The sequence below is a fragment of the Acinonyx jubatus genome, chromosome D1 (assembly GCF_027475565.1).
Source record: "Acinonyx jubatus isolate Ajub_Pintada_27869175 chromosome D1, VMU_Ajub_asm_v1.0, whole genome shotgun sequence".
Classification (NCBI taxonomy): Eukaryota; Metazoa; Chordata; class Mammalia; order Carnivora; family Felidae; genus Acinonyx; species Acinonyx jubatus.
The window spans coordinates 94,816,633-94,950,687 of record NC_069390.1 but is presented as its reverse complement, the minus strand read 5'-3'; the positions used below and the strand labels follow the sequence as shown (position 1 = coordinate 94,950,687).

Sequence of the window (134,055 nt, the reverse complement as noted above, 5' to 3'; positions counted from 1 at the left end):
GACTGAGCTACCCAGGTGCCCCCTAATAAAATTTCTTTTAACCAAAGGAATTAATTATCAAAAGGTGATAATCATGTAGGTTTGGGGTAATAAAGAATTACTTATTTACTAATTCTGAATTTAGCCTCTACCCCATTGTGAAGCTCCTAGCCTCTCTCCTGGAACTCAGTTACTTCTTTACCCTATATTTCATTGCAATTTGGCCCTGGTTAGGAGAACAGGGCATTTTTCAGCGCCCCGATGCACTGCCAGTGCGGCACAACACAGTGAAAAAGAAAATCAAATAGCGCCCTCTAGTGTCTTTTTATTTTTTGCATGAAACCCAAATGTATATTGAATCACACCAATCAAAACATGATTTCTCCCCCTGCTCGGAACCTTAGATGCAGAACATTACCAGAATATAGCTTTAGAGAACACATCAAATGCCAAGGACATTTTCTGGAGAACAGTGTGAGATTTATTTTAATGCACACAGTAAGCATCATTCCAGGAAAATACCAGCTTTTGTCATCCCATGCAAATTTTGCCCTTAATATCTATTTCTCTAACGCGTTGACAAAAATAGCTGTTGGGAAAAATTAAGTATCTCTTTAAAATGTTGAGAAATAAACAATCTGATCAGGAAAAACCCATGAAATATTTAGTGGTCTTTCTTTTCCCCCAGCAGAATGTGAAATACTTTCATATGCGTCTGAGGCACAACAGCAATAACTCTGGTCTGACTAATGGAAGGCTCTGTTTGTGATGGTTTAATTATGTTTGCTGAAATACGATCCTCCTATAAGACAACATCTCCATGGCAGAGGGACAGATCTCTGTGTCTATAGATAGAAATAAAACACAAAAGACTCATCGTTCTGTGAAGAACTTGGCAATCAAATTCTATTTGCTAAGGAAGCAAATGAAGGAAGAACGTTCACTGTACATTTTGTTGTTTCTGTTTGCATGTAGCCTCTGGGTTAGCTACTGTTTTATCTGCTGTTGTATTGCATTGACTGCGAAAGAGTTTTGAAACTAAGATATTCTCCCATCAGATGAAATCTCAGTACCTTACGCTCATATAACATCTTCCATACCTTTCGATGCTTTCCTACGTATATTTAATAGCGTTCGGTCCTAAATCATGCTGTGTTTTGACAGAGAAATCGGAGGAAGAGTGTTAACTCGAAGTTGTATGGCACAAATTATCAGCCTAAATACTAACTGAAGAAAAAACCCTACCCACCCACACATGTGTTCTCATGCCTGTAGGTTTAGCTCATCATTTCCAACTTGTAAGGAGACGATTAGAATGATAATAGCCTTTTATGTCTTTGAAGCCCTTTGGAAACAAAGAACCTGGACACAGAAGTCTTGAAATTTCCCCTCTAACTCTTGAATTTCTTCATGGGATAGTTTAGGGTACAAAATTCCACAGATAGTACCCTATTCCAGTTGGGCAGATATCTGTTTTTATCAAAAAGGAGACCATATTTCTTTACTCAAGGCCTTGAAAAAAAATCTTTCCATTGGATCTGTCCAGAACTTGTGGACGTTTTTGATGGAAAGACTATACTCACATAGAAATATGCTATTAATTATATGTTAACCAAAGGCAGACAATGCGTGGTTCCCAGTATTTTTGTCTTACCTGCCATAACATGCTTACTGCAACTGGCTGACCTGGTTCATATCTACGTGGACCATTCAAATCAAGGCGTTCCAAGTGGATATTCAATCATCCTCTCCATGCGTCTCTGTATTGATGAGAGCAAAATGCTATTAAGGAATACCTGCGTGCACACCAAAGAGGGAGTCTGCTCTCCTGAAGAGTCCCGATCAGAAAGCAATTTGGCAAACTAATTCGACAAGGACCAAATGATTGAACACATAATGTGAAAGCACCTAGGTGTTGTATCAGAATATTCAAGGCATAAAATGAAGCAGAGAAGAGCTGTAAGAGTATTCTGAATAGTAATTCAAGATTAGCAGAGTCTAGAGATGTTCGGCCACTGGGAATTTGTTCACATCTCCCACATGTTAGCATTTTCAAATCGCACTTTTATCCGGGTCCTCCTCATAAGCAATTAATTTCAGTAGTTAAGTGGAATCCAAGAACCAAGTCAACAGAGGGAGGGAAATCCTACCTGTGGACCACAGTGAACCATTTACTCAACGATTGCGATCAGTTTAAATGCACACTATTTAGGCAAATTGTCCAGAAAGCCCAGGCTGCCTAAATCGTAGGGAAACACATCATCATACAAGTCTAAATATTTCTGTTTTGTTTTTAAAAATTTTTTTTAATTTTATTTAAATCCAAGTTAGTTAACATATAGTGTAATAATCGTTTCAGAAGTAGAATTCCGTGATTCATCACTTACGTAGAACACCCAGTGTTCCTCCCAACAAGTGCCCTCCTTAATGCCCATCACCCATTTAGCCCATCCCCCTCACCCAGCAGCCTGCTGGCAACCCTCAGTTTGTTCTCTGTATTTAAGAGTCTCTTATAGTTTTGCCTCCCTCTCTGTTTTTGTCTTATTTTTCCTTCCTTTCTCCTATGTTCATCTGTTTTGTTTCTTAAATTCCACATGTGACTGAAATCACATGATATTTATTTTTCTCTGATTGACTTAGTTCGCTTAGCATAATACATTCTAGTTCCATCCACATTGTTACAAATGGCAAGTTTTCACTCTTTTTGATCGCCAATGTTCCACTGTGTGTGTGTGTGTGTGTGTGTGTGTGTGCGTGTGTATATACACACCACATCTTCTTTATCCATTCATCAGTTGATAAGGAAAGATTTGGGCTCTTTCCATAGTTTGGCTATTGTTGGCAGTGCTATAAACATTGGTGTGCATGTGCCCCTTCGAATCAGCACTCTTGTATCCTTTGGATAAACACCTAGTAGTGCAATTTCTGGATCGTAGGGTAGTTCTATTTTTAATTTTTTGAGGAACCTCCATACTGTTTTCCAGAGTAGCTGCACCAGTTTGCATTCCCACCAGCAGTGCAAAAGGGATCCTTTTTCTCTGCATCCCTGCCAACATCTCTTGTTTCCTGAGTTGGTTAATTTTAGCCTAAATACTTTTTATTTTAGGAAAAGCAGTTTCCAACAGTCATAACATGTGAAGACCTCGTTGTATTTCTAGGCATTATACTCGAGAAACACAAATTCATCAAAACTCAACTTTTCCTGGTAGCCCTCCAAAGAGGCACCCACGACTCATAGAAACCGAAGGACCTCACAGCTACATCAGTGTGTCACAGCCATATCAGTGCTATTTCTATTTCCTCTGCTTTTGAGTTTTCTATATTTTGATGGGAGGATGCAACTATCGAGCTTAAAATTGGATGGTGATTTTTTTAAATTTTATAATAAAATGTCACAAGATGTGTGGGTGTAAATTCTAAGTCTTCTACCAAAAAGTATCATTCTGAGGTGCTCTGTTACAGAAACAACAAAAACAACAAAATTCCTTCTCTTCGAGGCTAATCTTAGAAGTGGGTTCTTTAAATGCCACCCCAAAACATGAACCGGAGTCACTGATCACTGACAAAGTCCTCCTGGGGCTGTTTTATTGGTGCAAACAATTGTCAATGGATGCATTTTCACCGGTCCCTGCATTGTTTATTCCAATCCCATTCTGGGGTTTTCCCTCTCACCAGAAGGGTGTAAATGCACCCAGGTTGGAAAAACGAGACTAGCAGAACCTTTCAGCCTTGTGAAGTCAAGACAGGAGACGTTTCCTTCTGGTGCGTTAACAAAGCGCCAGCGAAGGAGGCAGTGAGCACATGGGGGCCGGGGCTGGCCCTGACTTCTCCTGGGAGCCGGAGGGAGCCAGACTGAGCAGATGGCATCGAAAGTATTTCTTCCCTTTCCAAAAACGTCAAAAAAGGAACGTTCACTTTTACTAAAACCCCTCAGTAGATTTTATTAAAAGGTAGGAGAAAATGATCTTGTCTTTCTGAGATACTTAGAAACACTATAAAAAGCAGAACGATGACTCCCTCTGATTTAATTCTGTGAGTAAAAATCGAATGGAGCCCAGAACCAAAAAATGAAATGTAAAAGACAGGATTGCCCTGAAGAAGAGAGTTTGAATGTAATAAAATGTTCCTCGCGGACACTAAACTGATGTGAAGAAAAGTACAAAGGGTCTCGATACAATTACCCTTGGAATAAACTTACCTGATTTTAGAAATTAAAAAATGGAACGGATTACCTTGAACAATAAGTAAACAAATCGTAAAGCCAATCCATAAGAGACATCAGAAGCACCAATAATTTTGCCCTAGGATGTCATAAAACTATTTCCTTGGCCATTCCCTTTGACCAAGTGCCAGTCAACAAAGGCAGGTAAGGCTTCATTAATTTTACAGTGGGCGTGTATGTCCAGCAGGCTAAAGCCTCAGAGTGACTTGTAAGGAAATAATATCTTTATGATAAATCTTAAAATTTGTAGTACTTAGCTCTAAGTTTTTCTCCTCCAAAAAGAGTATTTAGCAAGTGGTCGATTTAATTGTCCTGGAGTCAGAAGGCACTAGGAATCTATTGTGCCACTGTGGAAAGCAGTATAAAATGTCCTCAAAAAAACTACAAATAGAAGTACCATACGACTAGGTCATTTCAGTTCTAGGTATGGACCTGAGGAAAACGAAAGCACCAATTTGGAAAGATATGTTGCACCCCTATCTTTATGGCAGCATTATTTACAACAGCCAAGATATGGAGGCAGCCCAAGCGTCCATCCATAGATGAATGGATAAAGAAGAGTGATATATGTGGTGGAATATTACTCAGCCATTAAAAGAACGAGACCCTGCCATTTGCAACAACATGGATGGACCCAGAGCATATTACGCTAAGTGAAATCAGTCAGACAGAAAAAGACAGGTATCATACGATCTCCCTTGTGGGTGGAATCTGAAAAACAAAACGCAGGACCAAACAGCAACAATTACAACAACAGAGAAACAGACTCATAAATATAGAGAACAAACTGGTGGTTGCCAAGGCGGGGGAGGGGGTGGGGGGGATGGGCAAAATAGGTGAAGGGGGTTAAGAGGTACAGACTTGCAGTTATAAAATAAATACGTTGCGAGGATGAAAAGTACAGCATAGGGAATGTAGCCAATGATACTGTAATACACTACCTGTAGGGAGCATTTCATGAGATGTAGAATTGTTGAGTCACTATGTTGTACACCCGAAACTAATTTAATAGTACATGTCAACTATACTTCAATTACAAATTAAAAATTTTTAAATCCATTCAATTCCATTTTTTACATTTCCAGATTCTCTAAAAATTCTGTGGCTTCCTCCGCCAGCTTGTCCAGTTTTGTCACGATAACATCCAAAACCTGAGAGACAGAAAAGAAATTCTGACATTTTTGTTAGGAAAGCATTATGATCCTCTCAAATCGATCTCAAGAGAAGTGGGACCCAAGACTTTCATTAAGCACATGAAATAGAGGACTTGGCAAATCCTGGAGAGCAAAGTCCTGTGAGACAATAGAAAAAAAAGAAAGAAAATTTCCCATCCCTAAATACCAGTGTTTGTCTCACTTTGTGGTGGTGTTGTTCAAGGCAGAATCAATGAACTGAATCAAACTTCTCTCGAAAAGTTAACTTAGAAAAGAACAGGTAAGTTTCCCTAGTTTTCTCGTACGTTCCTCAAAGCTATGCCTTGGGAAATGTACACGGCGGGGAAATGTAAACTCAGGAACCAAACACAAATTCTTGGAACGGTATGGACTTCAAACTGGGGCTGTAGCTGCCGGTGACATAAACTCTGAGCTCAGTATGGATTTAGAATGCGGTCTGTCTGGACCTGGAACCTGCCTGCAGATATCAAAGGTCCCCTGCGTGGGCAAGCCTCCTTCCTACTTCTCCCTGCATCATTGGTTTCTGAGGACTTGGCATGTTACTCCAGCAACTCTGAACCATGTCGGAACTTAGAAATAGTTTTAAAAAGGATCCCTGGTTAGTTAGCCCTAATGATTAGAGTTTTTCAGTCAACTGAAGAATTAAGACTTTAAAAAAGAGAGAGAGAGAGAGAGAGAGAGACCTACGTTTACTATCTGCCCGCCGTAGACTAACCCCACTGCGAGGACTTTTCATCTCTGATTTCCTTCAGTCCACCTAAATGATCCCATGAAATAGCTCTTTCCCCATCTTGTAGGTGAAGAACTAACGGTCGAAACAGGTTAAGTAACTTTCCCAAAGTCATTTGATGTGATTTCACAGAAAACTTAATAGAGTTGATAGAATCGTTGCAGGGGACCTTGTCTGGGCATCTCAGTAATAAGCAACACGCCAAATATGGCCTTGATGTTATCCAGCATCACTGTTTATTTGCAGGACACAGGCCAATCAAGCATGACTCTCTTGTCACGGAAGGGTTAGCATATGGATTATTGCATTTTAAAAGAATTTTAGATTTTATACTAAAATTAACTTCACACTACAATTCCACCAAAGACGAATTACTTTTACTCATAGCATTAGAGGTCACAACACAGATTCCAGAGTCAGATCCTGGGTTTGAATCCTGCCTGCACCGCTTACTAGCCAGATGTACATTCATGCGTTCGTTCGTTCGTCAAATATTTACCGCTTGCCTACTTCGTACGAGACCTCAGGTCTACAGTGGTAACTGAAAACAGATCTAGTCCCTGCCCTCAATGGAATTTACAGTTCAGTGGGACAGAGCAATAATAAACAGGCAAACGGATGAAGATAGAATTTGCAATGGAGGAAAGTCCTGTGAAGAAAACAGATAGGAGGTTACAAGAAAACATGGGGCGGAGCTCTCATTTCGATACAGTGGTCCGGAAAGCCCTCTGAGACGGCATCAATCTTCAGTTAAGATTGGAGAAAAAAGGAGGAAACAAGGGTGTAAGAGGGGATGTCCCAAGAGGCACGGCAGAGAGAGGCTGGAGGAAAGGCAAACTCCAAGACACCAGAGGGGTTTGTTCACAGAGAGGAGACGCCAGCGTGGGTGGAAGGTTCAAGGCTGGCATAGCTGGGGTTGGAGAGAAAGGTAGGGGTCTTGGCAGCCACAAAAAGGCATCTGGATTTTATTTCGGAGGCAAGTTGTAAGCCACTAGAAGATTGTAAGCAGGGAGAGTGGTATCATCCAATTTATCCTTTAAAAAATATTTTTAGAGCGGTTTTAGGTTCACAGCAAAACTGAGTGGCAGGTGCACAGATTTCCCAAATACCCCCTGCCCACACACTTGCTCAGCCTCCCCACTATCAGTGTCCCCCACCAGAGTGGTTCGTTTGTTACAATCCATGACCCTACGGTAACACGTCACCCAGAATCCATAGTTCACATTAGGGCTCGATCTTGGTGCTGTACATCCGATGGGCTTTGACAAGGGGCAGATTTGAAGCATGTACCCACCGCTAGAGTATCGTATAGAAAATCCTCTAATTCTTGGGGCGCCTGGGTGGCGCAGTCGGTTAAGCGTCCGACTTCAGCCAGGTCACGATCTCGCGGTCCGTGAGTTCGAGCCCCACGTCGGGCTCTGGGCTGATGGCTTGGAGCCTGGAGCCTGTTTCCGATTTTGTGTCTCCCTCTCTCTGCCCCTCCCCCGTTCATGCTCTGTCTCTCTCTGTCCCAAAAATAAATAAACGTTGGAAAAAAAAATTTAAAAAAGAAAAAAAAGAAAAAAGAAAAAAAGAAAATCCTCTAATCCTAAAAATCCTCCAGGCTCTGCCTATTTATCACCACCCCCCCCCCTTTACATTTTAAAAATAATTCCAAAGACTGTGCCTGGGTGGCTCAGTCGAGTGTTCGACCCTTGATTTTGGCTTAGGTCTCACATTCGTAAGCCCGCATCAGTCTTGGCGTTGGGTGTGGAGCCTGCTTGAGATTCTCTCTCTCTCTCTCTCTCTCTCTCTCTCCCTGTGCCCCTCCCTGCCTTAAAAAAATTCCAAATACTATATGGAGAATGGATTTGGAGAGAGGAGGGAGCAGGACGTATAAGAGTATTAGTGCGGGGCTGGAGTGTTGGCAAAAGCCTAAGGACCAAGGATGTGAAAAGAAATGGGGGGCGTTGAGCTCCATTTTAGAGGCACAGGCCATGACACGAGGTCATATGTTGGATTTGAAGGCGGGATGAAGATAGAAATAAAAAAGGCTTCTGGTGTGTACAACTGGGTGGATGATGATGTCATTCACCGAGACGGAGAAACTTAGTGAGAAATAGTCTCAGGGAGAAATCAAGTGTTCAGTTTTGTACATGATGCGCGTGAGCTGTCTGTAAGAGATCCAAGTAAAGGTGTCGAGTAGGCAGTAAGATATATGACAGGAACTCGTCAGACTAGTCTGGGGTGGTGATGAAACAGATATAGGAATCATATACATTTAGATGGCATTTTTAATTTAAGACAGAATGGAGAGAGAATAAAAGAGACTCAATCTCGAGGGGCCTGAGAATCTACAGGATCAACATTTCGAGGGGAGGAAGGGAGGGAGGAAATTACCAGAGGAAACTGAGGAATAGCCCAGAAGATGCCGAGGAAAAGTCAAGAGGAAGTATGACTGTAGCCAGGAAAGAGGGTATTTGAAGTGGGACCGAGTGGCCAGCTGTGTCGAGTACGAGAAGATCTTAGGCAACTCATTTAATCTTTCTGAGAACCTATAGCCCGAGCACCATTTATAGAATTATCCTTTCTCCAACTATAGGGGGGCTGACAACACTCCATCCTTGGCCCTCCATCTTGTTCACGTCCCTGAGATGACCCCCCCTTGAGACTACATGTCCCAGGCCGCAAGAAGGTTAATGAGTGCCCTGACTGGAATGGGAGAAGGCTTGTTCTGACCTTCCCTGCTGTGGCACACAGAAGGCCCCACTTTAGGTAATGAGCATAGACCCTCTGGTGCACAGGTGGTGCCCATTTGGATAACCACCCTGTGACCTCACCACCATTCGCCTGCGCCGTAAAGCTGGGATTAAGGAAGGTCAGGGCAGAGGAGAGCTGTGGAGGATGGCTGCCTATCATCTGGGTCATTGCCCTTCTGACTCTCCTGACAGTAAGTTGCCCTGCATAATACTGAAGAAGTGGTATGGAGTTGCTTGCTCCGTTCTTCGGTCTTAAAGTGCCTTCTCAAGCTAGAGGATACTTTCCTGGTCCTCTTCCACCTTCTAGAAGTTGCTGGGTCAGGAAAGAGAGTCAAATGGGAACAAGCACAGGTAGAGGGGCCAACTGGGGGAGAGGCCACAGTCTGGTTGAGTCCCACGCTGGCTGGCCACCGCTACGTGGGGAGACAGCCAGGTCCCTGGAGCGTTTGAAACCAGGGTGTAAGTAGAGGATGCCCCCAGAACACCTAGGACACCCGGGGGACTGTTACTTTCTCCTAGAGAGTAGGGGAAAGGAAACGGAGAAGGGGACTGAACAAGCTCTCCCGGGTGTAGTCTGGCCTTGATCTGTGTGTTGTGAGTCCCCGCAGCCTGGGAGTTGTAAGGAGAGCACTTGGACAGACGAGGGAAGCGTTGCCTTTAGATAGGGAAGGTTCTGCCACGAGTTGGTGAAGCTAACCAGCTGCTTTTAGTGGGGGTGGGGGCCCAGGTGGGGGTGGCAGCTTGTTTGTTGAGACTGGGGGAGATGGGATTGTGTTGGATAGGTTTGGGATGTCGGGGATGGCCTCAGTCGCTATTCTACCTGCCTTGTGGTGGAGACAGTGTGATGCAGGCATGGGTGAGAATCACTGGTGCTTAGCTAATTTGATTGATTAGATAAATGCTGGCATGAAGATAACCTGACCCAAGGAAGGGATGTTCCCTCCCCTCCATTATGCTGGACGTCTGTGGAAGAACTACACAATATTGTGCATGAACCGGGGATGAAACCTGCATTTACACCCAACATTGTACAAGCCCAAAGAATTGTTTTCCTCTGGTAGGAAAGACCCAATCTCAGCCCTGGGGGCATGTTCGGGACTTGAGTATCTGTCCTTGCCCCTATGGCTAACTGGCCCGTTGGTACAGTGGCCCCTATGGTGGCTGGCCTAAGTGGAACTGAAAGAATCCATCATAAGGGAAATAGGTTGGAGAACAGGGAAAAAGAAAGAATCCTGCCAACAATAAAATGGTGGAAAGGAGGCCCATCAAGGTGTCATGTAAGCATTGTGGCAAGCCTTAATGTCCTCTGGGGCCCCAAGGAAAATCTAGACCAACAACCCAGTTCAGCCTTGCTAAGACTGGAAGACCTTGCCCAAAGGAAAACCTTTTTCTCTATTGAAAGAAGGCTCAAAAAAGCCTGGTGTGTCATTGAGTGCCCCTCCTCTAACAGAGGGTTTCGGGGGTGGATACCCCTACCCCTAGAAGCTAGGGATTAGGCCAACTTTGCCCTCTAGGGTGTCAAATAAGGGGCCTCCTGAGGCTCTATGTGGAATTAAACATTTATTGGTCTCACAATAACAAATGAACTGTACTGGCTCTATTAGGCCCCAGAGCTGAACGTGCACTTATCTGTGGAGACCACTCAACATTTCAGGGAGAAACAAAGGCTATTGTTGGTATAGGGGGACAAACTATCAAGGTCAGACCAACTAGTCTCTACCTACAGATTGGCACGCATAACAAGATTACCACCATGAGAGAATTAGAAAAGGCAGGGGTAATCGGGCCTGTTGAAAGCTCTTCAGTAGTCTGGTTCATTCTATAAAGAAATCTACTGGGGCCTGGTGAATGACAACAGATTATAGGAAATGCCACAAATTTACTCCACCCGTCCAAGCCAACTAATACGGCCTTATTGTTAGAAAAACACCACAGCATCCATTAAGACTGGGTCATTTTGTACTGGATCTATCTATGTAATGCCTTTTTCAGCATTCTATTAGGACTTGAATTCCAAGACCAATTCACCTTTATGTGGAATGGGAAACAATGGACTTTCCAGGCTCTGCCCCATGGTATCTCCATAGTCCCACAATTTGTCACAGGATGGTATAGGTGATGTTATGTTAACTTGTAACTTCTCCTCCCTGTCTCAAGCAGCTGTATCATTACAGGCGTGCTTAGCCATGAGGATGGGAGGTATATACAACACTGTCCAAGGATTCGGTCAATAGGTAAAGATCCTGGGTGTCATATGGGTGGGTAAGATAAAAGTGATGCCAGGGGCAGTCACTGATAAAATATAAGCCTTCCCAATCCCTAAAATGGTAAAGGATTTACAAGCTTTTGTTTATTGGGCTACTGGAGACCTTTTATTCACCACCTAGCACAGACGGCAAGACCTTTATAAACCTTGGTTAAGAGGGGTGCCTGGGTGGCTCAGTCAGTTAAGCATCCCACTCTTGGTTTCAGCTCAGGTTATAATCTTGCAGATTGTGAATTCGAGCCCCACATCAGGCTCTGTGTTGGTGATGCAGAGCCTACTTGGGATTCTCTTTCTCTCTCAAATGAATAAACATTTAAAAAAAAAAAAAAACTTGGTTAAGAAAGGAAGCCAATGGGATTGGGGTGCTAGCCAGAAAGAAGCTCTCTTAGAGGCAAAATGGTAGTAAATCGAGCATAGGCCTTGGGGGTATTAATGCCAGATATGAGTTGTGAACTGGATATAAGTTCATATCCAGGAGGGTTTGGCTGGGGTTTGTGGCAATGGCTAAATGGGAAATAAATTCTGGTTATTTGCATAAGTTCAATAAGAACATGTTCTTATAATAGGACACCATTGGAAACATTGGTTATATTACCCAGGTTTGACTGGAATGTCCTATTTGAGAGAGATGCATCAGCTCAGATATGACCAGATGGCTTGAAGGAACTAAGGTTGATTTTTATGGAGGCAACGAAGCCCCATGGGAAAAAAAATCACCCTAGTACCTTGTTTACAGAATTCCCAGGAGCCTTTCCAGATAAGTAAGGAAGGCCAGGTCCTGGCAGGCTCAGGGACCTCAGAATATTTTAGGGAGAGGAAGTAACCCGTATCTATAGGTATTGAAGGCATGTCTGATGGCAGGTGTTTGGCTTGGCTCTTGGCCTTGAAAGATTGTCAGAGGCTCGATTTGAAATTTCTTATGAATTTTTTAAATATAATTTATTGTCAAATTGGCTTCCATACAACACCTAGTGCTCATCCCAACAAGTGCCCTCCTTAATGTTCATCACCCACTTTCCCCTGTCTCCCACCCCCCCATCAACCCTCAGTTTGTTCTCTGTATTTAAGAGTCTCTTATGGTTTGCCTCCCTCCCTCTCGGTTTGTAACTTTTCTTTTTTCTCTTCCCTTCCCCCATGGTCTTCTGTTAAGTTTCTCAAGATCCACATAGGAGTGAAAACATATGATATCTGTCCTTCTCTGACTTATTTCACTTGGCATAATACCTTCCAGTTCCATCCGCCTTGCTGCAAATGGCAGGATTTCATTCTGTCTCATTGCCAAGTAGTATTCCATTGTATATAGAAGCCACATCTTCTTTATCCATTCATCACTTGATGGACATTTAGGCTCTTTCCATAATTTGGCTATTGTTGAAAGTGCTGCTATAAATATTGGGTACAAGTGCCCCTATGCATCAGCACTCCCGTATCCCTTGGGTAAATTCCTAGCAGTGCTATTGCTGGGTCATAGGGTAGATCCATTTTTAGTTTTTTGAGGAACCTCCACACTGTTTTCCAGAGCGGCCGCACCAGTTTGCATTCTGCATTCCCACCAGCAGTGCAAGAGGGTTCCTGTTTCTCCACATCCTCTCCAGCATCTATAGTCTCCTGATTTGTTCATTTTAGCCACTCTGACCGGTGTGAGGTGGTATCTCGGTGTGGCTTTGCTTTGTATTTCCCAAATTTCTTATGAGATTTAGAAGAACCTGAACCACCAGTCAATGTTCTTGCTGCCCTTATATACATAGGCCAAGTATGTTAAAACTGGACTTGTTTTACAACTAGAAGTGAGGGTGGTTATAGAGTGAAAAAATTATTTCAGTAACACACCTTTATAGTTAGATTCTAAATCTGAGTAATTATCCTTGTATGTTTATTGTTTACCCATAAAACCAGGCTGGATCCTGAGTTCTTCTGGTTTCCTTGCATAGCTAGCTAACTTTTTACCTGATTGCTTGCACACAATAGGCCTGACTTTGACAGCTCACTGGCAGGACCACCTCCTGAAATGAGGCCACTGTTTAACTGAAACGACCTAATCAAGCTCATGATGACATGTGGAATAAGATGCTAAGACTATACATGGGAGTGCCAGAATAATGGGTCTACGAAGGATGGGGTCTCAACTTTGCACTAGGGACTATCTGTAATGGGATACAAGGCAGTTTCATTCCTCAAATCCTGATCTACATCCCTTTTTAGCAAGAAGTAGCTAGAGTGAACGTTGCCCTTATTTGTCAAGAATGATGAATGGTGAAAAACCAGGGGTGCTACTGGTTAATCTGTTGCTGTTTCTATTGCTGCTGTGGCATAAGGATGCGAGTGACCTCCCAATATTTGGCTCATGGAAGGACGGTACGCAAAAGAGTGCATGGCCATAAAGATATCATGAGTGGGGTGTGGGAGTGCCGATAACATCGACCCCATTGTTGGCCCTCCATCTTGTTCATGCCAATGAGAGAATTTCCCTTGGGGTTACGTGTTCCAGGCCCCGTGGAGGTTCGTGAATGCCGTAATCAGAATGGGAGAAGGCTTGTTCTGATCTTCCCTAAAGTGGTGCACAGAAGGCTTCACTTTTGGTAACTGGTAGAGCTGACTGGTGCACAGACCACTGTGCCCCTCGCTCCATAAATGCTGGGGATTCAGGTCTGGGCTGGGCAGAGAATATTTGGGTACCACCTGGATTGTGCATCTGCCTGAACCCACCTGTCAGTAACTTACCCTGAATAAAACTCTGTAAATGGTATGGAGTAGCTTGCTTGGTTTTTCAGTCTTAAGGTGACTTCTCAGGTTGGGGGATACTTCACTGACCCACCTCCACCTTCTAAAACAATTTTTTGGTGATGTTTGCTTTCTATGATCTCCATTTGATCTATTGGTCTATTTCTTTATCTCTGCCTTAAAACCACATAGTCTTAATTACTGTGGCTTTATAATCTTGATACTTAGAAGGAAAGCTTCTTCTATTTTGTAGGGGCTGAAGGCAGGCCACCCCAAGAGGAACCACTTTGGCATGAAGGTTATTTCGAGCTGAAGGCAATTGAGACCTTCTAGGCTCAAGAGAAACTTTTGCCTTTAACCACACAGAAGAATCTAAATTGGCAGGTTTTCTCTAAATAAGTGTTATTAGCAGAGATAAATTTTATCTGAGTGACCCATCTGACTGGCAGAACAGTGGCTCTTTAACACCCTGAGAATTAGATTCCTTTCCCCTGAGGTCCCATGCCCCTACCTCCTCCTCCTTAGTTCAGGATGACCTAACTTTGCTTGACTGTCTTTGGAATTTTCATGTCTGTGTGAATTCACCATATGTATGCTATTTACTTTGGCCTTCCCCTGTGAATCTGTTTCGTGTCAATTGCTTAGTCCAGCTAGAAGGACCTCTGAGGAAGGCAGGAATTCTTGCCCCCTGACAGCTGGCATAGTCAGCAGGACACTTGAACTTGCTGGATGCCACTCACCCAACACTGTTGCAGCTGAGAGGTCCTTGGGAAATCGGACCCACAGCCAGCAGAAGCTAAGGTTTTGTTTTGTTTTGTTTTTTACCACGTTATCCTCCCACCATCTCTGTCTGCAGAGTCTGATAGAGCACGAGTGTTGAGAGTCCTTTTTCTCTTCCCATATTTAGATTAGCAGGAGAAAATATTTGTGGAACTAGTTCCTTGGGCTTAGTAACTCTTGGGTTAAATTTGGTAGAGTGCCCTTTGGTTACTGATTCATTTCTTCCTGGAGATGGTCTTGTTTCCTCTGTGTCTCAGGTTGTTTGCATCTGTTGCTAAGGGGACATCTTGGTAGGCACGGGTCAAACACTTAACAACTGTAAGAGTCCTCACCACCTCAAGAAGACCCCAGTGATGGAGAAAGTTGGTCACAAAAGGGGTTAGCGTGACTCTAGGTCACCTGCCAACATGAAAAAAACATGTGTGCAATGGGATACGTTGTGAAAGAACACACAGTCCTCAACCCTGCTGCACATCCCTGCTGTGGCTCCGAGAGCCCCACAGTTTAAATAAAGCTGTTAGAACAAGATGAAAGCAAAAGATCTATGACCTGAGGGCGTGGCTTTTTGACAACGACAATATGCTCTTTGGTCTCCACCACTGCAATTACTGGGGAGCACCTTGGTGCTCATATAGACTATGGATCAGAGTCTGTCTCCCTGTCTGGTTGTCCCAACTCTCAGGGATGTTTACCATGAGAGGTGTCAGCCTATAGGAACCTTTGTCATCTCAGCCTTCATTGCTTGTTAGTGCAAGGAAAATTCCACTGCAGAAGCATCTGCCTGTGTCACAAGTTAGTGGGTCTGAATAAAACTGAATACCCTCCAGTCTGTGACTGGAGGTGTCTTACATTTTCAAGGGAGACAAGAGACCTCATTTTTACTATGTCATCCTTATAGCTGGTGCAACAAAGGTCTTGGCTTTCTTAGGCTAATTTCAGGAGTAAACTTTTGGATCACAGGGCTGCATCATTTATGCCTTGTCTGGATGCCTCTTGCTTCTTTGGTTAAGCCATTAAAAGGCTTATTGGCTTGAGTTGCTATTAACAGATCCTACTTATCAATGATCAGATGATGAATCCTTTAATTTGGCTTTATTTTTTTATTTTAGAGCGTGAGAGTGCACGAAAAGGGTGAGAGAGAGAGAGAATCTTAAACAGGCTCCATGTTCAGTGTGGAGCTGGATATGGGGCTTGATCCCACGACCCTGGGATCATGACCTGAGCTAAAATCAAGAGTCGATGCTCAACTGACTGAGCCACCCAGGCACCCCTAAACTGGCTATATTTAAAATAAAGAGTTCTCATGGGGCGCCTGGGTGTCTCAGTCGGTTGAGCGGCCGACTTCGGCTCAGGTCATGATCTTGCGGTCCGTGAGTTCGAGCCCCGCGTCGGGCTCTGTGCTGACAGCTCGGAGCCTGGAGCCTGTTTTGGATTCTGTGTCTCCCTCTCTCTGACCCTCCCCCGTTCGTGCTCTGTCTCTCTCTGTCTCAAAAATAAATAAACGTTAAAAAAAATTTTTTTAAAAATAAAATAAAGAGTTCTCCATTGTCTTAGTGTAACAGCTAGCCTTGGGGACTCCCTTGGCCAGATAAAAGAACAAATTAGATCTAAGAAAGAAACGTTTCCATCCAATGTAAATTCCCCTTAAAATCTGGTCTCATCTGCCTGTTTTAACTTCCCTTTCCCTACTAGATTAACGGAGATCACTCTGGCCTAATATCTAGGTTCAAAGTACTAGATTGCACGTGTAACTGCAGAAAGCCAGAAAATGAAGTTAACAAAAGTGCTGGACCTTCCAGGGCTCTGTTATCAGGCTCTGTCAACCTTAGGCATTTCTATACAACATTCCTTACAAGAATGGGTGGGAATGTATCCTACCCACCCCACCCCACCCCCACACACTGCAAAAGAATTTGCATCCGTAGACAGCAGCAGAGCTTTTAAATTCTATAAAGCCTCTACTTTCAAAAGATCCTACCGAATTTAGACAGTAACTAGAAAAAGTATTTGGTTATATTTACAACCTTCCCTTTGCAGAGGAAACAAATGACCAAAATTCCTCTGAAGCCCTCCTATAGATAATGTGCAAAAGACCAATATTCAGCAGCTAATAGAAGCCAAAATTAAGTTATGTACCCAGAAAAAAAAAAGGCTTTTGTTAAAATGCTTTATACAGACTTCATAAAGGCATAAATCACTTGGCTCCTATTTTAAATTTCTTCCCGATAATAAAAGAGGCAAGTTTAGTTTAAAAGATGGACCAATCCTTTCATATTCAGGCTATAATCCAGTCACTGGGGAGTTAGGAACAGCTGTCTTTATTTTACAAATATCTATAAAACTAGAACTACAGCTCTAGAAACAAGTTAGAGCCCATCGATCTCTACCAACCTCCAAACCCTGAATATTCCTCTCAGAATGTTTATAAATGTTGTAAAGGATCAGGATATGGGAACAAAATTGTACTTAAAAGTAAATTTCAGAGTCCAAAGTGCTAACCATTACACTATGGCTTTTGAAAATTCTGAAAAGTAAATTTCAAATAACAATTACCCTGAAACTCTAGAAATTCTTTTTTTTTTTTTTTACCTTCTTTGTCCATTGAAATGATAAATCTTATGTCTTTGGAATGCAAACACAGCCCACAGTCTCCTGAGGCTGAAGAAAAAGAGGGAAGTATTTAAAAATTGCACCTGTAATGTCCTCTTCATAAATATCAGTAAAAACAAAATTAAGGTTTTGTTTGCATCTTATATTTTTGTGTGTCCGTGGATGTTATAGATGAGATTTTCTCTACCTCCAGATGGTATTGCTAAAATTTGTAAACGAGTTTTATTTAGTTGGTTTAAAGGCAAGCACTTGTAAGGACTGCGCATTCTAAAACCCCGAAGGATAGAAACTAACCCAAATGTTTCTCAGTTTTATGTGATTTGGGAAAATATTTGGTATTAAAGCTAAAAACTTCAGGAGTAGAACCCAGTGATTCATTTCTTACATATGACCCCTTACTCCTGAAGCCAAGACAACACTGTATGTTAACTAACTTCAATTTTTAAAAATTTAAAAAACCAAGAGAATTAAATAGATGTAAGTCAAATAAAAAGCTTTGTATAAACTTTTAGATAGCCTTTGGTAACCTTAGATTTTAAAGTTTTGCTAAGTTAAATGATGAGTAAATTTCATAGATCATGGAGGTCCTTTCTAAATAAGGAATCATGTTCAGTACTTAACGTTGCATTATTGTATCTACTTTTCTCTTACTATAGAGAATCTAAAGCTATAGAGATTCTAAATTGGGTCTGTTAGTAAACATACACTTTACTGAAAGATGAAAAAAATATTTCAAAAAACTGAAATATATTCATAAATTTGCCAGTGTAAAGAGTTCTGGTGTAACCATTCACAATTGCTTACTATTTAGTTTCCACTAGAGATTAAAGTTTCTAAGCATTAAGAATTCTAAAAAATTGGGGTGCCTGGGTGGCTTAGTTAAGTGTCCAACTTCAGCTCAGGTCATGATCTCACCATTTGTGAGTTCGAGCCCCACATCGGGCTCTGTGCTGAGAGCTCAGAGCCTGGAGCCTGCTTCTAATTCTGTTTCCCTCTCTCTCTCTCTCTGCCCTTCCACAGCTCGTACTCTCTCTCTCAAAAATTAATAAATAAACATAAAAAAAAAAGAATTCTAAAAAATGTAATTGAGACTACTACAAATAATAAGGGAAACAATTCTGGAAAGTAAGATGTTCTTTGTTTGCTTTTTGAGAGCAAGTCTGAAGAATAAAAATGTGTATTTGTTAGGAAAAGAAAATTTTGTCCTAAAGGGAGACTGGTTATTGAAAGAGGGAAAATTTAGGACAAAATCTGAATATTAAGAAAAATTGAAATGATTTATATAGCATGAATGGGAAGAAATTTTGTGTGTGGTCAGTATTGGCTAAGATTAGAGTAAATTTAAGTTAATGTATTTTAATATCTAAAGCACACTGACACAAAGTTTTGGTTTTCTCTTTGTTAAAATACAAAGTTTTCTTGAACTACTGTCTGTCTGCTCTTAAGAAACCATAAACAAGTTTTTCTTTACCTTTTTATCTGCCTAAAAGACAATGATTCTGTTTGCCATAATAATTTGCTATATTTATCAGAACTTTGATTACGTAAGAAAACTGAGTCTTAAGAGTAAAATAGCTAGGGGTCCCTGGTTGGCTCAGTTGGTTGAACGTCAGACTTTGGTTCAGGTTATAATCTCACGTTCACGGGTTTGAGCCTGCTTCAGATTCTCTGTCTCCCTGTGTCTCTGCCCCTCCCCTGTTCACACTCTCTCGCTGTCTCTCAAACATTTCTTCCTGTTTGAGTACTGGTAGTGTGTGAGTGCCTAGGAATTTGTCCATTTCTTCTAGATTATCCTGTTTGTTGGCATGTAATTATTCATAGTATTCTCTTACAATTGTTTTTATTTCTGTGCTGTTGGCTGTGATCTCTATTCTTTCATTCGTGGTTTTATCCATTTGGGTCCTCTCTGTTTTCTTTTTGAGAGGTCTACACATTCAATGCAATCCCTATCAAAATAACACCAGCTTTCTTCACAGAGCTGGAACAAACAATCCTAAAATTTGTGTAGAACCAGAAAAGACCTCGAATAGCCAAAGTAATGTTGAAAAAGAAAACCAAAGCTGAACACATCACAATTCCAGATTTTAAGCTGTATTATAAAGCTATAATCAGGACAGTATGGTACCGGAACAAAAAAGGACACATAGATCAATGGAACAGAATAGGGAACCCAGAAATGGACCCACAAATATATGGCCAACTAATTTTCGACAAAGCAGGAAAGAGTATCCAATGGAAAAAAGAGTCTTTTCAGGAAATAGTACTAGGAAAACTGGACAGCAACATGCAAGAGAATGAAAGTGGACAACTTTCTTATACACTACACAAAAATAAACTCAAAATGTGAGACAGGAAATCATCAAAATCCTAGAGAAGATAGGCAATGACCTCTTTGACCTCAGCTGCAGCGACTTCTTACTAGACATGTCTCAGGAGACAAGGGAAACAAAAGTAAAAATGAACTATTGGGATCTTATCAAGATAAAAAGCTTCTGCCCAGTGAAGTAAACAATCAACAAAACTAAAGGCAACTGACAGAATGGGAGAACATATTTGCAAACGATATATTGGGTAAAGGGTTAGCATCTAAAATCTATAAAGAACTTACCAATATCAACACCCAAAAAAACAAATAATCCGATTAAAAATGGGCAGAAGACACGAAGAGACATTTCTCCAAAGAAGACATCCTGATGGCTAACAAACACATGAAAAGACATCACTCCTCATCAGGGAAATGCAAGTCAAAACCACAATGACTGGGTGGCTCAGTCAGTTAAGTGTCCGACTTGGGCTCAGGTCATGATCTTGCAGTTTGTGGGTTTGAGCCCTGCATCGGGCTCTGTGCTGACAGCTTAGAGTCCAGAGCCTGCTTCAGATTCTGTGTCCCCCCACCACCCCTCCCCCGCTCACACTCTGTCTCTGAAAAATAAATAAAGATTAAAAAAATTTTTGAAAACTACAATGAAATACTACCTCACACCTGTCAGAATGGCTAAAATTAACAACTCAGGAAACAACAGATGTTGGTGAGGATTTGGAGGAAGAGGAAACCTTTTGCACTGTTGGTGGGAATGCAAACTAGTGCAGCTTCTCTGGAAAACAGTAGGGAGGTTCCTCAAAAAATTAAAAATAGAACTACCCTATGACCCAGCAATTGCAGTAGTAGGTATTTATCCAAAGATACAAAGATGCTGATTCAAAGGGGCAGCGCTATCAACAATCGCCAAATTACAGAAAGAGCCCAAATCTTTCCATATTGACTGATGAATAGATAAGGAAGATGTGGCATATATATACAATGGAATACTATTTGGCAGTCAAAAAGAATGAAATCTTGCTATTTGCAACAAGGATGGAACTAGAGTGTCTTATGCCAAGCAAAATAAGTCAGGCAGAGAAAGACCAATATCATATGATTTCACTCGTGGAATTTAAGAAACAAAACAGATGAACACAGGGGAAGAAAAGGAAAAAAAAGATAAAATCAGGGAGGGAAACCATATGAGATAAATACAAAAAACAAACTGGGGGTTGCTAGAGGGGAGGTGGGTGCGACAATGGGTAATGGGCATTGGAGGGCACTTGTTGGGATGAGCACTGGGTGTTCTATGTAAGTGATGAATCATTAGGTTCTACTCCTGAGAACAATACTATGTTGTATGTTAATAAATTTAAATTTAAAAAAAATGTAATATTTTAGTTATTTTTTAATGTCTATTTATTATTGAGAGAGAGAGAAATACAGCATAAGCAGGGAGGGGCAGAAAGAAAAGGAGACACAGAATCCAAAGCATGCTCCAGGCTCTGAACTGTCAGCACACAGCCCAACGCGGGGCTCGAACTCACGAACTGCGAGATCATGACCTGAGCCAAAGTTGGACACTTAACCTACTGAGACACCCAGGTGCCCCTAATATATATATATATATATATATTTTTTTTTTTTAGGTTTTTTGGTTTGTGTTTTTTTCCCATTTGTTCATTTGTTTGTCAAATTCCACATATGAGTGATCATACGGTATTTCTCTTTCTCTGACTTATTTTACTTATTTGCTTATTTTGGTTATTTACTTATTTTGACCTATTTGCTTATTTTGCTTTAGATACTCTCCAGATCCATCCATGCAAGTGGCAGGATTTCATTCTTTTGGCTGGATAATATTCCATTGTTTATATATTCCACATCTTCTTTATCCATTCAGCTATTGATGGACACCAGGGCTGCTTCCATACCTGGGCTATTGCAAAGTTGCAATAAACATAAAGGTGCACATATCCCTTGGAATTAGTGTTTTTGTATTCTTTGGGTAAATATCCAGTAATGCAATGTACTGGATCATAAGGTAGCTCTATTTTTAACTTTTTGAGGTACCATCCTGTTTTCCACAGTGGCTGCACCAGTTTGCATTACCACCAACGATGCACAAGACTTCCTTTTTCACCACATCCTTACCGATACTTGTTTCTTGTGTTTATTTTGCCATTCTTACAGGTGTGAGGTAATAGATCATTGCACTTCTGGTTTGCATTTCCCTGTTGATGAGTGATATTGAGCATCTTTTCGTATGTCTGTAGGCCATCTGTAGGCTGTCTTTGGAAAAATGTCTGTTCGTGTCTTCTGCCCATTTTTAATTGGATATTTGTTTTTTGGGTGTTGTATGAATGAATTCCCTATATATTTTGGAATATAGGCTTTTCTAATATAGGCTTATATCCAAGCCTTTATCAGATATGTTAAGGCTAAGCCTTATGTTATTGCAAATAACAGTAGGTTGCATCAGTAGGTTGCATCAGTAGGTTGCCTTTCAGTTTTGTTCTCTTTGCTGTGCAGGTTTTTACTTTGATGTAGTCCCGATAGTTTATTTTTGCTCTTGTTTCCTTTGCCTCAGGAAACATATCTAGGAAAGTGTTGCTAAGACCAATATCAGAGAAATTACTGTCTGTACTCTCTTCTAGGACTTTCATTTTTTCAGGTCTAACATTGAGGTCCTTAATCCATTTTGTTTAGTTTGTGTATGGTGTAAGAAAGTGGTCCAGTTTCATTCCTTTGCATGTTGCTGTCCAGTTTTTCCAACACCATATGCTGAAGAGACTTTTTCCCATTGCATATTCTTACCTCTTTGGTCGAAGACTGACTATATAATGAGTTTATTTCTGGGCTTTCTATTCTGTTCTATATTTTTGTGCCAACACCATACTGTTTTGATTACTACAACTTTGTAATATAGCTTGAAGTCTTGAATGGTGATACCTCCAGTTTTGTTTTAATTTTTCAAGATCACTTTGACTATTCGGGTCTTTTCTGGCTCCATATAAGTTTTAGGATTATTTGTTCAGGTCTGTGATTATTTGTTCCAGGTCTGTGAAAAATGGTGTTGGTATTTTGACAGGAATTGCATCAAGTCTGTAGATCGCTTTGACTAGTACAGACACCTTAACAATATTTGTTTTCCCAATTCATGAGCATGGGATCTGTTTCCATTTGTTTGTATTGTCTTCAATTTGTTTCATAAATGTTTATATTTTTCAGAGTACAGGTCTTTCACCTCTTTAAGTTTATTCCTAGGTATTTCATTGTTTTGGGAACAATTGCAAATGGGACTGTTTTCTTAATTTTGGCTGCTTCATTATTAGTGTATAGGAATGCAACAGATTTCTCTATACATTGATTTTTGTATCCTGCAACTTTATTGAATTCATTTATCAATTCTAATAGTTTTTTATGGGGTCTTAGGGTTTTCTATATATATAGTATCATATCATCTGCAAGTAGTGAAAGTTTTACTTCTTCCTTCCTTACCAATTTGAATGCCTTTGTTTTTTGTTGTGTCATTGCTGTGGCTAGGACTTCCAGTGCCATGCTGAATAAAAGTAGGGAGAGTGGACATCCCTGTCTTGTTCCTAACCTTAGAGGAAAAGCTATCAGTTTTTCCTCATTGAGTATGATGCTTGTTACGGGTCTTTCATATAAGGCCTTTGTTATGTTGAAGTATGTTGCTTCTAGGCCTACTTTGTTGAGGGTATTTTTCATGAATGAATGCTGTTCTTTGTCAAATGCTTTTTCTACATCTACTAAAAGGATCATATGGTTTTTATCCTTTCTCTTATTGACGTGATATATATTGATTGACTTGTAAATATTGAACCACTCTTACATATAGGAAATAAAATCCCATGTGATTGTGGTGATTTTTTTTTTTTTTTGGTGATTTTTTTTTTTTTTTAATGTATTCTTGGATTCAGTTTGCTAGTATTTTGTTGAGGATTTTTGCATCTACATTCATCAGAGATATTGGCCTGTAGCTGTCTTTGTATGTGGGTGTAGGTGCGGTGTCGGTTTTGGTGTCTTGTTTTAGTTATCAGGGTGTTACTAGACTGATAGAATGAATTTGGAAGTGTTCCTTCCCCTTCTTTTTTTTTTTTTTTTTTTTTTTGGAATAGTTTGAGAATAAGTATTAACTCTTCTTTAATGTTTGGTTGAATTTGCCTGTGAAACCATCTGGTCCTAAACTTTTGTTTGTTGAGAGTTGTTGTTTTTTCTTTATTTGTTTGTTTTGTTTTTTACAGATTCAGCTTCATTGCTGATAATCAGTCTGGTCAAATTTTCTATTTCTGATTCAGTTTTGGTAGGTTGTATATTTCTAGGAATTTATCCATTTCTTCTAGGTTGTCCAGTTTGTTGGCATATAATTTTCATAATATTCTCTAAATAATTGTTTTTATTTCTGTGGTGTTAATCCTGGTTTCATTAATCTGTTGTTATTGTTTTTTTTTTTTTTTTAGCTTCTATATCATTTATTTCTGCTCCAATCTTTATTATTTCCTTCCGTCTGCTGGTCTTGGGTTTTGTTTGTTCTTTTTCTAGCTCCTTTAGATGTCAGGTTAGGTGGTTTGAGATTTTTCTTGCTTCTTGTGAGAAGAAAAGCTAATAAAAACAAGATAAAAGGGGCCAGCCAGATGCCCTGAGGCTGGATACTCCCCTTGCATACTTTTGGCTTCGGTAAACTTATTTGCTTCCTGCATCCACCAACTGCCCAGAGCGCCACTGATAAGGGCCCCCTCCCCTTTTTGTCTCTCAACTCCCTACCATCCCAGCCATAAAAGGAAGCTGATGCCACAGTTTGGTGTTCAGCCTTTGGAGGTGACTCTGCTGGGCCAGCACCAGTGCACGATAAACAGTCTTTTCTGATTCGCTGAGTGCTTGTGGCTTGTCTTTCCTGGGCACCGAGTATTTGCTGTTAACACTTGAGGTAGGCCTATATTACTATAAATGTCCTTCTTAGAACCACCTTTGCAGCATCCCAAAGATTTTGGACTATTGTGTTTCGTTTTCATTTTCATTTGCATGTAATTTTTTATTTCTTCTTTGATTTCTTGGTTGACCCATTCATTGTTTCACATGTTACTTAACTTCCCTGTATTTGTGCTCTTTCCAGATTTTTTCTTGTGGTTTATTTCTAGTTTCATACCACTGTGGTTGGAAAAATTGCATGGCAGGACTTCAGTGTTCTTGAATTTGTTGAGACTTGTTTTGTGGCCTAACATGTGCTCAATTCTGGAGAATATTCCGTGTGTTCTTGAGAAGAATGTGTATGCCACTCTTTTAGTATGAAAATTCTGAATGTACCCATTAAGTCCATCTGATCCAGTGTGTCATTCAAAGCCTCTGTTTCCTCGTTGATTTTTCGGCTTGGATATCTGTACATGGGGTGTTCAAGTTCCCTTCCCTTATCATGTTACTATTGATTAGTTCCTTTATGTTACTGGTTTATGTATTTGGGTGCTTCCAGCTCCGGGTGAATAAATATTTACAACTGTTAGATCTTGTTCAATTGTCCCCTTTATTATCACATAGTGTCCTTCTTTATCTCTTGTTATAGTCTTGGTGTTAGTCTATTTTGTTCAATACAAGTCTTGCTGCCTCAGCTTTCTTTTGACATTCATTTGCATGATAAATGTTTCTCTATCCCCTCACTTTCAGTCTCCAGGGGTCTTCGGTCTGAAATGAGTCTCTTGGTGGCCGAATATATATGGAACTTGTTTTTTTAATCCATTCCATCACTGGATGTCTTTTGATGCATTTAGTGAATTTATGTTCACGGTAATTATATATGCCAATACATACATATATTACATATATAATATGTATGTATGTGTTGCCATTTTCTTGTTTTGTGGTTTTTATAGTTTTCCTACGATCCTTTCTTTTCTTGCTCTCCTCTCTCATGGTGTGTTTGCTGTCCTTAGTGATGTATTTGGAAATCTTTGTCTTTATTCTTGACATATCTATTATTGGTTTTTTGATTTTTTTTTTGGCCACCATTAGGCTTGTCTGTAACATCTGCATATAGCAGTCTATATTTAGTGGATTGCTTAAGTCTGAATCCATTCTTTCTCTCCACTGCCAACCCCACATTTTAGGTATATGGTACCATACTTTCCATCCTTTTATTTTGTGAGTCCCTTGACTGGTTTCTATACATATACTTATTTTTACTGCTTTTGTGTTTCCTACTTTTCTTGTTTTCATTTGTGGTCTTTCCTGTCCATTCCACGAGTCCCCTTTAACCTTTCTTGTAGGGCTGGTTTAGTGGTCATGAACTCCTTTATTTTTTATTTGAGTAACTCTTTAGTTCTCCTTCCATTCTGAATGATAGCGTTATTGGGTAGAGTATTCTTGTCTAAAGGTTTGTTTTTTGTTTTTTGTTTTTTTATTTCAACAATTTGAATATGTCATGCCACTCCCTTCTGGCCTGCAAATGTTCTGCTGAAAAGTCTGCTCACAGCCTTAGGGCTGTGACTACACATACCCTTATATGTAACAGTCACCTTTTCTCTTGCTGCTTTTAAGATTCTCTCTTTATATCAGGGAGCCGGGGTGGCTTAGTTAAGTGTCCAAATTTGGCTCAAGTCATGATCTTACAGTTCGTGAGTTCCAGACCTGCATCAGGCTCTGTGCTGCTGACAGCTCAGAGCCTGGAGCCTACTTCATATTCTGTGTCTCTTTCTCTCTGCCCCTCCCCCACTTGTACTGTTTCTCTCAAACATAAACATTAAAAAAATTTCTTTTAATTATCTCTATCACTACTTTTTGCCATTTTAATTACTATGTGTGTTGGTGTAGACCTTTTTAGGTTGATTTTGTTGGGCGATCTCTGTGCCTCCTGGATCTCGTTTGCTTCCCCGGATTAAGGAAGATTTCAGCTATCATTTCAATTAAATTTTCTGACCCCTTTCCCTTTTCTCTCTCCTCCTTCTGGGATCCCTATAATGTGAATGTCATTACACTTGATGGAGTCACAGAGTTCCCTAAGTCTGTTCTCAATTTGCATAATTTTTTCCCCTCTCACCTGCTCAGCTTTATTACTTTCCATTACTCTGTCCTCCAGGGTGCTAATTCATTCCCCTGCTTCCTCTACCCTGCTGTTTAGTCAATCTATTGTGTTTTAATTTATTGTGTTCTTCACCTCTGATTGATTTAAAAAAAATTTTTTTAACGTTTATTTTTGAGAGAGAGAGAGGACAAACAGGGGAGGGGCAGAGAGAGAGGAAGACACCGAATATGAAGCAGGCTCTAGGCTCTGTCAGCACATAGCCCAACTCAGGGCTCAAAGTCATAAACTGCAAGATCATGACCCGAGCAGGAGTCAGACACTTAAGTGACTGAGCCGGCAAGGCTCCCCGGTACTTTTTTTTTTTAATCTCTTTTAAGAGTTCCTGATATCCTATATTCTCAAGTCCAGTGAGTATCGTTATGATCGTTACTTTAAATTCCCTATCAGGCCTATTACTTATGTCCATTTTGCCTCTGGTGATTTGGTCGTGTTCTTTCATTTGGGACATAGTCCTCTGTCTCCTCCTCTTGTCTAACTCTGTGTGTTTCTCTTAGGAAAGTCTGCTACTTTTCCTGCTCTTGAAATAAAGGCTTTATGAAGAAGAGGTCCTGCAGTGCCCTGCAGTGCAGTGCCTCTGTCCCTGAGAATTTGGCACTTCAGAGGTTGTCTGCTATTTGTGTTTGTGCCCTGCTGTTATGTCCTGGCCTTTTCCCTTCAGTCTGCTAATTTGCAGAAGTGCTCTTTGCCTGTTGTGGGCTATGGTTGGTCCCCAGCCAGGGTGTAGTATACAATTTTATCAAGGTGTGTGCCAGTTCTACTTGTGAAATGAGGCCTATTACCACAGCCAGGGCTAGGGCCAGCCTGGGCAAATCTACAGAGCGTGCATGGGTGTGGCATGCAATTTTAAGGTATACCTCCAACTTCTGCAGGGCCTGCTGTCAGGTCAGGATCGAGGCCCCACACAATGCATGGGGTATTGGCAAGGATTGTACCAGTATCCTGGGGGAGGGGGACCCACAGTGCTGGAACTGAGGCAAATGTGACTGGAAAGGGCAGATCTGCCAAATTGCAGGGTGCAGGCCTTGGTGTAAGCAACTTAGGTATAGTAACTGTCAACACTGCTCTGGTTCCCATAGTTGGCAGCATGTTTAGGCTGGTGGTCAAGAGAGAGAGTCTACCAGCTCCTTTGTTCCTGGTGAATTCTCTCAGGAATCTCTGCTCCTCTGGGCCATGCTCCAAAATGAGTGCACTCCCTCCTGAATATCCCAGGCATTTTCAAAACTGCTTCTATGCTGTATCTCCAAGCTTGTTTGTTGTATTATCTTTTCAAGGGTGGGGACTCAGGTTCCTATCACCCTCTGGGCTCCTCCAGAACACCCTGCTTATTTTTAAAATCCCAGGTCTTAAGTCATGTTGGTTGTAAGAATTGAGGAAATTCAGCCTCTCTGGTTTTCAAAAGCCAAATGTTATGGCAACTTGTCTTCTCATTGTGGGCTCCCCCAGTGTAACAGTTTCTCTCCACTCTCTGCACCGAGTCCCTCCCTCCCTCCCATAGATGGCCCATGGTCCTTTTAGCTTTCTACCATGACTCTGCCCTTTGTTCCTGCTTAAATATGGTGTCTATATTTAGTGGTGGAGTTTGTTCTCCTAGTATTCATGTCATTTTCTGCGTTATATACACTAATGTGGGTGTTATGTACTTGTATCCATGGTACAAGGTGAGCTTCAGGTCCTCCTACTCTGCCATCTTCCCAGCAATCTTTTTCTCCAGATTTAAGTGAACGGTTTCTCTTAAGCTATCTGCTGACTTATAGTAATAACTGGTAAACACCTTTGAACACTCATCTTTTCTCCCTAACTGAACTCTCAAAACTTCAGACTCTCAAGTAAGTACTCCTGTATTTTTATAGCAATATATTTATCTGCATAAATTCAGTAAGAGTATATTCTTATGACAGGACATTGTTGGAAAGAAGGCTTTGACTGGCATATTTTTTTTAAATTTTTTTTTTTAACGCTTATTTATTTTTGAGACAGAGAGAGACAGAGCATGAAGGGGGGAGGGTCAGAGAGAGAGGGAGACACAGAATCCGAAACAGGCTCCAGGCTCTGAGCGGTCAGCACAGAGCCCGACGCGGGGCTTGAACTCACGGACCGCGAGATCATGACCTGAGCCGAAGTCGGACGCTTAACCGACTGAGCCACCCAGGCACCCCTGGCATATCATATTTAAGAGAGACTGCATAGATTTATATATCACCAGACAGCTTTAAAAAACTAAGATTTATGGAGCCAATGGGCCCCTTGGACATATTAGCCTGGCACCTTTCGTTACAGAGTCTCTAGCAGTTTAACTGGTTGAATAAAGTTCCCCCCCGGCAGGTGCAAAAACCTCAAGATATTTGAGGGACCTCTAAGACATGAATTCACCCAAATCCACAGGTACTGTAGGCAAATTCTGACGGGAAGTATTTGGCTTGGTTTCTAGCAATGAGATGCTTTTAAAAGTTCAGTCTAGAGATTCCTTATGAAAAGTTCCAAAGCAGGTTTAAAAAGTCTGTATGGCCAACCACTATTCTTGCTACATTTACGCTGACATTCAGACCAAGGCTGTTGTTGTTAAGATTTTATTTTTAAGTAATCTGAGCCCCATATTGGACATAGAAACACATAACCTTGAGATCAAGAGTCGTATGCTCAGGGTGTCTGGATGGCTCAGTCAGTTAAGCATCTGACTCTTGATACTGGCTCAGGTCATGATCTTGCAGTAGTGAGATCAGCTGCCGCATCAGGCTCTGTACCAAGCATGGAGCCTGCTTGGGATTCTCCCTCTTCCTCTCCCTGCCCCTCAAATAAACAAACTTACCCCCAAAAAGAAAAAAAAAAGTTATTGTGTCTACTGACTGAGCCAAGTGCCCTTGTTTGTTTGTTTGCAAAATAAGTCTGGTTTAAAACAAACTAGTGTTAACTTGGCTATCTTTTGTGTAAAAGAAAAGGGAGGGGGCAGTTAGAGAAAATAAATACTTCAATAACACATCTTTGTAGATATTAGATTTTAATGCTACTCATTGTAAACTGGACTAGATCCTGATTTATTCTAATATCCTCCAACGTCTGGCTACAACTCTCCAAGTTACCATTTTTTTCTCCCACCTGACTTCAAATCATTTGAGAAAAATGATTGAGACAAAGCTGCCCTTTGTCCTGAAGCCCTGTGAATTAAGTATAAATGACTTGATGCAAACTTCAGAGAAGTCACCACAGTACCTCATATATAGAAAATAGAAATGCCTTGTATTTAATACCTAATTACTTGAACCAGAATATACTTGCTTTACTGCCTCATGAAATGGGTTTGGCTTATTGTCAGGACCGAGAGACTAACTCAATGAGATGAAACCACTTACCAGCTCATTTTTTTAAGTTGTATCTTTAATTTTTTTATTTTTAATCTAAATGTAATTAACATAACATTTCATGTGTACAATACAATTCAAAAATTCTATACATTACTCAGTGCTCGTCATGAGAAGTGTACTCTTAATCCCCATCACCTATTTCACTCCCTCATCTCCCCTCTGGTAACCATCCATTTGTTCTCCACAGTTAAGAGTCTGCTTTTTGGTTTTTTTTTTTTCCCTTCTGTTTCTGAAATTCCACATATCAGTGAAATCATAGGATCTTTCTCTGACTTCACTTAGAATTATACCCTCTAGATCCATCCATGTTGCAAATGGCAAGGTCTCATTCTTTTTTATGGCAGAGTAATGTTCCACTGTATATATACTACATCTTCTTTATCCACTCATCTATGGATGGACCCTTGGATTGCTTCTATATCTTGGCTCTTGTAAATAATGTTGCATTAAACATAGGGATGCATATATCTTTTCAATTTAGTGTTTTAGTTTTCTGTGGGTACTCAGAATTATCATATAATCCAGTAATTCTGCTACTATTTTTAATTGTTTTGAATAATCTTCATCCTGTTATCCACAGTGGCTGCACCAGTTGTATTCCCACCAATAGTACAAGAGGGTTATTTTTTCTCCATATCCTTGCCAACACTTGGTGTTTCTCGTATTGTTGATTTTAGCCATTTTTACAGGTGGGAGGTGAGATCTCATTGTGGTTTTGACTTGTATTTCCCTGATGATTGATTTTGAGCATCTTTTCATATGTCTGTGGGCATCTGGATGTCTTCTTTGGAGAAATGTCTCATGTCTTCTACCCATTTTTGACATTTTTGAATTGGATTAGTTGTTTTTTGGGTGTTGAGTTGTATCAGCTCTTTTATATATTTTGGATACCAACTCTTTAAGGGATATGTCACTTGCAAGTATCTTCTGCCTTTCAATGGGTTGCCTTTTATGTGCAGAAGTTTTTTTTTTTTTTTTTAATGTAATCCCAATAATTTATTTTTGCTTTGGTTTCCCTTGCCTCAGGAGACCTATCTAGAAAAATGTTGTTACAGACTACAGCAGAGAAATTACTGCCTATGCTCTCTTCTAGGATATTTATGGTTTCAAGTCTCACATTTAGATCCTTAATTCATCTTGGGTTTTTGTGTATGGTTATAATAAAGAGGTCCAGTTCCATTCTTCCATATGTAGCTGTCCAGTTTTCCCAATATCATTTGTTGAAGAGACTTTTCCCATTATATATTCTTGTTTTTGTTGTAGATTAATTGACCATATAATTGTGGATTTAGGGGTTATTCTGTTCCATTGATCTATGTATCTATTTTTGTGTAAGTACCATACTGTTTTGAGTACTGTAGCTTTGTAGTGTATCTTGAAATTTGGAATTGTGATACCTCCAGTTTTGTTTCTCTTTTTCAAGATTGCTTTGGCTATTCAGGGTCTTTTGTGGTTCTGTACAAACTTTAGGATTATTTGTTCTAGTTCTATGGAAAATGCTCTTGGTATTTTGATAGGGATTGTATTAAATCTGTACATTGCTATGGGTATCATGGACATTTAAACAAGATTCTCATTCATGAGCACTGAACGTATTTCCTTTTGTTTGTATTGTCTTCAATTTGTTTCATAAATATTTTACAGTTTTCAGAGTACAGGTCTTTCACCTCTTTGGTTAAGTTTACTATGTATTCTACTTTTGGTGCAACAGTAAATAGGACCATTTTCTTAATTTTTCTTCTGCTTAATTATTAGTGTACAGAAATGCAACAGATTTCTGTATATTGATTTTTGTATCCTGTGACCTGACCGAATTATCAGTTCTAGCAGGTTGTTGGTGAATTCTTTAGAATTTTCTATATATAGTATAATGTCTTCTGCAACTAGTGAAAGTTTTACTTCTATACTGATTTTGATTCCTTTTATTTTCTTGTCTGATTGCTGTGGCTAGGACTTCCAGTACTATGTTGAATAAAAGTGGTGAATGGACATCCTTTTTTCTTAGAGGGAAAACTCACACCAGTGAGTAGGATGTTAGCTTTGGGTTTTTCCACAAATGGCCTTTATTATGTTGAGGTATATTCCCTCTAAACCTTTGAATTTTTTAATGGATGTTGTACTTTGTCAAATGCTTCTTCTACATATATTGAAACAATCACATGGCTTTTATCTTTTGTCTTGTTGATGTGATATATCACATTGATTTGTGAATAACGGACCACATTCCATCCCTGGAATAAATCCCACTTGATCGTGGTGAATTTTTTACATCCCACTTGATCGTGGTTTAATTTTTTGCTGTGGGATTTGGTTTGCTAATAGTTGGTTGAGAGTTTTTGTATCTATGTTCATCAGAGATATTGGCCTATAGTTCTTTTCTTGTGGTGTCCTTCTCTGGTTTTGGTATCAGAATAATGCTGGCCTTATAGAATGAATTTAGAAGTTATCCTTCCTCTTCTATTTTTTGGAATAGTTTAAGAAGAATAGATATTAACTCTTCTTTAAATGTTTGGTAGAATTCACCTGAGAAGATATATGGTGCCAAACTTTTGGGAGCTTTTTGTTTGCTGATTCAATCATTGTCAGTAACTGGTAAATTTAGTTTTGAGAGGCTATGTTTCTAGGAATTTATCCATTTCTTCTAGGTTGTCCAATTTGGCGTACACTTTTTCATAATAACTAAAATCCTTTATATTTCTGTGGTGTTGATATTTCTTTCATTTCTGAATTTGAGTCCTTTTTGGGTTTTTTTTTAAATGAAACTGTCTAAAGGTTTATCAATTTTGTTGATCTTTTCAAAGAAAAAGCTTCTGGTTTTGTTGATCTGTTCTATTGTTTAAGTCTATTTCATTTCTGCTCTAATCTTTATTTCCTTCTTTCCACTGGCCTTAGACTTTGTTCTTCTAGCTCCTTTTAGGTCTGAGGTTAGGTTGCTTGAGATTTTTCTTGCCTCTTGAGGGTAGGCCTGAATTGCTGTAATCTTCCCTCTTTCTGCTGCATCCCAAAGATTTTGGACTGTTGTGTTTTCATTTTCACTTGTCTCCATGCATTTTTGATTTCTTAGTAACATGTTATTTAACCTCCATATATTTGTGTTCTTTCCAGGTTTTCTCTTGTGATGATTTCTGGTTTGATACCACTGTGGCTGGAAAAGAGGCACTGTATGACTTTAGTCTTCTTAAATTTGGGGAGACTTATGGCCTAACATGTGATCTATTCTGGAGAATGTCCCATGTGCACTTGAAAAGAATGTGTATTCCACTGTTTTAGGATGGAATGTTCTGAATATATCTGTTAGATCCACCTGGTCCAATCATTAAGAGCTACTGATTCCTTGTTGATTTTCCTGTCTGGATGATCTGTCCATTGATGTAAGCAGGGTGTTAGAGTCCCCTAATATTATTGTATTACTATTTTGTTAATAGTTGCCTTATGTATTTGGGTACTCTCATGTTGGGTGCATAAATATTTACAATTGTGACATTTTCTTGTTGGATTGTTCCTCTTATTATATAGTGTCCTTCTTTGTCTCTTGTTACAGTCTTTGTTTTAAAGTCTATTTTATCTAAGTATTGCTACCCCAGTTTTCTTTTCACTTCCATCTGCATCATAAATTCTTTTCCATCTCTTTCAATCTGTGTGTTTAGATCTGAAAGGAGTCTCATAGACAGCATATAGATGGGCCTTTTTATCCATTCAGTCACCCTATGTCTTTTGAGTAATTAGTCCATTTACAGTCCAAGTAATCGTTGATAGGTATGTACTTATTGCCATTTTGTTGCTTGTTCTATGGTTGTTTTGCAATTCTTCTCTGTTCTTTCCTTCTCTTGCAGTCTGGCGGTGGTTTGATGCCTTTCTTTGATGCCTTTGATCTGCAAAAAAAAACCAAAAGAATCCAAGCACATCTATTATAGGTTTTTGAACTGTGGTTACCATTAGGTTTGTATATAACATCCTATGCATGTTAGGTTGATGGTTGTTTAAGTTTGAACCCATTCTAAAAGCACTACATTTTTACTCCCCTTATCCCCTGCAAGCTTTATGTATGTCACACTTTACATTCTTTGTGAATCCCTTTATTGACTTTTTAAATAGGTCTAATTGATTTTACTGTTTTTGTGCTTTAACCCCTGTACTGGTTTTCTAAGGGACTGAGCTACTTCTATTATGTCTGCATGTACCTGAGAAATCTTTTCCTTTCCTAAGAAAAGGATTACGGCCTGCCTTTCCACTCAAAGAATTCCCTTTAGTGTTTCCTGTAGGGCTGACTTAGCAGTCAAGAGCTCCTTTTAGCTTTTACTTGAGAAACTTCCTCTCTCCTTCAACTCTGAATGATAGTCTTGACAGGTGGAGTATTCTTGGCTGCAGGTTTTTCCTTTCAGCACTTTGAATATATCCTGTCACTCCCTTCTGACCTGCAAAGTTTCTGCTGAAAAAGCGGACAGCTTTATGGAGTTTCCTGTGTGCGTGTAAGTAGGCTCCACGCTCAATGAGGGGCTTGAACTAGCAACCCTGAGATGAAGAGTCGGACGCTCCACCAACTGAGCCACGCAGGTACCCCGGTATTTCCCTTGTATGTAATTGTTTTTTCTCTTGCTGCTTTTAAAATTAGCACTACTTTTTTGACATTTTAATTGTCTTGAGGAGGATCTCCTTGGGTTGGTATTTGGTGGCTCTCTGTGCCTCCTGAATCTAGATTTCCAATTCCTTCCCCAGATTAGGGAAGTTTTCAGATACTTATTCAAAGTTATTGCCCCCTTTTTTCTCTCTTCTCCCTCTGGGATCCCTAAATGTGGATGTTGTTACACTTGATGGTGTTGCTGAGTTCTCTTGGCCTAGTCTCATTTTTTTTTTCTTTTTCCTGTTCAGGTTGGTTGCTCTCCATTACTGTCTTCTAGCTTGCTTCTCTGTTCTTCTGCTTCCTCCAGTCTACTATTTATTTACTCTAGTGTATTTTTAATTTCAAGATTCTTCTCTCTGGGTTTTTGGTTTTCTCTTCACTAGAACCCGGTGCTTCAGAGGTGTCTCCTACGTGTGTTGCATGTGCCCCACTGTTGCGGTCGAGCCACATGTGCCTTCAGTCCAGTTGGCTGCAATGGCCCTCTTTGCCCATGGTCATCAGGGTTTGGTCCCTGTGCTGTTAAGGAGCCAGTCTGGGCTTGAGTTGGGTCAGCTGGATCCCTGCCTTAGCCCATTTGCTGGAACCGTGGTTATACTGAACTACAGGGCTCTCCCTATGTTGTCCCCAAGAGGCTTTCGTTGGTGGGCAGGGTCAGCAGTGAGAGATGTCTACTCCAGCCTTCTGCTGGGGCTGCAGTGACCCTGAACTACTGGACTCTCTTTGTGCTGCCCCTATGAGGTTTCTGTTGGTTGGTGGGGCAGTCAGATTGGATGTGTGCCCACAGCACCCTGCTGGGGCTGCCCTTGAACTGCTGTGTGTGGTTATCTTCTCCTTTCCCCAGGGCAAGAGTCACTTTGGAGTGGTACTGGCCCCTGTTGAGGCTGTTTGTGCAATGAGACCCTTGTGGATCCACTTTGGAGGAACTCCTGTGGAGTGAGGCAGAATGCAGGGGCAAGGCAAGTTGTTAGCAAGGTAGGTGCTGAGCATTCCACACTGGTTCCTATAGGTGTCAATGTATCTAGACTGGGGGGCAGGGGAGAGAAAAGACCCTGTCAGCTCTTTTGTTCTTGAAGAAGTCTCCTAAAGATCCCCCCACTTCCACCACAAGTTCTGAGATTAGTGAATATACCTCCTTCTCATATGCCTCAGGCTCCTTTCAAACTGCTGCTTCTATGCAGTACTTGGGCAGGGTTATTATGCAGTCTCTCTAAGGGTGGAGACTCAGTGTCCTATTGCTCTCCAGCTCTCTGAGTCGAGCCCATTGATTTTTTTTAAAGTTCCTGATATTAAGTCCCACTTATGTTAAACATTCATGAAGTTAAGTCCCTCTGGTTTTTAAAGCCAAGGGAGGACTTGTCTTCCCAGTGCAGGCACCCCTGTGGCTGCGGTGCCTGGTGTGGGGGCTGCTCCATGCTCGTGGTGTCCTTTCCATTTGTGGTTAGTCTCGCAGACTGGTTTGGTTCCTGCACCTCCACCCTTTCTACCATTTTCAGTGTAGCCTCTTCATGATTTTCTGGGTTGGTTACACTGATGTGGCTTTTACCTAGGTGTATCTGCTACCAGCTCAAATTTTAAACTGTGAAACTTCAGGGAAGTTTCAGAGGAGGTAACAGGCCCAAGGCAGGCTGTCCGGAGATGAACCACTTTGCCTTTCCCTCAGAATAACCTTTCAGGCCAATCAAGACCCTGTGGGCTCAAGAGAAATCTTTGCTCCTCCCTTGACTACAAGAGTCTAAATTGGCAGTCTTCTCCAGAACAAGGGTGATTAGCAGAGATGAATTTTATCTGAGTGAGCCATCTATATGGCAGGGCAAACATCTAATTACCAAACTGCTCTATCTTGTGAAGTGCAATCCTTTCCTCTGAAATCCCAGACGCCCAGCCTTTTCTCCTTAGTTCAGGAAGACCTATATACCTCATTTTGCCTGTCTCTGGAATTTCCAGGTCTGGGTAGGTTCCCCATGTGTTGCTATTAAATTAGATTTTCTCTGGTTAATCTTTTTTTTTTTTTTTTTTGTCAGTTTGATTCTTAGTCCACCTAGGACCGTCAAGGGGACAGGACTTCTTGTTCCCTGATAGCTTCTATCAGAATGTCTTGGCTATCCTTTGGCATTTGCTGTTCCATATCAATTATGGCATATATAATTTTCTTTCCTTAAAATATTCAGCTTCAATAGATCACAGGTAAGTGTTTGACTTACAAATCAAGTAGGAGTATCAGTGTTACCTAATTTTCCTTATTAGTAAAGTCTAACTTGTTTCCCTTGTTAGCTAAAAATATTAATATAAATACAAGTTTAACATTTCCAGTGAATTTGGGGACCACTCATTTGCAGCAGTAATTCTCATCCATGGATGATAACAGTAGGACATCATCCCCCAATAGGGAAATATGTCCTTTCATTTAAATGTATTTAACTTGTAGAAGTATTCACTTTTCTAATTCAGTTCTCATCATCAAAAATGATGCTTGAATGATTCATTCCAGAAAAGTCTCATGCATTTTCATCACTCTTATCATTTCAGAAGGAACATATGAATAAGTTGTTTACTAGCAAATACTGTAACCTACATGATAGACTAGTCATTCTAATTACGCTTTAAAAGGAACAGAAATGAAAACCATCGACAGGAACTTCTATTACTGTTCTTGCTGCTCAAGCATGGAAAACAAGAATTCCCCCTTCCACGTCTGCTTATACAAAGGGTCATGCTTCACCAGAAACTTGTCTTAGTTCTTGAATAGTAAATACAAAACCAAATTTTAGTCTCAATAACAAAACTATATTTGCTGTGGCTTTCATATATCAAAATAAGCTAAAACCTACCAAATATTTCCAGATTGTCTTCTAGGTGAGAGTGTGTTTTTCAGTAGATGTCTTCTTCTTGAAGTCTTCTGAGCCCAATGTGCTGAAATTATAAATATATACATAGCTATGAATTCTGGGACATAACAGAATGGCATTATAGCCAGAATGCTGAGAACTGTCCTGCCCTACAGCCCAAGTTCATCTCTGCAATATATCACAAAGAGCCACCATTACAGATGGGCAGTTAAACTGTTCTGATGATTACAAATTATCACAGTGCATGACTTCCAAATTTGGGAGATGTTTGTCAAAATATGAATGTGCCCTTCAGAGTGTTTCCCACCTGAGAGAATCATTTATCAAGCATGTCGTGGCAGCCAAAGGCTCAGAACTGATTGTTGCTTTAGAGGGTAGACATTGCAGTTCTGCGTTTCATTGTCTACTAGCCAGATGATGGTATGACCCAGTACATATTTTTTTAAGACTAAGCTTTTGGGAATTTAATGTTAAAGAGACAAGGTATGAGAGCTTTTGTTCTGACTTGTGAAGTGATTTGTTGGAAAATAAAAGGAAGCTAGGGAGGTTGAATTTTCCAGAGCAACATATTCTTCCATGTTTAACATAGCCAGAGGCCACCTTAATTCCTAATAACATTCCCAATTTTTTCTTAATGAATCGTGAAGAATATGGCTATTTATTTCTACTTTATTTAATACATTAGCCTCTTCCAAGCTGATATTGACACACACCTCCTAGTCAGAGCACTTATAGAATTAGGATATAAATTAAATTCATCATTCCCTCATTGCCTTTTTTTCTCAACATCTCATTACACAATAAAATATCTGGCTATTAGAAGATCTACATCAATGTTGTTTATAAATAGGCCTCTTAAAATGCACTTGACAACATATTTTCAGTTTAAAAATCTAAGTTTAAGAAGATATGGGTGATATCAGTGAAAATGACAGAGTAAGGACCTCTGAAAACTCTATAAAAGCAAGGAGGACACTGGCAAAACTTGTCATCAACTCTGAAAAACAAAGATTTAAGCAATTCGGAAACATTTTCAAGAGGAAATGGCAAGAACAATGAGACTTTTGACATTTTAACTTGCCCTATTCCCATCCAACACCTATGCTGGCCATGAAAACCAACAGCCCACAATCATAGCTAAAATCAAGTAGCCTGGCAACCACTGGAAGTAGCAGAAAGGAGCCAGTTGTTAAAACAACAACAACAACAACGAAACAAAACACAATAGGATAACCAAAAAGCTCTGGGTTAAAAGAAAAAACTGAGGAATACGATATCTCTATGGAGCTTTGACATGCTTTGACTTATTCCTGAGAATGTAGAAGTCCATGCAGATGCATAAGCAAGGCCAGTGCCATGCACGTGCTCAGGAAAGAGCTAAAAAGGTCCTAAGTCCCCACTTCTGGCTACATTCTGCTTGAGTAGAGCCTCAAGGTTAAAGGCAAAACAGAGTTGTAAATGCCTGGCTGAATGTTGAAGGCATGGCCAATACACACACACGGCCCTTTTCCAAAGACTGGAAGACTGAATGATTCTAGACATCTAAGAAAATCTGTGTCCAATCATTGGCTCACCACTAAGCTAATCAAGCAGAGACTTCAGCCACACAAGACACTACAGACTACATATTTAGTTCAGAAAAACCCTAGACAAAGAGCAACAACAAATCCTGAGAGTGAAGAGAATCTGCTTTCCAGTATAGCAACATTATGTTATTTAAAATGCCCATTTTTCTGTAAATGGACTAAATGCTCTAATCAAGACATATGATGATGGAATGGATAAACAAACAAGACCCATCTATAATTTCAGACCTAAAGACACAGGCAGGTTGAGAGTGAAGGGATGGGGGCACCTGGGTGGCTCAGTTGGTTAAGGGTCCCACTTTGGCTCAGGCCATGATCTCATGGCCCCCACGTTGGGCTCTCTGCTATTAGCACAGAGTCCACTTCAGATCCTCTGTCTCCCTCTCTCTCTTCCCTTCCCCAACACGCACGCACACTCTCTCTCCCTCTCAAAAATAGACATTATAAAAATTTAGGGGCACCTGTGTGGCTCAGTCAGGTAAGCATCCTACTCTTGGTTTCAGCTCAGGTCATGAGCTCATGACTTTGTGGGTTTGAGCCCTGCACCGGGCTCTGCACTGGCAGCGTGGGGCCTGCTTGGGATTCTGTCTCCTTCTCTCTCTGCCCCTCCTGTGCACTCACTCTCTCAAAAATAAACATTAAAAAAAAAAAGCCCAACCCACACTCTCCAGAAGAGCTCACAGGTCAGACCACAAAACAAGTCTCCACAAATTTGAAAAGACTGAAGTCATACCATGCATCTTTTCTGATCACAATGGTATAAAACTAGAAATCAACCACAAGAAAAAATCTGCAAAGAGCACAAATACATGTATGTTAAATAATATGCTACTAAAAAATGAATGGGCCAACTGAGAAATCAGAGTGGAATCAAAAAATATAGAGAGACAAATGAAAAGACAATAGTCCAAAATCTCTGGGATGCAGAAAAAGCTGTTCTATAGGAATTTTATAGCAACATAGGCCTACCTCAAGAAGAAAAATCTCCAATAACCTAACCTTACACCAAAAGGAAGTAGAAAAATAACAAAGCCCAAAACCAGTAGAAGGAAGGAAATAATAAAAGATTAGATCTGAAATAAAGGATATAGAAAATAAAAATACAACAGATCCATGAAACCAGGAGCTGGTTCTTTGAAAAGATCAACAAAATGGATAAATCTCTAGCCAGATGCATCAAAATAAAAAAGACCCAAATAATATCACAAATGAGAAAGAAGTAATAATTAATAAAGAAATACAAACAATTGTAAGAGAATCTTATAAAAAACTATATGCCAACAAACTGGACAACCTAGAAGAAATGGGTAAACTCCTAGAACACAGCCTACTAAAACAGGAAGAAATAGAAAAAATTTGAACAGACCAATTACAAGCAATAAAATTGAATCAGTAATCAAAACACTCCCAACAAACAAAAGTCCAGGACCAGGTGGCTTCATAGGCAAATTCTACCAAATATTTAAAGAAGAATCAACATCTATTCTTCTCAAACTATTCCAAAAAGTAGAAGAGGAAAAAAACACTTCCAAATACATTCTATGAGGCCAATACCCTGCTACCAAAACCAGATAAAGACACCACACTCACACCCACAAAGACAACTACAAGCCAATATCTCTGATGAACATAGATGCAAAAACCCTCAACAAAATACTAAAAAACTGAATCCGACAACACATTTAAAAAAATCACTCACCACAATCAAGTGGGATTTATTTCCAGCATGCAAGGGTGGTTCAATATTCACAAATCCATCAACGTCATACATCACATCAATAAGAGAAAGGATAAAAACCATATGATCCTTTTGGTAGTTGTAGAAAAAGGATTTGACTAATTACAACATCCATTCATGATAAAAACCCTCAACAAAGTAGGTCTAGAGGGAACATACCTCAACATAATAAAGGCCTTAAATGAAAAACTCACATCTAACCATGGGGAAAAACTGAGAGCTTTTCCTCTAAGGTTAGGAACAAGACAGGGATGTGCACTCTCCCTACTTTTATTCAACATAGCACTGGAAGTGCTAGCCACTGCAATAAGACAACAAAAAGAGATAAAAGGCATCCAAGTTGATAAGGAAGCAGTAAAACTTTCACATGATACCATATATAAAAAACCCTAAAGACTCCACCAAAAAACGATTGAATTTACTTGTCAGTTCTAGTAAAGTTGCAAGATACAAAATCAATGTATAGAAATCTACTGCATTCCTGTAACTAATAATGAAGCAGGGGAAAGTGAAATTAAGAAAACAATCCCATTTGCAATTGTTCCAAAAGCAGTAAAATACTTAGGACTAAGCTTAAGAGGTGAAAGACCTGTACTCCGACAACTATAAAGATGAAAGAAATTGAGACAACACAAAAAAATGGAAAGGTATTCCATGCTCATGGTTGAGAGAAAAAACACTGTTAAAATGTCCATACTACCCAAAGTAATCTACAGGATTAATGCAATCTCTATCAAAATACCAACAGCATTTTTCACAGAACTGGAACAAATAATCCTAAAATTTGTATGGAACCACAAATGACCTTGAATAGTCAAAGCAATCTTGAAAAATTAAAACCAAATTGGAGGTATCACAATCCCAGACTTCAAATTATATTACAAAGCTGTTGTAATCAAAACAGTATGGTACTGGCATAAAAATAGACACCTACATCAATAGAACAGAACAGAAAGACCAGAAATAAACCCACAATTATGTGGTCAATTAATCTACAACAAAGGAGGCAAGAATATGCAATGTGAAAAAATCTCTTCAGCCAATGGTGTTGGGAAAACTGGACAGCGACATGCAAAGGAATGAAACTGGACCACTTTCTTACACCAAACCCAAAAATAAACTCAAAATGGATTAATGTGAAACCTGAAACTACAAAAACCCTGGAAAAGAACATAAGCAGTAATTTCTCTGCCATCAGCTTTAGCAACATTTTTCTATGTATGTCTCTGAGGCAAGAAAAATAAAAGCAAAAACAAACTACTGGGACTACATCAAAGTAAAAAGATTCTGCACAGCAAAGGAAACAAAACTGAAAGGCAACCTAATGAAAGGGAGAAGATATTTGCAAATGACATGTCCGATAAAGGCTTAGTATCCAAAATATATAGGGAATTTATGCAACATTCAAAAAACAAATAATCCAATTAAAAATGGTCAGAAGACATGAACAGACATTTCTCCAAAGAAGACCTACAGATGGCCAACAGACACATTAAAAGAGGCTCAACCATCAGGGAATTTAAAATCAAAAGTACAATGAGATCAGGGCACCTGGGTGGCTCAATTGGTTGAGCATACAACTTCAGCTCAGGTCATGGTCTTGCGGTTGGTGAGTCTGAGCCCCACATGGGGCTCACTGCTGTCAGCACAGAGCCTGCTTTGGATCCTCTGTACCAACCTCTGCCCCTCCCCACTTGCGTGAGCTCTCTCTCAAAATAAACATTAAAAAAATAAAGTACAATGAGATATCACCTCACACCTGTCAGAATGGCAATATAAACACAAGAAATAAGTGCTGGTAAGGATGTGGAGAAAAAAGAACTCTTGTGCATTGTTGGTTGTAATTCAAACTGGTGCAGCCACTCTAGAAAACCGTATGGAGTTTCCTCAAAAAGTTAAAAACAGAACTACCCTACAATCTAGTAATTGCACTACTGCATATTTACCCAAAGAATACCAAAAAACTATTTCAAAGGGATACGTGCATCCCTATGTTTATGGCAGCATTATTTAGAATAGCTGAATTATGGCAGCAGTCCAAGTGTCCATTGACAGATGAATGGATAAAGAAGATGTGGTACATATATACAATGGAATATTACTCAGTCATAAAAAAGAATGAAATTTTGCCATTTGAAACAACATGGAGCTGGAGAGTATAATGTTAAGTGAAATAAGTCAATCAGGAAAGACAAATACCGTATGATTTCATGCATATGTAGAATGTAAGAAACAAAACAAGCAAAGGAGAAAGAAGAGACAAACCAAGAAACTGACTTAACTATAGAGAACTGATGGTTACGGGGGGGGGGGGGGGGCGGAATGGGTGAACTAGGTGATGGGATTAAATAGTACATTTATCATGAGGAGCACTGAGAAATGTACAGTTGTTGAATGACTATATTGTACACCTGAAACTAATATAACACTGTATGTTAACTAAATCCATTTCAATCAGGTTTTGGTCTTCACCCCTCCATAATTGAAAGTATTCTTAATGCAGTCACCCATGACTTCTAATATTGCCATTTCCAAAGTCCCTTCTCTGGTCTTGACTTACCTAAAGTCTCAGTAGCAATTGAAACAATTTTTGAAAATCAAGTTTACTGATGTATAATTTCCAATAAAATGTACACATATTAAGTGTATAATCTGATATACATCTCTGTACCCATCACTACCACAACATCTAGAACCTCTCCATCACCCCAAAAGGTACCTTTATTCCCCTTCCAACCTAACCCCACAATCATCCTGACCCTAGACAACAACGGACATGCTGGTACTATATATTTAGATTTTTCTTAGAGTTTCCTATTAACGGAATCATACATGATGTATTCTTCTTTTGACTTATTTTGCTCGGCAGTTTTTGAGATTTATCTGTTATTGCATCTATCAGTGATTCATTCCTTTTTATTAGTGAGTAGTATGGAAATTGTATAGACGAGCTACAATTTGTTTATCCATCTACCTGTTGACAGACATTTGGGATATTTCTGGTCTGGAGCTTTTACAAATAAAGCTGCTATAAACATTCATCTTGGTGTGGACATATATTTTCGTTTCATTTAGATCAATGCTTAGAATGGAACTGCTGGATCATAAAGTTAAGTATATGTTTAAATTTATAAGAAATATCAACCTGTTTCCAAAGTGGAGGTACCATTTTACATTCTTAGTAGCAATGATGAGAGCTCTAGTTAGTCCACACCTCACCCATGCTTGTCATTGTCAGTCTTTTTAATTTTAGTCTAATAGATGTTTTCTGACATCTTGTGGTTATAGCTTGCATTTCCCTGATGACTAATGATACTGAATATCTTGTGTTCTCATTAACAAACTGCATACCTTTTTAATAAAGTGTTCAAATCTTTTGCTTATTTTTTATGGGCTGGTTGTCTTATTGAGATGCAAGCATTCTCTACATTCCAGACAAATCCTGGGTTGCATATATGTATCATATGCTTTTTCCCCACTTTATGTGGGCTTGTGTTTTCTTTTTTTTTTTAATTTTTAAAATATTTGTTTATTTTTGAGAGAGAGAGAGAGAGAGAGAGAGAGAGAGAGAGAGAGAGAAAGTGTGCGGGGAAGGGGCAGCGAGAAAGGGAGACACAGAATCCAAAGCAGGCTCCAGGCTCCAAGCTGGCAGCACAGAGCCCAATGCGGGGCTCGAACTCACAAACCATGAGATCATGATCTGAGCTGAAATCAGATGCTTAACAGACTGAGCTACCCAGGTGGCCCACTGTCTTTTCATTTTCTTAATGGAGTTCAAGAAGGTTTAATTTTGATGAAGCTCATTTTATGAAATGTTTTCTTATGATTCATGCTTTTGTGTCCTAAGAATTATTTGCCCACTCCAAAATCTCAAAAGATTATATTCCATGTTTTCATCTAGAAGTTTTGTAGTTTAATGCTTACATTTTGGTCCACGATTTATTTTAATATTTATATGTGGTGTGAGGTCAAAGTTAAAGTTCTTCCTTTCTAATGGATATGTGGTTGTTCCAGCCCCCTTTGTTGAAAAGAGGTTTTTTTTTCCTTCAGTTACCTTATTTCTTTTGTCAAAATCAACTGACAGTATATGCATGGGTCTATTTATGGACTCTGTTCTGTTGGTCTCTAAATTTTGACATTTTCTTGCTTACTTTCTGTGATGCTATATTCTCCTGGCCAGTTCTCATTTTTTTTTTTAAACATCCTTCTCCTGGTTTTCTGCTTTTATAAATGAGGTATCCAGGACTTCATCCTAGGCCTCCCTCTATTTTTCTATCTACACACCCTCCCTTCATCAAAGATTAATAGGTATTAATTAGAAAAAAAGAGTAGGAGAAGTGGAGAGAGGGAATGGAGGAGAAAAAGAATAAAACTGTGTTAGAATGATGAGCAGGGGCAGAGCCCAGGAGATGAGAGAATATGATGCATGGAAAGTACGTATAGCTGAAGTCTAAAATGTGAAGGAGAAAAGCATGAGGTCAGACTTCAAGCTGTATTACAAAGCTGTAATCATCAAGACAGTATGGTACTGGCACAAGAACAGACACTCAGATCAATGGAACAGAATAGAGAACCCAGAAATGGACCCACAAACATAGGGCCAACAATCTTTGAAGAGCAGGAAAGAATATCCAATGGAATAAAGACAGTCTTTTCAGCAAGTGGTGCTGGGAAACTGGACATACAGAAAAATGAACCTGGACCATTCTTCTTACACCATACACAAAAATAAACTCAAATGGATGAAAGACAGGAAGCCATCAAAATCGAGGAGAAAACAGGCAAAAGCCTCTTTGACCATGGCCACAGCAACTTCTTACTCAACACATCTCCAGAGGCAAGGGAAACAAAAGCAAAAATGAACTATTGGGACCTCATCAAAATAAAAAGCTTCTGCACAGCAAAGGGAACAATCAGCAAAACAAAAAGGCAACCGATGGAATGGGAGAAGATATCTGCAAATGACGTATCAGATAAAGGGTTAGTACCCAAAATCTATAAAGAACTTATCAAACTCAACACCCAAAAAACAAATAATCCAGTGAAGAAATGGGCGATAGACATGAATAGACACTTCTCCAAAGACAACATCCAGATGGCCAGCCGACACATGAAAAAATGCTCCACATCACTCATCATCAGGGAAATACAAATCAAAACCACAATGAGATACCACCTCACACCTGTCAGAATGGCTAACATTAACAACTCAGGCAACAAAAGTCATTGGCCAGGATGTGGAGAAAGAGGATCTCTTTTGCACTGCTGGTGGGAACGCAGACTGGTGCAGCCACTCTGGAAAACAGAATGGAGGTGCCTCAAAAAATTAAAAATAAAACTACCCTACGACCCAGCAATTGCACTACTAGGTATTTATCCAAGGGATACAGGTGTGCTGTTTCGAAGGGACACATGGACCCCAATGTTTATAGCAGCACTATCAACAACAGCCAAAGTATGGAAAGAGCCCAAATGTCCACCAATGGATGAATGGATGAATGGATAAAGAAGATGTGGGGTGTGTGTGTGTGTGTGTGTGCGCGCGCGCACACACACACACACACACACACACACACACACACAATGGAGTATTACTTGGCAATCAAAAAGAATGAAATCTTGCCATTCGCAACTATGTGGATAGAACTAGAGGGTATTATGCTAAGTGAAATTAGTCAAAGAAAGACAAATATCATGATTTCACTCATATGAGGACTTTAAGATACAAAAGAATGAACATAAGGGAAGGGAAGGGAAGGAAAAATAATATAAAAACAAGGAGGGGGACAAAAACATAAGAGACTCAAATATAGAGAACAAACAGAAGGTTGCTGGAGGGGTTGTGGGAGTGGGGATGTGCTAAATGGTAAGGGGCATTAAGGAATCTACTCCTGAAATCACTGTTGCACTATATGCTAACTTGGATTTAAATTTAAAAAAATAAATAAATAAAAATTAAAAAAAAAAAAAGCATGATGTGAGGCAAGGCAAAGTTTAAGAATAGTCCTGGAAGCCATGCCAAGTTTGTACCTAAACTTGCGAGCAATTAGAAACTGACATAAGATGTGTAAGAAGTATTTAATGGTTGTGTAAATAAATAACCACACAGTCGTTAAAATGGAGTTTGTGGAGGCGCCTGGGTGGCTCAGTTGAGCGTCTGACTTCAGCTCAGATTATGATCTCACAGTTTGTGGGTTCAAGCCCTGTGCTGGGCTCTGTGCTGACAGCTCACAGCCTGGAGTCTCCTTTGGATTCTGTGTCTCCTCCTCTCTCTGCCCTTCCCCTGCTCGTGCTCTGTCTCCATCTCTCTCCCAAAAATAGATAAACATTAAAAAATGTTTTTAATAGAGTTTGTGAAGGATATTTTGCCCCTTTTAAAAATCCACATTATGTTTCATCTGGGAAACAAGATCTGTATGAGCTACATAAAATTTATATTTTAACAGGAGCACTTACAAAGAATAAAAGAAAAATGTACCACATGTTTAACAGTAGCTATTCCCAAACGTTAGATTGCAGACAGCTTCATTTTCTTCCTTTTGCTTTTCTATACATTCCATTTTTTTTCTAATTAGTCTGTGTTAATTCTATAATGAGATGCTTTTAAAAGCATGCTAGAAAACAAATGACTCATTTTTAGAAGAGGTGCCAAGTTACTGTTAAGAATAATTAAGCTGGGCTTGAGTCTGTGGGGCTGCGGTTTAGGCAGCGTGGGGAGCCCAGAAAGTTGCCACTTGGAGCTCCAATCCTAAACTTCCTATCCTGCCCTCTGTATGTTCTAGATTGGGGCCACCCCACACCTAAGGCAGGAATATGGCGACCACAAAGAAGACAAAAATGTCACTGGAGTCCATAAATTCTAGGCTCCAGATCATTATGAAAGGTGGAAAGTAGGGGCGCCTGTGTGGCTCAGTCGGTTAAGTGGCCGACTTTGGCTCAGGTCATGATCTCGCGGTCCGTGGGTTCGAGCCCCGCGTCGGGCTCTGGGCTGACAGCTCAGAGCCTGGAGCCTGTTTCAGATTCTGTGTCTCCCTCTCTCTCTCTGACCCTCCCCCGTTCATGCTCTGTCTCTCTCTGTCTCACAAGTAAATAAACGTGAAAAAAAATTTAAAAAAAAAAGTGGAAAGTACATGCTGGGGTACAAGCAGAGTCTGAAAATGATCAGACATGGCAAAGCGAAACTCTGGTCATCCTCACCAGCAACTGCCCAGCTTTGAGGAGATCTGAAATAGAACACTCTGCCATGTTGGCCAAAACTGGTGTCCATCACTACAGTGGCAATCATACTGGACTGGGCACAGCATGCGGGAAATACTGTCAATGTGCACACTGGCTACCATTGATCCAGGTGATTCTGATAACATTGGAAACATGCCAGAACAGACTGGTGAAAAGTAAATCGTGCAAAATTTCTCTTTAATAAAACTAGCCAGAGCTTGTTTTAAAAAGAAAATAAAAAACTAAGCTGAGTGTCATCACCACCACGGCAGAGTAGGAGACCCCACCCTCCATCCACCCATAAAGATCAACAGCTGGCTATCCACAAACAAAAATGGCTCTGATCAAGTTCAGGGTCCACTTGAACTTCAGCAAGCAACACAGTGGAACAAAACCTGAGAACAACCACACAAAAAAGAAAGAACAAGACTGCTTTGCCTGCATCATCCCATCCCCCAGGCCAATACTGCACAGCACTGAGTGTTCCCTCAAAGGCAAAGGGAGAGCAGGGAGAGCGACCAGCTCCCCCAGTCTTTTGGGGCACTGCACAAAGAACCCACTTTGGTCTCATCCCACCCAGAGACTGAAAAGGCTGAGACACAATGGAGGTAGCTAGGAACAAAAAAGAGCAGAGCTGCCTGCAGTAGCCACACAGCAGAAGTGACTGTGGTTCCCAGTGACCTGCTCTGCAGAGGACAGCAGTAGCTTTTGCCACTGAAGAAACCAATGACCGACACAGCCACCGCGGACCCCTACAGATTTCACCACTGAGGGTTTCCCCGGAAGGTTTTCCTAATCACGGATGCCAGCTGCCTGATGCCCCCGTAACTCTGTCCCCAGTCCCACTCCCTTCCGGAACTGCTATCCATGCTGGCAGCCAGCCCTGGCCTCTGTGGCTGTGCGAGTACACGACACAGCCTAGGTGCTGGAGGCTGACCCCTCGCCGCTGTGTGCACATTTGGAGCTAGCTAGCCCCTCCAGCTGTGCACCTACATGCTGCCGGCCTGATTTCCACCGCCAGCCTCTGCCAGCACATGCTGGCACCCACGGAGAGATCTTACGCTCACTAGAGTGAACACCAACAGCCAGGGCCCTGACGGCTGCTGATGGGCCTGGATCCAGCCCCGTCGCCCGGCACTGGCCTGCACCAGGGGGCTCCCCCGCAGCTAGCCCCTCTAACGACGCGTGTGTGTGCCTCCAGGCTAACTCCCGTCACTGGCTTATATACTGCTCTGCTGTGCCCACAGGGAGACGCTGCAGCTACGGAGTGCATGCTGACAGCCAGAGCCCCTGCAGCTGCGAGTGTACTCGCACTTGGCCATGGTACCTTGCTGCTGGCCCTGGCCACCACCACCACGTCTGATCCAACCGCTGCCACTACAGGGCGTTTGTAGCTGGTCCCCACAACTGAGTACCTGTGCATCACCAGCTCTGGTCGCCACCGAGGCCCACCCTGGTCCCTGGCCACTGGACCTGAAGGCACCGCCGAGGACTCCAACAGGCCTTGTAGCCATGCCATCCCTCTGCAGTCCTTGTCTAGAATCATGCAGTTATCGTCATGGACCCCAGCAGGTTGAGAAGATGAGACATCACAACCGCTGGACCTGGACGAGGCCCTACATGTGGTGCTCTGTGCTGCTAGAGCCAGGTTCCAACATGCTCCAGCTTGTCCCCCACCCACAGGGGTAGAGGTCTTTCCTAACCAAAGACAGTCCATAAAGTCTGGAAGAGGTGACTGTGTCTTCCAATGTGCAGATATCTGTATAAGGCTAGAGGGATGGTGAAGAATCAGGGAAACATGCCACCACCAAAGGAACATAATAAATTATATATATATATATATATATATATATATACACATATATATTATATACATACACACATACACAGTTATATATATATATATGTATATAGTGATATATAAAGTTATATACGTAAGTATATTAATCATATATCAATAGATACAAAGGGAAAAACAGAAATACAGCGAAGGTAGGGAACTCAATACCCCATTTTCAACAATGCACAGAGCATCCAGACAGAAAATTAATAAGGAAACACTGGACTTGAACTATATTTCAAAACAAATGTTTCTAACAGAAATATATAAAACATCCTATCCAAGAGCAGCAGAATACAGATTCTTCTCAAGTGCACATGGTACATTCTCCAGGGTAGATCACACGCTAGACCACAAAACAAGCCTTAGCAATTTAAAAAATATTGAAAATCTACCAAGTAACTTTTCCAACTTCAGTGGTATGAAACTAGAAATCAAGTTTTTTTAAAAGTTAAACTAGGAAATTCACAAATGTGGAAATTAACACGCTTCTAAATAACCAATGGGTCAAAGAAGAAATCAAAAGGGAAATAAAAAAATATCTTCAAACAAACAAAAATAGAAGCAACAAAACTTACTGGGATGTAGCAAAAACAGTTCTAAGAGGAAAGCTTACTGATAAATGCCTAAATTAAGAAAAAAAAGAGATCTCAAATAAGCAACCTAACTTTACACCTCAAGGAACCAGAAATAGAACAAACTAATCCCACAGTTCAAAATTAACAGAAAGAAGGAAATAGCAAATATCTGAGCCAGAAATAAAAAATAGAAAAATAAAAAAGATCACCAAAATTAGGAGCTGGTGTTATGAAACGATAAATAAAATCCATAAACCTTCAGCTAGACTTACCAAGGGAAAAGAGAAGACTCAAATAAAAATACTATAAATGAAAGAAGGGACATTACAACTGATATACAGAAAGATAAAGGATCATAAGAGACAATTAGGAACAATTATGCCAACAAACTGGACAACCTCAAAGAAATGAATAAATTCCTAGAAACATACAACCCACCAAGACTGAATCAGAAGAAATAGAACATCTGAATACACCAATCCTGAGCAAGGAGGTTGAAATAGTAATCAGAAACCTCCCATCAAAGAAAAGCCCATGACCAGATGCCTTCATGGATAAATTCTACCAAACATTTAAAGAAGAATTAACATCAATCCCTATCAAACTCTTCCAAAAATTTGATGAGGTGGGAACACTTCCAAATTCATTTGAGAAGGCCAGCATTACCTTGATACCAAGACGAGACAAGGACATGACAAGAGAACTACAGGCCCAAATCCCCAATGAATACAGATGCAAAATTCTCAACAAAATACTAGCAAACTGAATTCAACAGCACATTATAAGGACTATGCATCATGTCAGGTGGGATTTATCCCTGGGATGCAAGGATGGCTTATTTATCCTATAAATACATAAACATGATATACCACAATAGAATAGAATATAAAAATCATAAGGTCATCTTAAAAACGATGCACAGATTATGCAGATCATCATCTACAGAAAAATCATTTGACAAAATTCAACATTCATTCATGATAAAAATTCTCAATAAAGTGAATACAGAAGGAATGTACCTTAACATAATAAAGGCCATATATACAAGCCCACAGCTAATATCACACTCAACAGTGAAAAGCTGGGGCGCCTGGGTGGCTCAGTCGGTTAAGCGTCCGACTTTGGCTCAGGTCATGATCTCACAGTTCGTGGGTTCGAGCCCCGCGTTGGGCCCTGTGCTGACAGCTCAGAGCCTGGAGCCTGCTTCAGATTCTGTCTCTCTCTCTCTCTCTCTGCCCCTCCCTACTCGCACTCTGTCTCTGTCTCTCAAAAATGAATAAACGTTAAAAAACAGTGAAAGGCTGAAAGCTTTCCCTCTAAGATCAGGAACAAGATAAGACTCCTATTTAACACAGTATTGGAAGTCCTAACAGAGTAGTTAGGCAAGAAAAACAAATAAAAGGCGTCATCAGAAAAGAAGTAAAATGGTCTCTGTTTGCTGATGACATGATTTTGTAAACAGAAAATCCTAAAAACCTCACCAAAAATACTGTTACAATGAAAAAATTAGTTCAATAAAGTTGTAGGATAAAAAATCAAAGTGCAGAAGTCAAATGCATTGCTGTACACTAACAACAAACTATCTGAAAAAGAAAGAAAACAATCCCACTTATAATAATATCAAAAATAATGAAATACTTAGGAATAAACTTGACCAAAGAAGTGAAAACTATGGAGACACTGATCACAGCAACTGAAGAAGACACAAATAAGTGAAAAGACATTTCAATTCATAGATTGGAAACATTAATATTGTTAAAGTGTTCATAATATCCAAAGCAAAACCCAAAGGTATTTTTATAGAAATAGAAAAACAATCCTAAAATTTGAAATGTAATCCTGAAACTATAAAAATCCTAGAGGAAAACATAGAGAAAAATCTTGATATTGGTCTTGACAAGACTTTTTCAACAGGACACCAAAAATACAAGCAACAGCAACAACAAACCAGTAAACGGGAATACATCAAACTAAAAAGCTCTGCATGAAGGCAACCTACTGAATAGGAGAAGATATTTGCAAATGACATTCAACAAAGGGTTAGTATCCAAAATATATAAATAACTGATACAACGAAATACCCCCCAAATAAATAAACCAATTAAAAGATGGGCAGGATGAGCAGAAGGCACGGACAGACATTTCTCCAAAGACGACATACAGATGGTCAAAAGACACATGAAAGCATGCTCCACATCACTCATAATCAGAGAAATGTAAATGAAAACTACAATGAGATATCACCTCATACCTGTAAGAATGGCTACAGTAAAAAACAAAACCAAAAAACACAGGAAACAACAAATGTTGGCAAGGATATGGAGAAAAAGGAACCCTCTTGCACTGTTGGTGGAAATGCAAACTGGTGCAGCCACTGTGGAAGACATTACGGAAGCTCCTCAAAAAATTTAAAATAGAACTAGCCTATGATCCAGGAATTGTACTACTGGGTATTTACCCAAAAAATACAAAAACACTAATTCAAAGGAATACATGCACACTTATGTTTGTTGTAGCACTATTTACAATAGCCAAACTATGGAAGCAGCCAACTCTCCATCAATGCATGAATGGATAAAGAAGATGCGGTGTATATATATATATATATATATATATATATAATGGAATATTACTTGGTCATAAAAAAGAATGAAATCTTGCCATTTGCAACAACATGGATGAAGCTAGGGATTTAATGCTAAGTGAAATAAGTCAGAAAAAGACAAGTACCATATGATTTCACTCACGTGTGGAATTTAAGAAACAAAACAAATGAGCAAAGAAAAAAAGAGACACAAACCAAGAAACAGACTCTTAACTATAGAGAACAAACTAATGGCTACCAGACGGGAGGTGGATGGGGGGGATGGGGATTACAGATTACACATGATGAAATAAAATTAAAAAAATAAAAAGCTCTGCAGAGGAAAAGAAATAAGGAACAAAATGAACAGGCAATCTATGGAATGGGAGAAAATATTTGCAAACCACCTCTCTGACAAGGAATATCTGAAATATAAAAGGCGCTCAGACAAGAGCAAAACACACATACACACACACACACACACAATCTGATTTAAAAATGGGCAAAGACCTGAATAGACATTTTTCCACGTAAGACATACAAATGGCCAGCAGGCACATGGAAAGGTGCTCAGCATTACTCATCATCAGGGAAACGCGGATCAAAACTGCAGTGAGGTATCACCTCACACCTGATAGGATGGCTAGTATCAAAAAGACAAGAGATAACAATTGTCAGCAAGAATGTGAAGAAAAGGAAACGCTTGGCGCGTTGTTGATGGGAATGTAACCTGGGGCAAACCACTATGGAAAACAGGATGGAGGTTACTCAAAAAATTAAAACTGGGAAAAATGTAAAAATGGAACTCTCATACGATCTGGCAGTTCCACTGCTGAGTGTATATTCAAAGGAAATGAAATCACTATCTCGAAGAGGCATCCACACGCTTGTGCTCACTGCAGCATTACTCACAATAGCCACGGCATGAAAACCACCAAAGCGTCTGTCGATGGATTAATAAATAACACACACACACAATGGAATGTTTAGACAGTCTTTAAAAAGAGGGAAATCCTGCCATTGCAACAATACGGATGGACCTGGAGGATTACTAGGCTGAGTGAATTAAGTCGGACAGAAAAGACAAATACTATATGATCTCTCTTAAGTGTAGAATTTGAAACAGGTAAACTCACAGAAGCAAAGAGTAGAACCATGGTTGCCAGGGACTGGAGATGGGGAACTGAGGAGATGTCGATCAAAGAGTACAAACTTCAAGTTATAAGCGGAGTAAGCTCCAGGAATCTAATGCACAGCACAGTGACCATGGTTAACAATACTGTATATTACAAGTGGCTATCAGAGTAGATTTTGAACGTTCTCATATTAACACCAATGAATGACGTTATGTGATAAAGAGGGTGTGTTAACTAAACTCTTTGTGGTAAACATTTCACAAAAGATATGTGTACCAAATCATCACAACTGTACATCTTAAACTTACACATACCTTATATGTGATTATACCTCAGTAAAGCTTAGGGAAGACAAGTATAGCTAAGCTCTAAGTTTTATATGTTCCAAAGTTTGAGTCTTATGATTTTATTTCTACTTCTGAGCTCAGTGTTTGGTAGATCTTAGGCGTAATAGATGAAGAAATAAAACCTTATGGGACTTCAAACAATCAGCTGGTGAGAAATAAAATGTCTGGCTTGAAAGTGCTATTCCCTAAGGAACATTCCCTAAAGGACATACAAATCACAACACCCATGTCTGGTTCAAACTAATGCAGACTGCTGCAAATACTTACTTCGAATCACTTTCAAATATTTATTTAAGCCTTCTCGGCTTTTGATAATGTGGTGTAAATGAATGAGAGCATATTTTGAAATGATCTGATCGTTTGGGACAGATATTCTACTTACATAAATACAAATTGCTGCTATTACGTTTCTGCCTCACCCTAGAGTCCTGAGCCAGCTTTTTAAACTTTATATATAAATTTGCTCACAAACTGGTAAGCCAAAGAGATACAGCAAAGGCAGCGAGCCAGGCGAATTTGCATCTGGATTCTCTGTAGGACTCTGGGTAAGCGTTGTCTTGCAGTTTCAGAGGCAAATTTATTTGCGTAGCACAGATGGTTACCTCAAGAACAGTTTGTAGCACAAACTGCTATTACAGGGTGTCATTCTCATTAATGTAGAGCCAGATCAGTTTTGCCCCAGTTACGAATGGATAAAAAGTCTATCTGTTTCAGGCTTTCAAATATACACATACATATATATTGAAGTATATTTTATACACATATATGTGTATATGTATATATATATGTAGATATATACTATATATCTACTTTAACTCAGGAAGTAAAAGAAGGATGGGTGAGCAATTATAACTCATGCGTCTGCCTCTCTCTTGAGGAAACACTTTTAGGCGCTGGCATTCTGTTGTTTCCTCAGTCACTCCTTTGCGACAGCTGCCACTTAATCCTCTCTTTTGTCTCCTGCTTATTTCACATCTGATCACGACTCAAACTAACTTCTCCTGAGGTAAAGCTATGACAGCCAAGAGGGTCTCCATGGACTTGTGCTCAGGTGGCTTTAGTGTGATCGAGAAGATGATGGAAAGCTTTTCAGAGGAAGTTTCTCTTGAACCAAGTCTTGGAAGATGCAAGGGAATAAGGTAGACGAACGAAAATGCATTCTATGGAGAGGAAGGCATGGTATACTGATTAATTCAGGCACAGGATAAATCTGGAGCTGAGAAGCAATAAAACAGTAACCAGCTTAGTGTACTTACAGACACACGAGTTTTCTGACTTAGCTGGAGTTAAGAGATGAGCCTGGAGAAGTGACAAGATCATGAAGGGACTAGATTATGTAACGAGCGTGATTTTACAGACGCAGGCATTATTTACAGAAGTTAGTGTGATTGACACCCATTTCGCCTCACTTCATATTTTGATTTTTCCTGTCTGATTTGAACCCACCCCCGTCTTTCTGGCGTGGGTGATCTAGCAGTTGACCTCTGCCTCACCCGGTTAGCAGTGCTCTCGAGAGCATTATGAAACGCCCTCCAAGCTTGTCTCACATTCTCCCAGTTCAGTTCCCAACAACTGCCTGATTTGCTCATTATGCCTAAAACTAGAGAAATAAGAGTAAGAAAGGAGATAATCCCTCTCTTCTCTCTCTAGCAGAGCATTCCATGACAGGCCGTATCAGAAGCTGCTAGCCTGAGCTTGGATTGGCTGCCCTGGGGTGAGACCCCGACCCCGACAGCAACAGGAAAGGTGGCTGTGGTAAAAGTGCAGAAATCACACAGTACAGAATGTGGCTGCCAAAGGCCACTCCTTCAGCAGAGGTTGTGAGTAGGGCCTTTCCACTCTCACCGGGCCACCCGTACGGCAGGCACAGCACTGGCACGGGATGAACACTCCACTCTACCACTTTGCCAGCTGCGCTGCCCTGAGCAAGTGACTTAATTTCATAAAGCACCAGACCTAGAAGCTTTACACTGAGAAGGAAAAGGACTTAATTTGCAGACTGATTGTGAGATTTAGAGGTAATATATATACAGTATCTGTTTCATAGTAAGTCCTCAGTAAATGGTGATACGCATATCAAACGCTACATTTTTAATTTTTCAGAAGCACGTAATTTTTCAGAAGCACGTAATGATGCTGTTCCTGACCACTCCCTCTATTGTCGAGCATTTAAAGTTTTTCCAATTTTCGGGGCGCCTGGGTGGCTCAGTCGGTTGAGCATCCGACTTCGGCTCAGGTCATGATCTCGCGGTCCGTGGGTTCGAGCCCCATGTCGGGCTCTGTGCTGACAGCTCAGAGCCTGGAGCCTGTTTCAGATTCTGTGTCTCCCTCTTTCTCTGACCCTCCCCTGTTCATGCTCTCTCTCTGTCTCAAAAATAAATAAATGTTAAAAAAAAAATTTTTTTTTAAAAATAAAGTTTTTCCAATTTTCAATTTTATAATTAGTGCTGCATTAATCATCATGAATATAGTTTTATCTTTTGAATTATTTTAAAATAAATCCTTATGACATTCCTCATTAGAACAATGGATGTGAGTATTATTTCTATGCATTTAATGCATATTGTCCAATAGGGATCCAAAATGAATTAAGGAATAATTCTTACAAATGTTGAGTTAACCAGTTATCTTGAACACATACCTAAATTAACCATTACACTTACTTACTTTTTCTTTTATAAGATGTAAATGATATTTTATTACCATTTGGATTTGTGTTATTATGATTAACACTATTAGATTTAAAATGTTTATTTTTTAAAAAATATTTTTAATGTTTATTTACTTTTGAAGGAGAGAAAGTGGGAGTGCAGAGAGAGAGGGAGACACAGAATCTGAAGCAGGCTCCAGGCTCTGAGCTGTCAGCACAGAGCCCGACGCGGGGCTCGAACCCACAAACCAAAAGATCATGACCTGAGCCGAAGTCAGATGCTCAACCGACTGAGCCACCCAGGCGCCCCTAGATTTAAAATGTTTATTAGCTGATATTCCTTCTCTGTGACTCAATGTACCTTATTGATGAGGTTTACAAAGTATATGATATGCATATACATATATAAACACATATATACACATATAGTAATCTCATTTATGACACTCATTATATATTTTATGTGTAATTTCATACATTAATAGATTTTCTACTTTGCCATACTCTTTGTAGCATCTGTTTTGGATCAGTTCTAGATTTAAAATGCATTCTAACATGTGGAAGAAATATTCCCTTTACTCTTTTTTTTTTTCTTAAAAATTATTTATCATCAAGATGGTTGCTTAGAAAGACTAGTGAATGAGAGAAAATAAAAAATGACTGGAAAAGAAAAAGACAAGGAAAAAATCAAAAATTGTTGGAATAAAAAAGGGTATGAACAAACACACGCTGCAGGGATTTTAAAAAGAATATTGTGGGGGCGCCTGGGTGGCTCAGTCGGTTAAGCCTCCGACTTCAGCTCAGGTCACGATCTCGCGGTCCGTGAGTTCGAGCCCCGCGTCGGGCTCTGGGCTGATGGCTCAGAGCCTGGAGCCTGCTTCCGATTCTGTGTCTCCCTCTCTCTCTGCCCCTCCCCCGTTCACGCTCTGTCTCTGTCTCAAAAATAAATAAACATTAAAAAAAAAATTTTTTTTTAATTAAAAAATAAAAAGAATATTGTGAACAACTTTCTGTCAATTGGAAAATGTAGACAAAACAATTTCCTATAAATATAAATTGAATTTATTAAAACTGACTCAAAAAAAATAGAAAACTTGAAACATGGGGGGAAAAAAACCACCCTGAATTAGGAGTTTATAATGAATGTACAATCAATAGCATAGCTAAATACATGGATAAAAAGCCAACCAACTTATATGTAGCTTCTGAATCATAGGATTAGTTTCTAGATTAAGCACCAGGACGTACTGAATTCCTAAAACTTGATCTAAAACTGATTTTATTACAATTTGAAAAAGCCCCATGATGCCCCTCTTTCTCTAGTGCCCTAACGCTACAGACTGAATATATCCTTCCAAAATTCACATGCTGATCCCCAATGTGATGATGTTAAAAGGATGGGTCTTTGGGAGGTGATTAGGAGTGAAGCTCTTGTGAATGGAATTCGTGCCCTTATAAAAGAGGCCCCAGAGGGGAGATTCCTTATCTCTTTCTCCACGTGAGAACACAGGGAGGTGAAAAACAAAACAAACAAACAAACAAAAACCAAAACAACAAAAAACACAAAAACCAAACCAGAAACAATGGCCATCTAAGAACCAGGAAGTGGGTGCTCGCTAGATACTGAATCTGCTGGTAAATTGATCTTGGACTTCCTAGCCTCCAGAATTGTCAGAAATAAATATTTGTTGTTTTTAAGCCAGCCAGTTTATAGTATTTTTGTTATAGCATAATAATATGCTATTATGTTACAGGTGTTTTGTGTAGGACACCTAAGTATGTGCTGATTTTGCTTAATGGTTAATCTAGGGTTAACTCTCTCTCACAGTAGAGATATAGTTTACCTGGATTACCATTTAATACTATCCATGTTATACTCTATGGTATGCACTGAAAGTCTATGTCTCCCCAAAATTCATATGTTGAAGCCCTTCCCCCAAATGTAATGATATTGGGAGGTTGGACCTTTGGGAAGTAATAAGGTCATGACAGTAGAGCCCTCATCAATGAGATTAGTGCTTTTATAAAGAGTCACAAAAGAAATCATCTCTCTCTGCCATGTGAGCATGCAAGAAAAAGGTGGCCATTGTTAACCAGGAAGAGGTCTTCACCAAGAACTTGACCTGCTGGTACCCTGATCTCCACCTTCCAGCCTCCAGAACCAGGAGAAATAAATATCTGATGTTTCAGCCACCCAGTGTGTGGTATTCTGTTAGAGCAGTCTGAACAGACTAAGACACTACACCATACTAGTAGGAGAACCAGTAGGAGGGTATATGAATATCCATGGTCTGAAATATATTTGCACTTTTACGATTAAAATATTCAAGTGATCCAATAGGAGAAGGGTACCCAAAATCTAGCCTTGATATTGTGTCATTTACTTACTGAGGGTTTTTCTTACTGTTCTATTGAAATATGCACCAGGATGCTTTCAACTGAAAGTAATAGAAAAACCAAGCAAAGCAATTTGACTCAAACAATAAAAAACCGACCAGCTGGCATTTACATGAGGTCCAGGGATGGGGCAGGCTCCAGGCTTGGTTGGTTGAGCGACTCACTTGTGTCATCAAGAACACAGCTTCTTTCCCTTTCTTTGCTCTATAACCACAGTGTCTGTATCAATCCATGTCTGGTTTCCCCTCCAGGTTGGAGGACAGCTACCAATTACAATAAAGCTTGCTTACTCCTTTATTTACATCCAGCAGATGAGAGAAATTGTCTCTCCCTAAGCCACCAAAAGAGGAAGTCTTTATCTTCAGTTTTGGGGGACGAATTTACGTTTCCCCAAAAACAATGGTAGGGCTAGGTCCTTGAAACAATCACTGGCTCCCATCCAAGTACTAACCAGGCCCTGCCCTGCTTAGCTTCCGAGATCAGATGAGATCGGGCGTGTTCAGGGTGGTATGGCCATAGAAATGAAAAGCCCACAGCTAATATCATTCTCCATGGGGAAAAGCTGAGAGCTTTCTCCCTGAGATCAGGAACACAACAGGGATGTCCACTCTCACTGCTGTTGTTTAACATAGTGTTGGAAGTGCTAGCATCAGCAACCAGACAACAAAAGGAAACCAAAGGATCAAAATTGGCAAAGATGAGGTCAAGCTTTCACTTTTTGCAGATGACATGATATTATACATGGAAAGCCCGAGAGACTCCACCAAAAGTCTGCTAGAACTGATACATGAATTCAGCAAAGTTGCAGGATACAAAATCAATGTACAGAAATCATTTGCATTCTTATACACTAATAATGAAGCAACAGAAAGACAAATCAAGAAACTGATCCCACTCACAATTGCACCAAGAAGCATAAAATACCTAGGAATAAACCTAACCAAAGATGTAAAAGATCTGTATGCTGAAAACTATAGAAAGCTTATGAAGGAAATTGAAGAAGATACAAAGAAATGGAAAAACATTCTGTGCTCATGGATTGGAAGAATAAATATTGTTAAAATGTCAATACTACCCAAAGCTATCTACACATTCAATGCAATCCCAATCAAAATTGCACCAGCATTCTTCTCGAAGCTAGAACAAGGAATCCTAAAATTTGTGTGGAACCACAAAAGGCCCCGAATAGCCAAAGTAATTTTGAAGAAGACCAAAGCAGGAGGCCTCACAATCCCAGACTTTAGCCTCTACTACAAAGCTGTAATCATCAAGACAGCATGGTATTGGCACAAAAACAGACACATAGAGCAATGGAATCGAATAGAAACCCCAGAATAGACCCACAAAAGTATGGCCAACTAATCTTTGACAAAGCAGGAAAGAATATCCAACGGAAAAAAGACAGTCTCTTTAACAAATGGTGCTGGGAGAACTGGACAGCAACATGCAGAAGGTTGAAACTAGACCACTTTCTCACACCATTCACAAAAATATACTCAAAATGGATAAAGGACCTGAATATGAGACAGGAAACCATCAAAACCCTAGAGGAGAAAGTAGGAAAAAACCTCTCTGACCTCAGCCGCAGCAATTTCTTACTTGACACATCCCCAAAGGCAAGGGAATGAGAAGCAAAAATGAACTATTGGGACCTCATGAAGATAAAAAGCTTCTGCACTGCAAAGGAAACAATCAACAAAACTAAAAGGCAACCGATGGAATGGGAAAAGATATTTGCAAATGACATATCGGACAAAGGGCTAGTATCCAAAATCTATAAAGAGCTCACCAAACTCCACACCCGAAAAACAAATAACCCAGTGAAGAAATGGGCAGAAAACATGAATAGACACTTCTCTAAAGAAGACATCCAGATGGCCAACAGGCACATGAAAAGATGCTCAACGTCGCTCCTTATCAGGGAAATACAAATCAAAACCACACTCAGGTATCACCTCATGCCAGTCAGAGTGGCTAAAATGAACAAATCAGGAGACTATAGATGCTGGAGAGGATGTGGAGAAACGGGAACCCTCTTGCACTGTTGGTGGGAATGCAAACTGGTGCAGCCGCTCTGGAAAACAGTGTGGAGGTTCCTCAAAAAATTAAAAATAGATCTACCCTATGACCCAGCAATAGCACTGCTAGGAATTTACCCAAGGGATACGGGAGTGCTGATGCATAAGGGCACTTGTACCCCAATGTTTATAGCAGCACTCTCAACAATAGCCAAATTATGGAAAGAGCGTAAATGTCCATCAACTGATGAATGGATAAAGAAATTGTGGTTTATATACACAATGAAGTACTACGTGGCAATGAGAAAGAATGAAATATGGCCTTTTGTAGCAACGTGGATGGAACTGGAGAGTGTTACGCTAAGTGAAATAAGTCATACAGAGAAGGACAGATTCCATATGTTTTCACTCCTATGTGGATCCTGAGAAACTTAACAGAAGACCATGGTGGAGGGGAAGGAAAAAAAAAAGAGGTTAGAGAGGGAAAGAGCCAAAGCATAAGAGACTCTTAAAAACTGAGAACAAACTGAGGGTTGATGGGGGGTGGGAGGGAGGGGTGGGTGGGTGATGGGTATTGAGGGCACCTGTTGGGATGAGCACTGGGTGTTGTATGGAAATCAATTTGACAATAAATTTCATATTTAAAAAAAATTTTTTTTAATAAGAAAGAAAGAAAGAAAGAAAGAAAGAAAGAAAGAAAGAAAGAATCAATCAATCACTGGCTTCCTAACCAGGGCACATCAATGGAGCTCAAGTCAGTTCCTGGAAGCTCACTGCTGCCTTACAATGGGAAGGGGGAGCAAATGTTGAGGAGTCAAGCACTCTCCATCCACTACAAAAGATTTGCTCAGAAAACACTCACGTTTTCACTGGTGATACTTGATTGCACATTCATTTTGGAGTTTGCTAAGACAAACGGAATTATAGTGTTTCTTCCAGTTAGTGTCTGAAGTAGATCTTTGCAAAGGTTATGTGTCAGTTTGAGATTGCTGTTACATTTCACTGGGTTTATAAAGAAACAAGACTCAAACATAAACAAAAAGGGTAAACTGATTTTTTTCAACTTAATCGGGGAAAAAAGTCAGTTGTTAAGATAAATCATTTTAAGCTAAAAGTTATAGCTAAATGTTAAGGGCAATGAGTATGTCCAAAGACACACAGGAGAGAGCCTTTCAATCCAAGCAAGACCCTTCTCCTGACAATCTAAGTTTGTCCTATGCCACAGCGCATAAACATATACATGTTTATACACATATATCCAGTTTTATAACTGGATATAAAATCTGTTAGATATAAGATATAAAATCTGTTAGAAAGCATCAATGTGCTTTATCTGTAGGAAGTTTATCAGTGTGATGGCATCTACATGTATAGAATACATAGCATTTTCTCTCTGTAAAATTTGTATGAGGGAGTAATATATGCACATTGCAACAAAACTCAATGAGCATCAATAAGTAGACAGTAAAAGAAAAACAAAGTCTCCTTCTCAATTTCTCCAAGAGTCCTCCCCCCTCCAAAGGCCTAGGTTATCACTTTCTTCTTTGTCCTTCCCCAGATAGTCTAGATATATGAAAACACACATATATCCTTTTTAAAAATACAAATGGGGGCACCTGGGTGGCTATGTTGGTTAAGCACTCGGCTCCTGATTTCAGCTCAGATCATGATCTCACGCTTCATGGAATCGAACCCCCCATCAGGACTCACTAACCTGATCGTGAACAGCGTGGAGCCTGCTTGGGATTCTCCTCTCCTCTCTTCCCCTCTCTCTGCCCCTCCCCTGCTCGTGTGCATGTGCACACTCTCTTTCTCTCAAAATAAACTTTAAAAAGATACAAATGGGAACATATGCCACCAACAGTTCCGTACTCTGCACATTTTCATTCAACAATTTATTCACACGTCTAGAATGACGTATATCTTGAATAGTGGCATGAATTCATCTTATGACCTTAGAGGTGAAGTGAGGGCAGCATTTGAGCTTAGGCAAAAAAAAAAAAAAAAAAAAAAAAAAAAAGTAGGAAGGAGTTCTCCAATACTCAGGCAGGGACGATGCAATAAATAGGAGGTCTGGGGGAAAATGCCACAGCACTGGAAGTAAGGGGAAAAATCTGCCTCTGCCTGCGACAGGTACGCTGTTTTGTTTCTGAAATTCCACATCTGAGTGAAATCGTATTTTTTGTCTTTCTCTGACTTATTTCACTTAGCATAGTACTCTCTAGCTCCATCCAGGTCATTGCAGATGGCAAGGTTTCATGCGTTTTTACGGCTAACATTCCGTTTTATGTATACACCACATCTTCTTCATCCGTTCATCAGTCAATGGACATTTGGGCATCTTTCCATACTTTGGCTACTGTTGATAATGCTATCATTAAACATCGAGGTGCATGTATCCCTTCAAATCAGTGTTTTTGCATCCTTTGGGTAACTACCTAGTAGTGCAATTGCTGGATTGTAGAGGAGTTTTGTTTTTAACTTTTTGAGGAGGTTCCATACTGTTTTCCAGGGTGGGTGTGCTAGTTTGCATTCCTACCAGTAGTGCAAGAAGGTTTCCCTTTCTCCACATCCTCCCAAACACCCATTGCTTCCTGTGTTGTGAATTTCAGCCATTCTGACAGGTGTGAGGTGGTATCTCATTGTGGTTTTGATGTGTATTTCCCTGATGATAAGTGATGTTAAGCATCTTTTTCATGTGTCTCTTTGGAGAAATATCTACTCATGTCTTCTGCCCATTGTTTAACTGGATTATTGGTTGAATGGGCTATTTTTGAACAAAAAGCCTTACATCCTCATGTATTATTCGTTTATTCCTTGTTTGAGATTCTCTAATCCACCACTAGATGGGCCTGTTTGATATTCTGTCTTTGGAGAAAAAACCGCTGCAGATTCAGGGAGGTCTTCCTAACAAGGATTTAGATCACTGATCTTAAAACAAGATTTGAGTTTAAAAAAAATAAACAATTCATTCATATGAAATAGTGAATGACACATATTCCTATACTTAAATAATGGTAATGAAAACAAATACCTGTCTGTTAAGCCTCCTGGTTTAAGTAATAAAACACAACCCAATAAATCTGTTAAGCCAACTATACTCCCTCTCTGATCTTCTTCAATTTCTTACCATTCATATGAAACCAACATTCTGAATTATAAACTATTAGCTAATTTTTTAATGTTTATTTAGTTTTGAGAGAGAGAGAGAGAGAGAGAGAGAGGCAGAGAGAGAGAGGGGGACAGAGGCTCCAAGGCAGGCTCTGCACTGACAGCAGAGAGCCTGACGTGGGGCTCGAACTTACCAACTGCAAGATCATGACCTAAACTGAAGTTGGACGCTTAACTGGCAGAGCCACCCAGACGCCCCAATTATCAGCTACTTTTAAAAATTATCTCTCAAAAATAAATGTTAAAAAAATTTTTTAATTAGTTTTACGATAAATGATGTATCACTTAACAGCATAATGTTTGATTTTTCTAGGTCTTGAAACTTACATAAAAGAACTTCCATTATATGTATTTCAAATGCTTTTCTCACTCTTCATTCTATTTCTGGGATTCATCCGTGTTGGTACGAATAGGTCTAGTGCTTTTTCAAACTGCTCTATGATATGCTGCTGTACAAGTAGACTAAAATTTGTTTATCCGTGTTAAGGACTTTAGACTTGCTTTTTTTCATTCAACACTATGATTTTAAGATTCTCATTTTCATTATGCAGACAAAATTTAGACAGACTAAACACTGTTGATATGTAATCTGTATATAGTAATTCCAATATCAATGTTGGGAGTCTGATCCTTCAATTTATTATTATTTTTGTTCCTGTTGACTTTCATTTACTTGGGCTTGTTTCTTCATGGGCTTTAGTAATTAAGAAAAAACTGTGAGTATATGTTCCTTGGTGGAAATTCCTTTTTTAAAAAATTTTTTAATGTGTATTTATTTCTGAGAGAAAGAGAGACAGAGTATGAATGGGGGAGGGGCAGAGAGAGAGGGAGACACAGAATCCGATGCAGGCTCCAGGCTCTCAGCTGTCAGCACAGCCCCAAGCGGGGCCCAAACTCACAAACCCCAAGATTGTGACATGAGCCAAAGTCGGGCACTTAACCAACTAAGCCACCCAGGCGCCCTGGAAATTCTCTTAAAATAGTGTTTTGTTTTTGTTTTCTCCCCCGTGCTAATATATCCTTAATTAACTGCAAGGAGCTCTCCATTTTTCTTATTGGAAATTATTTCACCCATTGCTCTGTTTGGATAATAGTCTCTGTCTTTAGCAATGATGAGGCATTTTGGGCAGGGAAATCCATGATTATCGTCTTCTCCAAAGATGAATATTTTAGAAAGCCTGGTGGCAAAGCTACTGCCATCTTTCACATGAGTCACATCAAGAGCAGCTTGTCTCTCTCTATTGGTGTCCCAGGTTAGCACGTTCAGTCAACATACATAGGCTGGCGGAACTTGATGAAATGCCTAACTGATCTGGTCAAGCTCCAAATCAATCAAGAAGATGTCAATCTGGGTGGTACCTAAAAAGATTTTTCTCATTTCATAGAACTTATACGTGGCCTCCTCCGGCATAGTTTGATTACAGCAACATGACCCTTGGGTCATAGATTCGATGGAAATTCTCACCACTATTGTCAATATTGAAGACATCCATAAAACTAGTAGGGTATCTTATATCGGTATACAGCCTGCCATCAATCTTAAGGAACACTGCAGGTAGATCTCCTTTTTCTCCTTTCAGAGCACACTTGAGTCTGTTCTTCAGTAAAATAATGAGAGGGCCCAGCGGGTGCACAAAGGACATAAACCTCAGTTAGTATGTCTAGCATCCAAGGCTTTGGAGCCGCTACATGCTTCAGGACCATGAGTCATGACTGTTCTGGGTACAGAAAGAGCTGAAATCCATGTTTTATATCAATTATACAGGGAAGATTTGCTTTGCTCCTGCCAGGCATATACGGACAATACCAACCTATGGTTACTTTAAAGTGAAATCTGGCTTGGTGGTATTCAGACCACACAGGTAGAGTGAATTCTGTCCCCAAAAGCAAGAGTGTATGCTTGTGGTTCAAATTTCTCAAATAGATTCTTTTTCTCTTTTCCTACTCATCATACAGCCAACCTAAACAAGTAAGTTCCCCTTTGAGTGGTCAGTTTCTACATCAACCCTTTTTGGAGTTCCAACTTATGTTAGAATCTTGGATTCTACCTCCTACCCTTCCTTAAATCCTGACTTTGCCTCCTGTCTACTAGAGGTCATTAAAATCCAAGTTCCAGGCCTTCCAACTTTGACTCACAAAAGATTGTAACTGCTATCCTAACAATACCAACAAATCAGATAAGCTACAAAATCAGTTTTTAAACCTACCAGAGACCTGAGGACAGAAAATAAACCTAACTACACTAAAATCTAGAGGGTAAAGAGTCCTTCCCTTAACAGTCAAGACCTATAGATATTTCATCCTAGCAGAGAAGCTGAAAGATGAAAGGAATGCATCATAGCAGGTGATAGGGTGAAGCCAGCCACATTTTAATGAATTTTTAATGACTGCAAGTGAACTAGCATGATGAACTAGAATCCCAAGGAGCCCCAGCCACAGAGTATGCACCTACCTGCTATTTACCATAGGCCCTCACCAAGGGCACATGGATCATATGCTAAAGGCTGAGACAGTGCAGAAGGGCTTAGAGAGATCCTGTATAAGGTGCTCAGATCTTTCCTAAGTAAACAGAATGCTCAATGAAGTATACAAGCAAGGCAAAAAGAGGAGAGAACTCTTTCTCAGTCACTTTTGAGTGCAGAGCAGCAACTGCCAAAGAGTGAAAGAAGAGTAGAGCAGAGAGAGCTCTCCTTGAGTATATAAAGATAGGGATGGAACTAAATAACAAATAGAAATTTCTAGTGACTCAGAAAGCTAGAATACAGGCTGTGAAGCAGAGAGAAATCTCTCGTGGTTCATAAAGCTGGTATCTAGGCTGTAAATTAACAATGAAATTTCTGAGGTCTTACAGGTACTTACTTGGTGTCTCTGCAGGGCTAGGGATTCTAGGCATTCTGACAGAAGGGGTGAGCAATTTTCTGGGGAAGAGACCATTTCCTTTAGCCTCTACTATTCTTTTCTACACTGTGCAATGTACAATTAAAACTATGACATCTACAAGGGCGCCTGGGTGGCTCAGTCGGTTAAGCGGCCAACTTCAGTTCAGGTCATGATCTCGTGGCCCGTGAGTTCGAACCCCGCGTCGGGCTCTGTGTTGACAGCTCAGAGCCTGGAGCCTGTTTCAGATTCTGTGTCTCCCTCTCTCTGACCCTCCCCTGTTCTTGCTCTGTCTCTCCCTGTTTCAAAAATAAATAAAACGTTAAAAAAAAAAAAACTATGACACCTACAAAGAAACAAGCAAATGAAACTTACAATCATGAGAGGAAAGAAGCAGACCAAGAGATGAATCAGATATTGGAATTATGAGACAAGGACTCTAAAATAACCATGAAAACATGTTAAAGGATCTAATAGGAAAGCTGGACAACATTCATAAACATACGGGGAATCTCAGCAGAGAGAATGAAACAATAAAAATGATCAAATGGAAGTGCTAGAAATGGGAAACATAATATCCTGGTGAAGAATCCATTCGACGGGATCAGAAGCAGCCTGGACACATGGAAGAAAATGACCTATGACTTAAAGATAGTAGAAATTATATAAACCAAAATACAGAAATTGGACAGAAAATGCAATGAGTATCTGCAATCTCTGAAACATACATGAACTGGAGTACCAGAGAAAAAGAAGAGAGAATGGGGCAGAAGAAATTGCCCCATTGGCAATGGGGCTTAGAGTTTAACAGAATTGTTGAAAGATGTCAATTAGCCACAATGGCTTACAGTTTAACAGAATTGTTGAAAGATGTCAATTACCAAACCCTAAGCGTGTGTGCACATGCGCGCGCATACACACACACACACACACAGTACCCAGCACATCTAGGCACATCAGACTCAAGCTGCTGAAAACCAAGATAAAATTTCAAACCAGCCACATGTATTACACATAGGGAAACAACAGTGAGAAATACTGCTGACTTCTCATTGGAAACCAGGTGGGCCAGAAGACAATAGAAAGGCAACTTTTAAATACTTGAAAGGAAAAAAAGTTAATAAAGAATTCTATATATAGCAAAATACAACCTCCAAAAGCAACTGACAAGTATGTTTTCAGACAGACAAAAGTGGAGAGATTTCATCCCCAGAAGAGCTGCATTGCAATAAATACTAAAATAAATAATCCTAAAATTTGTATGGAAATAACCAAAGTAATCATGAAAAAGAAAAACAAAGCTGAAGGTATCACAACTCCAGATTTCAAGACATACTACAAAGCTGTAATAATCAAAACAGTATGGTACTGGCAAAAAACAGACACAGATCAATGGAACAGAATAGAAAGCCCAGAAATAAACCCATGATTATATGGTTAATTAATCTTCGACCAAGGAGGCAATAATATGCAATGGAAAAAAAACAGTCTCTTCCACAAATGGTGCTGGGAACACTGGACAGCTACATGCAAAAGAATGAAACTGGCCCACTTTCCTAACCATACACAAAAGTAAATTTTAAATGTATTAAAGACCTAAATGTGAATCTGAAACCATAAAAATCCTAGAAGAGAGTAGTACAGGTAGTGATTTCTCTGACATCGGCCATAGCAACATTTTTCTGGATATGTCTCCTGAGGCAAGGAAAGCAAAAGCAAAAATAAGCTATTGGGACTACATCACAATGAAAAAGCTTCTGCACAGCAAAGCAAACAACCAACAAAACTAAAGACAATCTACTGAATGGGAGAGATATTTGCCAAGGACATATCTGATAAAGGGTGAGTACCTAAAATATATACAGAACTGATAAAATTCAACACCAAAAATCAAATGATTCAATTAAAAGATGGGCAGAAGACATGAACAAACATTTCTCTAAAGAAGACATACAAAATGGCCAACAGACACATGAAAAGATGCTCAGCACCATTAATCATCAGGGGAATGCAAATCAAAACTACAATGAGATATCTTATTACACCTGTTGAATGGCTAAAATAAAAAGCACAAGAGGGGCGCCTGGGTGGCGCAGTCGGTTAAGCGTCCGACTTCAGCCAGGTCACGATCTCGCGGTCTGTGAGTTCGAGCCCCGCGTCAGGCTCTGGGCTGATGGCTCAGAGCCTGGAGCCTGTTTCCGATTCTGTGTCTCCCTCTCTCTGCCCCTCCCCCGTTCATGCTCTGTCTCTCTCTGTCCCAAAAATAAATAAACGTTGAAAAAAAAAAAAGCACAAGAAACAAGTGTTGATGAGGATCTAGAGAAGAAAGAACCCTCTTGAACTGTTGGTGGGAATGTAAACTGGTGCAGCCATTGTAGAAAATACTATGGAGGCTCCTCAAAAAATTAAAGATAAAATTACCATACGATCCAGTAATTACACTACTGGGAATCTGTCCAAAGAATACTAAAACACTAATTCAAAACGATATAAACACCCCTATGTTTATTGCAGTATTACTTACAATAGCCAAACTAGGGAAGTAGACCAAGATAAAGAAGATGTGAGGTATCTGTATACATAAATGGAATATTATTCAGCCATAAAAATAATGAAATCTTGCCTTTTCAACAACATGGATGGAGTTAGAGAATACAATGCTAAGCAAGATAATTCAAAGAAAGACAGATGCCATTATAATTTCACTCATGTGGAATTTAAGCAACAAATGAGCAAAGGGGAAAAAAGGAGACAGATCAAAACGCTGACTCTTAACTACAGAGAACCAACAGATGATTACTGGAGGGAAGGTAAGTGAGGGGGATGGGTGAAATAGGAGAAAGAGATTAAGAATACACTTTATCTTTTTTTTTAATGAAATGTTTACTTGTTTGAGAGAACGAGCGTGAACGAGTACACACACACCCACATGAGCAGGGGAAGGGCAGAGAGAGAGGGAGACAGAATCCCAAGTAGGCTCCACATCGACAGCAGAGAGCCCAAAGCAGGGCTCCATCTCATTAACAGTGAAATCATGACCTGAGCCGAAACCAAGAGTCAGACACTTAACTGTCTGGGCCACCCAGGCGCCCCTACACTTATCTTGATGAGCACTGAGTAATGTATGGAATTGCTGAATCACTACATTGTACACCCGAAACTAATACAACATTGTATGTCAACTACACTAGAAATAAAATTTTTAAAATTAAAAACTAAAAGACCCTGGACTACTTAAAGCAAAACATAGCATTTTGTACCGTTTACAGCACACGTAGAAGTAAAACACACAAAAAGTGCAATGTTGTCTAAGAAGCGATAAATAATATTGTAAGGTTCTTTTATTACTTAAAAATAGTACAAGACTACTTGAAAATAAACTATAGTAAGTTAAAGATGTATATTTTAATCTTTAAAACACCACTAAAAATGTCCCCAAACAGATATAAAAAATACTCAGTTCAAGTCCGCTACCAGCTGCGTAGCATGAATGCATCAGGGAATGATGGGTGGGGGCTGGGTGCAGTGGGCAGGGGGGTCCAGGGGCTGTGGGTACACAGCAGCAACAGATCACTAATACACATGGAGATCCCCTTTCCAGTTTACTAATATCCCAGAGTTCACTAATAATCACCATGCTAATTTTAGGGTGTTACAATTTGGCTGCTGAAATTCAACAAGATATTTGTTTTCCTGACTCGCACCTAGAAACCTGAGATCAATCGCTGTAAACAGAAATGCCTTTCCTCATCGAAGTTACATACTTGTGTTGCTGTTGCCTGTATGCTTAGTCTGCAACTTTCTCAACGTTATCAATTACTCTTCTCTCTCTGGCTCGCTCTTGGATTTTCCTATAGTCTGAAAGAAAGAGCTAGCATTCCGGCACCATGTTATTTTACTGTCACATCACCAATTGCTCCAGCTTGGTGGATACTTTCTAGAACAACCACGAAAAGATGACAATGTCTTAACCAACTTCTTTTCTGGGCATAGAACAAGCTCTGCTAGCTTTCCCACCTTGGATGGAGGGTTCTTCCTTGAAGTCCTCTCATCCACTTTGACTTAATCAGTTTTATATATATATTTTTAATGTATTTATTCTTGAGAGAGAGAAACAGAGCGTGAGCAGGGGAGGGGCAGAGAGACAGGGAGACACAGAATCCCAAGCAGGCTCCAGGCTCTGAGCTGTCAGCATAGAGCCCGATGCAGGCCTTGAACTCACGAACCATGAGAGATCATGACCTGAGCTGAAGCTGGATACCTGACTGAGCCATCCAGATACCCCTATATTTTCTTTTTAAAAAATCAGCATAAAATTCATGTAAGATTAATCATTTTAAAGCATACAATTCGGTGACAGTGCATTCACAGTGTTGTGCAACCATCACTTTTATCTAGTTCAAAACATTTCCATCACCCCAAAAGGAACCTCATATCCATTAAGCAGCCACTCTTCGTTTTCTCCTTCTTCCAGCCCCTTGCAACTGCTCATCTGCTTTCTCTCTGTGGACTTACCTACCCTTTTATTTTATATAAACTTTACTTGTATATTGTATATAAATTAAATCTGTGTGATCTCTTGTGTCTGGCTTCTCTCACTTAGATTCAGTTCCATATTTTATGGTCATTTTCAACAGACCATCTCAAGTATTGATTTTGCATTAGCTATTACTTTTTGGAAGCAAGTAATGAAACACATTTGAATCCATCCCTACATCAGAACAAAGCCTCATTATGGTGGACTCAGAGTTCCAGGAGGAACACTTTTCAGATATTCCCATTGTTTTGTACAACACGCTTTGTCTACAAAATGCTGATGCAACGTGCTACAGTGTTTCTTACGCCTCAGAGAACGTTGAAGAGCTCCTTCAACTTTTGCTTGCAGACAGGCACACACCCTATATTGCTTGGTGTATACAAACTGTTGCAGTGTGAATGATGTCTTTCCACAAGATGTTCTCAATATTGCTTCGGTCTATTTCAAATGTGGTGGCTTGGGATTTCTAGATTTGCAATTTCCTATTTCACCCTTTCTAACATTCCTTGTCAATGGTGACCTAACACAAGCCCACAAAACTAACCCAAGAAATGATTCATTGTTAGCCTTTCCCTAAGTGTGTTTTTCAGAATGTTCTTCAGACACTAAGGGGAAAACCAGAGTAGTTAACACTGTTGATAATGCTGGCCTAAGTTAAAGGATGGTGTCTTTATTGCAGGCTTTCTCAGACTCCTTAATAAAAGTATACGTACTATAATTCTCTAAGAATGAGTCAGAGTTTTGGGGAGACTTGGTGGCTCAGTCAGTTGAGCGTCCGACATGACCTGATCATGATCAGGTCATGATCTCAGGGTTCATGAGTTTGAGCCCTGCCTGCATCAGGCTCTGCTGTCAGCACAGAACCTACTTTTGGATCCTCTGTCCACGCACCCCCGCTCTCTCTGCCCCTCCTCTGCTTGTGTTCTCTCTCAAAAATAAATATTTTTTTAAAAAAGAACAAGTTAGAGTTTTAAGATTTTCTCAAATGTATCTGGCTGTAAAATCCTTTACTGACCAACTGCATCATAGCACCAACATCCCACAGAACATTTGGGGAAATACTTATGCAATGCGATGGACTGTCTGCTGTCAACTGAGGACCTTTTCCTTCAACTTTTTATGTTGTTAGCCGAAAGGTCTCTTCCAGCATGTTTCCGAAGCTTCCTTCTTATTGTTAATTCTAATATCCCCTAGCAGTTGGATGTGCTTTATTGATGGAGGAATCATCACTCTTCCTGCCAAATTTGGAAGCATATTCGTTACATTCCTGAGGATCTCTTTCTGGGGGCGGGGCGGGGGTAGATTTGGCCCATATAAGGCACTCGTAGGACACCTGAAGAACAGGTGAGGAAGCCATTATTTACACCAGAACTGGCACGTGGACTTGTGGGCAGAGGGCAGACAGAAGGTTTACAGTAGCTTCCAGGAGCCCTTTTGTGAATTTCCTGTGTCAGTACTGTAGGTAGCTAACATTATCTATGGCAGCTTCCCGTGATTCTATGGTCTTTACCTTTCTGGAACCCTGACCTTTACTCCACCCAGATCTTCCTGTAATTTTTCAGGTATCTAAATACATGTATTAAATCCCTTCTTGTCAAATATCTGTTTTCTGATTCCCTGTCTGAATCCTAACTAATAACTAGTTTGATGTCGGTATTGGTTCCAAGAAACAGATCCTTAAGAATTGACCATATAGAATTAGTTTTCTTTCCTGATTATACATGTAATCAGGGATGACCTTCCTAGTAGAAATGACACTAGTAATCCATGGAATTCAGTGAGAAGTAACTATTAAAAATCATTACTGGGGCACCTGGGTGGCTCAGTCGGTTAAGTATCCAACTTCAGATCAGGTCATGATCTCACGGTTCATGGGTTTGGGTCCTGCATTGGGCTCTGTACTAACAGCTCAGAGCCTGGAGCCTGCCTCAGATTCTCCCTCTCTGTCTGCCCCTCCACTACTCGTGTTTTTTCTCTCTCTCTCTCTCTCTCTCTCCCTCTCTCCTTCTGTCTCTCAAAAGTAAATAAGCATTAAAAAAATCATCACTTATAGTTGAAACAACAGGACCTTCAGGTGGAAATGAGGACTGTAATAACTACAAGGGTGGGCTAGATGCTTCGGACTAAACATCCCACAGAAGCAAAAGGACAAGCTCACTTCTTTAAAATATTGGGTCAAAGCACTCTTAGAGCACCAAAGAACATCCAAGAGCCCCTTGGAAAAGTCTCCTATTCCTTGTAGTCTTGGGGGTTGATATTTCAAAAAAAAAAAAAAAAACAAAACCCAAACAAAACATAACCAGATTTAAATTGATACTTATTGCAAAATTACAATACAGACTGTGCTCACAGCCTTGTCAAGTCTCTTACATCAAATTTTGGGTGTTAATTGAAAAAAATGGGATCTTGAATGAAATGATGACATTTGTATGCACTTCAATGACTGAGACACTTGAATATCTGTATACTTCCCTTCCAGTAGAATTAGCCCATTTTCCCATCAAAGGTTAGCCTCTCAGGCTTGAAGATCCCATAATTTTCTCACTTAAAGCAGATTCAGGCTCTCCTTAAATGCACTTAGACATATAATTAGAGTCATAGCCCATCACAATCTAGGACAGGGGTTGGCTTTTTTTTTTTTTTTTTTCTTAAAAAGCCACATTGTATTTTTTTAATTTTTTTAATGTTTATTTATTTTTGAGAGAGACAGAGCATGAGTGGGGGAGGGGGAGAGAAAGAGGGAGACACAGAATCTGAGGCAGACTCCAGGTTCCGAGCTGTCAGCACAGAGCCTGTCGTGGGGCTCAAACCCACAAGCAGCGAGATCATGACCTGAGCTGAAATCTGATGCTCAAACAACTGAGCCACCCAAGCACCCCTTAGAAAGTCACATTGTAAATATTTTAGGCTTGCAGCCCACATAGTCTGTGTCACCACTATTCAACATTGCTGTTGTAGGGCAAAAGCAGATATAAACAATATGTTAAAAAAAATGGGCATGGTTGTACTCTGATAAAACTTTATTTACAGTAACAAGTAATTCACAAAGCAGAATTTACTAATTCCCCGTCCTACAGGGATACGTACAAGGATGGACCTGGGAAGAGAGAACTTCTACTTATTTGCAGGTTTTTACCTGTACATATGCTATATGTTAATAACAGTTTACTTAAAACAATGATAAGTATGCTGGACTTTCAAGGAAGATGGCAGAGTAGGAAGACCCAAGGCTCACCTTGTCCCATGAGTACACCCAGATAACATCCACATCAGTGTAAATGACCCAGAAAACAACCCAAAGACTGGCAGAACAGACTCTCTGCAGCCAAATGTAGAGAAGAGACCACATCAAAGAAGGTAGGAAGGGCGGACACTTGCTCCAGAGCCAAACTAACCCATCGAACTGTCTGCAGGAGGGAGGGAAGCCAAGAGTATGGAAAGGGGAGAGGAACAGGCCCCCACCAGGTACCCCAGGCACGGGGGACCTACACTGGAAAGACAAATCCCCATAGCATTTGGCTTTCCAAACCAGAGGGCCCTACCTTCGTGACTTCTTACAACTAGTGGGGCTTAACACCTAGAACGTTAAAAATCACCAAGCTTGGGTCTGGGAGAGCTGAGAGGGTGACAGGAAATGGAGTCCCTGACCCTAAAGAGACAGCACAACAAACAGCCCCACTGAGATACAGCATAGAAAGAGTAATTTGAAAAATGCCTAGGGTTCATAGGAGGGAAATTTATTTGCTAATCTCAGAGCATATGCAAGAGAGGCAGGATCTTTGGGAGACTTCTCCAAGAACAAAAGAGCTGGTGGGCACCATGTCCCTCCTCTGCCCTCCAGCCTAGATACATGGATACCTGTGGGAACCAGCTCAGAGTGAACATTCTCCACCCAACTTGCTAACAGTGCACCTGCGCCCATGCTTTCCTGCAGACCCACACCTCTCCATCCTGGCCTGGGCAGGAATTTCCCAAGGTGGCTGCAGTTTCCCTCCCAGAGTAGACTGGCACACCACGCCCCAGCATTCTTTTACAGACACACCAGCTCCAACACATCCTTGGCAGGAGTCCACCCAAAGTGCTGCAACACGCCTGCCAGCTTGCCAACAGCCCCACCAGCGACCAGCACCGTCCCAAAGTGACTCCTGCTCCAGAGAGGGCAAGATAACCACACACATCAGTCTGACTGTGGTGCTAGCAATGGGCTAGGGGCAAATATCTGGTCCGACTGCAGCCCTCCCCGCCTCCCGCCAACAAAAGCTTCTCAGGAGACAACACAGGGAAAGTGCCCTGTGGTTCAGTGCTACCATAGCTCTGGCAAATGCCTGGTCTGACTCAACTCAAGCCCCGGGTGGTCCCACGCTGGCCCACTAACAACACAGGGACCAGACCCTCCCCACAACAAAGAGAGCCACTGCAGCTGACTAGACTATAGGTAAAAGCAGCTCAGCCACAAGAGTAGTGCCCATGCAACGCACATAGGAAATGCCCCTGAAGTGGCAGATGTGGGGGAAGGGGGTACTGCACTACAGGGCACTAGAGGACCTCTTCTTCGTAGACCACCACTTTCAATGTTTTATTTATTTTTGAGACAGAGAGAGACACAGCATGAGCAGGGGAGGGGCAGAGAGAGAGGGAGACACAGAATCCGAAGCAGGCTCCAGGCTCTGAGCTGTCCGCACAGAGCCTGACGCGGGGCTCGAACCCACAAACCGTGAGATCATGACCTGAGCCAAAGTCGGACGCTCAACCGACTGAGCCACCCAGGCGCCCCATAAGACCACCACTTTCAAGAGCAGAAGACGTTCATGAGTTTCATAACCCATAGAAACAGACACAGAGAGTTAGACAAAATGAGGGGACAAAAGAATATATCCCAAATGAAAGAACAGGTCAAAATCACAGCAAGAGATAAACAAATGGAGATAAGCAATATGCCTAATAGAGAATTTAAAGTAATGGTCAAGGGAGCCTGGATGGCTCAGTCGGATAAGGTCCAACTCTTGATTTCAGCCCAGGCCATGATCTCACAGTTCACGGAATCAAGCCCCATGCTAATAGCACGGAGCCTACTTGGGATTCTCTTCTCTCTCTCTGCCCCTCCCCCTGCTCACACTCTCCCTCCCTCTCTCTAAATAAATAAACATTAAAAAAAAATTAAGTAATGGTCATAAAGATACTCATTATGCTTGACAAAAGAGTGGAGGACCTCAGTGAGACCCTCGACAAAGATACAGAAAGTAAAGAAAAAAAAAAACAATCACAGATGAAGAACTCAATAACTGAAATTAAAAATACACTAGATGGAGAGATGCCTGGGTGGCTGAATCTGTTAAGCGTCTGACTTCAGCTTAGGTCATGATCTTGCAGTCCGTGAGTTTGAACCCCATGTCAGGCTCTGTGCTGACAGTTCAGAGCCTGGAGCCTGTTTTGGATTCTGTGTTGCCCTCTCTCTCTCCCCTTTCCCACTCACATTCTGTCTCTGTCTCCCTCTCTCAAAAATAGATAAACATTAAAAATATATATACTAGATGGAATAAATAATAGACTAGAAGAAGCAGGAAAATGGATCAGCAACCTCAAGGACACAGCAATGGAAAGCAATCAAGCTGAATGCGAGAGAGAAACAAGAACAAGAACAACAACAAATACACTTAGGGAACTCAGTGACACAATCAAGCATAGTAACATTTGCAATATATTGCAAATCCTAGAAAGAGGAGAGAGAGAGAGAGAGAAAATGGGGGGTAGAAAATTTATTTGAACAAAAAATAACTGAAAACTACCCAAACCTGGGAAAGGAAACAGAAATCCAGACCCAAGAGGCACAAAGAACTCCCAACAAAATCAAACCAAGGAGATATACACCAATACACACAGCAAAAAGTAGTAGTAAAAAGAGAATTTTTAAGCAGCAAAGAGAAAACAGTTACATACAAGAGAAACCCCTTAGGGCGATCCGCTGATTTTTCATCAGAAACTATGCAAGCCGGAAGGGAGTTGCAAGATATATTCAAAGTGATGAATGAAAAGAAAAAAAAAAAACCTCCAACCAAGAGTACTCCATCTGGCAAGGCTACCATTCAGAATGGAAGGAGAGAGAAAGTTTCCCAGACAAAAAGGTTGAAGGACTTCATCACCACTAAACCAGACTTCAGGATATGTTAAAGGGAACTCTCGGAGCTGAAAGGAAAGACCGCAAGTAAGGGTAAGGAAAACACAAAAGCAGTAAAATTAAGTATATCTATAAAAAAATCAGTCAAGGGATTAACAAAATAGAAGGATGTAAAGTATGACACCACATACCTAAAATGTGGGCAGGAGGGGGGAGGAGGAGTAAAAATGTAGTGCTTTTAAATTTTTGTTTTAATGTTTTTTTATTTTTGAGACAGAGAGAGACAGAGCATGAACGGGGGAGGGTCAGAGAGAGAGGGAGACACAGAATCCGAAGCAGGCTCCAGGCTCTGAGCTGTCAGCACAGAGCCCGACGCGGGGCTCGAACTCACGGACCGTGAGATCATGACCTGAGCCGAAGTCGGACGCTCAACCGACTGAGCCACCCAGGCGCCCCATGTAGTGCTTTTAGAATAGGTTCAAACTTAAGTGACCATCAACTTAATATAGACCGCTATATGCAGAGGTGTTAAATATAAACCTACCGGTAAGCACATATCAAAAACTGCTAACAGATACGCAAAAAAAATAGAAAGGAATCCAAGTATTTCAAGAAAGCCAACTAACTTGTGAGACAAAAGAGCAAGAAAGGAAAAGAGAACTACAAAAACAACCATAAAATGAGTAGCAACACGGCAATAAATACATACCTATCGATAATTACTTTGAATGTATTCTGAATGAGTATTCAGAATATTCCAACCTAAAAGAGTAAAATTCACATTGTTTTTCAGGCATCCATGGAATATTCTCCAGAACAGATCACAAAACAAGTCTCAACAAATTCAAAAAAACTGAACTCATACTATGCATCTTCTCTGACCACAAGGCTATGAAACCAGAAATCAACCACAAGAAAAAATCTGGAATAACACAAATTCATGGAGGTTAAATAACATGTTACTAAACAACAAATGGTTCAACCAAGAAATCAAAGAGGAACTTTAAAAAATACATGGAGGGGAGTCAACAAGGTAGAAAAATAGGGGGACCCAAAGTTCCTTCGTCCCTCAAACATAGCAGTATTAAGGCCAGAGTTTTGGAATTCCAGGAATCAAGGCTACAGAGTGACAGCAACATCTCCAGGGGCCCAAGGGGACAACCTGGAGGGCCACAGGTGCGTGCTTGCAAACTTGGGAGAGATAAAACAGGTGGTGTAGGCACGGAGGGGAAGGATCCCTTTCTGGGGAGAGATGAAAGGAAGAGAAAGAGAGGCTGTGGAAGTGTAGGGTTGTATCTGGACAAGAGGAAAACCTCCCCAGACCACGGACTGGACCAGGGAATGGAAAAAAATGGATAAAGAACCAATTTCTAACTTGCAAATACCCTTAAGAGTGAGGATCCGGGATTGTGGGTCTTCCTCTGGACTGGGGCCAGCTGCCCTGCGCGCAAACCTAGAGGGGAAAGGAGCCATCCCAGGGTTCGGAAGTGAGCTCAGAGGCGCAGTTGGAGAGAGCAGTCCCCTCCCTTGAGTGCTTGGGAAGAAGGTATATATACCTGTTCCAAGGACAAAAGACCTTGCAGGCACCCGCCAACCAGAGGCTCTTTGTCAGCTGGGTGGAGTGGCACTACTCCGGAATCAGGGCGTGTGGAGTGGGATCCTTTAAGACGCTGGGGTTTGAATCCCAGGCGAACACGTGGGAGGCGCTGGAAACTGTGCAGCAGGAGAAACCAGCTCACTCATGCCCGTGCAGCTCTGTGAGGACAGCCTGAACAGAGTGGTCTGGGACACCCAGTCCAGGGAGGAAAGACTGGGGTGTCACCATTGGTCTCCCCATCACCGAGGTGGGGCTTCAGGGAACAAGACATCAGGCCCACAGCAGAGGGGGGACCTGCTCACACCAAACCCCACCCCTCTGTGCTTGGTAACTGCGGATCTACTGGAGCAAGATTGACACTGATCAAACCAGACAGTCCCTCCTCCAGACCAGCACAGCCACCAGTCCCAAGGCACTGTCAGGTATCGGTCCAGTGGCTTTGCATTTTTGGATCTGATTCTTGGTCAATTCTTATTATATATATATATTCTTGATCAATTATATATTGGTCAATTGTATCTTGGTCAATTATATATATATATATATATATATATATATATATATATATATATATATATTTATTCTTGGTCAATTCTTATATGTATATATATGTGTGTGTGTGTGTGTGTGTATATAAATATATTTCTTTCTTTTCCTCCTCTTATTTCTTCCCTTCTCTATTCTGGTTGTTGATTTGTTTAGGCAGACATTTTTAATCTATTCTTTTCACACCTCTTCTATATCTCCTTTATTTTCCTCTCTCTCTCTCTCTCTCTCTCTCTCTCTCTGGATTAAGCCATATAGTTTCTCTGATTCTCTGCCTGGTCAATTTTTTTTTTCTTTTCTTTTTTCTCCACCCCTGTCATTTCTCTCTTTGTATGAGAAAAAGGCTTCTTCCACCACCACCCCTTTTTAAATTTTTTTCAGGGTTACTTCAATGAACAAATCAAAGCACGTCTGGTAGAAGGTCCAAACCACCACTACGAGCAGGGAGATAAAAGCAACCAGAGTCACAACAACAGACAGCATGCAACACACTCCAAAAACACCTCCTGAAGGGCGAGGCCCTGGACAGTGTATGACCCCTTTTTAATATAGTAGTGCTCACAGGTGCAGGACACATAAGAAGCTATTAAAACACATAAAGGACAGAAAAGTAGACAAAATGACAAAACGGAAGAATTTTCCTCAAAAGAAACTACAGGAAGAAATGAGAGCTAGAGAACTGTTCAAAACAGATATAAACAATGTATCTGATCAAGAATTTAGAATAATAATCATAAGATTAATGGCTGGGATTGAAAAAAGCAGAGAAGACAGCAGAGAATCTATTGCTGCAGAGATCAAGGAACTAATAGCCATGACGAATTAAGAAATGCTGTAAATGGGGTGCAAAATAAAGCAGATATAGTGACAGCAAGGATGGAGGAAGCAGGCAGGAGATTAAGTGAAATAGAAGATAAAATTATGGAAAATGATGAAGCTGAGAAAAAGAGAGAAAAGAAAATACCAGACATGAGGGGAGAATTAGAGAACTAGGTGATTCAATGAAACATAATAATATCCATATCATGGGCATTCCAGAAGAAGAGAGACAGCAGGGGGCAGAAGGTTTACTTGAACAATTTATAGCTGAGGACTTCCCTAATCTGGGGAAGGAAGCCGACATCCAAATCCAAGAGGCACACAGAAATCCCTTCAGATTCAACAAGAATAGGCCTTCTATACAGCATATCATAGTGAAACTGGCAAAATACAAAGATAAAGAGAGAATTCTGAAAGCAGCTAGGGACAAATGGTCCTAAGCCTACAAGGGGAGACACATAAGGGCAGTAGCAGACCTGTCCACTGAAACTTGGTAGGCCAGAAGGGCCTTTAGTTTAAAATCTAGTTTGTCTGATATAAGTATTCAGTGTGCTAAATAGGAAAAATATGCAGCCAAGAATCCAGCAAGGCTGTCATTCAGAATAGAAGGAGACATAAAGGCTTTCCCAGACAAACAAAAACTGAAGGAGTTCATGACCACCAAACCAGGCCTGCAAGAGATCCTAAGGGGGACTCTGTGAGTGGAATGCTGCAAAGACTACAAAGGACCAGAAACATCACCACAAGCATGAAACTTACAGATAACACAATGACACTAAATCCTTATCTTTCAATAATAACTCTGAATGTAAATGGACTAAGTGCCCCAATCAAAAAACATGGAGAACCATCTATCATGCTACTGGAAGTCAAAAGAAAGCTGGGGTAGCCATGCTTATATCAGACAAACTAGATTTTAAACTAAAGGCTGTAGGGGCGCCTCAGTGGCTCAGTTGGTTAAGCTTCCAACTTCGGCTCAGGTCATGATCTCACAGCTCATGGGTTCAAGCCCCGCATCAGGCTCTGTGCTGACAGCTCAGAGCCTGAGGCCTGCTTCAGATTCTGTCTGTCTGTCTGACTCTCTCTCTCTGTCCCTCTCCCACTCACGCCCTGTCTCTCTCAAAAATAAACATTAAAAAATGTTAAACTAAAGGCTGTAACAAGATGAAGAAGGGCATTATATCATAATTATGGGGTCTATCCATCAAGAAGAGCTAACAATTGTAAATGTATATGCCCTCAACTTGAAGCACCCAAATAAATAAATCAATAAATCACAAACATAAGCAATCTTGCAGGGGACTTTAATCTCCACTAACAACAATGGACAGATCATCTAGACAGAAAATCAATAAAGAAACAATGGCCTTGAATGATAGACACTGGACCAGATGGACTTGACAGATATATTCAGAACTTTTCATCCAAAAGCAGAACACACATTCTTCTCGAGTGTACATGGAACATTCTCCAAGATAGATAACATACTGAGTCACAAAACAGCCCCCAATAAATATAAAAGAATTGAAATCACAACATGCATACTTTCAGATCACAATGCTATGAAACTTGAAATCAACCATAAGGAAAAATTTGGAAAGCCTCCAAATGCATGGAGGTTAAAGAACATCCACTAAAGAATAAGTTAACCAGACAATTAAGAAAGAAATTAAAAATATATGGAAACAAATGAAAACATGCCAGTCCAAACCCTTTGGGATGCAACAAAGCAGTCATAAGAGGAAAATCCATTGCAATCCAGGCCTAGATCAAGAAACAAGAAAAATCCCAGATACAAAACCTAGCCATACACCTAAAGGAAGAACTAGACGCAGAACAGCAAAGAAACCTCAAGTCCAGCAGAAGAAAAATAATAAAGATTAGATCAGAAATAAACAATACAGAATTTTTAAAAAAGTAGAAAAGATCAATGAATCTAACAGCAGGTATTTTGAAAAAATAAACAAAACTGATAAACCCCTAGCCAGACTTCTCAAAAAGAAACAAGAGAGGACCCAAAGATAAAATCACAAACGAAAGAGGAGAGATCACAACCAACACCACAGAAATATAATTATTAGAGAATACTATGAAAAATTGTATGTCAACAAACTGGACAATCTGGAAGAAATGGACAAATTTCTACACATCCACACACTACCAAAACTCAAATGAGAAGAAATAGAAAATTTGAACAGACCCATAACCAGCAAAGAAACTCCATCAGTTATCAAAAATCTCCCAAAAAGCAAGAGTCCTGGGCCACATGGCTTCCCAGGGGAATTCTACCAAACATTTTAAGCACAGTCAATACCTATGCTTCTCAAGATGTTCCAAAAAATAGAAACAGAAGGAAAGCTTCCAGACTCATTCTATGAAGCTAGCATTACTCTGATTCCCAAACCATACAGAGACCTCACTAAAAAAGCGTTACAGGCCAATATCCCTGATGAACATGGATACAAAAATTCTCAAAAGATACTTGCAAATAGAATTCAACAGTGTATTATAAGAATTATTCATCATGATCAAGTGAGATTCATTCCTGGACTGCAGGGCTCGTTCAACATTTGCAAATCAGTCAGTGTGATATACCACATTAATAGAAGAAAGGGTAAGAACGGTATAATCCTGTCAATAGATGTGTGGGGAAATAGGTACTGCTTACATAAATGGGTTAGAAAAAAGCTTAGGGCGGAAAGCCACCACTACCGGGAGAAAGCATCTGATATTAGCTAGTGAGATATTGTAAGGGGATCATTAGTAACTTGTTATATCACCTGCAGGAAATTACTTTCCATCTAACACCAATATACTATTGTACTTTGATCACAAACTCCACTTGCCCCCCAGACCCTTTGCTTCATACACACATAAGTTAATGATTACTATCTAATTGCTTTCTTCATGTTCAACCCGTGTATAAGATCTTGTTTTCTTCATGTTCACACATGTATAAGATCTTGAGTGCTCAATAAATATGGAGACAAAACCCCTGCTCGGGGCTCTTGTCTCCTTCCAGACATTAACCTCTCTTGCATTCAATTCTGGGTCCGCTCTCTTGCTGGACAAGAGACTCCTAGTCTGGGACATAGATGCAGAAAAAGCATTTGACAAACTACAGCACCCATTCTTAATAAAAACCCTCAAGAAAGTTGGGATGGAAGGAACACACCTTACCATCATAAAAACCACATATGAAAAGCCCACAGCTAATATCATCCTCAATGGGGAAAAACTGACAGCTTTCCCTCTGAGATCAAGAACACGACAGGGATGTCCACGCTCACCACTGTTGTTTAACATAATATTGGAAGTCCTAGTCTCAGCAATCAGACAACAAAAGGAAATCAAAGGCATCAAAATTGGCAAAGAAGTCAAACCTTCACTTCTCACAGATGACATGGTACTCTATATGGAAAACCATAAAGACTCCACCAAAAAGCTACGAGAACTGATACATGAATTCAGCAAAGTTGCAGGATACAAAATCAATGTACAGAAATTGGTTGCATTTCTATACACCAATAATGAAACAACAGAAAGGGAAATCAAGAAATCGATCCCATTTACAATCGCACCAAGAACCATAAAATACATAGGAATAAACCTAACCAAAGATGTAAAATATCTGTATGCTGAAAACTATAGAAAACTTATGAAAGAAATTGAAGAAGACACAAAGAAATGTTAAAACATTCCATGCTCATGGACTGGAAGAATAAATATTGTTAAAATGTTAATACTACCCAAAGCAATCTACATATTCAATGCAATCTCAATCAAAATTGCACTGGCATTCTTCTCAGAGCTAGAACAAACAATCCTAAAATTTGTATGGAACCACAAAAAACTCCGAATAGCCAATGTAATGTTGAAAAAGAGAACCAAAGCGGGAGGCACCGCAATCCCAGACTTTAGCCTCCACTACAAAGGTGTGACCATCAAGACAGTGTGGTATTGGCACAAAAACAGACACTCAGATCAAAGGAATAGAGAACCCAGAATTGGACCCACAAATGTACGGCCAACTAATCTTAGACAAATCAGGAAAGAGTATCCAATGGAAAAAAGACAGTCTCTTTAGCAAATGGGGCTGGGAAAACTGGACAGCAAAATGCAGAAGAATGAAACTGGACCACTTTCTTACATCAAATACAAAAATAAACTCAAAATGGATGAAAGACCCAAACGTGAGACAGGAAACCATCAAAACTCTAGAGGAGAAAACAAGCAACAACCTCTTTGACTTGGGCCACAGCAACTTCTTACTTGACACATCTCTGAAGGCAAGGGAAACAAAAACAAAAATGAACTATTCAGACCTCAACAAGATAAAAAGCTTCTGCACTGTAAAGGATAACATCAACAAAACTAAAAGACAACCAACGGGATGGGAGAAGATATTTGCAAATGATATACTAGATAAAGAGTTAGTATCCAAAATCTATAAAGAACTTACCAAACTCAACACCCCAAAAACAAATAATCCAGTGAAGAAATGGGCAGAAAACGTGAATAGACACTTTTCCTAAGAAGACACCCAGATGGCCAAAAGACACATCAAAAGATGCTCAACATCACTTATCATCAGGGGAACAGAAATCAAAACCACATTGAGATACCACTTCACACCTGGTAGGATGGCTAGTATAAAAAAGACAAGAAATAGGGGCGCCTGGGTGGCGCAGTCGGTTAAGCGTCCGACTTCAGCCAGGTCACGATCTCGCGGTCCGTGAGTTCGAGCCCCGCGTCGGGCTCTGGGCTGATGGCTCAGAGCCTGGAGCCTGTTTCCAATTCTGTGTCTCCCTCTCTCTCTGCCCCTCCCCCGTTCATGCTCTGTCTCTCTGTCCCACAAATAAATAAACGTTGAAAAAAAAAATTAAAAAAAAAAAAGACAAGAAATAACAAGTGTCAGCAAGAATGTGAAGAAAAGAGAATACACCAATAATAAAGCAACAGAAAGAGAAATCAAGGAATCAATTCCATTGACAATTGCACCAAAATCCATAAAATACCTAGGAATAAACCTCACGGGAGAGATGAAAAATGTATACAATGAAAACAATAGAGAGTTTATGAAAGAAATTGAAGAAGACACACAAAAAAACAGAAAAATATTCCATGCTCATGGATTGGAAGAACAAATATTGTTAAAATGTCAATACTACCCAAAGCAATCTACATATTCAACGCAATCCATGTCAAATAACACCAGCATTCTTCACAGAACTAGAACAAACATTCCTAAAATTTGTATGGAACCAGAAAAGACCCCAAATAGCCAAAGCAATCCTGAAAAAGAAAATCAAAGCAGGAGGCATCACAATCCCAGACTTCAAGATGTATGACAAAGCTGTAACCATCAGGACAGTATGGTATTGGCACAAAAACAGACACTCAGATCAATGGAACAGAATAGAGAACCCAGAAATGAACCAACAAACATATGGCCAACTAATCTTTGACAAAGCAGGAAAGAATATCCAATGGAATAAAAACAGTCTCTTCAGCAAACGGTGCTGGGAAAACTGGACAGCAACATGCAGAAGAATGAACCTGGACCACTTTCTTACACCATACACAAAAAATAAACTCAAAATGGATGAAAGACCCAAACATAAGACAGGAAACCATCAAAAATCCTAGAGGAGAAAGCAGGCAAAAACCTCTCTGACCTTGGCCACAGCAACTTCTTACTTGACACATCTCCGAAGGCAAGGGAAACAAAAGCAAAAATGAACTATTGAGACCTCAACAAGATAAAAATCTTCTGCACAGCGAAGGAAACAATCAGCAAAACTAAAAGGCAACCAATGGGATGGGAGAAGATATTTGCAAATGACATACCAGGTAAAGGGTTAGTATCCAAAATCTATAAAGAACTTACCAAACTTACCCCAAAAACAAATAATCCAGTGAAGAAATGGGCAGAAGACATGAATAGACACTTCTCCAAAGAAGACCCAGATGGCCAACAGACCCTGAAAAGATACTCAATGTCATGCATCATCAGGGAAACACAAATCAAAACCATATTGAGATACCACCTCACACCAATCAGAGTGGCTAAAATTAACAACTAAGGAAACAACAGACGTTGGTGAGGATGTGGAAAAACAGAACCCTCTTGCACTGTTGGAAGGGAATGCAAACTGGTGCAGCCATTCTAGAAAACAGTGTGGAGGCTCCTTAAAAAATTAAAAATAGAATTACCCTATGACCCAGCAATAACACTATTATGAATTTATCCAAAGGATACAGGAGTGCTGATTCATAGGGGCACATGTACCCCAAAGTTTATAGCAGCTCTTTCAACAATAGCCAAATTATGGAAAGAGTCCAAATGTCCATCAACTGATGAATGAATAAAGAAGATGTGGTTTATATATACAATGGACTACTACTTGACAATGAGAAAGAATGAAATCTTGTCACTTCCAACAACTGGAGGGCATTATGCTAAGTGAAATAAGTCAGTCAGAGAAAGAAAGGTGTCATATGTTTTCACTCATGAGTGGAATTTGAGAAACTTAACAGAAGACCATGGGGGAAGGGAAGGGGAAAAACTTAACCGGCTGAGCCACCCAGGTGCCTTGAAAGCACAGAGAATTTAAATAACTTGGCCAAGGGCACACAACCTCTCCACACTCCTCACTCTGTCTCTTCACTCAGGCAGTCCACTGGACCCCACCATGGTTCTGTCCCTGTCCCACAGCCTAGAAACTCTCTTAGGTCAGAAAACTGGGTCGGTCACTGGGCTCATTCATTTGTTTCCTGTTTCTCAGGCAGTACTATCCTCCATTGCTTGACTTCCTCACAGATGACCTCACTAATGCTGACCAAGAAGTCCCAGGCTGATTGGTTTAAAATTCCACTCCTGGGGGAGGCCGAGACTGCAGTTCAGTTCGGTATGAAGTCTTCACAAAAGTGACACTCCACTTTGGGCCTGTTGTTTCTTTTTAGCACTCCCTTAGATGGACTCCATAGCGGAGAAGAACGTAGGATCATTCACAGGCACCCATGACACACACCCATAAGTTTCCGGAAATAACAGAGGAAGAAACAGTGGGTAAAGGAGCAGTCCTGTGACATTTGAACTGTTAATGTTGAGGTGTTGTCATTCCTAACCGTGGGCTCGTGGTGCCTGAGGAAACTTGAGTTATAAATAAAAAGTATGTTCTGGAATAGAAGAGTGCACAGAGATGGTATTGACTTTCTCTAAGGAACTCCATGCAGCTTCACAGGTCGAGCTAAGACTTGAAGGAGAAATGGGAGTTCACCAGTGTCAGGTGAGAGGTAGGACGAGAAGGGGGAGGGAATTGTTTGTGCTGTGGGTGACAGCATAAAAGACCACAGCATGTTCTGGAATGTGAACATGGCCCTATAAAGCTCAAGTTGAGGGGTGCCTGGGTGGCTCAGTCATTTGAGCCTCTGGCCCTTGATTTTGGCTCAGGTCATGATTTCACGGTTCTTGGGATTGAGCCCTCTGTGCTGTCAGCACAGAGCCTGCTTGGGATTCCCTCTCTCCCGCTCTGTCTGTCTCTCTAAATAAATAAATAAACATTTAAAAAACACCCAAGTTGAGAATTGTCTTATAAACTGTGTTGTCTAAATGGAGTGTCTCTCAATCAGATGGGGCCCCAGATGTGGGGCAATGATCGGGTGGAAGCAGGTGGTGCAAGAGGTGAAAGGATTCGCCTGGGGCAGAACAAAGGCAATAAAAGTTTATTGAAAAGTTTATTGAATATGTCCTGGGGGGCAGGACAGCAGAGAGCCTATCAGAAACAAGGTAGTGAGAGGAGGTTGTTTTTAAGGAAGGAAGGTGAGGAGGTATGGCGAAGTATGGAATTCTCCCTTTTTGGTAACTATGCTTGGTTGTAAGTATCCCATTGGTCAGTTAGGGCCTAAGGATATTTTGAGGTGAGTCGCCTGATGGGCCTGTCTGTATCCAGCCTGGTGGTTGCTGTGGGCCCTTTCTACATTCTTTCCCTCAAGCCTGCTTGCCTAAAAGTGGCCTCTACATAAATGAGACCTAGAAGGATGGACCGATGATTGGGTTCTATTTGTTGGCATTCTTTGAAGCTTGGGATGAATTTCTACATGGGCGAATTTAATTTGCATCTGCTGGGTTTCCTGGGAGTCCACTAATCCAAGATCACTCTAAAATTCTCACTTTGCGGTTTTTAATACTACCAAGACAATAAGAATTTGGCCTGTGGGCTGGCTTTCAGTTCTAAAGTTTTGTTGTTTTTGTTAAGATTTTATTTTTAAGTAATGTGTACATCCAACGTGGGGCTCAAACCTACAACCTTGAGATCAAGAGTCCCATGCTCCACCAACTGAACCAGCCAGGCGCCCCTCAGTTCTAAGTTCTTGTCTGTGATTTCCTCCCTTTGCTCAGGACCAACATTTGAATTTATTTATTTGCTTCTGTAGTCCCCTGGAGCCAGGGGTGGAAATTTTTTAGTGAAGAAGTTTATTCAGATACCTAGGTCACCAAATAATCAGAAACAGAATGAAAACCGTCTTTTGAAAAGGCTAGCGTTTTATTTACTGTCACCTTATATGCTGAGAAAACTATTTCCAGATTTCTTTGCTTTATAAAATTTGGGTAAAGGAAAGAACGTGGAAATGGCTAATCCAATGACAGAGAGCTGGACTTCTGCAAATATTTTTAATCTACTTGTCACCAATGGGCCTTGAATGCCAGAGCAAATTTAGTCTGGTCTCTAGGTTAGTGACAAGAACAATAAATTTGAAGGCTTGCGTCCAATGCCAGCATTGTTACACATAAAGTTTGTGACTTTGGGGATTCATTCCTCCCCTGTAAAACACAGGACACGAATGCATACTGTACGTATTACATTCTAGGGCTACCATAACAGAATGCCACAATCTGGGTGGCTTAAAACAACAGAAATTTATTGTCTGATGGCTCTGGAGGCTGAAAGTCCAAAGTCAAGGTGCCAGCAGGGACATGCTGTCTCTGAAAAATTTACGAAAGAATCCTTCCTTGCCTCTTCCTGATTTGAGGTTCCTTCCTCAGTGCCTTGGCTTGCAGTGACCTCACCTCAACCTCTGCCTCTGTCAGTTACATGGTGTTCTCCCTGTATGTATATCCAAATTTCCGTTCTTGGTAAGGACATCAGTTATTAAGGGTTCGCACTACTCCGGTAGGACCTCATTTTCATTAACTGATTCTTTCTGTAACAATTCTATTTCCAAATAAGATCACCTCCAGAAACACTGGGAGCTAGGACTCCAACGTTACTTTTTGCGGAATTCAACCCAACTCATAACAACTATCTTCTAGGTCACTCCCTCCTCTGTTCCTCACAACACATCGTAGGTATTGTATATACCTTAGTTAAACACTTCTCGTTTTTTTTTAAGGCTGCTGACCTTTTTAAAAAAAATACCGGTATAATTAACATACAATGTTATGCTGGTTTCATGTGTACAGTACAGTGACTCAACAATTCTAAAAGTAGGGGCACCTGGGTGACTCATTTGGTTAAGTGTCCAACTTCTGCTCAGGTCATGATCTCCCGGTTTGTGGGTTCAGGCCCCACATCTGTCAGCACTGAGCCCGACAGCACTGGAGCCTGCTTCAGATTCTGTGTCTTCCTCTCTCTGCCCCTCCCCCGCTCACACTCTGTCTCTCTCAAAAATAAATAAACATTTAAAAAATTCAAAAGAAAACAAAAAACAACAATTCTAAACATTACTCCGTGCTCATCAATGTAAGTGTACTCCTAATCCGCTTTTCCTATTTCACCCATTCCCCCATGCACCTTCCTTCTGGTAACCATCTGTTGGTTCTCTATAGTTAAGACACTGTTTTTTGGTTTGTCTCTTTTTTAATTTGTTTGTTGTTTTGTTAAATTTCACATATGAGTGAAATTACATGGCATTTGTCTCTCTCTGACTTACTCCACTTAGCATTATGCCCTCTACATCCATCCATGTTGTTGCAAGTGACAAGATTTCATTCTTTGTTTTATGGCTGAATAATAGTCCTGTGTGTGTGTGTGTGTGTGTGTGTGTGTGTGTGTGTCTGTGTGTACCGCATCTTCTGTATCCACTCCTCTATCAGTGGATACTTGGGCTGCTTCTATAGTTTGCCTATAGTAAATAATGCAGTAAACATAGGTATGCCTATATCTTTTTGATTTGGTGTATTCATATTCTTTGGGTAAATACCCAGTAGTGGAATTACTGGATCGTATGGTAATTCTATTTTTCATTTTTTTGAGGAACCTCCTCCATACGGTCTCCCAACAGTGGCTGCACCATTTTGCATTCCCACCAATAATACACGGGGGTTCCCTTTTTTCTACATCCTTGCCAATCCTTGTTGTTTCTTATGTTTTTGATTTTAACCATTCTGACAGGTGTGAGTCAACACCTCGTTGTATTTCTGATTTGTATTTCCCTGAGGATGAGGGATGTCGAGCATCTTCTCATGTGTCTGTTGGCTATCTGGATGTCTTCTTTGGAGAAGTGTCTGTTCATATCTTCTTGTTTTTTTAACTAGATCATTTTTTAGTGTTGGGTTGTATCAGTTCTTTGTATATTTTGAATACTGACCATTTATCAGCTAGCTATGTCATTGGCAAATATCTTCTGCCATTAGTAGGTTGTCTTTTTGGTTTCATCAGGTCATCTCACAGTTCATGGGTTTGAGCCCCAGGTCAGGCTCTGTGCTGATAGCTCAGAGCCTGGAGCCTGCTTCAGATTCTGTCTATCTCTCTCTCTGCCCCTCCCCTGGTCATGCTCTGTCTCTCTCTCTCTCTCTCAAAAATAAATGAAAGTTTAAAAAAAAATTTTTTTTTTATTCTCTGTGCTTTCAATTTCTTGGTCTATAAATTGTTCCAAAAAAATGCATTTACCTCAAAGGGTTGGTGTCAGCATTTTAACAAGATAATACAAATGAAGGACTAAAATTGGTGCTTGACACTTGTTAAAGTGTTAGTTTTTATTATTATCCAACATATTTGGAATTGGTTGGTTAACTGAAAAAGCTTACTGAAGTGTGGAACCATAAAAAAGAAAGATAAATACACTGGAATAGGTTGCTTGTTTCTCAGTTATCTGCTTTCCCTTCTCTCAGAGTAATTAATGACAGCATCTAAAATACAACCTATGAGTCCCTGCCTCCCGGTATTCGTGTTGTGAAATCCACTCCCTTGAATGTGGACTGGGCCTATGACTTGCTTCTAACAAAAGAATATGGCAAAAGTGATAGAATATCACTTCTGAGATTAAGTTACAAAAAGATTCTGGCTTTCATCTTGCTCATTCTCTTGCTTTCTCCCCTTCCTCCTCTGTTCCAGCTTGCATGTTATGAGCTGCCCTCTGAGGAAGCCCACAGGACAAGCAATCATTTCCTCTGGCAATAGCCAACAAGGACTTGATGGCTGCCAATGGCCTTGTGAGTGAGCTTGGAAGTGGATCTTCTGAGGCTGCTGACAGCCAACAGAGTGAGCCCAGAAGCACTCCTCTCCAAACAGAGCCTTGGCCAACACCTAGACTAAGCTGCATCCAGATTCCTGCTCCACAGAAACTGTGAAGTAAATGTTTCTTGCTTTAAGCCGTTACATTTTGGGGCGATTTGTTACAAAGCAATAGTTAACTGTTACAGTTACAGAAACTCTGATTTTAGCTGAACAAACAGACTTCCAGCCGATTTCTACCAGGCTGTTTCTCAGCCTCCCTAACAGTTAGATGTGGCCAGGTAACAGAGTTATAGCCAACAGAATGTGAGAGATGATGTATGGAATTTTCAGACCAAGGCTTTTAAAATGTGGCTATGCAGGTTCCATTGCCTTGCCCATTCCTCTAGATAAGACACAGAAAGTTATGAAAATAGCAGAACTACAAGACGGAAAAACCTGGATCCCTGAATCACCCTGTAGAGGAGGGCTACCCAGGGACCAGGATCATCCATTTGAACTATCTGTGAGTGATAAATTTCTATTGTGTCGGAGTCATTATAATTTGGGGGTTTGTGGCCGCAGACAGCCATGCTAATTAACACTTTTATGTGAAAGAAAAGAAAAACTTTTCTCTGGAGTAAATCACTATTATTTTGGGTGTCTGTCACATGAAGCCTAACCTGTATCCTTATCAATATATATGCCTTAAGAATATTATTTTTTGGGAATGCAAGCTGGTGCGGCCACTCTGGAACACAGTATGGAGGTTCCTCAAAAAACTAAAAATAGAACTACGACCCAGCAATTGCACTAGTAGGCATTTATCCACGGGACACAGGTGTGCTGTTTCGAAGGGACACATGCACCCCCACGTTTATAGAAACACTATCAACAAAAGCCAAAGTATGGAAAGAACCCAAATGTCCACTGATGGATGAATGGATAAAGAAAATGTGGTATATACACACACACACACACACACACAAAATGGAGTATTACTCGGCAATCAAAAAGAAGGAAATCTTGCCATTTGCAACTACGTGGATGGAACTAGACGGTGTTATGCTAAACGAAATGTCAGAGAAAGATAAATATCATATGACTTCACTCATGAGGACTTTAAGGCACAGAACAGATGAACACAAGGGAAGGGAAAAAAATAATATAAAAACAGGGAGGGGGACAAAACATAAGAGACTCTTAAATATGGAGAACAAACTGAGGGTTATGGGAGGGATTGTGGGAGGGGAGATGGGCTAAATGGGTAAGGGCACTAAGGAATCTACTCCTGAAATCATTGCTGCACTATATGCTAACTAATTTGGATGTAAATTTAAAAAATAAAATTAAAGAAAAAAAAAACGAAACCTTGGAATTCTAACTTAGGAAAAAAAAGAATATTATTTTTACCTAGATATGTACTCCCTTGTCATTCTCCAAGGCCTTTCTCTTGAGTATGGTCCGTCTGATTGGAGTTCTTGCACAAACTATATGCCTAGTGCTTTACATTTGACTTTGTTTCATTTTGTTCAAAGTAGAGACAAGTCAAAGACTCTTGCAAATCAAATCGAATGCAGAATCCTACCAGACCTGGGGCTTTAAAAAGTCTTTCTAGGGGGCTTGTTGGTGGCTCAGTCAGTTGAGCGTCTGACTCTTGGTTTCGGCTCGGGTCATGATCTCACAGTTTGTGAGTTTCAGCCACGCATCGGGGCCTACTTGGGATTCTCTCTCTCTCCTTCCCACTCTGCCCCTCCCCTACCATGGTTTCACTCTCTCTCAAAATAAGTGAAAAAACTTAGAAAAAAAAAAGTCTTTCTAGTTGCTCATAACCGCTTTGCCTACACCCAATTCAATAGTTTTCTGGTTTTTTTTTTAAGTTTTAAGCAATTTAAACATTTGTTAATGATAAGAGGGAGAAGAAATGATCGTTGTGGACAAGATATAAAAACAGACATTTATACAATTACTGTCTTTACATCTTAATTGCACAGTATTAAATTTTGAACATCTTTTCTTTGCCTTTTGATGGAACTATCTTTGCAGTTAAAATGACCCATGTTGAAAAAATACAATCTAAAGCCTTACACAACACAAAAAGTAGAAAATAACATGAATAGCTATTTTTTATTAGCATTCATCTTTATCCCATCTTTCCAAAGCATTTTTGGTTTTCTTTTTTACATTTTATTTATTTTTGATAGACAGAGACAGAGCACAAGTGGGGGAGGGGCAGAGAGAGCCGGAGACACAGAATCCGAAGCAGGCTCCAGGCTCCCGACATGGGGCTCAAAATCACAAACCGCGAGATCATGACCTGAGCTGAAGTCGGACGCTTAACCGACTGAGCCACCCAGGCACCCCGACCTTCTTGGTTTTCTTAGAAACAGTTTTTTCTTTGCAGACTCAAATTTTATCAATTTGTGTAATTTAGCTACATAATTATGAGTATGATGGAAATAGATTGGTAACAAACATAACCAACTCTTGCTAAGCATTCTTCTCAACTGGGGGACGCAGATACACAGGAGTGAACCAAAGTGAAGGTTACTAGCTGTGTAGTACTTTCTTTAGTACTTCCCAGGGATCAGCTGCATATTTCAGAAAGAATATTAAAAACGTTAAGTGGACAGTGTTTAGGAAGAGCTTCTACTACATACAATGTGTACTTTTAGGGGAACAGAGACCATAGATTTCATCTACTTTTCAGAGGGAGCTCTGATCTCTAAAATATTAAGCACTATACTAAAAGTTAAAACCTAATCCATGGCACCAAGCTGAGGCCTAAACATCTTCTCTTCCTATATCTGATTTTGGATACTTGTGCATCTACCTTTTTCTTGAATACTCCTTTTCCTCTAAAAACTAAATTCATACAGGGGCACCTGGGTGGCTCAGTTGGTTAAGCATCCAACTCTTGGTTTCAGCTCAGGTCATGATCTCATGGCTCGTGAGGGCTCCGTGCTAACAGTGTGGAGCCTGCTTGGGATTCTCTCTCCCCCTTCTCTCTCTGCTCCTCCCTTGCTCGCTCTGTCTCTCTCAAAAAAATTTTTCTTTTTTTAAACTAAATGCATACAAATAGATGTTTGAGAGCCGGTGACCCTAACTGTTCACCAAAAACATTCAGATCCTAGGGGAGCCTGGGTGGCTGAGTCGGTGAAGCATTCTACCTCTGATATCGGATCAAGTCATGATCTCACAGTTCATGAGTTCAAGCCCTGCACGAGGCTCTGCACTGACAATGTGGAGCCTGCTTGGGATTCTCTATCTCTCCTCTCTCTCTGCCCCACCCCACTTGCACGCTCTCGCTCTCTCTCAAAATAACTTAAAAAAAAAAAAGCCATTCAGACTCTGAATCTCAGTTCAGAACCTTCCAACTAAATGGGGCCCCCTAACTCTGCTGTGGTCAAATGTTCCCCACACAGAGAGACTCTGACCATGCTGTCTAAAGGAATAGCCCTCATCAATTCTGATCCTTTCACCCTTTTGTTTTCTCCGTAGCACTTATGACTGTCTGTTTTACTATCCAGTACATATTCAATGAAAAAATTCAAACTATTCAGGATATTATTTTTGACATTTGTTTATAATTTCAACATCAGACTTCCCAGTCTTTCACAATAGTCTGTTATTTTTTTTTTTAATGTGAAATTACTTAAGTGAAGGGGAAAAATATTCTGGACTAAACAAACCACACAGGGAGCCTACAGCAGCTGCAAATTTGGAAACTTTGTACTAGGTCGATGCCTTTTAAATCTGTATCAATACAAGGAAATCTCGCTAAAATGAAGCTGAGAGGTCAGCAGCCGGTGCTTTCACACCCTAGCACTCCTAGTCCATTGCGGACACAACAGGAAGAGCCTACCTTCAGGTCCATTGACTTTTGCTATTACTTGACTACCCCAGTAGGAGAAAGGTTTTCCTCTGCCCAGGCAACAGCTCAGCCAATGAAAACCACCATGCTTCCAACTCCCAGTGCATTCCGATGGACTTCCAATTTATAAAAGCCGTCCCCCGTTCCCCTTTTCCTCTATAAACTGGCAATCCTTTCTTTCGCTCTGTGGATTTGCCTGTGATTTTCCCATCGCTTGCTTGTCCCCCAGTGTAATTCTCTGCTATTCTCAAACAAACCCCCTTTTTTTGTTGTTTGCTGGCAAAATAACTAGCTGTTCATTTTTAAGGTTAACAAGCTGCATGTTTATGTTCCCCAGAAACGAAACCAAAAAAATCTTAATTTCAAAAATTAAAAGATGAAATGAGAACAATAACAAAAGAAACAAAGAAGAGATGCGATTTAGGAAGTAGGAGGCGGGGCGCCCAGGTGGCTCAGTTGGTTGGTTAAGCATTTGCCTTGGGCTCAGGTCATGATTCCCCGGTGCGTGAGTTGGAGCCCCACATCCGGGTCTCTGCTGTCAGCGCAGAGCCTGCTTTGGATCCTCTGTGCCCCTCTCAGCCCCTGCCCCACTCTCTCTTAAAAATAAATAAATAAACTAAAAAAAAAAAAAAAAGTAGCAGGCAATTGCACAAATCATTATGTTGTATACCTGAAACAAACATACTGTTATCAAGTCATTATGGTGCACACCTGCAGCTAAGATACTGTTACAGCTAATTAAAAAAAGAAAATAGGAGACAAGCCACAGATATTTAAAGCAGTATTCACACAACAGGTGTTTATGATCGGAGTTTAATAATTTCTCCCCTTACATTGTTGCACTTCTGACGGTCCTATAAGGAAACAGAAATGATTTCCCAAACTTTGTCATCTCCTACTTGCCAGCATTTTTTTTTCTATGTATCCCCCTGGAGGGAGCAAAACTGAAGGCCAGATTTTCTTCTGACTGGTCAAATTCATTAGAGCAGTGGTTCTCTAGCAAACATTAGACTCACTCACGGTTTATTAAAAGATTCCTGCCCGCCCTCCCCCCGCCCCGGGGGAGATTCTGATCCAGTAAGTCTGAAATTTGTATTTCCCCCACATTTGTATTTCCAAGAAACTCCCTGATGATGCTGACACTGCCGGTTGGACTGTGGGAAGCACTACACTGAGGCGCGCAGGAAATTTACAAGGGTGACCACCGCAATTTACGTCTAGAAAAGCAAGCTTCGCAAAAAAAAAAATAAAAAAAAGTCAATCCAACAAACAAAAAGCCCGACACACTCCCAGACAACAGCAAAGCTCTAGGAAGCCACACGTATTCCCGTTCAGTCTGCACAGATTTGCTTTATCGGTTCTATGAAAAGCTTCGTGTCAGTTAAAACACCTACCTAAACTGGTTCAGCCAAACTCCCGCCATTCAATGCTATATAAAAGGGCAGGCTCCCGGCTAAGAAATATCAGCAATCGTCTTAAGGATAATCGAGCCTCCTTCACCTGGGTCGAAAAATGCACCGCCCGCCCCCCGCCCCCCGCCCCCCTCCCCGACCCGACATTCACCTCAAAGGAAATATCTATTTCCCTCAATGTAGAGCATCGGTTTTAGGGATGTTTCCATTAATACAGGAAACCTGATTCGGGCAGGATCTGAGCTACACACGTCAGTGACAGTGAAAAAAGACAAAAACAAAACCTGAAACTCCACCCGCCGCCGCTACGGTACCTGAACCACGGTCCCGCCCTCTCTTCCACTGGGAGGACGAAGGGGGCAGCGCCGAGTGCGCGGCGCCCACGTGACCGCCAAGCGCCGCGCGCAGCCAAGTCGCGCGATCTGCCGTCATATCAGCTTATGCCGCCGGCTCCTGATTGGCTGGCGGCTCCGGCCGCTAGGAGCGTGTGTCTGGCTACGCCCCTCCCTGCCCGGCCCGCTGGCTGAACGCCGCTGGGTTCACTTTGGCCCAAGGCAACCTGCGACGTCTGCGGCGGTGGAACCTTCGGAAGGTAGGGATGCCAGCAGGGCAGGCGGCGGCGGCGGCGGCGGCGGAATACCTCCGGAGAGGGATGGGCGAGGAGAGGAAGGGAAGTGGAGGGAGAGAAATCCGCAGGATGGGTCCCAGGTGGGGAAGTTGGGAGCGCGCCAGACGCTTTTTTCACGACCGGCTGCGGGGTGTCAGGCTCCGGGCGGGCGCTGGGGCTCCAGCGGTGACCCACGGCAGGGATTGGCAGGCAGCCGGGCATCCTGACAGCGTGCGCAGGCCGTGAGGCGTCGAGTGCGGGCGCAGGGGGCGCTCGCTGGCGGGGATGGGGAGAGGGGCGACCGGAGACCTGCGGTGTCTGGGGGCTGTAGCCTGGCCCGAGGACGTTTCGGGGCGCTAAGGAGGCCCGCGCATGAAAGCAACACACACGGCGAGGGACGTCAGGAAAACGACAAGTTGGCTACTGCGGATTGCTCATCCCAGGGAAGTCTGTCCAGTGAACGCTAATGCTTTGCTTTGAGACAGACTTCCCTATGTTTTGGAGGGATTTTTCCCTTTTTTGTTTTTTAAAGGGGCAAAGAAATTAGGCTGTGACCTCCTGACAATTGCAGTGCAAACCCCAGTTACTGCAACGTAATTAGGATGGAGGGACAACAGTCCGCGGTTTGTAAAGACTAAAAGGGAAGGGAAATAATGTATCAAGTTAGCGTCGAAAAAGGAAGAAGTCCTGCCTCTTGGCATCCCTGTGTTATAGCAGAATAAATTTGGAGGTGGTGTAGATAAAGTTCCCAATGTCAGTACGTAAAGTTTCCAAACTGGAAAGCTTGCGGTAGGCAGGTATTTTTTAACCAAAACCTTCCAGCAGGTTACCTGTCTTTATATCACCGTTGGTGCGTGCGTGCGTATTTAGGTTTCTAATGATAAGCATCTAAAAAATAACAAGTACATGATCCTTGATCACTTACAGAATGCTTTCCCATTCATTATGTAATGTAATTAGCATGGAATACTCAGAATGCCGCATCCGTAGGAGTACAACTTGAGAGATAATATAATGTAGAAGCTGGGAGAACAGACTCTAGACTATACATCCCAGTTGTTACTTGTTACTTAAGTTATTTAAACACTCCTGCCCTCAGTTTCCCTTTCTCTAAAGTGAAGGTTACAGAATTATCTACCTCCTCGGATTGTGATAATTAAGCCAAGTGATACAGAAAAAATGTTTTTAAATAATACCTGATTCTCAACAAATGTTAGCCGTTACTGTCTATACTTTTAAAATAAAGCAAAAGTAAGAGTAGACTCCGATATTCTAAGCCTAATTGTGTTTTATTAAAAACTGTGTTTTATTTTTATAAAGTTTCTTTGTTTCTGTAAACGTAAAATAGTACCAGCTTTGTTTCAGTCATGGGTAGTTAACTTAGGGTCTGTGAAGACCCTGACTTCAGTGGGGTATAAACCCCTTAAAATCGTATGCAAAATTATGTGAATTTGTAGTCACTGAGAATTGTAAACATTAAGGAGCTGAAGAGTTGAGATAGTGATGAAGAGGCAGTGGAACTTGGTGCGAGTTTAAGAAGTTTGACTTTGTGGGGTGCCTGGGTGGCCCAGTCAGTTGAGCGTCCAGCTCTTGATTTGGGCTCAGGTCATGATCTCACAGTTCGTGGGTTTGAGCCCTGTATCAGGTTCTGCACTGCCATTGCGGAGCCTGCTTGGGATTCTCTCTGCCCCTCCCCTACTCCCGGTTGTTCTTTCTCTCTAAACAACTAAACATTTAAAAAAAAAAAAAAAAAGAAAAAAAAATAGAACTTGGACTTTGCAGCCAGACTGCATGTGTTTGAGTTCCAGCTCCAGCATTTGTTACTTGATGATCCCAAGCAGGTTACTAGTATTTCCTGTGCCCAGCTTCTTGATCCATAAGATAATACTAGTACCTAACTCATGGGGTTTCTTGAAAGGGTTAAATGAGCTAATATTTACACTGCCTAGTGTACAGTAAATATTGATACTAGATATTATCAGTTATTTTTCAAAGAAAAACCAAATGACCTCTTTCTCCCTTAGGTTAAAGTAATTTTGACTCAGCTTTGGCTCCCGTAGCAGCAGTAATAATAGCTCCTGTTTCTTGAATAACTTCTCTGTGTCAGTGCCGAAAGACTAGAAACTTAGTGCCTAAACCTTAAGAACAATTCTATAATGAAGATACGTTATCTCATTTTACAGATGTGGGTTTGAATATAAACTTCCAAGTTGAACTGCAATTTTGAGATTATATTGTCACTGATTTCAAAAGATTTCTTTGTTAGATGTCAGAAAGTATGGCAACGTATTTAGGAATACTTAATATCTACATTCAACAAATAAAATTAATTGAAGCCAAAATTCTAAAAACACTTAAAATAGGTTTCATTTCACAGTATCTAAACTGCCTCCCTTTCCGGCACTGGTTTGTCGTTGCAGCAATTATGCACAGGGAATGTACAAATGAACACAACTAGCATGGTCCTCAGATAAAAGCAAAACTGAAGTTAGGGACTGAGATCTTGTGAAAGTTATTACTCACGTCTGATATTGAAGGTTGATTAAAGTAGATTTCTGGTTACCGTTTGAATTGTTTTTGGCTGCACTGTACTTACTGTATTGTCTTAGGGCTACGGGACTCTATAGGTAACATGTAGATTAGTCTGGAAACTCTTAACCAACCTTTAGTGGTGTCACAATATCTAGTTGCTGGGTTGTTTTTAAATGTTTATGTTTCCTGGTATGACTTAGTGTACTTCCTTTGCTACATTATTTCCCTTAGCAGTCTCTACTCCTTATGGCTTCAGCTTCAACCAGTACAAGCTCGCTGTTGAACTTCCGATTCATATTTGCATGTAATCTACTGCTTTATGTCTAAGAAGAAGCATAGAGTTAAAGCTTATTAGTCTGTGCTAATTAGATTTAAGACCCAAACTGACTCCATCATTCCTTACACGCCCTGCGTGTCCCAAATATATATATTTGTCCCTGTGGCACCAAATATAACAGCTCTCCCAGAGTTCCCTCTTTTGATTATGATGACATCATCATCCACATGAGCCAGCTTAAATCTCATAGTCATCCTGCATTTCTCCCTCTTTCATATTCCAGTATTTAATTGGTTGTCACGCCCTGTGGGTTTTATGGGTTTTTTTGTTTTTTGTTTGTTTAAGCAGGCTCCACCCCTCATCCCCCCCCATTACCCACCCCCCCCCCCCCCCAGTGCTGAGGTCAACATGGGGCTTGAACTCATGACCCTGGGATCAAGACCTGAGCTGAGATCAAGAGTCAGATGCTTAACCAGCTGAGCCACCCAGGCATCCCAAGCCCTGTGGGTTTTTTACTTGCTCAATCTCTGATGAATATGCGTGTTCTTAGAGCTGGGCTAGTCTATCACAGGAGCAACCAAATTAGTCTATCTCTGGCTCTGGCTCTTGCTTTTTTTCTCATCAATACTCATATTCCTAATGGAATGGTTTCTATGAAGTACGGGTCTAATTATAATCTCTTCCCTGCTCAGAGACCTTTTGGTATCTCCCCGTCGTGTATGAGGGAAAGTTCGATTCCCTAGCAGGGCAACAGAGCCCTTCCCAGTCTGACACCACTTTCCTTTTATAAGGTTTATCCTCAAACATTTTTTTCCCCTCTGTTTTACCCGTCACACTGTTTGGCACCCACCAGTGACACCCATTGAGTCACGAATGTAGCATGACTTTTTTCCATGCCTTTGCAAGTTGTTACCTTTATTTGAAATGCCTCTCTCTAAACTTTTCTTTCTGATAATGTCCTTTAACGCCTGAATCAGATGTGTGTATACCTTTGTTATGGCACTTGCATTGATGTAATTATTTCTAAAATTGCCTTATCTTGAAGATGGATTTTGACTGTATCTTTTCAATCTTTATAGGCTCATTATCTAGTGTAGAGCTTGATGCTTAATTGTTATTTGAATGAATTAACAGTGTATGATGAAGGATATATGTCAATATCTGGCATTTGGCATTAGTTAACTAAAACTAAGCACCGGGGTGGCTTGGTCAGTTAAGCATCCGACTCTTGATTTCAGCTCAGGTCATGATCTCCCAGTTCGAGCCCCGCATCAGGCTCTGTGCCAACAATGCGGAGCCTGCTGGGGATTCTCTCTCTCCCTCTCTCTCTGACCCTCCCCTGCTTGCTCTCTGTATCTCTCTCAAAATAAATAAAAATAAACTTAAAAAAAAAACTTTCCATGCCAAAGTGAGAAAAAAATGTTTGCGACGCCTATCACAGTAAAGGAGCTAAACACTCTTAATAAATAAGAACTTCTAGAATTTGATTTTAAGAAACTGACAACTCAGTGGGAAAATGGGCAAGGGATAAAGACATTACTTCACAGAAAAAAAATATAAATTATTCTAAATATGTGGAGTCATGCTCAACCTCACTCATAATAAGAAAAAGGTAAATATACACGGAGATATCATTTTTGTTGCTATCAGATTAGCAAACATCTTAAAGTTCGATGATACTGTCTGTTAAGGTTGTAGAGATATAGGCACTGTGGCCTTGCAAAGTGGTACAGTTCCTGTGCAGAGCAATTGGGCAGTGTCTACCAGAGTGACCAATGCAGTTCAACTCTGTCCTAGCTTTTCTGCTTGTAGAAATTTACACAAAGTAGGGTTAATCGTTGTAGCATTGTTTTAAATCACCTAAGATTAGAATCTATCCAAATCCTTGTACATGAGTTAGATAAACAGCAGCGAAGTCACACAAAGGAAACATATGTCCATAGTCCCTTAGCCACACTTTCAAAGTCCGAAAAGCCCTGAAAAACCAGAAGTTTTTTTGTTTTTTAAAGGTGGGCACTCAAACTCATTTGGTGGCAAGGGCTTACTCCCACTGACTGAGGTGCCCATTTTGTGTTGGTGCACCTGTCAGGTACCCCCACCCCTTGCAATTTGCTGGGACTGTTTTTGTTACTTTCGGTTTAATTGCATATGGCAACATTAAAAAAAAAACAAGAGGTAATGAAAGTCCATATGAATAACTGAATGGAAGCACCTGTCATTGGTAATAGCACAGAACACAGAGTTATATATTGTAGGAACTTGTGCGTCGTGTGTCTGTGAGGCCTCCTGCTGAAGAAGACGGTGTGGGCACTACCACCATGTGACTTAAAGACTAGAAGAACAGATTGCCAAAGTTTTACACTGGTGGTGAGGACCAAGAGAGAACTAACGAAAACCAGGAAACCACCGGTCCTAACCATGTTCCGATTAAGTGGATTTGACAACAAGAACATAAATAAATGCCACCAGTTGCTTCGTGGATCTTGAAACAAGCTGGAATATATCAGGAAGAACTACTACTGAAGAAGAATGTTAGTATTAAGAAGAGAGGAATCAAGTTTAGGGAGCAGGGTAATGAAAAATATCTGAAAGTATGGTGAAAATTACTCTGCCGGTCAGGAAACAGCTACACCTAACCCTGGTGAGTTGGCTAAGGTAATACCCGATGGAAACGTGAGTGCTGAATACATTTGCAGTGGTGGCGGAATATTGTGGTAACATATTGTTAAATTGCTCTGCACAGGAACTGTATCACTTTGCAAGGCCATAGCAACATAGGGTAGTGCCTGTTGCCCTACAACCTTACCGGCAGAGAATGTCCTCAAACTTCAGGATATTCGTTAAGCAGGAACTTCATATATAGTTTTTCTAAAAATGTTTCGCATTAAAAAATATCAACATGGGTAAATAATTGTTGCACATGCTTATCCTTCAGGGACTAAGATGGATCTTGTACTCAGTGCTGCAGATTATTATTTTTTTACGCCGTACATCTACCCAGCCTCGTGGCCCGAGGACGACATCTTCCGACAAACTATTAGTCTCCTAATTGTAACAAATCTTGGCGCTTATATCCTTTATTTCTTCTTTGCAACACTGAGCTATTATTTTGTCTTTGATCATTCATTAATGAAGCATCCACAGTTTTTAAAGGTAAGTGATTTTCTTACCTACTTTTTAACTGTTTTTACCGTAAAAATAATACGTATTTGTGTGTGAGATTTTCAGGTTAAACTGGTTATAACCATTAAGAAAAATTTCTGCAACCAGCATTAGATGGGTTAGATAGTTTTGGTAGGGCTAATCCCCTCTCTTAATGGAAACAAATAAATGAACCCAACTTCTTTTTTTTTTCTTTTTTAATTATAAGCCTGGTGTCTTGCTAGATATATAGAATTTCTTTGCTAACAGTGATGAATAAATAAATGCACACATTTGTGTATTTGCTTTAATGTTTGACTTTCACAAACAAGTATGTTTTTACTATGTGTGTGTGTATATATATCTTTATATATATATATATATATATATATATATATATATCTTTTGACATGATAGGAGATTGTAAATTTATTTACAGTCATTTTCTATTTCAGTTATTTATATTTATCAGTTCCCCCAAGGACTAAATAAAGAAAAAATTAAGAGAGGTTTGGGGATGGAAGTTATTTATGAAAGAAAGGATCATTTTATAAATAGACGTGTAGAATGCGGATTTTGTGAGAAAAAGAGTAAGATCAAGAATTCAAGGTACTTAGCGTATTTGCTTTTTAAAAAAGAAGTGTCTTTCTTACACATGCATTCCCACGTATTAACATTTTAACAGAAACAGTTTAGCAGTAAGCTCCTTCACATAAAAGAGATTGAAAAATCCATTCCAAGACAATTTCATCAATTTCATGCTGGTTTTGTTTAACATAGACTTTGTGGTTTTTAAGTATTGGAAATTTCGTTTTCAGAATCAAGTCTATAGAGAGATTACGTTTACTGTGCAGTCATTGCCGTGGATTAGTATTCCCACTGTTGCATTGTTCCTGCTAGAGTTGAGAGGTTACAGCAAATTATATGATGACATAGGAGAGTTTCCAAGTGGTAAGTAAATAATATGAACATGAGGCACAGAGTGGTTTCTCTCAAGAACCAAATCTGCCTCTCTTTCTTCTTTTAAAATAATTACAGATTGTTTGTGGGTTTTTTTTTTTTCAGTTAAAAATTTTTTATGTTGGTTAAATTTTTTTTAATGTTTATTTATTTTGAGAAAAAGAGACAGAGTGCAAGCAGGGGAGGGGCAGAGAGAGGGGGAGACACAGAATCCGAAGCAGGCTCCAGGCTCTGAGCTGTCAGCGCAGAGCCCGATGTGGGCTCAGTCCCATGACCCCGGGATGATGAACTGAGCCAAAATCAAGAGCTGGACGCTCAACCAGCTGAGCCCCCTAGGCTCCCCATTTAATGGTTTTTAATGCTTTGTTTTTATGCATTCATGTCTTGCCACACAATGCACATTTCCTAATCTATCAATTTTAAAGCTGGTTGTGGATGGAATTATGCTTAGGGGAAGATGGATAGATCAGAGATAGAGCTTTGCATTCATTTACTATTCTCTTTATTGAAGTCAGACTCCCTCAAAAGCTCAAATAGTACATAATTATAGGAAATCAGAAAATACAGATTTTTAAATCCACTGTCCTGCTACCTAGAAACTACCTCTTTTGACATACATCCTCCAGTTTTCTATGCATGTATATTTCATCATTTATGCTACAAAAATGAAACCCTACTACACATACTGGTTTGGACTTTGCTTTTTTTTCTTAGTAGTGTATATATATATGGCCATCTTTTCATTCAGTAAATATTGACCTTATATAGTGTATGAGTTACAGTATCACATTATGTAGATATCAATAGTTTATTTAAATGATCCCCGATTTTAGGCCTTTAGATTATTCCTTTTTTTCTCTTGTAGCCAGTCCTGCAGTGACTAAATTTTTGTGAAATTCTGAAATTATTTAATGAAGAGACATTTCTGGTGTCTAGTATTAGAAAGTGAGAATAGTAGTTAACGTTTATTGAGTGTTAATACGTACCAGCTACTTCTAAGCTTTCCACACGTATCAATCCATTTTATTCTATATCGGTTCTACGACATAGGTCCTGTTATTACGTTCCTCTTATAGGTGAGTAAATTAATGTACAGAGAGTGTCAGTAACTTGCCCATTCAGCAAATAAGTGGTCATTCAGCAAATAAGTGGTCTATCTGGGACTGGCCCTCAGGCTCGCTTGCACCCACACAGCTGCTGTCCAAGTAAGAGGTTAGATATTTAAAAGAAGGAACAAGAATTATACAGTAGGGCGATGAATTGACTAGGCCTTGAAAAGTGGATAGGACTCTGAGTAAATATAAAAGGAGAAAGTGCATTCTAGATACATGGAACAGAATGAGTAAAGGTACAGAGGTGAGACTTTCAAGATGTTGGGAGGACAGTGAGTAAACTAGCCTGGTTAGTACAGGAATGGATCAGGCAGGAAAGATCAGAAAAAGTTGGGTTGTGGAGGAAATGCTAGGTTTTAGGTATTTAGCGGGAAATAAAGTTCTAAGCGGGAAAATAGTATGTAAAGATATGTTTTATGAGGATTAAGATGAAGGAAAAATAAACAGTGTTATTTATGCCCAGAGATTTAAATAAGAAAGATGCCTTAAGCATATGTTTTTTTTTGTCTCATAAATGTCTTCATAATTTAATATTTGAGGTGGGGGCACTTTAAGGGTTTATCAGAGGCAAATGAGGAAATGAGCAGATACCAGAGAGATTAGGAAGATTAATTTATAATGTATTGAATTAGCCAAAACAGTTGATAGTGTTAGGTCTAGGATCATATTTGGTCCACTGAGATGGACGAGTCAAGTACAAAGTAAATTCTGATCCTGGAAGCCGGATCTTGGTTCTGATCTATCGTGTTGTCTCTTCTAGGCTGGTTTCGGCTCATTGTTAGTATACTGTCCTTCCTCTTTTTCACTGACATGCTGATCTACTGGATTCACAGAGGCCTTCATCATAGACTTGTGTATAAGGTAGAGTGAAATTTAGGGGAAAGAGAAAAACTGTATCCATTTCAGCAGTGTATGGTTACAAATTCTGTTTTCTGTTTCCCAGAATTTCCTGTAACTTACTAAATACCTAAGTAGCCACAGCATGACAGATACCAGGTTCATTTTGTTTGTGTTCTTTATGGGTCTGGAGGGGCTATGTTACAATGTTACTGTTTCAGGTAAAGAGGGCATTTTATAACATGAGTGATTTCGCTGAATTTACAGAGATTTTTTAGTTAGGTCATTGGAAATGACATGCTCATGACATGGGCATGGAAAGCTAAGTTGAAAAGTGAAGGTGGTTATTAACTGTGTTCTTTCCTTCTGTAGCGCATACACAAACCTCATCATCTCTGGAAGATTCCTACTCCATTTGCCAGTCATGCTTTTCACCCCGTGGATGGCTTCCTTCAGAGTCTACCTTACCATATATACCCTTTTATCTTTCCACTACACAAGGTGGTTTACTTAGGCTTGTACATCCTGGTCAATATCTGGACGATTTCCATTCATGATGGTGATTTCCGTGTTCCCCACATTTTAAGGCCATTTATTAATGGCTCAGCCCATCATACAGACCACCACATGTTCTTTGACTATAACTATGGACAGTATTTCACCTTGTGGGATAGAATTGGAGGCTCATTCAAAAATCCTTCCTCCTTTGAAGGGAAGGGACCACTTAGTTACGTGAAGAAGATGACAGAAGAAAAATGGAACAGCCACGCAGAAAACGGTTGTAAAAATGGAAAATTATTCAGTGGAGAGCTTACAAAGACTGAGTAGTAGATTTTTGCCCTGTTATTGAGTATGACAAAATATTTTTAGTTAAGGAAAAATAATCTACATACATACAACCAAGAGACATAGCAAGTAAATGGTATTTGAAAGTCCACGTTGTGGGTTCTGCTCATCATGATGGTAGGTCAAGGAAAGATGCTGTCTGTGAACACCAAGAGTTTCAACCTCGTGCTTACAACACTAAGTGTTGGTCTAAAGGGCAAGTTATGTCTTTCTAGCCAGCGTATCTATAATTTGTATAGCCTCAGCGGTTTTTGTAAGGATAGAGAATAAATTATCGAGGGGACTAGGTTATGTCCTTTTGCCTTAATCCACCCATACTGATTAAGAAAAATATGTTATGCTTGATAATACCACCACTAAGCATCATAACAAAGAAATACTAATAGGAATAGGGTTCCTTATTTCAGGAATGGTTAAGTCTTCAGTGTTGGTATGGTAATGACTACCCATAGTGTTTGTTCAAGTGGAAACATCAGTGTGAAAAAAAACTCTGATAAAACATTAGCAGCCAAGTAAATGACCTAATTAATAGCAGGTATAAGAAGATTATCATCTTCCTACATGTAGGAAGCTTCTCTGTAGACATTGTCAAATAATTGCATTTTACTGATGAAAACATAAACTAGAATTTTTAAGAAAATGTTCATACTACCATGATTTAATCCAAACCTGGGACTATTTTAAGATTTTGATGGTTATTGTTTTAAACCATTGTTTAATAAGTATTATGTGAACCTGAGTATATTTAGAAAGGGAAATTTGATGCCCAAGTAATATATTTGACATTACTGCTTTTTTAATTAAAAGGATGCACTGCACTTTTGATATGTTTCAAAGTTACAATCCTGTAATTTCCTATGAAAGGAAGTAATTGCCAAAAATTTAGGCCTATCACTGAAGATTAGCTTTGAAATCTTATTTTCTCTCCTCTCCCTTCACTTTCCCCCACATTCTGTGCAAGATTTAACAAATACTTTCGTAAAGAAATGTTGTGTGTTGTAACAAATATGTTGGAAAAACATGATTTGGAAAGGCATTCTATAAGCTATTTATGTAAAATCAATAAAAGTTGATTATCACTATTATTAAACTGTATCAGTTAAATATTGTAACCGCACAAAGTATTCTTTGTACAAATTTTGTGTCAACTTGAAACCACAGACATGATGTGGATTGTTGAAACTTTTAAATGTTCCCAAATGCTCCGAGTCAAGAGAGAAAGAAGGGGGTAGCACATTCTTTTTATATTCACATTCTTACTAGACGTGAGTGTTTTAGCAAGAGACCCGTCATAAAACGTAATGCTTGGTGTCCTGAAGAAAGTATTTTTTTCTGAGTTACTGTTGACAGGGTCCTGCTACTTAAACATACTAGCGTGCCAGTTGGTGTTTGGTAACTGACAAATGCAGACAAGTGATGGTCACTAACCCCCCTGGCTCCAGTGCTCCACTTGGACCCCCCAAAATTAGGAAATTAAGCAAACTTTGTTTCCTCTGATAATGACGGCTAATATTCAAGTTTTCTATTTCTGTTTCAGTTTTGGTAGTTTATCTGTTTCTAGGAATTTACCCGTTTCTTCCAGGTTGTCCAATTTGTTGGCATATCGTTTTTCATAATATTCTCTTGTAATAGTTTGTATTTCTGTGGTGTTGGTTGTTATTTCTCTTCTCTCATTTGTGATTTTATTGATTTGGGTCCTCCCTCTTTTCTTTTGGGTAAGTCTGGCTAGACGTTTATCAATTTTACTAACTTTTTTCTTAGAACGTGCCCCTGGTTTCATTGATCTGTTCTATTGTTTTTTTAGTTTCTATATCATTTATTTCTGCTCTAATCTTTATTATTTCCTTTATTCTGCTGGTGTTAGACTTTTTTGTTCTTTTTCTAGCTTCTTTACGTGTAAGGGTAGGTGGTTTATTTGAGATTTTTTTTTTTTGCTTCTGAGGGTAGGCCTGTATCGCTGTATAGTTCCCTCTTAGGATCGCTTTTGCTGCATCCCAAAAGTTTTGGACTCTTGTGGATGACACCTAGTGTTTATTGAGTTTCACTCCTGATCAGGCACTATTACAAGTCCTTGACATGAGGAAATTGGAATGCAGTTGTATGACTTTTCCAAGGTTATTTTTCTCATGTAAAGCCCAGTGTGGATGTTTCTGGTCAGTGGGCAGCTCTCCCCAGTCATTCTGAGACCCAGGCTCCTTCCATCTTGGGGCTACCTATCTCTAGTTTACAGTCTTCCTTGTTGTAGAAGCCCACAGAGGAAGAGGGAAAGGTACCCATGGAAAATGTTTGTGGGTCAGGCCTAAAAGTCATGCATATCCCTTGCCATGTTCCTTTGGACAGAACTTAGTTGTATGGCCAATCACACTGAAAGAGATTCTGGAAAATGTGTCCAATTGTGCCTGGAAGGATGGGACAACCGCTTTCTGGAACAACTAGCCAGTTTGCCATGTGCACATAATTTATTCTTTTTGGGGGTCCCAGTAAAAGGCATTGAAGTGATGAATGAGCCCCCAGAGTATTTCAAGTTATCCATCCACTGGATGTCTTTGTGCCCTTAATTGTGTGTTAGTTTCCTCTAGGTTCTTACTAGTGTGTCGCTAATAGAAAAGAAAGGACATGGGGCGGCTGGGTGGCTTGGTCGGTTAAGCGTCTGACTTCGGCTCAGGTCATGATCTCGCGGTCCGTGGGTTCGAGCCCCACGTCGGGCTCTGTGCTGACAGCTCGGAGCCTGGAGCCTGTTTCAGATTCTGTGTCTCCCTCTCTCTCTGCCCCTCCCCTGTTCATGCTCTGTCTCTCTCTGTCTCAAAAATAAATAAACGTTAAAAAAAAAAAATTTAAAAGAAAGGACAGAATTTATAGGGAGAGGAAAGCTTCCCAAAAACGTTAGTAATAATCAAGCTGGTCTGTACTCTCCCATCTTTTTTTTTTTCTTTTTTTCCGCCTTTTTAAAAAAATTCTAATCTTATTAAGCAGTATGATGTTTAGAGGTCTGCCATTATTTTCTATACTACTACTGCATTGGCCAATCTCCTTTAGAGGAATTCAGACAATATTCGTGGAAGTGAGGATCTAAATTCCCTCTCATAGGAACATCAAGTGAAAGGTTTTTCCCCTTGACTTTGAAACCTTTTGTAGGTAAAGAACCGAAAGGGACGGTCAACATTTTCCACTTTTATGATAGAAATTGGGAAATGGATGGAGGTGGTACAAGAACACATTTCAAAAACCCAGAGACTTTTATCAGGTGCTGTCCCTGTTCTTTGCTGTCTCTGTTTCTTTGTCTCTCTCTCTGTGCTGTGAATTTCCTACTTCTCATTTCTCTGTCCCATGTTTCTTTCTCTTCCCATCTTAAAAGAAGTCAGGGACAGATCTGGCGAAGAATTACGAGTTCAGGTTTTGATACATGGGGTCTGCAGTGCTAGCAGACTATTTAAATAGGGATGATGTCTGGGAGGAAGAAGGAAACTAGGAAGACCAATCAGAACAAAGATTTGAGATTAATTCAGAGAAGAAAAAGTTTAAGGCCAAGAGATTGCCAAGAGAGCATGAAAAAAGCTATCCAAAGAAACAAACCAACTTAAGGGATGAAGAACTTCCTTGTCTTCCCAACTTCTTCAGTGTCAAAAACCTTGACTGGCAGTCTTCTATCAGCAGTTACTGCTTTCTGTCCTGTATCGTTGTTAAGTGCACCCAATTTATTCTAGACCACAGAATCCTTCAAAGTAGAGACCGGGTGTGAATCATTACTGTATTAAAGTATGTGTCCTTGAAAGACATGGTTGAGGTTAGGGGCACCTGGGTGGCTCAGTCAAACATCTGACTTCGGCTCCGGTCATGATCTCACGGTCTGTGAATTTGAGCCCCGTGTCAGGCTTTGTGCCAACAGCCCCCGTCTCCCTCCCCCAAAATATGGTTGAGGTTTGATAAATACTTTGCTGAATGAATTAATGAAGTGGTGGAAATGCCCTTCCCTTCAGTAAACATTTAAGGAACCCCTACCAGGGGTCACACACTGCACCAGATGCAGCAAATATTTATGCTGTAGATTCTTTTTTTTTTTTTTAACGTTTATTTTTGAGACAGAGAGAGACAGAGCATGAACAGGGGAGGGTCAGAGAGAGGGAGACACAAAATCTGAAACAGGCTCCAGGCTCTGAGCTGTCAGCACAGAGCCCGACGCGGGGCTCGAACTCACAGACCACGAAATCATGACCTGAGCCGAAGTCGGCCGCTTAACCCACTGAGCCACCCAGGTGCCCAAATGCTGTAGATTCTTAACCACTGTTTTTTTAGCCAACAATTCAGGTCTTATTCATTAGCTGACCTTTGCTGAGTGCCTGGGAGGAGTCAAAGGGAAAGTAAAGAGGATTCAGATGGGTCCTAATCAAGGATGGACTGTCCTTTTTTTTTTTTTTCTTTCCACTCAAAGTTCACTAGGAATGAAGGAACAAAACTTGCCAATACCTGGATTCTGACCATACACGAATCAGTAGTAAGAGAACCGATCAGGGAGTTGAATGCGTCCACGTGGAGTTACCACATAACAGTGTTCTGGATACAAAAAAAAAAAAAAAAAAGATCTTCAAAATTATTGGTTGATTACACCAAGAAATGACGAACCTGGGAGGACAATCTATAACTTCAGCTGGAGTGTAATTCATCTCAGAGGAATTACAGACACTAATTGCTTTAGAGTTAAATAGTTTTGAGTCCTGGCTCTGCCCCTTGCAAATTGCATGACCTTGGTTTCTCTATCTGCAAACTGATGAAAATACCTCCTACCTAGTAAGATTAAACGGGTTAGAAACACTCAATTAAATGTCAACAGAGGCTATAATTCATGTAAATTGTGAGCCTCTGCTTTCTAGGCTCAATGATTATTGTCATTACACCTAGGATAGCCCCTCAATGGAAATCAACTACTGGGAGAAAAAAAACGCCCCTGGGTACTTTGGCCTTAACATGAGAGGGTGAAAGACACGGGGTGAACAAGAAATAGGGAGCACAGAGGAAAATCCTAAGAAAAGCCAAAGTTAACACATATACTGTAAATTTTCTTTGTAACAATTGTAAGATATCTAAATTATTTGTTGCTAAATAATTTTATTTTAAAAATGCATTGCTGGGGCACCTGGGTGACTCAGTCGGTTAAGCGTCTGACTCTTGGTTTCAGCTCAGGTCATGATCTCACCGTTCGTGGGGTCAGGCTCTGAGCTTACAGTACAGAGCCTACTTGGAATTCTATGTCTCTGTCTCTCTGCCCTTCCCCCCGCCACCAGAATAAATAAATAAATAAATAAACAAACAAACAAACAAACTTCAAAAAAATAAAATATTTGTACTATAGACTTTCATCCACTTCTTATATCATTTTATCTATTTTTTTTAATGTTTGTTTATTTTTGAGACAGAGAGAGACAGAGCATGAATGGGGGAGGGTCAGAGAGAGGGAGATACAGAATCTGAAACAGGCTCCAGGCTTTGAGCTGTCAGCACAGAGCCCGACGCGGGGCTCGAACTTACAGACTGTGAGATCATGACCTGAGCCGAAGTCGGCCGCTTAACCGACTGAGCCACCCAGGCACCCCTCATTTTATCTATTTTAAAATTATAATTTTACACACTAGGCCATTTCCCTGTATGAAAATGTGGCCTCCTGACATGTTCTACCAAACAAACAAATAAGAACCTGGACACTTAGTGCACATTCCGATATTTGAGAGCACTTGCTGTGGTGAGTTTTGTCCAGTGTTTCATCAAGATTTTTTTCTTTTAATTAACTTAATGGAGGTATCATTTAAATATAGTAAAAAGTACTCATTGTATGGTTCAATGAGCTTTTACAAATACGTACACCATCCAAGCAGCACCCAGTTAAGATATAGAACATTTTCAGGGTGCCTGGGTGGTGTAGTCAGTTAAGCGTCCCACTCTTGATCTCAGCTCAAGTCATGATCTCACGGGTTCGTGAGTTCAAGCCCTGCATCAGGCTGTGCGCTGATGCCGTGGACCCTGTCTCTCTTTCTCTCTGCCCCTCCCCCACTTGTTCTCTTTCTCTCTCTCTCTCAAATAAACTTTTAAAATATTAAAATTTAAAAAAAAGATACAGAACATTTTCTTTACCAGAAAAAATTGATCTTCCTTCACAATCTCTCCACATCCCTTAGGTAACCACCAATCCACTTTCTGTTACTGGAGATGAATTTTGCTTGTTCTAGAATTTCTTATAGATTGAATCAGTATGTACTCTTGTGTCTAGTTTTTTTAGCTTACATGTTTTGAAATTCAGGCTATTGCATATGTCTGTAGTTTTTTCCTTTTCATCTCTGTTCCATTGCAGTATATTACAATTTGTTTATCTGTGTGTCTACTGATGGATTTCTGGTCTATTTCTAGGTGAGGTTATTATGAATAAAGCCGCTACAAACAAATGTACAAGTCTTTGTATGGATCTATGTTTCCCTTTCTTTCTGGTAAATACCTGTTCGTATAATGCCTCAGTACCAGGGTAGATATGTGTTTAATTTTACAAGAAACGATCAAACTCTTCTCCAAAGTGATTGTACTATTTTACATTCTGACTACAAATGATGAGAATTCCATTTCCTCCACATCCTCACAAACAGTATTGTCAGTCCTTATTTTTAGCCATGCTAGTGGGTGTGGAGTAGTGTCTCATTGTACTTGATTTGTATTTTCCTATGACTAATTATGTTAAACACGTTTTTTTTTTTTTTCATGCTTTTTGGCTGTTTCACACTTCTTTTCTGAAGTATCTGTTCAAGTCGTTTGGCCACATTTTAGATCAAGTTGTTTTTCTATTATTGATTTTATAAGAATGTTTATATATTGGCACAAATCCTTTGTCAGATATATGTGTTACAAATGTTTACTCCAATCTGTAGCTTGCCTTTTCATTTCCTTAATTGTATTTTTAAAGTCAAAAACAGGAAAGTTATTTCATTTTGATTAAGACCAATTTATCAATTTACATCTTTGATAATTATTGCATCTTATGTCCCATTTAAGAAGTCTTTGCCTATCTCAAAGCAAGCTCGGACTTCTTTTTGGGGGAAGATTTTTGATAATGCATTCAAATTCGTAATAGAAGACTTTTCATATTTTTATTTCTCCATTTGTCAGTTTTGATACACTGGTTTTTAAGAAATTTGTTTATTTCGTTTTAAGTTTTCAGATTTTTTGCCATAAACTTGTAACATTCCCCTATTACACTTTTATTTTTTTAATGTTTATTTTTGAGCAGGGGGCGGGGCAGAGAGTGGAAGACTTAGGATCTGAAGCAGGCTACACAAGGACAGTAGAGAACCCGATTCGGGGCTTGAACTCATGACCCAAGAGATTGTGGCCTGAGCCACCCAGGCGCCCCTGCCTCTTACACATTCAACGCTTACAGGATCTGTAGTGATGTTTCCTTTTTTTTTTTTTAGAAGATCTTTTTTTTTTTGATGTTCCTTTTTAAAATTCCTGATACTGATCATTTGTTTTCTTCCTTTCCTTGATCAGTAGAGCTGAGCGAATATACATTTAGTTGATCTTTTTTAAAAATCTACTTTTCGCCCTGTTGATTTTTCTCCATTGCTTGTCTTCGGTTTTGTTACTTTCTGCCCCTTTTTCCTTTTATTTTTTTGGGGTTACATTGATCTCTCTGTCTCTCTCCCTTTCTCCCTTTCTATGTCTTCTCCTTAACTTCTCAAGACAGAAGCTCAGATCAGTGATTTTTTTTTTCCTTTACAAATATAAACATTTAAAGCCACCGAATTTCCTGTAAGGTCTGCGGTGACTGCATGCCACACATTGTGATATGCTGTGTCTTCATTGCTATTGAGTTGCAAGTATTTTCTATTTTTCAGAGCGATCTCTTCTGTGACCAGTGGTACGATGGCCTTGTACTGGGTCAGCTTAGCCGAGCCAGAATGGTGTTTCCCGAAATTACTCTCCTACAGGGTTGTGGGTTAGCACGGCTGCCCAAGTCGTTTTGTGTCAGATTTAGAAGGTGGAAATGGAGCGGCAACCATGTTACTTTTCACGCTTGGAAAGATGAGGCCGTCTAGGAATCACTGTTGCCGATTCAGTTATGTTGTAACTTCGCAGTTGGCTCGCAAATGCAAACGGCCCAACGCAGCATCTGGGCCTGCGGCAGCCGTGACTCCGCTCTGCTCCCCTTGGGTTTCTCCCAGTTCTGGGCCTGATGTGTGTTTAAACCTCTGCCGCCCTCCATCTCAAAGGGGTGGTGAGGGGTTGACAAAGGCACCGGTCCACCGTCCTGAGTTGCACAGTCTCCCAAGTGCTAGTCCGTCCTCGTCGCCCCCTCGTGCCCACCTCACATTTGCCTCTCCTTCCTGACTTCCTCCTCCACAGACTTCAGATCCCAACACCAGACGGAAACGATCACCTCCTATGAACTGTAACCAGCCTTCACAGTTAGCTGTGGTCAAATCCTCGCTTCTCTGATGGAACACTGATAAAGAACCTGCCACTGAAAGTGATCCCAGGGGTCAGAATCTTAAGAATCAGACCTCTGTTGGGGCACCTGGGGGGCTCAGTCGGTTGAGCATCCGACTTCAGTTCAGGTCATGATCTCACAGTTCATGGGTTGGAGCCCTGGTTCAGGCTCTGTGCTGACAGCTCAGAGCCTCGAGCCTGTCTCAGATTCTGTGTCTCCCTCTCTCTCTGCCCCTCCCCCGCTAACACTCTGTGTCTCTCTCTCTCTCTCTCTCAAAAATAAATAAACATTGGGGCGCCTGGGTGGCTCAGTCGGTTGGGCGTCCGACTTCGGCTCAGGTCACGATCTCGCGGTCCGTGAGTTCGAGCCCCGCGTCGGGCTCTGGGCTGATGGCTCGGAGCCTGGAGCCTGCTTCTGATTCTGTGTCTTCCTCTCTCTCTGCCCCTCCCCCGTTCATGCTCTGTCTCTCTCTGTCCCAAAAAATAAATAAACGTTAAAAAAAAATTTTTTTTAAATAAATAAACATTAAACACAATTTTTTTTAAAGAATCAGATCTCTGCAGACTTTTCAAGTCACTATGTTTGGATACCTGAAACTAGCATAACATTGTGTATTTCAATTAAAAAATTTAAAAAACAATCAGTTCTCTGAACTGGTCTTGTGTTATCTGCAAGCGATTCTCTGATCCAGTTAGCTTTAAAGTCATCAGTGACCCTGTTTCCAAAATTAAAGGGGATGTTGGAAGTCCGTGATCTTGCAATAGCAAAACAGTTACTTAAATAATCACTTGGAGACACCTGTAATCAAGTGCGTGTGGAAGACAAGGCTTGGGAGGAACAAGTGTTTGAGGCATAGAACATTCTAGTGGAAACGGAGTGTAAGAAGCTTAGGCAGAGCTTCTAAGTGTGCTGAGAAACTTAGACAAAGATGATGAGTTTATGACTTTAAATTCCCAGTTCAGCACCCAACTAAGGAGCCCAAATGCCCTAAATGAGAATTGCCCTAAATGAGAATATGCCCTAAAATAAACTCTTACCTCTGCAGTTGTAGAGCCAAATTTCTGAAAGCCACATCAAAGTTTCATTGTGCTGGCAGCAAATGAAATTCCTGATCTTATTGACTTTTATATGTTAAAGGTATGGCATTGATGGGGAACGAATAGGACTCTGAAAATGAGATAAAGGTATTAAAAGAATTCTGCACCCCAGCTGCAGCATGTGTGTGTGTGTGTGTGTGTGTGTGTGTTGGGGAGGGAGGGATTCATACCACCAAGCAATTCTCTGACCCCAGCTGGTTGAACTGCCTTTCAACTCCACTCTGACTCTACTCAGAGATTGCATCAGATTTCACAGGGTAAGGGCTCAGTCGCACAAGACTGGCCACTTCAGATGCCAGCTGTTACCTGTACTTGCTTCTGACCCACAGGCTATAACCCAGAGGTTTTCACAACCGCCTCCTTGAGTTTGAATAATTTGCTGGAGTGGCTCACAGAACTCAGGAAACCTGTTTACTCGCTAGATTACTGGCTTATTACAGAGGATATTAAAGGATACGAATCAGCAGCCAGGTGGAGACTTACGTAGGGTGGGGTCCTGAACAAAGGAGCTTCCCTCCTTGTGGAGTCCGGGGCTTGGCCTGGTGCCACGCAGAAAGGTTCCAGTTCCCAAACCTATACACTGAAACCCTCCCCCCCCTTTTTTTAATGGAGGCTTCATTACAGAGGCATGATTGATGAAGTCATTGGCCATTCGTGATTGATTCAACCTCCAGTCCCTCACCCCTCCCAGGAAATAAGAGAACTGAAAATTCTATCCCTCTAATCACATGGTTGTCTCTCCTGGCAATCAGTCCCCATCCTTCAGTGTGGTCCAAAAGTTAGCTCATTAACATAACAAATGACACTTTTATTACTCTCCTCACTTAAGAAATCCCAAGAGTTTTAGGAGGTGTGTGTGCCAGAAACTGGATGAAGACCAAATATATATATTTTTATTATAAATCACAATGTCACAGGTAGATAGGCAGATTTGATGCAACTAGGGACCTTGAGCCCATAAATTCTACTGAGCCTCCTCGGACAGTAGAAGAGAAAATTGTGTTGTAGGCAAAGTATTGTGACAGCACTACTTAGCAGAAAGATATATGGCATAAAAGTAATATGCATTCAGATACTGGTTCTGAGCTTATATAGTTTCTTCTGTTGATAGGAGAATGATCTCCTCTGCGCCCACCTGTGTAGAATAAATCCCTTGCCTTCCAAGATCTCCCAGTGGAGAGCCACCCAGGCGCCCCGAATAATATTTTGTGTAATACCTTGTGCGGAGCCCATTACATGCATTATCTTATTTAATCTTTCCCAAAAACCTATGAGGCACATTCTATACTTTACATATGAAGAAATTTGAGACTGGGAAGGTGAATCTGTGCAAAATCACAGAGCAAACTTATGGGGAAGTCAGGATTTGAACTCAGGATTTAAACGTAGGTCTGTTTAGGGGCACCTGGGTGACTCAGTCGGTTGAGCGTCCAACTTTGGCTCAGGTCATGATCTCGCAGTTGGTGAGTTCAAGCCCCACATCAGGCTCTGTGCTGACAGCTCCGAGCCTGGAGCCTGCTTCAGATTCTGTGTCTCCCTCTCTCTCTGCCCCTTCCCCGCTCATACTCTGTCTCTCTCTGTCTCTAAAAAAATGAATAAACGTTAAAAAAAATTTCAAACAGTTCTGTTTCAATTCACAACCTTTGGTTATGCACTAGCATAACACTGCTGTAATGTAAAGATAAACTGACTTAACCCTTACAGAGTACCTAGATCAAAGGGCCTCATGGTTAGCACTCGGTAATTGTTATTATTCATTCTACACCAGCTAACCAAAGCCCTTTGACCAGTTTTACTTCCCTTCATCTCTCGCTCCTATCACCTTCTTTCTCTAGGTTAAAGCCCGGTGATTAATTCATTCACAGGGGTGAATGATTAACATTGTAACCCTTCTTCTAGAACCTTTTATGCAATTGCAAAATGTCAGACCTGTGGAGGACACTAAGGATCATGAGTTCAACCTTTTATTTACAGAAGGAACAAGTCCAAAGAGATACGCGGAATTAGTCAGCGTCACATTGTGAGTTTGTAGGCAGGATGGTAACTCTGGGGAGAAGGTTAAGAGAAAAACAAACTAAAGCAGGTGTTCAAATTCCCTCTAAAGCAACTATGCTAATGATATCATGTAGGGCAGCACCCACTGTAAACTTTTTGGAGGTGCCGGCATTGCAGAAAAAGTAGTCTCTCTTGATGAGTGTGAAATCACTTAGTGGGTAGTTGTGGGTAATCCTTGCAGATCCTATTGTTCGAAGTACCATCCTGTAGGAAATTGAGGAATCTGTGTATCAGACTTTTGGATTAAGAGCTGGCGTGGGAAGTTCCCACTCCCTTTGAGATGCCAAGCTTCCAGCTACTTGAGTAGTAATTAGAAATTCGGTGCCTATGGACAGAGAAAGGCTTATGTTAGACTCAGTCTTAGACTTTAGTTAGCACCCAGAACGAGGGCTCGAAGTGATAAGGAAATGTTTCCTCGCTTCCTCTTCCTCCTTCTGTTCAGTAATTCACACCTGAAGCCACTAGGTGGTGTCAAACAAGGACGATCCCTCTCAGTGACCGTCTGGCACAGGAGCTGGACCCCTCGCAGGCTGAGGGAGGCTTTGGGCTTCATGCGACGTTCAGTATATGCACTACCCTTGAGAATAAATAAAAGTTTTAAAGTACATTTAATTAATGTTTTTTTTAAAAAATGAAGGGGGGGCGCCTGGGTGGTTCAGTCGGTCACGTGTCCAACTTCGACTCAGGTCACGGTCTCACGGTCCGTGGGTTCAGGCCCCATGTCAGGCTCAGTGCTGACAGCTCAGAGCCTGGAGCCTGCTTGGGATTCTGTGTCTCCCTTTCTCTCTCTCTCTCTGCCCCTCCCCTGCTCACTCTCTGTCTCTCTCTCAAAAATAAATAAACGTTAGAAAAATTTTTTAAAAAATGAACTGCCACGGTGCTGCTTCATAAGCAGAGCAGAGACCCGCCCGAATGAAAGGAGAGCGAGCCGCGTGGGCATCTGTGAGAGAAGCATTCAGGGCAGGTCTTTGGGGTGTTTGAGAAAGAACAATGAGGCTGCTGTGACCTGGGCCTGGTAAGATCTGGAAAGTTATGGAACTATGAGGAAGTCTAGAAGTTACACACGGAGGTAAGGAGAGTGGGAAGGCCGGAAGGTGCGCTCAGGTTGCCTGGAGTCTAGAGGAGTGAGTACCAGGACCTGTGAGTCGAAGGAGAAAGGATTTGAGGTATAACGTTTAATGAGAATGCTGCAATGTTGCCTCAGTCTCAAAAGCGTGGAAATAAATCTGCACGACCTGACTTTTTGGTAGTCAGACGCTTGGGTCTTGACTTGGGGCAGCTGACTTACCCCTCCAGGCTTCTGTTCCCCCCCCCCGTCAAAGAAAGAGCCAAATTTCCTATCTCTTCCTTCTCCCGTGCCACCGTCTTACATATTAGACGTTTAAATATACGAATGAAGACTGATAACGGGACAACACACGGGCATTAAAATTACAATCGCTTTGAAAGGCTGAAGTAAAAGCACATGTAATGGGCGGGGCGGGGGGGGGTGTTCTTTGTTATAGACTGACATTACATTCTTTCCAGTGGGTTTTTCTTTTCCTCTCCCCGATTTTGTTTGTTTTGTTCTGTTTTTCCCTGCTGAGGCTGAGTAGTTTCCAGCATCAGACTGTAGGTGGAGCAGTTACACTTTTCCCCACGTGCTAGCAGTAAAAGCTAGCTCATCCACACTTCTTGTCTAGACAGAGGACGTGCACAGAATCATAAAACCTGCAGACCGGAGGGCTCTGGAAAGGTCATCTGCTCCCTCCCTTGTCTTTAGAAAATCTCGCCCCTCAACCAGCCCGGCGCTGACACATCCATTCTCCCTGCTAGGTTCCTTTTGGCTGAGTTTAAATCTCCACCGTTCCGGGCCTGGCCGTTTATTTTAGGCGCAACAACAACAAAATACGCAAGCCAAATAAAATCCAGTATGTGCATGTGCCCACATCCCCTCCCCGTGGGGCAGCATAGCACTCTTGGTGCGGCAGGCTATCGGAGTGATTTTCCACACTCTGATGGTTTAGTAAATGTCATCTGCGGGTTCTCACAAAGCATCGTGGTTGTCTTAGGTTATTTCCCAGTATTTTGGGTCCTGATAGAGAGAAAACACCAGCACATATATTTACAAAATGGCAGGACTAAAAATCAGCAAGGCAAGATTTAGACAGATGAACATCCCCACTGGCCCCGGGAAGATGCTTATGTCAATAATGCGTGTCTCGCCCAGAAGGAGGTGTATGAAAAGATTTTTTTTTTTCAATTATATGCAACTAGTATGCTCCTGAAATTTTTTCTGTGAAGCTCTACTGTCTGCATATTTAATCCTGTTTTTCCATTAGAAATCACAGCGTTAGGGCACCAAGGTGACTCAGTTGGTTAAGAGTCCGACTCGATTTTGGCTCAGGTCATGATCTCACGGTTCGTGGGTTCCAGTCCCTCGTCGGGCTCTGTGCTGACAACACAGAGCCTGCTTGGGATTCTCTCTGCCTCTCTCTCTGGTCTCCCCCACAAAATAAATAAATAAACTGAAAGAAAGAAAGAAAGAAAGAAAGAAATCACAGTGTTTCCCCCTTCTTTGGAAAAACCTAGGCCTAAGAGTTAATAAAGCCACATTTAGGGGTATAGTAATTTTTAACTGTTTAAAGGACAATGTTTTCATGGTCAACCACTAATCATACTACTCAAAGCAGGTTGCAGAGTATGTGTGCAAATTAGCCAGCAAGCCTAAAGGGAATAAAAGCCGTGAGTTATTTAAATCAGATGTTAGACGCCTTTTCAGTTACACTCGCACCCAGTTTTCTACAACAGGAGAGGACACGGCTGTCTTTTTGTGTTGCGACCTTTTCCTCCACAAGTTTATAAAAGAGCCTAGTTATTTTCAAATGAACAGGTTGGTTTGGAATTAGCAGCTGATTAGCAAATGGGAAAATGCACAGGGACCACCTTCTGGAAGGAATGGGAAAATCCTCGCATATGAATGTTCAGATAACGTTGTTATTACCATTTAGGTAAATTTGTTCATTGAACTAGCAGTTGTGAGAATCTAGTGTATATTGGACATTAGATAGGAGGTGGGATAGAGCTGTGAACAGTTAAATGGGAAATATCAATAAATAAAAAATAGTGAATGCTTTCATAGGAAATATACAGAAGTGCTATGGGGTCCCAAGGCAGTAGGACCTAACTCAGCCTGGGGTTGGAGGTGGGGGGGAAGGAAAGGTCTCCAAAAATGATGGACCGTTAATCACAGATCTGAAGGTGACACGTGAAAGGGCCAGTAGAAGAAGGTTCCAGGTAGAAAGAACTGGATGGAAGGAAGTCGAGAGTTGGAAGAACATGGGCCATCAAAGACCAGGAAGGAGGTCTAGCACAGTGGGAATATGGAATCCTAGAAAGACTGGTATGCAAGGTGAGGATGTTCGGTTTTATCCCAAGAGCGACGGGAAGATACTGAAGAATGTATTCAGGGAAGTAACAGGTTGAGACCTGTGTCTGAGGAATACCACACTGCCTGCTGTGTGAATGGATGGGTGGCAGGGGGATATAGATTTGGAAGTTAGCAGCATATAGATGTTAATAAGAGCCCTGAGAGACGTGGCCCAGGGAGTACGTGTTGAGTGAAAAAAGGGCCAAGGACAGAAACCTGAATAATACTGGAAGGTCAAGCAGAAGAAGAGAAACCAGTAAAGAAACTTGGAAGGAGCCCACCCAATGAGGTTAACCAGGAGAATGTTGCTTTGCAGGAACCAAGATAAGAGACTGCTTCAAAATGGAAGCAACCATCAGCGGTAACACATGTGGCCAAGTAGCCAAGCAAACTCAGGACTGAGGAGCTTCTAGTGTATTTAACACAGGGAGGTCTAGGGTGAGCTCGGCTCAAGCCGTGTCAGTAGGGTGAGAGGAGCAGAGCTAGCCTGGGGTGGGTGTGCAGTGACTGGTTAGTGAAGACATGAAGATAGATGGCTCTTCAAGAAGTCCAGCAGCAAATGCAGAGCAAAGATGGAGCCAGGGGTGGATGGTGGGGCATTGGGTCAAGGTGGGAGATGTTTTATAAATGCGAGAAAATTGGAGGATATTTAAGTACTGAAGGAAGTGACGGATTGAGCGGAGGGAGTTGCAGAAAGTCTGTGAGGAGGTCACTGGAGGCTGGAGAGGCTGAGATTCAGGATACAGGAAGAGCAGCGACTTTGGAAAGAAGGAGGAATATGCTTCTGCTGTCAAGGGAGGGAAGGAGGAGAAATTGGGTGTGGAGATTGAGACAATTGTGAGTTTAGTGGCGAATATTTGAGATTGTTCCTGTCCAGTGACTCTCATTTTCTCTGTGAGGGAAAAAGGGTCTGAGGGGGACCTTTTTCAACATACCCATTAAGAAGTTTTAAAATTCTTGTTGATCATTAGAGAACAGAATAGAGAACCCAGAAATGGACCCACAAATGTATGGCCAGCTAATCTTTGACAAAGCAGGAAAGAATATCCAATGGGATAAAGACAGTCTCTTCAGCAAGTGGTGCTGGGAAAACTGGACAGCGACATGCAGAAGAATGAACATGGACCACTTTCTTACACCAGACACAAAAAGAAACTCAAAGTGGATGAAAGACCTAAACATAAGACAGGAAGCATTCAACATCCTAGAGGAGAAAGCAGGCAAACACCTCTTTGACCTCGGCCACAGCAACTTCCTACTCAACACGTCTCTGGAGACAAGGGAAACAAAAGCAAAAATGAACTATTGGGACCTTATCAAGATAAAAAGCTTCTGCACAGAAAAGGAAACCATCAGCAAAACTAAAAGGCGACCGACGGAATGGGAGCAGATATTTGCCAATGACATATCAGATAAAGGGTTAGTATCCAAAATCTATGAAGAACTTAATCAAACTCAACATCCCCAAAACAAATAATCCAGTGGAGACATGAATAGATTCTATTCCAAAGAAGACAGCCAGATGGCTATCAGACACATGAAAAAAATGCTCCACATCACTCATCATCAGGGAAATACAAATCAAAACCACAATGAGATACCACCAGTCAGAATGGCTAACATGAACAACTCAGGCAACAATAGCTGTTGGCGAGGATGTGGAGAAAGAGGATCCCTTTTGCTTTATTGGTGGGAATGCAAGCTGGTGCAGTCACTATGGAAAACAGTATGGAGGTTCCTCAAAAAGTTAAAAATAGAACTACCCTACAGTCCAGCAATTTCACTACTAGGTATTTATCCAAGGGATACAGGTGTGCTGTTTCGAAGGGGCACATGCACCCCAATGTTTATAGCAGTGCTATCAATAATAGCCAAAGTATGGAAAGAGCCCAAATGTCCATTGACAAATGAGTGGATAAAGAAGATGCGGTATATATATACAACGGAGTATTAATCGGCAAACAAAAAGAATGAAATCTTGCCATTTGCAACTACATGGATGGAACTAGAGGGTATTATGCTAAGCAAAACTAGTCAGTCAGAGAAAGGCAAATATCATATGACTTAATTCATATATGGAATTTAAGATACAAAACAGAGGAACATAAGGGAAGGGGAGCAAAAATAAGATAATAACAAAGAGGGGGGAAAACATAAGAGACTGTTAAATACAGAGAACAAAGTGAGGGTTGCTGGAGGGGTTTTGGGTGGGGGAATGGGCTAAATGGGTAAGGGGCATTAAGGAGGACACTTGTTGGGATGAGCACTGGTGTTAGACATAAAGGATGAATCACTGGAATCTACTCTTAAAATCATTGTTGAACTATATGCTAACTAACTTGGATGTAAATTAAAAAATAAACAAATAGGGGCGCCTGGGTGGCTCAGTCGGTTAAGCCGCCGACTTTGGCTCAGGTCATGATCTCGCGGTCCGTGAGTTCAAGCCCTGCGTCGGGCTCTGTGCTGACAGCTCAGAGACTGGAGCCTGTTTCAGATTCTGTGTCTCCCTCTCTCTGACCCTCCCCCGTTCATGCTCTGTCTCTCTCTGTCTCAAAAATAAATAAACGTTTAAAAAAAATTTTTTTTTTAATAAAAAAAATAAAAAATAAACAAATAAATAAAATAAAATCCTTGTTAAGAGGAAGTGTCTAAAAAGCTTTCATGAACTTGACGTGAAGAGAAAATTCTTAAAATGTTGTATTTTTAAAAACAGATTTCTATAGGGGCGCCTGGGTGGCTCAGTCGGTTAAGCGTCTGACTTTGGCTCAGGTCATGATCTCATGGTTTGTGGGTTCCCTGCATCAGGCCCTGTGCTGACAGCTTGGAACCTGGACCCTGCTTTGGATTCTGTGTCTCACTCTCTCTCTGCCCTTACCCTGCTTGCACTCTGTCTCTCTCTCTCTCTCTCAAAAATAAATAAACATTTTTAAAAATTAAAAAAAAAACAGATTTAGATCAATGTAATTCACGGTCAAGACAGAGTATGAAGATAAGAGACTCGTGAAAATTCTGTCCTTAAGCAGTTGATGGTGGGCTCACTAAAGATATTAATTCAAACTCAAGTTGTACATCTTACCCTAACAAACATTTTATGAACAAATCTAATGGTTAGCTGAATTAAAACAATTTACCTTACACATCCAGATTTAATGTTTTTTTTTCTCCTCTGAACAGTTGGATGAATACATAATCACTAATTGCAGTAGAATTATATTAAACTTTATGGAACTGGATGATAATTAACCCGGTAACCTGAACTTGATTAGATGCTTGTGTTAAATGCCGGCAATAAGCAAGTGCTTTCTTTGATAGCCACCTCAAGTGCATACTAAATATCACAGCATGGTCCAATAAGGATATACACAAACAGAGTCAATGAAGTTTGAAGAAATTAGACAGAATAAATGCATCACACTTTTATTCACATGGAGCCCACCCTGGGGGAGGGAGGGAAGGAGAGCACAGGGAGGTAGCACAAACTGGTTGTTTCCTTGTCTTAAGATCATGCAGAATCCAATGTTCCAAACCATAAAGAGTTAATCCTCCTAGCTGAAGCTGAGATCTTTTCCATGGTATCATTTTTTGAGAGGAGGAAGCACCTGTCTTCCAGAAAGGACCCATAAAGCGTCAGGAGGACTACTCAGCAACAGGAACCAAAGTTCCCTTTGTTAGAACTCAAGCTACAATTTTCCCTATTTTCAGGCCAGGTCCGTAGGCGGGAACATTCTCCGAGTAATCATTAGGATAGTCCTTCAGATCTTAGCTCTTTGGAAGTCTGCTCTGCACAAAGTCCCTCATATTAATTGTTCTCTACAGCAAGCTTGGAAGATTCACGTGGAAGCCACAGTTAACCCACAAGGGCACAGAAGCTCCTTCACCTCATTCTAAATATAAACTCTAATGACTTTGGCTTTGGTGGCGCAGTCCTGGAAGCCATACTCACATGGGTCCTACTCTAATGAAAATGCCAGCCACTACTGACATCCGCCCCGTGTCCCTTTGTCGCACTGGAGCAACTCATTCACGACAGCAAAGAGGAAAGAAGACTTACTCTTTTCCTGAAGGTCATTACCCTGCTTCCCCAAGAATCTCGCAGCCAGTGTTGGCTATACTAAGACATGCAATATCCTGACCATCCTCCTCATCCTTCCTGGCTCTATTTCGGGCCATGACCAAAAAGCCGTACAGCTAATGGTGTTGGAGGGGCCAAAAGTGACCACCACAGAAGCCACCCTCCTCTTGCTTCCTTCCTCCGTCCCTCTTTCTCCTTTCGTTAAAATCTAGTGAACTACATTCACCTTTTGAAAGGCTTCCCAATCAGCCTACCTACCCCTCGTATCTCATTTTCTTGTCCTTCATACATTTACTTACTCAGAAACGTCAGGCTTGCCTTTGCTGGGTGCATTTTGGGGATGTTTTGTGTATGTTGTGATGATATAATCCAAGGAAAGGTAACGTAGACAGCTTTCTTTTTCTTCAACTTGTGTCCTAGGATGCTTGTTGCTGCTTCTGTGTGATGCAGACTGAGATACCTGGGCAAAGCTGGACTGTTTATTTGTTAGAGGGCTAAACATATGAGTTTTGGCATCGGACAGATCTGGCTTCGGATCTTGCCCCTTGCCACTTGCTAAGTTTGGAGACTGGGGAAGGTTACTGAATTTCTTTTTTTTTTTTTTTATTTATTTTTGGGACAGAGAGAGAGCATGAACGGGGGAGGGAGACACAGAATCGGAAACAGGCTCCAGGCTCCGAGCCATCAGCCCAGAGCCTGATGCGGGGCTCGAACTCACGGACCGCGAGATCGTGACCTGGCTGAAGTCAGACGCTCAACCGACTGCGCCGCCCAGGCCCCCCAGGTTACTGAATTTCTAATTGGCCTCATTTTCATCATGAGTAAAATGAGAATTGGTATGCCAAGGACTCTGTAGCATTATTCCAGTACCTGACACACAGTGGATTCTCAATCCAACTGCTATTAAGAGTCTGAGATGTGATCTTTACCTTTCACAGTTTTATAAGGAAAGGAAAGGGACAAGTTTTTGTGCCCATGTTGTGTAAGATATTGGCTCTGTATATATGAAGGGCCCAAAGTGAGGGCATCCTAGTTTCTTTTAAATGGTAAGAAAACACTGTCTCAATGACTCAAATGGAGATGAGCCTTAAATCAAACTGTATTTAGTAAGACCTTTTTATTGAATTATAATTGCTTTGAATACAATATTATATTAGGAGTGGCTTGATATTTTTATACATTACATAATGACCAACATGATTGGTCTAGTTACGATCTGTCACCATACAAAATTATTACAATATTAGTGCCTATATTCATTATGCTGTACATTACATCCCTGAGACTTATTTTATAACTGGAGTTTTTTACCTCTTAATCCCCTTCACCTATTTTAGCCATCCTTCTACTCGCTTCCCCTCTGACAACCACCAGTTTGTCTCTGTATCTATGAGTGCGTTTCTGTTCTTTTTTTTTTTTTTTTTAGATTCCACATATAAATGAAATCATACAGTATGTGTCTTTCTCTGGTCTGACTTAATTCACTTAGCATGATATACTCTAGGTCCACCGATATTATCACAAATGGCAAGATTTCTTTTTTTAATGGCTGAGTAATATTCCCGTGTGTGTGTGTGTGTGTGTGTGTGTGTATACACATATATACCACATCTTCTTTATCCATTCATCTATCAGTGGACAGTTAGGTTGCTTCCATATCTTGGCTATTATGAACAGTGCTGCAATAAACATAAGGGTGCATATATCTTTTCAAATTAGTGTTTTCATTTTCTTTGGATAAATACCCAGAAGTGGAATTGCTGGATCATGGGTAGTTCTATTTTTAATTTTTTGAGGAACCTCCATCCTGTTTTCCACAGTGGATGCACCAATTTGCATTCCCGTCAACAGTACATGAAGGTTCCTTTTTTTCCCACATCTTCACCAACACTTGTTATTTCTTGTCTTTTTGATATTAATCATTCTGACAGATGTGGGTGGTATCTCATTGTGGGTTTTGATTTGCATTTCCCTGATGATGAATGATGGTGAGCATTTTTTCATGTGCCTGTTGGCCATCTGTATGTCTTCTTAGGAAGAATGTCTATTCAGATCCCCTGCCCATTTTTTTAATTAAGTCATTTTAATTAGGATTTTTTTTGTTATTAAGTTGTATGAGTTCTTTATGTTTTAGGTATCAACCCCTCATTGGATATATTGTTTGCAAGTATCTTCACCCATTCTGTAGGTTGCCTTTCACTGATGGTTTTCTTCACTGTGCAAAATGTTTAGTTTGATGCAGTCCTATTTGTTTATTTTTGCTTCTGTTGCAAATATATACATATATATATATATATATATATATATATATATATATATATGACTGCTGTCATTGAGTAATACATTTTGCTTCTGTTGCAAATATACATGTATATATGCATGATGATATATATATTTGATATGATGTCATTGAATAATATATTTTTGCTTCTGTTGCAAACATATATATATGTGTGTGTGTGTGTGTGTGTGTGTGTGTGTGTGTATGACTCATGTCATTAAGCAATACATTCTGACAATCTTATTCTGGGCCTTAAATAACCCAAGGTCAAATGCTACCCATTTCAGCTAAATAAGTTGCATGAATTTCCTACAGAGATCTAAGAACAGAGCCAAGAAAGGGCTCATGCTTTAGTATATTTTCTATAAGTAGGTGATAAATTAAAAGGAAATATTGAACTTTTATTTCTCTCATTTAACCAGTATTTATTGGACTTCCACTAGATCACAGCCTCTGTGCTAGATGCTAAAGCTGTAATGAGAAATAAAGCAGGTGTGGATCCTGTCCATCTGCCCTCACGGACCTTAGAGTCTAGTAGGGAGAGCCCATTGACAAGCAAACAAACAAAGGAAATACACTGATGTGTGCTATGAAACACCACCAGCACACTGCAAGCTGGAGTCATGGCGGGGGGGATCCGCTTTAGATGGCATAGTCATTAAAGGTCTCTTAAGGGATGATATTTAATCCTGAACTTAATGGATAAGAAACCAACAGCCAAGAGAATGGGAGAAGAAGACATTGTCACAAGAAGAGGAAACTTCAAGAAGGAGGGGCTGAGTTGAGAAGGTCCTGGGTGTGGCTGTAGGAGCTGGGTTGGGAGCTGGGTGGTAAGTGCGAGTGGCACTTTCTAATAAACATGATCCTGTTCCTCCTGTTGTCTCCCTGAGTGTTCCAGAAACCCATTCAAACATGCTCTCAGAAAACAGCTACCTTCATACTTCAGTCTAAAAGGTGACACGTTATTAAAGCAAATTGGGAGTTTCAGTAGAGCATAACAATTCATAGAGGGACATTTCAGGCTCGGTAACCTGAACTGGTAACTGGAATTGCGTTATTATTTTCAAATGGCCCATCTCCACCTTTTAGTGTGGAAAACGATTATGCCTAAGATCTCAATGTGTCACGAACCATCTGGATGGTGCAGCCACAGGCACCTTTAATATGTAGCAGGCTTTCTCTTTTGTGATGAATTTTAATACATTTGTAGTCGCCAAAATTTTCTCTTGCTCAGTCTTCTTTAATGTTTTTGAAAATCATCATTGTAATTAAAAAAACTTTTTTTTACAATTAAAAAAACTGTGGGCTAAATTAAAATGTTTGCGGAGCGCTTCGACAACATTATTAATGCCATTGTTAGGCTCAAATCAAACTTCTTATTTGGCTAGGTCAGGGTGACCTGCTGTGGCTTTTTTGCACCTTAAAATCCTATACCTCTCCTTCCAGGTCACTTGCACTTCTGGAGAGATGTGTACTCACAACCCACAGAAATTGAGCGACACTGCCCCCAAAGGTCTATGGATCCCCCTTGTCACTCCCCTTCCACTCAGTGCACGACTGTCCTGGGGAGGGTCAGCCTGCTGCTTCAGGCTGGAGAAATGAACAGTGTCCAGCCTTGTTTACGTGGTAAGGACTGGCTCCCACCCTCGGGGTGATGGGCCAGCTTCTCCTACACACTGCTGCTTTAACCCGTTTCTCTTTGAGCCCATTTCACCCCTTCTCTTGAGCAGAATAAACATCAACCACTCACACTGACCTTATAGAAGCACCTCATTGACTTTAACAGATCCTTTGAGGGCAGAGAACTCAATCACTTTTCTTCACAGGGCTTTAAAACATGATCACCGTAATGATGATGAAAACACCAAGCTCTCTCACCATTTCCTATGAAATGAATTAGTATCTGTAAACTTCTTCTTGAGGCCTGACCTATATTAAATGTTAGCTACCGTTAAAATTATCATTATCATCTATTAAGCACAGGCTAAGTTTCAGGGCACTATGCTGAACCCTTTCCATACATAATCTCATTTAATCAGTCCAAGAACTCCATAGGGTAGCAGATAATTCACACCCATTTTACAGATGAGGAAATGAAGAGTGCAAGAAGCCGAGAGCCCCAAGTCCCACAGCTATACATTTTGGAGCTGGGATTCAAATACAGTCTCCCCAGGCTTCGTCGTCTGTCCTCTAAATCAACTGTATTTATGTTCAAATGGAAATGCTTTAGTGATAGTCTTTTGCAAATGTTTGGGGGATCACCAAGCTGGAAGATTCTCTCGCGCTTGAAATTTCTCTAATGAAGGTTTGGATGGTTTCTTAAACATGAAATGCATTTAGGTGGGCTAAGGGAGAGAAATAGAAGAAAGGAAGAAGAGAAGCATTTACTGAGCATATACACTTATTATTTATACGCACACGTAAGCTTATAAAGTCGTCCGGACTTTACAAGAATCCCACTTTTGGAGGTTAACTTGCCCAAGGTCATCCAGTTCACTAGCGGTCGATTCAAAATTCAAGCCCACGTTGGTCTGGCCTCAGAGCCCAGCCTCCCTCCCAGGGCTCCAGCCTGTACCTTTGTCCTCCTATGCCTTAACTCTATGCATTGCAAGTGCTTCCATGATAATTTCATATTTTCCGCTAAGGTACTAAAACATCTTATCCAAGGAGGCCAGGGAAATAGCTTCCTTAGAGAACAGTCAGAGAAAAGACTGGACAGTTGCCTTTGGGGGATGGTTTTCCGATACAGAACTGCCCACAGGTGTGAAGATAGATGAGCTGACCTCCTAGGTCCCTCCCAGGCCCAGGGTTCCAGGGTTTATTTGCCAATGAAAATGTCAGGCTTTTTCTTCCATAAAATGATGTATGATGGTCTGAGTACATCCTCCACTCCCACCCCCACCACCTTTCATCTGATTAAAAAGCAAGGATTAAATCAGCAGAAGCTGCAGAAAGGAAGAATTTCTCCAGGAATGATGAGGTTTTCCCGAGACAAGGCAACGAACGGGACAGGTAGAGGGAGGCAGAGGGAAACCTAGTGGTCTGGCAGGGACAACTGAGCCAGGCAGAGTGGGTGGATGGGACAAAGGACAGATGCGGCTGAGCTACGAGGCCTGTCACCCCGCATTAGTCAACAGGCATGAGGTGTAGACCAGTCTCTACTTCTGAAAAGCATAGACTCTAATTACACAAACCGAATTAATGGATGGGAAACAATTGGAGAACCATCCATTTTTAACCAGGAGATAAGAGGTCAGACTTGAATCAGAAATCATTCAACTCAATATTCATTGAGTACCCTCTCTGTGCCCGACGCCGTTCTGGGCGTGAGGGATGCGGAAATGAACCAGACGGTCCTAAATTGTGCCCTACTGGGGGAGGCAGAGAATAAACAGGGTAAGAAAGTGAAACATGTAGTATTCTGGTCGGCGTTGAGTGCTAAGTAGAGAAATAAAGCAGGAGACGGATGCCACTGTCAGGGGCAGGGGTCGGAAGCTATAATGTCTGATGGGGGCGGCGGGGGGTGGGGGTGGGTGGGCGTGGCACAGGGGTTATGCCTCACTGAGAAGGACATGCCTGAGTCAGAAGAGCTGAGGGAGCAAAGGAGAGAGAGAGATAATGAAATCTGGAGGCGGAGAATTCCAGGCAAGGGAAGATCAGTGCAAGGTCCTGAGGTAAGAGGGGCCTTGGTGTCTTAAAAAATAGTGAGGGCATCAATGTGGCTGAGTAGAAGGTGGAGTCGAGGGCCAGATCGTGTAGAGCATTTGAAAGGATTTTGGCTTTCACCAGCACGCGACAGCAGCCATTGGGGCCATTGAGTCACTGAAGGACTTCATCTGACCTACATTGTAATTGGATGTCTCTGGTGTGGTGTGGGGAACGTTCTGTCCCCTGGGAAGGATAAAGCAGAGAGACCAGCTAGGAAGCTGTCGCAACAATCCAGGCCAGAGCTGGGCTAGTAGCCGTAGTATGGGTGGGGAAAAGTAGTCAGTTTCTGGATACACGTAAATACTAGAACTTCAGATGTGAAAAGGAAGACAAGTCTTAGGGGAAGGAAGGAAAGCTTTACTAATGATCTGTCCCTCAATCCTTCTGCCACAGCTTGTCTTCTCAGCAAAAGAACAGTGAGGCTGTGTCGAGGCTGATTGTGTGATGGTCCAACTTACGCTCTTAGTTGGTTTCCATGGAGAGTCGTGCCACAGGGTCAAGTTTTCCATATTTGCAGGTGACTGACCCGAGCACCGTGCTCGGCACTTGGTCTGGAGACGTAAAGACACATAGGGCAGAGTTCCTGGTCTCCAAGAGCTCTTAGTCTAGTGAGAGAGACAGGTGTATAGGCCACAAATTCAATGTGATGGAGTAAGGGAAGAGCCCAGGGTATGATGAGGAGCACCTAGTAGTGTCTTGGGTCAGTCTCTGGAAAGAAAGGCATTTGGGGGGCT

At 40.7% G+C, this 134,055-nt stretch overlaps 1 protein-coding gene and 2 long non-coding RNA genes across 4 annotated transcripts; 2 read left to right on the top strand and 1 right to left on the bottom strand.

The window, feature by feature from the left end:
- Positions 1-29,970: 29,970 nt before the first annotated feature.
- LOC128311914 (uncharacterized) lies at positions 29,971-98,354 on the bottom strand. 2 transcript variants are annotated; one of them, XR_008290603.1, is made up of 3 exons: positions 98,238-98,354; positions 37,428-37,509; positions 29,971-33,850 (listed from the first exon to the last, which is right to left on the bottom strand). It is a non-coding gene; the product is annotated as an uncharacterized LOC128311914 (long non-coding RNA). The 2 variants fall into 2 exon arrangements; XR_008290602.1 differs by lacking the exon at positions 98,238-98,354 and adding an exon at positions 87,090-87,165.
- Positions 98,355-98,357: 3 nt separating this feature from the next.
- Positions 98,358-109,347, top strand: SC5D (sterol-C5-desaturase). The gene is made up of 5 exons (XM_027036761.2): positions 98,358-98,515; positions 104,275-104,492; positions 105,299-105,431; positions 107,313-107,413; positions 107,762-109,347. Exons 2-5 carry the CDS (start codon positions 104,283-104,285, stop codon positions 108,215-108,217), a joined length of 900 nt encoding a protein of 299 aa, XP_026892562.1. The 5' UTR covers positions 98,358-98,515; positions 104,275-104,282; the 3' UTR covers positions 108,218-109,347.
- A 4,951-nt stretch (positions 109,348-114,298) lies between these two features.
- On the top strand, positions 114,299-116,967 carry LOC128311915 (uncharacterized). Its single transcript, XR_008290604.1, has 2 exons — positions 114,299-114,708; positions 116,107-116,967. It is a non-coding gene; the product is annotated as an uncharacterized LOC128311915 (long non-coding RNA).
- Positions 116,968-134,055: the final 17,088 nt, after the last annotated feature.

Excerpts from the sequence above, each read along its gene's own strand:
- SC5D (XM_027036761.2), top strand. The coding sequence starts at position 104,283 with ATGGATCTTGTACTCAGTGCTGCAGATTATTATTTTTTTACGCCGTAC. Across the intron at positions 104,493-105,298 it reads AGCATCCACAGTTTTTAAAG|AATCAAGTCTATAGAGAGAT; the intron begins GTAAGTGATTTT and ends TTTCGTTTTCAG. Across the intron at positions 105,432-107,312 it reads CATAGGAGAGTTTCCAAGTG|GCTGGTTTCGGCTCATTGTT; the intron begins GTAAGTAAATAA and ends TGTCTCTTCTAG.